Source organism: Haliotis rufescens, unplaced genomic scaffold, assembly GCF_023055435.1.
Source record: "Haliotis rufescens isolate VD_foot unplaced genomic scaffold, xgHalRufe1.0.p SCAF_6, whole genome shotgun sequence".
NCBI classification, from domain to species: Eukaryota; Metazoa; Mollusca; class Gastropoda; order Lepetellida; family Haliotidae; genus Haliotis; species Haliotis rufescens.
This window is the reverse complement of record NW_025964334.1, coordinates 20,621,939-20,766,117: the sequence shown is the minus strand read 5'-3', so window position 1 is coordinate 20,766,117 and position 144,179 is coordinate 20,621,939. Positions and strand designations below refer to the sequence as shown.

The 144,179-nt window shown below is 41.7% G+C and overlaps 6 protein-coding genes and 1 long non-coding RNA gene across 10 annotated transcripts in view; 2 read left to right on the top strand and 5 right to left on the bottom strand.

Annotated features, from left to right (window-relative positions):
• LOC125374806 overlaps nt 1-4,635 on the bottom strand; it is a 7,496-nt gene extending 2,861 nt beyond the window's left edge. Inside the window, exon 1 of the mRNA XM_048386464.1 lies at nt 4,527-4,635. Coding sequence (XP_048242421.1) covers nt 4,527-4,548 — 22 coding nt within the window. The 5' untranslated portion in view covers nt 4,549-4,635. The remainder of the gene's footprint in view (nt 1-4,526) is intronic.
• Nucleotides 4,636-8,159: 3,524 nt separating this feature from the next.
• On the bottom strand, nt 8,160-23,216 carry LOC124151331 (farnesyl pyrophosphate synthase-like). The gene is made up of 9 exons (XM_046523737.2): nt 23,104-23,216; nt 18,039-18,209; nt 17,015-17,149; nt 16,623-16,703; nt 16,123-16,245; nt 14,738-14,902; nt 13,070-13,147; nt 11,976-12,110; nt 8,160-10,149 (listed from the first exon to the last, which is right to left on the bottom strand). The coding sequence occupies exons 2-9, from the start codon at nt 18,189-18,191 to the stop codon at nt 9,949-9,951; spliced, it is 1,071 nt and encodes a 356-aa protein (XP_046379693.2). The 5' UTR covers nt 18,192-18,209; nt 23,104-23,216; the 3' UTR covers nt 8,160-9,948.
• Nucleotides 23,217-26,140: 2,924 nt separating this feature from the next.
• LOC124151332 (1,4-alpha-glucan-branching enzyme-like) lies at nt 26,141-55,021 on the top strand. The gene is made up of 15 exons (XM_048386072.1): nt 26,141-26,273; nt 27,287-27,456; nt 30,351-30,469; nt 33,074-33,196; nt 35,850-35,994; nt 36,666-36,756; nt 37,369-37,578; nt 38,208-38,323; nt 39,651-39,778; nt 42,486-42,584; nt 43,098-43,380; nt 45,720-45,904; nt 50,801-50,934; nt 51,574-51,691; nt 53,890-55,021. The coding sequence occupies exons 1-15, from the start codon at nt 26,158-26,160 to the stop codon at nt 53,935-53,937; spliced, it is 2,085 nt and encodes a 694-aa protein (XP_048242029.1). The 5' UTR covers nt 26,141-26,157; the 3' UTR covers nt 53,938-55,021.
• Nucleotides 40,023-41,556, top strand: LOC125374737. 2 transcript variants are annotated; one of them, XR_007218738.1, is made up of 3 exons: nt 40,023-40,039; nt 40,358-40,472; nt 40,785-41,556. It is a non-coding gene; the product is annotated as an uncharacterized LOC125374737 (long non-coding RNA). The 2 variants fall into 2 exon arrangements; XR_007218737.1 differs by lacking the exon at nt 40,023-40,039 and having other exon boundaries at nt 40,145-40,472.
• A 3,759-nt stretch (nt 55,022-58,780) lies between the features above and the next one.
• Nucleotides 58,781-100,719, bottom strand: LOC124151304 (sodium-dependent proline transporter-like). The gene is made up of 13 exons (XM_046523705.2): nt 100,403-100,719; nt 85,991-86,122; nt 84,913-85,261; nt 82,485-82,617; nt 78,239-78,373; nt 72,497-72,600; nt 69,938-70,062; nt 68,561-68,673; nt 67,932-68,060; nt 66,521-66,620; nt 65,648-65,748; nt 61,619-61,786; nt 58,781-58,933 (listed from the first exon to the last, which is right to left on the bottom strand). The coding sequence occupies exons 1-13, from the start codon at nt 100,698-100,700 to the stop codon at nt 58,796-58,798; spliced, it is 2,025 nt and encodes a 674-aa protein (XP_046379661.2). The 5' UTR covers nt 100,701-100,719; the 3' UTR covers nt 58,781-58,795.
• A 6,071-nt stretch (nt 100,720-106,790) lies between these two features.
• LOC124151335 lies at nt 106,791-116,999 on the bottom strand. Of its 3 annotated transcripts, none has more exons than XM_046523743.2 (6): nt 116,842-116,999; nt 113,076-113,539; nt 111,188-111,210; nt 110,061-110,574; nt 109,430-109,495; nt 106,791-107,569 (listed from the first exon to the last, which is right to left on the bottom strand). In XM_046523743.2, exons 2-6 carry the CDS (start codon nt 113,497-113,499, stop codon nt 106,908-106,910), a joined length of 1,689 nt encoding a protein of 562 aa, XP_046379699.2. In that variant the 5' UTR covers nt 113,500-113,539; nt 116,842-116,999; the 3' UTR covers nt 106,791-106,907. The 3 variants fall into 3 exon arrangements, with proteins under 3 accessions (XP_046379699.2, XP_048242327.1, XP_046379698.2); XM_048386370.1 differs by lacking the exon at nt 116,842-116,999 and adding an exon at nt 116,741-116,826; XM_046523742.2 differs by lacking the exon at nt 116,842-116,999 and adding an exon at nt 116,618-116,756 and having other exon boundaries at nt 106,792-107,569.
• Nucleotides 117,000-120,659: 3,660 nt separating this feature from the next.
• On the bottom strand, nt 120,660-126,980 carry LOC124151333. Its single transcript, XM_048386369.1, has 6 exons — nt 126,867-126,980; nt 124,939-125,421; nt 123,906-123,928; nt 123,262-123,775; nt 123,062-123,127; nt 120,660-122,341 (listed from the first exon to the last, which is right to left on the bottom strand). Exons 2-6 carry the CDS (start codon nt 125,405-125,407, stop codon nt 121,692-121,694), a joined length of 1,722 nt encoding a protein of 573 aa, XP_048242326.1. The 5' UTR covers nt 125,408-125,421; nt 126,867-126,980; the 3' UTR covers nt 120,660-121,691.
• Between the last annotated feature and the right edge of the window lie 17,199 nt (nt 126,981-144,179).

The window sequence follows — 144,179 nt, the reverse complement described above, 5'->3', positions numbered from 1 at the left end:
ACACGCGTCTCTCGTCCTGGGTTCTATTCAAGGGGGACCGACCTCGTATAGAAGGGTCGTTACCTAAATTGTAAATGGATAGCAGTTGTAAGTATTGAATTGTGCAATTTAGTCACTGGTTACAAGTGTAAGTTGCCTGTACTTTGCCCGGGTCACCGCGACTGTGAACTCGACGACGATGTTGCCTAAGATGGTATTCGTATATGTAAATAATGACAAGAACCTTCGTATTATATATATGTTAAGGATGACATGGATTACAACGCTAGGGTTTTTTCAGCCGAAGGCGTTGAATCCAAATCAGCCGCAGAGGGGGAGATAACCTACTTACAATCATGGACTACGAACTCGATGAACTGTTAAACAATAAGGCAAAACCCTGATGTAACGCTTACACCCCTTTGGTCGAAATCTATTAGTCCAACCTTGAGAAACAATCTGATTAAACAATGGACATATGGTATACCCTTGATGTTAAATGCAAATATCTTTTTGCCTGTAATCAAGGTACACATGGGGCACGGGTGGCCCAGTCAGCCAAGGCGCCGCAATTGGCTGTGCAGAGTTGCGTCCCATGATCACGCCAAAAAAGTCTGATTGTGGGTTTAAAGCCCGGTTCGCCCCGATTATGTTTCTAGGTTTGTCAGCACCATAACCGTGCTCGTGGGTTTCACCGAAGTGGCAGACGCCTGAGACCTGCATCACTTCGGGCTTTCCTCCCACATTAAGCTGACACGCTGTGATATAACTGGAATACTGTTCAAAGCGGCGTTAAACCAATCTCACTCAATTATTCACTCACTCAAGTGACACCACATCCCCTCTCCGCAGATAGAAATTTAGAATTGTAATTGGTCCCCTTCATAACCCTGAATCTGCCAATGTGTGCAGCAAGTGTTGTGGCACCAGCGAATAGTGAGTGAGTTGGGTTTAACGCCACTTTTAACAGTATTACAGTTATATCGCGGCGTGTCAGCTTAATTTGGGAGGAAAGCCCGAAGTGATGCCGGTCTCAGACGTTTACCACTTCGGTGAAATCCACGAGCATGGGTATGGTGCTGATAAACCTAGAAACATAATCGGGGCGAATCTGGATTCGAACCCACAATCATAGGTTTCTGGCGCGTCCGAAGGGATGCAACTCTGCACAGTGAATCGCGGCGCCTTAGACGACTGGGCTACCCATGCCCCCGCACCAGCGAATAAATGCTCAACAATTATTTATAACAAAACTGATAAAACCTTGTAGGGCGGGTACGAATTAATTACGGGTCCTGTTTGTTCTCAACATTGGCAATCGTAGTCGGCGGCCTAGTCTGCCATACAGACCCTGATACAAATATATCCAATACAGCCCATGCAAGTCTATAATGTTTGGCAAGTCTAAATTACTGAAGTATTAGAATCTGAAAATGAAGAGAGTCTCCTGGCTCCTTTTTATTATATTTTTATTGAGATAATCAAGATAATTTAACAACTATTTCTTTTCTGTAAGATATGTTTATTTAAGAGACTAGATGTTAGCCTATCGTCGGCCATAAGACAGAAGTGGATTCTCCGATCGTAAAATATGCGAGTTATTTAATATGTTTAGATCAGGGCCCGTTCCAGTCGGAGTGCTACAATTGTCACAATACGTCTTTGATAAAGTGTGGGAGCTACGGTCGCTTTGAGGAACAGGGCCCGTGGAAAGAGGAGTTTCTGAAATTAGCCCCGGGGTGTCATAGGGACATATACACCCCTCACTTTGACGTTAAGTAAAATTACCAATATATCACGCACGCACGCACGCACGCACGCACGCACACACACACAAACATGTTTTTTGTTGTTTAACGCCGCACTCAGCAATATTCCAGCTTTATAACGGCGATCTGTAAATAACAGAGTCTGCACCAGACAATCCAGTGATTGACATCATAAGCATCCCAAGCAATTTGGATACGATGACATGCATCAACCAAGTCAGCTAGCCTGACCACCCGATCACGTTAGTCTCCTCTTACGACAAGCACAGTCGCCTTTTACGGCAAGCATGGGTTGCTGAAGACCTATTCCTATCCGGATTAGGTTCATAGTTAATCCATTTTTCACATATTACTAAATCTAGGATATTAGAAAAAATGGCATATTAGTAATCACGGGTATCTGATTTTTTTTTACCAGAGCACCAATGATAATGATGAACGGGGTCGGACTGAAAGGTCCTTGTATGTCGTTCTAAGTATGTTTTTTCTAAGTAATAAATTTATAACTAAAATCGTACATGGGTTGGGTGAAGAGACATTGAGCCTAGAGCCCGCATGTCCTGTGAGTCTTTATTTCGTTGAACTCGGAGACACATTGAGAAACAGAAGTGAAGGAAATTCAGAGAAACAAGGAGCGGTCGGGTAGCCTAGTGGTTATAGCGTTCGCTCGTCACGCCGAAGACCCGGGTTCGAATCCCGACATGGGTACAATGTGTGAAGCCCATTTCTGGTGTCCCCCGCCGTGATATTGCTGGACTATTGCTAAAAGCGGCGTAAAACCAAACTCACTCACTCACTCAGAGAAACAAAGGAGACAGAACATGGAATCGAGGGTGGTAATTAAAAGTGTTCCGATGTAATTATTACACATTATAGCTTAAATGACCAGTGATGCCATCCTATTGTCCTATTGCCTTTATAGAATCACTGATGCGTTTATAGATTTTTTTAACCGGTTTTTAAGCATTTTAAGCCAATAGGTTTCGTTGGAGAATCGAAACTGATTATTCTCTTGCACTGACGTTATATATTTCTATAATAATGGTTGTTTTACGACATGAGTACTGGTTGATCACATGTTTGTTTGACATGGATAGTGTCTTCGGGAGTGACCTGAGCCTTGACTGGGTGTTTTGGGGCTAGTATAGAGGATTGACCTGAGCCTTGACTGACTGTTTTGGGGATAGTATAGGGGATTGACCTGAGCCTTGTCTGAGTGTTTTGGGGCTAGTATAGGGGTGTGACCTGAGCCTTGTCTGAGTGTTTTGGGGATAGTATAGGGGAGTGACCTGAGCCTTGTCTGAGTGTTTTGGGGCTAGTATAGGGGAGTGACCTGAGCCTTGTCTGAGTGTTTTGGGGCTAGTATAGGGAATTGACCTGAGCCTTGACTTGGTGTTTTGGGGCTAGTATATGGGAGTGACCTGAGCCTTGTCTGAGTGTTTTGGGGATAGTATAGGGGATTGACCTGAGCCTTGATTGGGTGTTTTGGGGCAGGTATAGGGGAGTGACCTGAGCCTTGTCTGAGTGTTTTGGGGCTTGTATAGGGGATTGACCTGAGCCTTGACTGGGTGTTTTGGGGCAGGTATAGGGGTGTGACCTGAGCCTTGTCTGAGTGTTTTGGGGCAGGTATAGGGGAGTGACCTGAGCCTTGACTGGGTGTTTTGGGGCAGGTATAGGGGTGTGACCTGAGCCTTGTCTGAGTGTTTTGGGGCTAGTATAGGGGAGTGACCTGAGCCTTGTCTGAGTGTTTTGGGGCTTGTATAGGGGATTGACCTGAGCCTTGACTGGGTGTTTTGGGGCTAGTATAGGGGATTGTCCTAAGCCTTGACTGGGTGTTTTGGGGCTAGTATAGGGGATTGACCTGAGCCTTGTCTGAGTGTTTTGGGGCAGGTATAGGGGTGTGACCTGAGCCTTGTCTGAGTGTTTTGGGGCTAGTATAGGGGATTGACCTGAGCCTTGACTGGGTGTTTTGGGGCAGGTATAGGGGTGTGACCTGAGCCTTGTCTGAGTGTTTTGGGGCTAGTATAGATGATTGACCTGAGCCTTGTCTGAGTGTTTTGGGGCTAGTGTAGAGGTGTGACCTGAGCCTTGTCTGATTTTTTGGGGGCTAGTAAAGGGGATTGACCTGAGCCTTGTCTGAGTGTTTTGGGGCTAGTATAGATGATTGACCTGAGCCTTGTCTGAGTGTTTTGGGGCTAGTGTAGGGGAGTGACCTGAGCCTTGAGTGGGTGTTTTGGGGCTAGTATAGAGGATTGACCTGAGCCTTGTCTGATTGTTTTGGGGCTAGTATAGAGGATTGACCTGAGCCTTGTCTGAGTGTTTTGGGGCTAGTATAGAGGATTGACCTGAGCCTTGTCTGAGTGTTTGGGGGGTAGTATAGGGGAGTGACCTGAGCCTTGAGTGGGTGTTTTGGGGCTAGTATAGAGGATTGACCTGAGCCTTGTCTGATTGTTTTGGGGTAGTATAGGGGAGTGACCTGAGACTAGGCTCAAATCACTCTTGAGTGAATATTTTTAAAGGATTGATTTCACTGGCGTAGAGATTACAAACATCGGGAAATATCTTAATTAAACATATATAGCAAAAGTGAAAATAGTGTTTGTCTTGGATTACAGATAAGTTAAATAAATTCCTTTCATAAAGCCCGGCGTAAGTAAGGTAATTGTACATTGCTAAAAAGGTGAAGACAAATTCAAGAAATCAAGAAGAAGAAAGCATGAAATAAGCAAATAAATCTGAACTTAACATAAAAGAAGTAAAGGAAGGAACAGAAAATACCTGAATAGCTTCTCTGATGCATATCAAAGTCGCTAAATGAACCCAGGGATAGCAGAAAAAGCAAGAAATAGTGCAGAGTCTGTGAATACGTCTAATCGCTTCAGAGACAATCAGCAAAGATGGCACCCGTTGCTAAGTGACTGTATCAACAATATAAACATGTTTCCGCAGAAATAATGTGCATACTGGCAAGGAAAGTATATGTCTCTATTTCTTTTAAAGTTCTCAGTAAATATTTGTCAAAATATGAACGTTTCTAAAGTTTCTGAGTATTCTCATTGAAACGTTATTTTGATGACGTCATTATCTTTATGACGTAACAATGTACTGTTTGACGTCACTCCATTGTTCTCGTCTCGACGCTTTCAGACCGGCCTCTATCCCAATGGAAAAGACATCATAATTTATATCGTGTATACTTCAAATAAAAAAGAATAGAAGTAAAAAACATTGTCTGTCAATAAAATACAGAGTTTATTTAATGCAATTTGTCATCCAGTGAAGAAAACTTAATCTCTTAGCGATTAGCGAGACAGTGTAACTCCATATTTCAAGAGCTGGAGTGTAAATAATATTTTATATAGCGCATGCAACTGCCTCACAAATAAACGCCGAATGCCTGTTGTATTAATGGGCTCAAAGGTTTAGAGTCAATCTTCCATGATTATGCGTCATATTTACCGAGGTCCTAGACAACCTCCCTGGTCTAGTGGATAGGTCTACCGGGGAGCGGAAGGTCGGTGGTTCGATCCCCGGGCGCGTAATAACAAAAGAAGTTAAAATATGGTACTTGTTGTTACTCTGCCTGACGCTCGGCATTAATGAGATATGAACCACTGGTCGGCTCGGAGTCAGTATACTGTGTCTGAGTGGCGTATCCTGTTAAACTGGGTCATGGTATCTCAGTAAGCTAGCACTACAAATCGGCATTCGTCCGAACTAGTATAAGAAGCCACACACACACACAGGTGCGTCCTGAATAAGTGCAATAATCTTGAACGCGACGTTACCTGTAAATATCCAATATTTAGATTTAAAAACATACACGAAATACCTAGTAGCGATGTTTACGTTGAACCTATTTTGTGGATATCACAAAACAGAAAATTTTCCGCAGAAGTGTCACGACTGTCTGTAATTGTCCCTTAGAGATATTCTCTGAAGTGAATGTGTGTGCGTGAGTATACTTTGAGTTTTATTCAACTTTAATGTGAGAGTTGAAGAGGTAGACTATAAGATATCATCATCTTCCTTAACTAATATGGACCCGTGAAGATCCGGGGTAGAAAAGGTCTTGAGCAACCCATGCTAGCCATAAAAGGCAACTAATGTTGTCGTAAGAGGCGACTAACGGGATCGGGTGGTCAAGCTGATGGACTTTGTTGATGCATGTCATCGTATCCCAATTGCGTGGATCGATGTTCATGATGTCAATCACTGGATTGTCTGGTCAGGACTCGATTATTTACAGACCGCCGTCATATAGCTGTAATATTGCCGAGTGCAGCGTTAAACAACAGACAATCAAACTTAACAAATTTGATGGAAAGTTGTGCCAGTAATTGTTTGCTGATGGTAAGGGTCGACTGTGGGGCCTTTTTGTTTGATCGTATCCAGATAGTTCAGATCACTACTCATGCCATTAGCCTCTGACTTCCTTGCCCCGGGAAGACTGACACTCTGGAACATTGCTACTGGTAAGGTCCACAAGAGGAATCCGAGTTATAAAAGATCGAAGCGACCTGTTGCTTACAAGAGGTGACTAAAGGGATGGGTGGTAAGGCTCGGCAACTTGGTTGATCACGTGTCACTGAACTCTTGTTCGTTGTTCATAATATTGATCACTGGATTGTCTGGTCCTGACGCGATTATATTTATGGCCACTGTCATGTGGCTGGAATATTGCTGAGTGCGGTGTTAAACAACAAACAAAACACATAAGTAAAACGACATTCACCCTCAGTGGCATACGTTTTCTATAATACTCCCAATCATGTAGGATTTCCTATATCACATGGCTTTGATCTGGTTTAGTACCCTCCTGACCCGTGTAGATCGGCGGGGTGGGGGGAGTGGGGGGTGGGGGGTGGGGGGTGGGGGTGTTGGTCGTAAATGGCGACTATGCTTGGTGTAAGAGGCGACTAACGGATCCGGGTGGTCAGGCTGCTAACTTGGTTAATGCAGGTCATCGTATCCCAATTGCGTAGATCGATGCTCATGATATCAATCACAGGATTGTCTGGTCCAGACTCAATAATTACAGACCGCCGTCATTTAGCTGTAATATTACTGATTGCGGCGTTAAACAACAAACAAACAAATTAACTAACTGTCCTGACAAACCAGCCTATGTTCATAATCAATATCATCTGGGTGTATGCCGTCACATCCAGGGACTACCTATTAGGTATTATCTGTCCCAAGTGTCAGTCAGACTAATGGTTTATGTGACACCACTAGAGTGAGTGAGTGAGTGAGTGAGTGAGTTGGGTTTAACGCTGCTTTTAACAGTATTCCAGTTATATCGCGGCGTGTCAGCTTAATGTGGGAGGAAAGCCCAAAATGATGCAGGTCTCAGACGTTTACCACTTCGGTGAAACCCACGAGCATGGGTATGGTGCTGACAAACCTAGAAACACATTGGGGCGAACTGGGATTCGAACCCACAATCATAGGTTTCTTGCGTGCCCAAGGGACACAACTCTGCACAGCGAATCCCGGCGCCTTAGACGACTGGGCCACCCGTGCCCCCGACACCACTAGACTAAAGGGAAACCGAGCAGTCCTTCAGATTTCCACCCACTTTGAACATGTGGCTGTAGTGGCTGTGACAATCACTGTATTTTTTCTTCATACTGAATATTGTGGTCTAGTGGTAGAGCCTCTGCCCGGAGAGCGAAAGGTCCGTGGTTCGATCCCCGGCCGCGTCATGCCAAAAGATGTTAAAAGATGGTACTTGTTGTTACCCTGTCTGGCGCTCGGCATTAAGGGGCTAAAACAAGGACTGGTCGGCTCAGAGTCAGTATACTGTGTCTGAGTGGGGTATTCATGTTAAACTGCGGCATGGCATCACAGTGAGCTAGCACTATAAATCGGCATCAGTCTGGACAATTACAAGCAGCCACACAAACACACACAAGTACATGCATGATGCAATATAAGTGCAATAATCTTGGACGCGACGTTAAAGTCCTTGTCTTAGCCCCTTAATGCCGAGCGCCAGACAGGGTAACAACAAGTACCATCTTTTAACGTCTTTTGGTATGACGCAGTCGGGGATCGAACCCCAGACCTTCCACTCTCCGGGCGGACGCTCTACCACTAGACCACGGAGGCGGTCGTTTAGACTATGATGACAATCATACGAACAATGCTGTCTCAGCATGTCAACATGGGCTGCAATCCCCAGCAAAGATCAAGGCAAAATACAAATGAGTTGGGTTTAATGCTGCTTTTGACACTTATATCCACTCAATGTGGGAGGAAACCCTTACGTGATGCAGGTTTAAGACGTTTACAACCTTGGTCAAACCCATGAGGACGGGTATGGTGGTGACGAAGCTAGAAACATGCGACACGAAATGATGTTGGTTCTCTGATATGGTGGATATCAACAGACTAATAATGACTGTGTAAAATGAACATGTTCCATTTATTCAATATGAACATACACTGATGACATCACTATTGAAGAGTAACAGTCATACAGTAACAGCTTCCCACATGTCAACAGAAATCCATCAGATACATATTGCACACACGTACAGTATTACATTGTTTACCAGACAAGACTTTTTTTTTCTAAAACCTGGTTTACAAATCTGCCGACTCCAAAAAACTGGAATGTGAAAAAAGGGAAAAAAAAAAAGATAAAGCTTTTTTTGTTTATTCCACTTACTAAATAAGTAAAATGTTCAAAAATAATAAGTTTACTGTCGCTATCAATATAGATAAATAAGTTTAAAACTATAATTAAAATACTATCAATTTATCTTAAAAAGTCCTTCTCCAAATTTATTTGTATGAGTTTTATAAATTTTTCAACATGCTTAATATATTGAGGAAATCAAGAGAGATATTAAAAAAAAAAATTATTTGTATTTTTCTGACCTACCAACCTGAATTTTAGGGTCAGAAATTTATAAACCAAAAAAACTATAACAAAAAGTCTTTCCTCACACAAATTTATACAAATAACATTCATCCAGTTCAAACATTCTTGCATAATGTCCTCTGCACTTGAATATCACATCAATGAAGGTGGTTGAAAGGACTACCATTTAAACATCGAGAACGAGCAATTTCAGAAACACTCATTGACTGTTTGACAACATACATGCTTCTGACAGATAGCAAACTCACTACTCCAATGGAAAGTACCCACAATTTCACTAACTTAGTGACTTCATTTCACTGGTGCTCCTTCAAATGCCTTTATCTGAATCTGTAAGACAATGTTAGAGAAACTTACTCCTTACTTAGGGGCGGTCGGGTAGCCTAGTGGTTAAAGCATTCGCTCGTCATGCCGAAGACCCGGGTTCGATTCCTGACATGGGTACAATGTGTGAAGCCCATTTCTGGTGTCCCTGCCGTGATATTGCTGGAATATTGCATCTCACTCACTCACTACTCCTTACTTCAACATATATGTAGTAACTTTTATACTTTTGTTTATGTCTTTGGAAATGCCATTACAGTTAATTTTGACTGACCATATTTCCCGGATGAATTAACCATTTGGTTTGTTTGATCAGATTGGTTCGAGATTGCAAACGAATGGAAAATCAACCAACTTCTCCCTTACATTCTTACTACATGATAGTTGAAATGAAACAGAAATTCAAATTGACAAACAAAGAAAATAATTTAGCTGGGGTAAGAGTATTCGGCATCCCGGCAGTCATCACTTGTTTGTAAACATAACGGTCGGTCGGTTGCGAGTTCAACTCCAAGCATGGTTGTTGCCACCCAACCACAGTGGGGAGCCTTGACTGGTGGCATATAGTATAGAGAGCTCCGTGAACGGGATACTGCTGTGAGGAGCTTGTCATGTCTCTCGTGTCAAGGGAAACAACTCTAGCTTCTTAAGTGTTACTTATAAATTGGAATATATTACTGTCTCGAAGTTGTGGCTATCACTGGCCTAATAACATCTCATGCCTTTGGAACAATTCTGAAAATTCAACTTTAATCAGAACACAGTCTTATAGCTATTTTTTTAGAGAAGTCCATGGTTGACATACTTGAACAAGCTTTCCAGCAAGAATCAACAGTTTGAAACTGGGCGCCAAGACTTTGTTCCTTTTCCACAGAGATAGGTCGTACACGATGCTTGCTCCGTCATAAGGGACTTCATCCAATGCTAACACTGTACATCAATAAATAGCATATATGAAAAAAAACAACTTTCTAAAACACAATTTTACTTCTGCCGCTTGTATATCTTCTTTGCAAAGTCCCTAAAAACATCCTCCGGCAGATTTCCGGCACATTTCCCTATAAGCACATTGAGTTCAGCGTAACTGCTCTCCTCGTAGTCTGTATACACTTTCTGGAGATTCAGTTCTCTAAACAGCGCCTTCACGTTCTTCACCTTCTCAGGATCATGATGTCCGTAGTTGTCCTGGAAACAGCATCAGTCATCATGTGGTTATTTAGGCAACACTTTCTTAATCTTATGTTTCACGGATTTATTCCAGCTTTACTATTCAAGGTCGGTTGAAATAAAAATAAAAATAAATGGCTATGTCAATCACTTATTTATTTATATGAAAGTCATTCTGCCATGGAGTCAAAGCTGCCTCTGAATTTTTGATCACTTATAGTGATGAAGACATGGAATATATATATAACATTTAATATTGTATAAAATTGTCTATATAGCGGGGAACATAATAACAATAAATACTTTTATGTTTCATTTATTTTTTTACCAGCTGCTTTTCAGTAGTTGTGGCAGGCTAGTGAAATGAAAAATACAAAATGTGTGGCCTTATATCTGTTCTGGTAAAGCTATCGATAAGACAGCCGAGATGGTCACGCCATTTCTGAAATGAAGCTATGGTGGCGAAAAGGTTAGGTACTACTAATAATATAATGGAGATATAATACCCTGCATAACTGAGGATGGTTACACCTTTGCAGATTTATGATTTTACACCACAGTGGGCTATTTTCAGTTCATGTCAGCATATAAATAATTGAACACACGTCAAGCAACCTCGTGGTTGACAGCAATATTAGCATGATCAATGCCTGGGAATAATCCGCCTTGATTAGGGTTTTACACAAAGCACAAATGTGCGTCCAGTACTCACAAATATATCCTGCATCCCTTGGGATGCCCAATTATTTTCATAGTACCTACAGCGCATCAAGATCAGTTATCGATGTCTGTTATTTCATCCATCAATCATGACTACAGTCCACACGATCATTGATTAATTCCAGGCTCTCAAGTAATTATCAGAACGTACACTACACTACACTTTCATTACGTTACAGGGCCCTCATATTGCCCTCAAGGACCCTTTAAACTAATTATTGGGGGTCCCCTGAACCCCCACTTTTGTGAGTGGAGGTACAACTCTGCTTGATAATCTGCCGAAACAGATTCCACAAAAGGCACATCAGTGAAAAGTCAAAGTCAAAGTCGAAACGGGCAAGATACACCACCCAATCACACTGTAGATACAGGGTTTCTGATTGGTTCATTTTCTGATCGATTGTAAATCAAAATGCTCTGAAGATTTGTTTCTCAATTTGGTGATGACATGAAGAAAGTTGCTTAAATCATGAAAACGTCCTGATGCTATTTGTCTCTGTCAAAGTCGGTGTAGATACCAAGGTGTTCATACACCTCAAGAAGCCTCAGTCTTGACGGTTGAGAAAGTTTGATGAAAGTCATCCAAATGCAAATTTGTCTGCTTACAAACACTGTATGTCTACATGTGACCTTTGGTAGGCAAATTGGGAAAACAGATTGTGATAATGTTCAAAATTTGTAGTTTTTAGATGTTCCAATTTTTGTAAATTCTGAAAGTTTTTATGGGAATATTTACTCTCATTTGCAGCAGACTTGTGGCTGAATATCAGCCTCTAAACATGACCAGAAAAATCCCTGGGATTATCTCCCTTTAAAGCTGGATGAAACCACATAGATTTTGAACCTTCTAAATGGTCACATTTCGATGTAATTAACATAATATATGAACAATATGAATACGAGAAATTTTCAAAAGTTACTTTTGTTCTTATTATTTTGGAATAATCTGAAAAATATCAGAACTTCCTATCAATTCTTCTCAGCTCCTGGGATTATTCCGCAGAGTAGAACTAAAAGCAATATCTCACGATTAGTTCATTTTTCAAACACAACCGACACAGCTGAAAGCTGAGAAGACTCAAGGCCTTTATAATGATTCATCAATTCATGTTGTTGCTGCCTACCTCTAACATCTGCTTTTGTTTGTCGCTGGCCCTGTTGAGAGCTTGAACCACCAACCAGCTGCACTTATTATCTTCTATATCAGTACCGATCTTCCCTATCACTTCCGGGTCACCATAACAGTCCAGGAAATCATCCTGCAAGGAAGCATGGTACATTGTAAGTGGATCATCACAAAGAAACGTCTAACTTGGCCCCCTTGGGGATTCTGGGTAAGAATAGGTCCCCAGTAACCATGGTAACATATGCTGACTGTAAGAGGGGACCAAATTGATCAAGTGGTCAGGGTCTGTGACTTGGTTGATTGCTTGTCATTGATGGAATTGGTTAAATCTGACAGCAAGGACAAATAATTCCTGTTTATTACATATTACCAAAGTTAATTAAAATCATATGTGCACTAGTGCAAATATCCGGTATCACTTCTTGCACACCAGTGTAGTGTTAAGGTCATCTGGACGGCATTGTTGACAGTGTTTAAATCTCATTGTGACGTAAGGTTGGAATTGCGTCACTCTGAAGATTGTTGATGTTTTTTGACAAATTTTGATTTTCTTGGATAAGAAATTATTATTTATTAACTCAAAATCCTGGAAACCATAAAAATTTAACACATTATCGAAAGTTCAAGACAAGCAGAATACCACTATTAAGACAAGAATGCTGACATGGTTTCCAAGTGAGTGAGTGAGTGAGTGAGTGAGTAGGATTTAACGCCGCTTTTAACATTATTCCAGTTATATTACCGCGTGTCAGCTTAATGTGGGAGGAAAGCCTAAGCTATTCAGGTCTCAGACGTTTACCATTTCGGTGAAACCCACGAGCACGGGTATGGTGCGGACAAACCTAGAAACATAACCGGGGTGAACTGGGATTTGAAACCACAATCATAGGTTTCTGGCGTGCCAAAGGGACGCAACTCTGCACAGCTAGTTGCGGCATTTTTACGACCGGGCCACCCGTGCGCCCCCTGGACCAAGAGAGTACATCGTCTACAATATGTTAAATGAATATCAACTGAATGGGGTTTCACTTCAGATCAGACACATACATGATGGTATGAGGCTTCATGAAAGTCTCAGTCATTGTGACATACCTGAACTTGGAAGAAGTGCCCCATCTGTAGCAGGATTGTCTTGGCGTTGGCATGAGAAGCCTCGTCAGAAATCCCAGCCTGCAATGATAACATCATTCATTTCAGATGCCTCTTGACAGCCTCCGTGGTCTACTGGTAGAGCATCCACCCACAGAGTGGAAGGTCTGAGGTTTGATCCCTCAAACTAAAAGGTACTTGTTGTTTCCCTGGCTGGCGCTTGGTATTAAGGGGCTAACTTAAACAAGGCCTGGTCGCCTTGGAGTCAGAATACTGTGTCTGAGTGGGTGATTCATGTTAAACTGTTGCTTGGTATTTCAGTGGGTTTGAACTATAAAATCGGCATTAATCGGTAGTACAAGCAGCCACCCATGCATGCACGTCGCTATTTAAGTGCGACGTTAAACTCCATGTTATCTCACCTCAGATGCCAAGCCAAGGCAGCAGTTTGAGTGAGTGAATATAATCTCAAGCTACTTTGAACAGTATTTCAGTTAGGTGTGGCATGTCAGATTCATGAGAGCGGAAAGCCTGAAGTGATGCAGGTCCGAGATGCTTACCACTTTGGTGAAGCCAATAAGGACATAATCAAGGATGCCACTCTAGTTAGTTAGTTAGTGAGTGAGTGAGTGAGTGAGTGAGTGAGTGAGTGAGTGGGTGGGTGGGTGGGTGAGTGAGTGAGTGAGTGAGTGAGTGAGTGAGTGAGTGAGTGAGTGAGTGAGTGAGTGAGGTGAAATGGGGTTTAACGTCGCGTCCAAGATTATTGTACTTATATAGCGACGTGCATGTACGTGTGTGTGTTTGTGTGGCTGCTTGTACTAGTCCGGACTGATGCCGATTTATAGTGCTAGCCCACTGAGATACCATGCCGCAGTTTAACATGAATACCCCTCAGACACAACTCCGACTCCGAGCCGACCAGTCCTTGTTTTAGCCCCTTAATGCCGAGCGCCAGACAGGGTAACAACAAGTACCATCTTTTTACGTCTTTTGGTATGACGCAGTCGGGGATCGAATCCCGGACCTTCTGCTCTCCCAGCGGACGCTCTACCACTAGACCACGGAGGCGGTCGAGTGGGTGAGTGGGTGAGTGAGGGTGAGTGAGGTTTTACGCCGCTTTTAGCAATGTTTCAACAATATCACTGCGGGGGACTTCAGAAATAGGCTTCACACATTGAACTCATGTTGGGAATCGAACGCAGTCTGACGAGCGCGTGCTTTAACCACAAGGCTACCTGACCGCTCTGAGTGAGTGAGTGAGAGCAATATTTTAAAAAATATCACAGCGGGGGAAACCAGAAATGGGCTTCACACATTGAACCCAGGCCTTCAGCGTGACGAGCAATTGCTTTAACCACACGGCTATCTGACCGCACTGGTGCCTAAGATGTCTGGAACTGTATGGGTTAAACTTTGAATAGTATTTCAGTTATATCGTGGCATGGAAGAAAGCCAGACACTACCACAGTAATAAGACCCAGTGCAAAGGGATGCAACTCTTCAAAATGGTTTCAGCGACCAAAACAAATACTGCATCATGGTTATGGTAATACTTCCACTTTGACTTCTTCACCAGACATTTAAGACAAGTTCACAGATGGTGGACACTAGTTCCCTGGGCCTAAATATGAAGACATAACTTGTGGTCGACAAAATCCGATCGAACCTTACCATATACATAGCTAATGCAACAGGCAGGTAGAAGGAGTAGAAGGCCGTCTTGTATTTGACGATGGCGCTGTATCTGTCCAGGGTGAATCCTGTGAAGTCCACGGTGCCCTCCGGCGGCGCTGTTGTTAGATCCAAACACTGACCAATGACTGTCTGCATAGTTGTCTGTGGGGAAACATCCTCATCATGCTCATGAATTCATCACAGAGTGACTATCTAAGGCATTTATACTAACTTGCAACGGGACTTTGTATAATCCAGCACTAAATTATTGAGACAAACCAGTGGTTGATATTATGACAACCAAATCACCAATCCTAACCCGTGAAGATCCGGGGTAGAATGGGTCTTCAGCAACCCATGCTTGCTGTAAAAGGTGACTATGCTCATCGTAAGAGGCGACTAACGGGATTGGGTGGTGAGACTCGCCGACTTGGTTGACACATGTTGATCCCAGTTGTGTGGATCAATGCTCATGATGTCAATCACTGGATTGTCTGGTCCAAACTTGATTATTTACAGACCGCTGTGATATAGCTTGCATATTGCTGAGTGTGGCGTTAAACAAACACAAAACAAAACAAAACCAAGCCTAACGATGTCATTCTGATTACAAGCCTTATCATGGAACAATCTCATTAAAACCAGACCCTAGTTCTCGCTACTGCTAAACAAAGATCTGAGGACATCTCATTAGGGGTCACGTCAGACCGACCTTGCGCGAACTTTGACCGACCAGTAGAATGACCAATGAAAAGGCAGCTTTCTCGTGCTTTACGGCACTAATTTCAAATTGGCGACTACGCTTCGGAACATATTTTGACAAATTCTCGATTACAAATTTGAAACCTAAACAAAAAAACATTCTGGAATGGCTGATAAATGGTCTAGATCGTATGGATTCAGTCGTTAAACCTGCAACTATCGTTCCGAATACCCCGTGTTAAAGTTTTCGATGTTGTATGATTAGAAATCATATTCCGACTGTCACTTTCAGGATCTGGTAAGCGACGCTCTCATTGGTCGGATGAAAGGTCATTCTGACGTGACCCCTAATAAGATGTCTTCAGATCTTTGTTTAGCGGTAGCGAGAACTAAGGTCTGATTTTAATGAGATTGTATCATGGAATTGCAATAGGATTGCATTAGTAATAAAACTGTTAAAAATTAATTTATTATTTCACTTTATCTATAGAGCAGTAACAAAAATCATTTTCAATTCACATGCGATAATTCAAACATTGTAGCAATATCCACAAATTGTTGACATATATAGGTTTTATAGACTAAGGTCAAAGTAATATGATAGCTATCGTGTAGTGCGTAACACACGGCAACATCCGCCTGGTATGGAAGTATGATGAATCGGGTACAGTGTCACTCACGTCATGAAACAGCTCAAGGATGCTGGTGTAGTACGGCAGGTGTCGGAAGTGTTTCTTGAGGATCTGGTAGATGGCCGACTCCAGGTAGAAGGAGTCATTGACGGCTATGGTGCCCACATGTCCCTGACAACACACAATGGCCATGACATGTAGGCAGGGACAAAGCTCCCAATAAGGCCTCACTTTTTTAATTTTATGTTTCATGGATTTATTCCAGCTTTTCCACACAAGTTTGATAAATAAATAAAAATTAATAGCTATGTCAATCATTTATTTATTCCAATTAAAGTCATTCTGCCATGGAGTTAATTAAAGAAACTGAACACAATAAAAAATAAATAAATAAATGAATGAATGGATGGATGGATGGATGGACGGACGGACGGACGGACGGACGGACGGACGGACAGACAGACAGACAGACAGACAGACAGACAGACAGACAGACAGACAAATAAATAAATAAATAAATGTTCTTGCACAGCAAGTGATCCACTCACTCTCTTGTACCAACATGGCTTTCCCCTCCTTGTCACAGACTTGTCCATCAAATCATCTGCTACCAGAAAGAAGGCTTGCAACTAGAAACATCAAACAATTAAGATTTATTAAAATGGCTTCACATTTAGGCCTTTAAAATGTTTAAAGTATTACTGTTCTGTTTAAATTATACAATTAAAAAAAACAGCTCTAGTTGTATTTGATATGTTTTGTAATTAACAACGGTCAGACAGTGGAAGCGTTGGGTATCGGGAGCCAAATTATTTTAGGTATGTACTAATCATGCGTGGTGTCAGTGGATGTAGGTCACTGAGCAGAGTCGTGTCCCTTTGCTGCCTCTCAAAAGTGAAATCCCCTATATCATGTATATTGTAACTAAGTGATTATTTACCCATTCCACACACCAGCCTAGGATCCTGGCTCGCTCCAGATCATCTTGAGACGCATCAGGAACAAACCTCAGGTAGGACATGGCCACTGACATCCCTCTGTTCTTCTTTCCAAATGGAACATTGTACTCACACACCTGGTCACATACAATGTATAATCAAATGATGATGATGATGATGATTCTCAGAGTACAATAAAATGAAACAAAAGAAACAAACTTCTATGATTAATGACAGGCCCAAGGTAATGTTCAAATTTAAAACTTTTCAAATTGAAAAAGTAGAACTGTGTAATTTGTTTCTAATGCCCCCCCCCCCCCCCCCCCCCATCACAAACACAATAAATGATAATATGTAAATATGCGACCAGTAAACAAATTAATTAAAAAAAAACAAAACATGATGGCCTGGGTGACCAGTAGCCATTATTTATACTATTCCACATCAAAGGGTACTGACACTCATAATTTTTAAAATTATAAAAGAGTTAGAGATAGGTTTATCATTGTTTATGCATTTTATCATTAGTTCAAATTTCAAACTTCAAGTAACTTAGCAAGTCCATTCTAAATTTTAAAGTGGATTCCTCCCTGAAAATGCTGCACTCACAAAATCAGACTATTTTTCAAGACACGTCTTTGGCACTGCCAGACAATAAAAAAGATGAAACATTTGTTCCATAAAAGTAAGACCTTATATCATGTGTTACATCTGACATTAGACATTGTTACAAGGCTGTACATAGTGAGGATACCTGTGAAGACCCAGGGTAGAATAGTTCTTCAGCAACCCATGCTTGTCGTAAAAGGTGACTATGCTTGTCGTAAGAAACAACTAACGGGATCGGGTGGTCAGGCTCGCTGACTTGGTTGATGCATGTCATCTTATCCTAACTGCGTGGATCGATCTCATGACATCAATCACTGGATTGTCAGGTCCAGACTTGATTATTTACAGACCGCCGTCATATAGCTGGAATATTGCTGAGTGCGGCATTTAACAACAAACAAAGTAATGAATCATTACCTCTTTGAACCACTTCATTGCATCAGATATTTCTCCATCCTTCAGGCCAATCTTAGTCAGATCATCCACCAGATCCGGAAACAGGCTGTCGAACTCTTCCAGTTGACTCATACTTCGTGGCTTCTTGCTGGCAATACACTGATTGTCACCCATTGCTCACAACCCAAGCTCCTGGGAAATAAAAGCACCAGTCACTTTAAACATTGGAGATATAATTTGATGAACATACCCTTCAAATTGTGAAATGACGTCCGTACATCCGTTCCCCCATGTGTCCGAACATGACAAAAGTAATATGTTTCTAACAATGACACAGCTGTCATTATCAACATGGAGAACAATCATTCAATTATGACAACAGCATGATTTTCATCAGATATTAGTTCGACCATGAGGTTTCAAAACTTGATCAACAATCAATGAATCAATACAACATTTCTCCAAATGAACCACCAGACCTACTGACAGTGACAGCATAGTCATGATAGTGGGACATCCAAGGTAGCACAAATGTGACAGCTTGGCAGTGCAACTGGGTCTATAAATGTCATCATTATTGCATGTGAAGGAAAGTGTGAGTGAGTGAGTTTGGTTTAACGCCGCTTTTAACAGTATTCCAGTTATATCACGGCGATGTGAAGGAAAGGTAGAATGATCACTGTTTGTTTGTTGCTTAACGCCACACTCGGCAATATTCCAGCTATATGACAGCAGTGTGTAAATAATCAAGTCTGGACCAGACAATCCAGTGACTGATATCATGGACATCGATCTACCGAACTGGGATACGATGACATGTAGCAAAGTCAGTGAGCCTGACCACCCGATGGAATGATATCTGATACCTTGACCTTTGATATGGTACATGATAGGGCTGGGACGAGTCCAAATTTACTACCCGGGTACCCAGTGTAGGTCTCACGAGGTACAAAATGTTCGATAGGGCATTTCTTTACCATAGCACTGACAAAATGTATTAAAGGGGAAGTGTACACGCAAAAATCACTTTCTTTCTTTTTCTAAACAAAACGCAATTTTAGAATTAATTAGTATCTGTGTTTGAAAATATACACTCATTTTTTTCACAGTGAACGTAGGAAGCTCACAATAGTGTGAAAATGATATGCCGTTATGAGGCCTTCGTTTTTCGAGCTAAACAGGCCTGAGTTATCCCCCTTAGATTATGACGTAATTGGTGCCAATTCAACTGGGTCCCTGTCTATTCTCAACGCAAAAGATATCAAGTACCAGTTTGCGGTAAAACAACATGGCCTACGACACACTCCGGCGCAGTGGTGACTCAGCATAACACTATGCTGGCTGGCATCTGAGACGCTAGAATCACACACCTGGACCTACACCACGTGAAGCGGCTCTAACAAAGCATGATGACGTCATAATGTTTATCAATTGGCACCAATGACGTCATATTGCAAGGGGCATAAGCCATGGTGTTTTTGTTGTGGAAATAGAACACTTGGTAAATGTGAAAAATGTAAATAGTTTTAATGCGAAAAATATGTTAATTAATTGTGATATTTTTATATTTTTGTCTTTGACACTTCTATGTTAACACTTTTAATGTGGAAAAAGTACAAGAAAAATAGGGTCATTTCCGTGTGAACTTGCCCTTTAACATACAGTTAAGTACGGTTATAAAGAACTCAAGGGGACTACTAATTTTAGTTCGTTATAACCGTAGTTCGTTATAAGCATATATACAGCATAACTACAGCAAATAGTCGGGACCAAAAAAATAAGTTCGTTATATCCGTCAGTTCGTTATAAGCGTGTTCGTTATAACCGTAGCTTACTGTACATGTATTAAACAATCTGGTCATGCATACACTGATTAGTGACTGAAGCTGACTCAAGTTATATCTTTATTCAAAGATTTGAAAAGTCAGAAGAAATGGGTGAATAGTCGGAAAGAAATGCGAACATTGGTGACTTGTAGTGTAACCATATAGTTCTAGATAGTTTTTGTCATTCAACAATATATCACGTGACAAACCACAGGTCCGGGTAGTCATGTGGGTACCCGGGTTCTACTCAGTACCCACCCGACCCGGGTACCCGAGTTACCCCTCCCAGCCCTAGTACATGATATACATAGATCTGTATCTTGATACATAAAGATACAGATGCATATTTTTAAGTCTCCTAACAAAAGAATAGCCTTTCTAAATAGGGATAAATAAGGGATAACTTGCTGTTTGGGATGTTTGGGAATCCCTGTTATTTTTGTGACGAACCATTCACCAGGGAGATGCATTTTGCATATTTTAATTCATGTATGTCTGGCATATTGTGGTATATGTTGTGACAACTCAAGTGTTTCGAGATGCGTATCGTATCGTGGCCCTCTGTATCGCTGCAACCCTAATGTCAATTGTACATGACAGTAAGTCTATCTTAATACAACAAAACTTCATATGACATGTATGATGATACAATGGATTATTGTTCAGTCTGAGTTTTGACTATGAGTCTATAGCCACATACTACTAATGAGCCAAACATTTACCCTTCTGTTTGTTTGTTTCCCTATTTGTTGTTTAACGCAGCACTCAGCAATATTTCAGCTATATGACGGCAGACTGTAAATAATCGAGTCCGGACCAGACAATCCAGTGATTGACATCGTGAGCATCGCCCCACGCAATTGGGATACGATGACATGCATCAACCAAGTCAGCGAGCTTGACCACCCGATCCCTAGTCTGCAGTCGCCTCTAATAACAAGCATAATCGCCTCTTACGACAAGCATAATCGCCTTACGACACGCATAGTCGCCTTTACCCTTCTGATATAAACTGAACCGAGCGCTTTGCCATGATATACCATGACATCCCAGTGATCTATTAATTGAAGGTATCTGTGAAGGGAATACCCAATTATCCAAATGTTTCACATCTTATATCCAGAATTGTACGCAGTACACAAACTTACTTTCAGTATGGATAATCATGGTTCTCCACATATGCATGGTCTGGCTGTAGAACCACTGTACATACACTGACGTATAAGTATTTAAGAACAGACTTCTTGACCATGTTGACTTCAATTTGTGTTTAGGAAGTGGTCATTTAATTTATAGGGGGTGAGATTGGCCTTAGGACTGTATAATATTTTGCTGACCCCCCATTCTATGTCATATTTTTTCATGCCCCAAAATACATGTAACATTTTCTCATGACCCATTCAAAAAAACATCATTTGAAAAAAAGAAAACTTTGACTTTTTTCAAGTCCCCCCACTTATAATTTTGACGAGCTCCGCCCCACTCTTTTGCTTTGTCATTTTTTTATGAACCAACCAACCCCCCCCCCCGAATCTCACTGCCCCCACCGCGCCCCTCAACAAATGACCAGTCCCTTATGGAGGTATAAGTGTAAAATATAATATGGTGAGTCTAAATCCTTGTAAAAATTCAAAAATTATTTTTAAGTCAACTCTTATAAATAAATATATCAACAATAATAAATTCACTGACAATTACACAAAAACAATGTGAACAATACAAAGTCAGTGACACTGACAAGACCCGCCCATTCTATTATCAGACAATCAAGAAACAGCAGTCTATTAGTGGGTGCGGTCGTTTATTACACTGTATCACGATTTACTGTTTAACATGTTTACATTTTACAGTCATATCTAAGAACGTCAACTTTGACATTGCATTGTGTAATTTGGCCACACCCTCACCATGACCCTGAAAATTTAAGATCTGAAGCCAAGATTATCAAACAGAGGGCAAACCCCTATGTATCATTAACAGGATAACCAAGGACTATTATCAGGATTAGAGCTACCAATGCATTCTTGCCTATTTCTCTGAATGTCACCATGGTGTCCCCATGATCTCAGCAGGCCGGCCATTATCTCCCTTCACAATGTCATACTAGGTTAACAAAACCTGCATCTCAGACACGTCTCTTATCTTCCACCTTCAGTGACCTTGTCACAATTACTGCATCTTTACGGACTTCATCGTCAGTCCTCGAACTCTGGTGATACTTCAGACATACCAACTGTACAGACAGACCTGTTTATATTGAAGTGAGTGAGTGAGTAAGTGTGGTTTTACGCCGCTTTTAGCAATATTCCAGCAATATCACGGCGGGGGATGTTTATATTAAAGACCTAGACGTAGTCACACAACTATTGTTACACCTGTGGTGTTTCTGGGTAAGAATATAGATCCCCAGCAACCAATGCTTGTAGTAAGAGGCAACTAAATATACCAGGTGCTCAAGCTCGCTGACTTGGTTCATTCATGTCAGCATATCCCAAATACATACAGCAAAGCTCATAATGTCAATCACTGGATTGTCTGGTCCATACAATCCCCCACCAGCACCTCAAACAAGGCCAACCTTTTTGCCCATTTTTATAATGTATTGTAATGTATAGTGATAGCATTTTATGGTTATATGCTCTTTTTTCTATACAAATCTGTGATTCTCTAGTTGTTTTTTTCTGTCCTTTGTTGACAGGTTTTTTTATATAGATAAAATCCATGTATTTAATTGTTCTCGTCACGACATGGCTGAAATAAGGCCTATGTGATGCTAAATATGAACTCACTCTCTCACTCACTCAAGCCCTCACGCGTAACTAGGCCTGTAGCTCTTGGGACTGTGAAGGCAGCTTAGGATGGCCGTGACCCTAAGAATCCAAACAATAGTAATTTTGATAGTAAGTACGGCCCAAACCTGGGACTAAACGCACTCATGCGTGAATAACAAACACAATCATTTAGCGTATACTTATATTTTTACGGCTAATCTAACGGGTCGGCAGCTATTTAATCAAAACACAAATCTCCGGTAAAGTGACCAGTGCTCAATCCTACTCACTCATTCGAAATCTCATTAAAATCAGACCTTTTAGAAGTTTAGTTTTGCGATGCTCCGAATGACTGTCGCAACTCGCGAATGTTCTGCTCAGATCCACTCCGCCTACATCCGACCATAATACATCACATCAGTTCTAATTTCCACAATGATCATTTATACGTCACCTGAGCATTAGAATAACAGACATGTACAAGCTTACCTTTACACGAGACCGACGAATACTGGACGGAGGGAATCCGTGAATCAATTTACTATCACTTCCTTCACATGTGCCGACACACACCCTGTGTTACGGGACCCCTGATTGGTTGATAGGATGCCGTGCGAGCTCTAAAAATAGAGGGCTAATCACGTGCTTGTCGAGATGTCAACAAACGGATCTCGCCTGTGTCGCAAAGACTGCCGACAAAACCTGGACCAATGAAAACACAGACCTCTCAAATCAGCTGTTGCCGTTTCTTCTTAAGAGTTTATCGCCCGACGAATAAACTCAGTATCATACGTACATACGATCTCATGTACTATATTATTTAACCGAAACAACCCAGGTATCCTTGTTTAAATGAATCGCCAAAATACCCCAATATTTTTTATATATATTCAATTTGACGCTAATTTAAGGATATCGGGGCAGTTAGGCCTATCTGGTGTACACCATTAATTAATCATTACTCCAGACACGAAATTAAAACCACGCACTGCATGAGAGCAAAGAACAAGCCTTTCTTACCACTAGATTTGTTTGTTTGTTCTTTAACAGCACTAAGCAATATTCCAGCTTTTTGACGGCGGTCTAAATAATCGAGCCTGGACCAGACAATCCAGTGATTGATACATGAGCATCGACCCTGTTTGGTGATGACATGCACCAACCAAGTCAGCGAGCCTGCGCATCCAATCCCGTTAGTCCCTCTAACGAGAAGCAATGGAAATTTTAGATAAAGTGAAACTTTCTAATAACGTTATGAATGTAAACTGACATCTTGGTTTTTACAACGAACAAACAAGCACGAGCACTTCTGGATAAAATATAAGTCTGTGACCAAATATTTAGATGTAACGTCCTTACCCACCTCTCCAAAGAGAGTGAACAGGTCAAAGACAAGCTCATGCTCAAATATTTGAAAAACGTATCAGCAAGCCTAAAATATGTTTGGTTCACATTCTGTATTTCCTCTGCATTTAATGTTTTAAGTTTGAAACAAGCTTTTTTTCCTATCAACATATTTGTAACTTTTCATAACTTTGTCTACTTTCTTTATTTAATTATACAGTTCTGATAGTTACCCTTTTCATACTTTGTACTTTCAAATACGAAAGGGGCGGTCGGGTATCCTAGTGGTTAAAGCGTTCGCTCGTCACGCCGAAGACCCGGGTTCGATTCCCGACATTAATATAATGTGTGAAGCCTATTTCTGGTGTCCTCCGCCGTGATATTGCTAAAAGCGGCGTAAATACGCATACTCACTCACTTATTTACGAAAGCGATCCTTTACATCATAAGAATGGTCGGTGATTGGAGAGACGTGAAACGCAAAAGAAGTTATGTTTTTTCCATGTTGACCAGTACATAATAGTCTTGGCCAGGCATATCAGTGACTGATAAGATCGCATGACTAACGATCAACGTGCGCATGCGTGTTGTCGGTGAGGATAAGCCAAACGAACCAGGTTATGATCCAAATCAATCAGTACCCCACTTTAGTCTGCCCATGGATCAGCTGACGACACTTGGGACCTAGTCTACCCAAGACTCCCCACAGCAACGTAACTACAGAAAATATGAAACAAAGGTTATGGCTTATAAAACACATTATATCACGTTTAAGATGTCTACGATTTAAGAAAATGAATCTCTAACGGTGTCCTAAAACTGAACTCGTATCTAATTTATTTGGTCTCTTGATTATTTTGATTTATTTCGCAAAGCGTCCTACTTAAGTAATATATCTCACTCGTGGCTTCCAGAGCCGTATGGCTACCCATGTAGGAATTTATGGTTGTCATGGTGGGGATTCTGGGTCACAATAGGCCGAAGGGTAGCCTTGTGGTTAAAGCGTTTGCTTGTCGCACCGAATACCCGGGTTCGATTCCACACATGGGTACTATGTGTGAAGCCAATTTCCCGGTGTCCTCTGCTGTGATATTGCTGGAATATTGCTAAAAGCGGCGTTAAACCATACTCACTCATTCGCTAGGTCGCACTCACTCTTTTCTTACGGAGCAGACAAATGCGGATCGAATGGTATCAGGTTACAATATGTGACCTATCTAAATGTGTCTTCGTACCCGACTCGTGCTACCAACTGAACTTATCTATATTGCACTCAGGTCGCTAGCAGCGACATTAGAGGTACAATTCAAGTATTGATCATACAAAATGTACGTACATTAAAAAAAAACCATTACAATGTCATGAATATATTTTGCGAGCAGTCGGATCAGGTACAGGACGCAGCTGAAAATTTTCACAAAGATTTATGTAATATTCTTTCCAGGTTTGAACTTTATCATGAAGATTTTACATAACTTGGACACTTTTCTCACTTTCCTAATCTTCGGCTATTAAAGGATAAATTCATGTTTTACGTGTTAGGTTTAATATAAGTATATTTATGAATTAGTTGTTTACTCTCTTCTTCAAATGAAGGACACGCGAACAAATAGCGAACAAGTGGTCTGCTTGACTCACACTTTATTGTCTTTGATCGTACTTTGAGTTTGTTAGGAGTGCCATTTTGTACTGAATACAAACCTCCAAATGAATTAGTTACAGTGTTGTAATACGTTCACACTAAGTCTACCAAATCTCTTGTAAAACTATAAAATTCAATTTATAAATGTCATGTTGCTTAAAAAAGGAGTGGTGTCACCCTTGCACCACACATCCCAACCACTATCCACACGTGGGCATCTATTCGGGTAAGGCCGACTTTAAATTAATATCACATATTATTTTTCAAATATTGTATATTTCCCCTTCTAGCTGCGGCATTTTTGTCAAATATAACAATTTCCACAAAGAAGCGAATATGCAAACTAAATAAACAGGTCTGATTGGTAATTCACATTTAAAACTTCAATTAAAAAAGCATTTTCATTTTCATGTGAATACTGATTGTTAAATTGTTAGTTATGTTAAATTTATATGTACGTCAGTCATTTATGGGTTCAAAAACTGAAGCGTGGTCAAAGGGAGCTAACCCTCACCGGCAACCTTCACACACAATGACCTACACCGGGTCAAGGTCGTATGTCATACACTGCGGTCATGGCAGAAGATGCTACGAAAGTTGTTGTGCCTCAGATAGAAAACCTACTTTCCAGCGATGGGTATCTTAGAGATTTTGAAAAGGAAATACGGCGAAGGTAAGCCAGTAGTTTGCTCAAGTTGTCATGGCTTACAAGGCCCTTTGCGGCATGCAAAATGGCAACATGGCACGGTAGTCTTAACTTTACCGGTGGGATTTTCATGTGTTGGTTCACGTTGGGACCATGCACGTCACACGATGCTCACAGTGTTTGTGAGGTTATATATGTACACCTTGGCTTCTGTCTGCTGTCATTGAGATGTCAGAAATTGTAAAAATTAAAGTAACTTCTTTAATAAATGGAACTTGTTATTTGATCATCATGATGTTAATATTTTTACAGAGATCGGATTTTTATTTTCCCTGCTTGGTTTGCAACATTTATTTAACTATCCGATTGATCAATATTTAGAATCTAGGTTGTGAATGTCATAGTCTCTATGTGAAAGGCCCAATTTGCTTTCTGAATTATGTAATTTACAAATTAAGAAAGACATTTTTGTCACTTGTTCTGTAAAGAATGACATGGAGATATAGCTGTATGCACAAATCGTAATATTGCTTTTCAGTAAATTAAAAGGACATGGTAAAGTTTTGTATTTTGCCATACTTGCAATGACAACACACACACACACACACACACACACACACCGCAGTAAAATTCAACATGGCATACACACATATTTTATTTCTCTGCATTTCCTTTCCATTATTGAATCAGAACTGTCATACTGTTTCATTTATGCATGTACATTACAATAATATTCCACAATGCACAGCATTATCCAGCATGCATTCGTCCTCAGGCGAACCAGAACTACAACATGAACGGGTTTGGGTTTTGAGTTGAGGAATATCGACTCGTCGACCATTTAGTTTATCGGGTACCATTTTATGTATTCTGATTTTTGCTAGGGTACATTTCTGTATACAGAAGCGTAAGTGAGGTACGTATCTGTAAAACTCGCGCCGACAATGACCCTTCAAGCTATACTTATTATGTATAGTTAACTATTTGTTCCCTTGCTCTTTTCTCTGTACATATTTCCCAACCCTTCACTACCTTTTCAGATATGGCTGTTTCCAGGACTTAGTGAAGCGGATAGATGAAAATGAAGATGGTCTGGAGAAATTCTCGCGTGCGTATCAGAAATATGGAATTCATCGAGGGGAAGATAACTCCATCAATATGTTTGAATGGGCCCCCGCAGCAGAGGCGATCTATCTTCGAGGAGACTTCAGTGAGTTTAAACACAACATTCTCAGTTCACTGTATGTCTTAGGATTAGGGGTGTCAAGATACACATCCCTCATGATGTAATAGGGGCAGTGGGGTAGCCTAGTGGTTAATGCGTTTGCTTGTCATGCCGAAGACCTGGGTTTCTTTTGTACAATATGTGGAGCCAATTTCTGGTGTCCCCGGCCGTGATCGTGCTGGAATGTTGCTAAATGTGTAAAACGAAACTCATTCATGCATGATGTACTATGTATTGCAATACCAGTACTTATGTCACGATACGATATATATCACAATACTTAACATGCACCATTTGGGCTTGAACCTTCCCATGTTCTGTATGTCCTTGGCCCACTTGCACAAAGCGATCTTAGCGCTAAGATGATACTCCCATTCTTTAACATAGGCTTACAATAGTCGTAGCGCCAAGATCGCTTTATGCAAGTGGGCCCAGGCTGACAAGACTTAGCTGCTATCAGACAGGATGTGTTGACAAGACTTAGCTGCTATCAGACAGGATGTGTTTCACTTACAGCATCAGTTAATTTAGACATGTTCAAATAGTATCTTGCAATCAATTCAGCATTGTGATGTTGTGATAGACAGCAAGGTTATGCTAGCCCCAGCTGTTCTTGCCAAATCTCATAAATTAGCTTTTGAAAATCACTCCAGAATCCAAACATGGACAAAATGGTTTGTAGTTGTCGCTCTGTGGCTGATGTGTGTGACCATGATCATGATGATGTGTGGTTTGTTGTTCACACATCTTCCTGAGGCAAGGGCTGTAAAAGTCCAGTTTCCACCCTTGCTGAACTGGGCTGGAATTTATGGGCTCAATCATGGCTATTGTGAGTTATGCCCCTTCTATGTCCCTCATATTGACCAATCAGATTCCACCTCTGATATCACTTGCATTTGCTTCAAACAAAATGGCGTCGTCCAATCAAGATGATCTGATCGATATTCAAAATCTGTATTTTGGCAAAATGGGTCTTACTTCGTGAAGTGCATCAAATCATGTGAGCACCTTGATAAGAAACATGCAAAGATTTGGAAAGTATAAGTTGACGTTGAGTTGGCGATACACATGCTTTGTAAATCTAGCAATCTAGTGAAATCTGCATGGCAATTTACGAACCGGATGTCGATTTTGTTATGTGAGTTTGATTTGACTATGCATAGACTTGTTAGTCCAGCCAAAATATAACTCCATAATCCGACTCAGTTTGAAGGGTGGAAACTTGACTTTTATGGTCAGTTAGTCCCTTGCCTCAGGAAGATGGCAAGCCTAAGACTAATGTAATTTTGTACTGAGGCGATGCTGTTCACTGTACAGAAATGTGCCCCTAAGGCATGCATGAAACCAATGGTCTTGGGTTCAAATCCTAGTTTGTCCTGATGATGTTTCTAGCTTTGTCCGCACCATACCATTTCTTGTGTTTTTACCAAGTTTGTAAACGTCTAAGACTGGCATTACATCGGGATTTTCCTTGGACATGAAGCGGTCATGCCATGATTTAATTGAAATACTTTTCAATGTGGCATTAAAGTCCTTTGTAATGACTAATAGTTCTCTCCTCAACAATGTCTGGTTACATCTTGTACATATGTGAAAAGACCTGTGAAGAGGGTGATACACTTTACATATTACACACTGTACATATATATTGCACACTGTATGTTACTTGAACCTTGAAGATCCGGGATAGAATAGGTCTTCTGGAGGTGACTGTGCTCGTCGAAAGAGGTGACTATGCTTGTCGTAAGAGGCCACTAACAGGATCGGGTTGTCAGGCTCGCTGACTTGGTTGATACATGTCATCGATCCAAATTGCGTGGATCGATGCTCATTTGATCAATTACTGGATGGTCTGGTCCAGACTCGATTTATTTTACAGACCGCCGTCATATATCTGGAATATTGCTGAGTGCAAAACAAACAAACATATATACAAAACGAATCAGTGTGAAATAATTTGTTGTATATATAGGTCAGTGTTGATCACTGGTTTGTCTGGTCCAGACTGGAATGTATTCAGACTGCTGTAACATTGCTGTAACATTGCTGTAACAAGTAATAACTGATTAGCTTTCCGGAGCAAATTAATGTTGTAAGTTTCCAGTAGGGCTGTTACGATTCACTTGCGTATTCGGTGAATCCAACCGTATCCATTCATGAATTGAATTCGTTATTCGTGGCCACAAAAATAGAATATTTATGAATATGCAGTCATGTGCATTTACATACCCTGTACCTAAAAATATCCATAAGAACATATTATATGCATAGATGTCTTCAAAAGACAACACTCTCATAATATTTAATTTGACAGTATTGTGGTCACTGGTCATTGTCGCATTTGTGCAGATACTAGTTCCTGGGTAAGAGCAGTGTATAAATGTATAATATATTAATAATTAACAAACCATGTCAAATAATTTATGTTGTTATTGTTTCACTGATTACAACAAATTATACATCAACTGCTGACTTGTTATTGTATTCGTGAATGGCTATTTGTATTCATTACCCTATATTCATGATACGAATTGTATTCGCCTCTTAGTGTATTCGTTGCAGCCCTAGTTTCCAGGCCTTGGCTAATTTTCAATTATTTGCGACAATGTGTTCACATGACCATGTCGATGTTATGGGATTCTTCGCAACCAATGAAAAGCGGTGGAATAATTGTTATTGTGCTCCGTGAGAATTGCAGAGTAAATTATTAACTATATCTATGCCCCTATGGATAATAAATATACTTTTATGTGGAATCACAAGTAAATAATGACCGGTTCCACATTCATATTTGTGAGATAAACATCCTCTGTCAGATTATTATGGACACTCACAAAATATACTCATGTTGGTTGAGACACATAATCATAACATTGCAGATGACTGGAAGATTGAAGAGAAATATTCCTTCAAGAAGCTGGACTATGGCAAGTGGGAGCTGCACATTCCCCCCAATGCGGACGGGTCCTGTCCCATCAAACACCTCTGCAGGCTGAAGGTGAGTGGGCTGTCACTTAATCCCTCCCAGATGGTACCCGTGAAGATTAAGTCTCACTTGGCACTTAGATTCACATTGTTTCAGTAGAGATAATTATTGAATGTTTTGATATATGTGACAAAGTATTTGTACAAGTCGGTTAACCCATGAAGATCCGGGGTAGAATAGGTCTTCAGCAACCCATGCTTGCTGTAAAAGGCGACTATGCTTGTCGTAAGAGGCGGCAATTGGGATTGGGTGGTCAGACTCGCTGACTTTGTTGATGCATGTCATCATATCCCAATTGCGTGGATCAATGCTCATGATGTCAATCACGGGATTGTCTGTTCCAGACTCGATTATTTACAGACCACTGTCATATAGCTGGAATATTGCTGACAAACAAACAAACAATCCACCCACTCCCCAGATGAGGTGGGGAGGATATTTCAAGGCGTAATAGCTCCCCAGTTTCTCCCTCGTGTCATGCTCTGTGACGATCTGGGTTCCATTAGGCCTTCAGCCTAGAGCCTAGAGGTGACTAACGGGATCAGGCGGTCAGGCCAACTGACTTAGTTAATGCATGTATTTTGTTCAGACCAAGAGGGGTAGTTTAGCCATTTAGAACAAGGACAACTAATACAATATACACAGATGTATTTGCATGAACATCATATATATAGGTAGCTAACAAATATATACAACAATGGTGAGCATACATAGACTTCCCAGGGACCGAGCATTTACCTAGGAAGGCGAGAGCAAGTCTGAAGACACTTCTTCCGGACCGATATTTATACTAACATATACGTATTGTACCACTGGCTTGGGTAAGTTGACCAATCACAACAAGATTAGGTTGTGTGGACTGTCCATATTAGGGATTAACATTTATGTGAATGTTATTATAACTATTTGTAACTTTAAGATGTCAAGCCTTTGAACCTAGCTATTATTTTAGACGTTAGCTCTAGATATTTAGGGCGCTGTCTAGACAAATTGTATAAAGAGGTACATGTGAGTAAGTGTTGAAGTGTTAGTTTAGGATAATGTTTTTATAGTTGAATTATAGGGTTTATGGTTAGTTTACATTGATACTTGGGCACCCCAAATTAAGTCTTACATGGCACTTAGATTAACATTGTTTGAGTAGAGATAATTATTGAATGTTTTGGTATATGTGATAAAGTATTTGTACCAGTCAGTTGTTGGACTTTCATTGCCACGATGGCTGAGTGGGTTTAATTGCTGACTTTGTGTGCTGACGATTAGGTGCCTCACTCTTGCAGTGTGGGTTCGAATCTCGGATGGGACTCAACCCAAAAAAGTACGAGAATCTGTACTTTTCTGAGAACATCCCCAATGTAACATTTTTTGAAAGTATTTGAGGTTTCATATTTATGTGATGTTGAACATTGCAAAAGGTATTTTATTTTATCACATTATGTATTAAAGTATATTTAATGAATACCTACGATTAAAGGTTTTCTAACAGTTATTACAGTCTTAAGCATTAAGCATTGTTCTACCATAACAATACTCGATTCTGATTGGTCAATTAGAGGTTGTCAAATCACAATAAACCCCTTCTGATTGAAACAGCTGGTTTGACGGCTGCATCACTGCGGGAGCTAATATTCATAGAAAAGTACTTCCTTCAGTCATTGTTGGTAGACATATTAGATTTATATGTACGAATATAGGTTACAAAATGCAAAGTTGCAAAGTTGCGGTTACTACAATATTCAAAGGATGTGTGGCAGTACATTTCGTGCAGAAAACACAAAAGAAATCTGCAAAGACAATGTATTTTTGAGTTATGGTGCAACAGAGAGCATGGAATTTGGCGTTTCTCTATATACGACTGTGATGTCATATCTTTTGTGTCACAAGTAGCCATATGATGTCATTATAATGACATACGGTGTAGAACTGCTTGAGCATATGGAGTGCCATATTTTGTTTAAAGGCTGTTGTTGGGGGTTCTATAATTCAGAACAACAATCCCCTCAAAACATTGGACTCAACCGAGGCTGCTTCACTCGCAGTTTGCCAACACCAAAGAATTCACGTTATATTTAGTCATATGGTAGAAGGGAGATAAACATACTGTGCTTTCAATGTAGAGTTAGGTTACCTGTAGATTCAACTACGCTAAATTTACCATTTGAAACCTCATGCTGCGATGTTCGGCTCTATATTAAATTTAGCGTGGTTAATCTACAGGTAACCTAGCTCTACATTGAAAACACAGTATGTTTACTCCCAATAACAAGACTATGTTCATATTTAATGCCCAGGATACATGTCATCGTATCCCAACTGCACAGATCGATGCTCATGATGTCAATCATGTGATTGTCTGACCCAGACTTGATAATTTCTGGTGGCTTTGATACAGATGTTTGTCCCATGTTTGTTTTAACTGTCCAGTTCTAATAAGAGCCCCCTGTTGTTTAAGACAAGATTTCAGGTGTCCTCTATTAAGATAATACACAGAGATTCATTACCATGTTAAAAGTATTCATAAGTTTAACTGAGTTGAAACTAAGCTTTTCTTCTGCCCTGGTCACATGGTTCTATTTATATGGTATACGGTATATATCTCCCCCTGTTTGTTTCAAGTTGGGCATTAGAACAAAGAGTGGAGAAGTTGTGGACAGAATCTGCCCGTGGGCTTCCCGAGTGGACAGACCGAAGGAGGTGGCCATCTACGAACATGTGTACTGGGACCCCCCTCAGAGTGAGGTAGGTGTGAACAGAGCCCCATCAGTGAGAGATGTGAACATGTGTACTGTGCCCCCCCCCTCGGTGAGAGATGTGAACATGTGTACTGGGACCCCCCTCAGAGTGAGGTAGGGGTGAACAGGGCCCCATCAGTGAGAGGTGTTAACATGTGTACTGGGACCCCCCCAGTGAGAGGTGTAAACATGTGTACTGGGACCCCCCTCAGTGAGAGGTGTTAACATGTGTACTGGGACCCCCCTCAGTGAGAGGTGTAAACATGTGTACTGGGACCCCCCTCAGTGAGAGGTGTTAACATGTGTACTGGGGCCCCTCAGTGAGAGGTGTAAACATGTGTACTGGGGCCTCTCAGTGAGAGGTGTTAACATGTGTACTGGGACCCCCCCAGTGAGAGGTGTGAACATGTGTACTGGGGCCCCTCAGTGAGAGGTGTAAACATGTGTACTGGGACCCCCCCAGTGAGAGGTGTGAACATGTGTACTGGGGCCCCTCAGTGAGAGGTGTAAACATGTGTACTGTGGCCCCCTCAGTGAGAGGTGTAAACATGTGTACTGGGGCCCCCTCAGTGAGAGGTGTGAACATGTGTACTGTGGCCCCCTCAGTGAGAGGTGTGAACATGTGTACTGGGGCCCCTCAGTGAGAGGTGTAAACATGTGTACTGGGACCCCCCCAGTGAGAGGTGTGAACATGTGTACTGGGGCCCCTCAGTGAGAGGTGTAAACATGTGTACTGTGGCCCCCTCAGTGAGAGGTGTAAACATGTGTACTGGGGCCCCCTCAGTGAGAGGTGTGAACATGTGTACTGTGGCCCCCTCAGTGAGAGGTGTGAACATGTGTACTGGGGCCCCCTCAGTGAGAGGTGTAAATATGTGTACTGGGACCCCCTCAGTGAGAGGTGTTAACATATGTACTGGGGCCCCTCAGTGAGAGGTGTTAACATGTGTACTGTGGCCCCCTCAGTGAGAGGTGTGAACATGTGTACTGGGGCCCCCTCAGTGAGAGGTGTGAACATGTGTACTGGGGCCCCCTCAGTGAGAGGTGTAAACATGTGTACTGTGGCCCCCTCAGTAAGAGGTGTGAACATGTGTACTGGGGCCCCCTCAGTGAAAGATGTGAACATGTGTACTGTGGCCCCCTCAGTGATAGGTGTGAACATGTGTACTGTGGCCCCCTCAGTGATAGGTGTGAACATGTGTACTGTGGCCCCCTCAGTGAGAGGTGTAAACATGTGTACTGTGGCCCCCTCAGTAAGAGGTGTGAACATGTGTACTGGGGCCCCCTCAGTGAAAGATGTGAACATGTGTACTGGGGCCCCCTCAGTGAAAGATGTGAACATGTGTACTGTGGCCCCCTCAGTGATAGGTGTGAACATGTGTACTGGGGCCCCCTCAGTGAGAGGTGTGAACATGTGTACTGTGGCCCCCTCAGTGAGAGGTGTTAACATGTGTACTGGGGCCCCTCAGTGAGAGGTGTAAACATGTGTACTGGGACCCCCCCAGTGAGAGGTGTGAACATGTGTACTGGGGCCCCTCAGTGAGAGGTGTAAACATGTGTACTGTGGCCCCCTCAGTGAGAGGTGTAAACATGTGTACTGGGGCCCCCTCAGTGAGAGGTGTGAACATGTGTACTGTGGCCCCCTCAGTGAGAGGTGTGAACATGTGTACTGGGGCCCCCTCAGTGAGAGGTGTAAATATGTGTACTGGGACCCCCTCAGTGAGAGGTGTTAACATATGTACTGGGGCCCCTCAGTGAGAGGTGTTAACATGTGTACTGTGGCCCCCTCAGTGAGAGGTGTGAACATGTGTACTGGGGCCCCCTCAGTGAGAGGTGTGAACATGTGTACTGGGGCCCCCTCAGTGAGAGGTGTAAACATGTGTACTGTGGCCCCCTCAGTAAGAGGTGTGAACATGTGTACTGGGGCCCCCTCAGTGAAAGATGTGAACATGTGTACTGTGGCCCCCTCAGTGATAGGTGTGAACATGTGTACTGTGGCCCCCTCAGTGAGAGGTGTTAACATGTGTACTGGGGCCCCTCAGTGATAGGTGTTAACATGTGTACTGTGGCCCCCTCAGTGAGAGGTGTTAACATGTGTACTGTGGCCCCCTCAGTGAGAGGTGTTAACATGTGTACTGTGGCCCCCTCAGTGAGAGGTGTTAACATGTGTACTGTGGCCCCCTCAGTAAGAGGTGTGAACATGTGTACTGGGGCCCCCTCAGTGAGAGGTGTAAACATGTGTACTGTGGCCCCCTCAGTGAGAGGTGTTAACATGTGTACTGTGGCCCCCTCAGTGAGAGGTGTTAACATGTGTACTGGGGCCCCCTCAGTGAAAGGTGTAAACATGTGTACTGGGGCCCCCTCAGTGAGAGGTGTAAACATGTGTACTGGAGCCCTCTCAGTGAGAGGTGTAAATATGTGTACTGGGACCCCCTCGGTGAGAGGTGTGAACATGTGTACTGGGGCCCCTCAGTGAGAGGTGTAAATATGTGTACTGTGGCCCCCTCAGTGAGAGGTGTAAACATTCGGCTTGGGCCCCCTCAGTGAGAGATGTGAACGTGTACTGGGGCCCCCTCAGTGAGAGATTGGAACACCTAGCAGCTGGTATACCGTGATAAACACATGTTTTTCCCAGTTTGTATCTTTCAATTTCGTATTTGCAGATTTATGTACCGAAACATCCTCGACCGTTCAAACCAGACCGCCTCCGCATCTATGAATCACATGTTGGCATTGCATCATGGGAAGGCAAAGTGGCGACATACAAGGAATTCACTCAGAATGTCATCCCAAGAATCGCTGACTTAGGTAACTGTACTTTCAGTGATTGAATTGTGTACCAGGGGCATCCAGAAACTCCATCTTGAACTGATCTCACTGTATGCCCTAGACCATGTTTGGTGTCCTCTGCTGTTGTCAATGTTTGAAGACCATTATTTTTGTCAACTGCTGTTGTCAATGTGTAAAGCCCATTCTTGGTGTCCTCTGCTGTTGACAATGTTGAAAGCCCATTCTTGGTGTCCTCTGCTGTTGTCAATGTGTAGAGCCCATTCTTGGTGTCCTGTGCTGTTGTCAATGTGTAAAGCCCATTCTTGGTGTCTGCTGTTGTCAATGTGTAAAGCCCATTCTTGGTGTCTGCTGTTGTCAATGTGTAAAGCCCATTCTTGGTGCCTGCTGTTGACAATGTGTAAAGCCCGCTCTTTGTGTCCTGTGCTGTTGACAGTATTTTGGAATAGTGCTAAGAGCAGGGTAAAACCCATCTTCTGTTAACCAGTGTATCCCATCTCCTATGTATTTTTATTATCAGTTCCCTGGCCCTCTTCACCACCATAACTTCACCATCCCATTTCTGTGTCGTAGTGAGGTGCCGGAGTGAAAATCTAACAATTAATAAATTATGGCCAAATGTTAAGGTTTAACTATGGTCATCCTATTGTCTTGTTATGAATGCTTGTTGAATGTGTGTTGCCTAATTGCAGGGTACAATGCTATTCAGCTGATGGCTGTCATGGAACATGCCTACTATGCCAGTTTCGGCTATCAGATCACAAGCTTCTTTGCAGCCTCCAGGTAAGTTGGATTACGTCCATGCGGTCAAAGGGCCATCACTCTCCAGCTAATTTGGGAAGAAAATCAAGTCAAAGCTGTTACTTAGATTTTGAGTGAGTTTGTGGTAGGTTTTACTAGGTTTTGTCGTGAAGTAGAAAAATAAACTTTCATATGGGTATGCTGATTGTTGTAAAATAAAATATCTGAGAACTGAGGACTAAGGATTTTTTTAAAAATGTTTCCGTTATCATTATTTATGCTCCATTATATATATCAGTCTGTTGTATGTTCACGTTAGTAATTGTAGTTACTGCATTGTTTCTATGTAATTCATGGTAATCATTAACTGTGATGTTGATTTTCAAAGTGTAATGTTTCTATTCACATGCAAAATAAGTGCTGTTTGAATGCTGTGAATCAAATTTGCCAGGTCTACCAATCAGAAAGGCTTTAGAATAGGACTTTAACAACACACAAACAAACAAAGGAACTGTATGTTACTGTTACCTTGATCCACATGCCTGGAAGAGCAGGGCGTTAAACAACAACAAACAAACAAACAAACAAACAAACAAACAAACAAACATTGTGCAGCGACTGGTGTAACTGACAGATGACAATTGTGCCTTGCAGTCGTTACGGATCTCCTGAGGATCTGAAGGAACTGGTTGACGTCGCCCACTCCCATGGCATCGTGGTCTTGCTCGACGTTGTACACAGCCATGCTTCCAAGAATGTAGTTGATGGATTGAATCTGTTTGACGGCTCTAATGCATGCTTCTTCCATGATGGTGGGCGTGGCACTCATGATCTGTGGGACTCCAGACTATTCAACTACACAGAGTAAGTTCTAGTTTCAGGAACTGCCTCCGTGGTGGTGTAGTGGATTGGCATCTGCCTGGAGAGCGGAAGATCAGTTTGAACCCTGGACACATACATGTTGTTACCCTGCCTGGTGCTCGGCATTAAGGAGCTAAGATGATCGTAACTCCCATTCTGTAACATAGGCTTACAATAGTCGTAGCGATAAGATTACTTTGTGCAAGTGGACCAAGGGCCCTTGTACAGTAATATTTATAGTTCAGACAAATGAATGATTTGTACTTTCATTAAACTTCTAGATATTTTAATGAACAAGACTTACAGTATATCGCTGTGTATAAGGCGACCCCACGTATAAGGCGACCCCACGTATAAGGCGCCGCCACGTATAAGACGACCCCACGTATAAGACGACCCCCCCTGTACACGCCTTCAAAATCGACCCAAAATCCTATACTCCCTGTATAAAGCGACCTGGTATGCCTTCTAGCTGTTCCCCAAATCCATCTCAGTGCTAAGATTATTCATAACCTCATACGAACATACATCATTTGTAATGCAATGATCGTTGTTGAACAGTCCTTGCTTCAGGCATGTCAGCCATGCCAAGCACCTGGCCTCTAAAGATTTTAACTCTTGTGTATTTTCAGGTGGGAGGTGCTGCGATTCTTGCTGTCAAATCTAAGGTATTGGATCGAGCAGTTCAGTTTCGATGGGTTCCGATTTGATGGTGTCACATCCATGTTGTACCACACACACGGGATGGGTAAGGCATTCTGCTGAGTGAGTGAGTGAGTGAATGCTCTTTAACTGTTCATTGTTGATCAGCATCTTTCCAGTTTCAGTGGGGCTGTCGGGTAGCCTAGTGGTTAAAGCGTTCGCTCATCACGCCGAGAAGCCCATTTCTGATGTCCCCTGCCGTGATATTGCTGGAATATTGCTAAAAGCGGCGTAAAACCATACTCACTCACTCACTCACTCACATTCCAGTTCCAGTTTGTTTTGTTTTCAAAATCAGATGAATGGTTGAATGAACGTTGGTTTGCACAACATCCAACAATGTTAGAAATACGTTGTTATGTTTAAGCCTGGTCCAGGGGATTATTTACTTGTCTTCAGAGTGTGTAACTTGTCCTCCTTGAAGGAGACAAGTGTTTACAAGTGTGTTTTACTGTTTACATTTTCTGTCGGTTTTATTCAGTTCCAATTTGTAGCAAAATTGAAACATTGGATAGCTTCCGAATTATGGCTCTCCAATGCCACTAGTCAATTGGGACTACCATCATTAGATTTTTACTCATCCTCAGCACATTTCAGTCGACTCGCGTGAAGGCTGCAGCATTAGCTCAGATATATCATGGTGACGCATCTTCCCGAGGCAAGTCAGATAACTGACTTTAAAAGTCCAGTTTCCACCATTGCTGACTAGGCTGGAATTCCTGGGCTCGATCTTAGCGGCACCAAGACAAGACGATCTGACCGATAATCAAGATCTATATTGTGATAAAATGGGTCTTACATCGCAGAGTGCATCAAATCACGTGAGCACCTTGATTAAAATCATGAAAAGATTTAGAAAATATCTGTTGACAACGAGTTGGCGGTGCACATGCTTTACAAATCCTGCAATTAACTGAAATCAGCACAACAGTTTACAAACTTGATTTCGATTTCGTTTCACGATTTTGATTGGACTATGCATAGATGCGTTAGCCCAGCCAAAATGTAACTCAATAATACCAGACTAGTTCGGCAAGGGTGGAAACTGGACTTTTATAGTCAGTTAACTCTCTTGCCTTGGGAAGATGTGACCTGGCTCTAATCAAACCTGGGTGAGTGAGTGTTGTTGAATGCTAAATTTAGCAATTTTCCAGTTTTACAACTGTTTTGGGTAAATAATGGAGTCTGGGCCAGCCCAAGCCAGTTGCTGATGGCATAAGGAGGATTCTTTTCGTCAGGGTACAGGGTCGGACATTGTGATCCTCATTTCAGTCTCTTTTGAAGCACTGCAATGATGACGTGGCAAAGCTTTGTAACACTGTTGTCAAGTTTTATCTATCAAATTCTGGACTACTTTTCTTGTTTGTTTTCAGGCCATGGATTCACCGGCCATTACATGGAATACTTTGGTATGAACACAGACACAGAGTCACTGGTGTACCTGATGCTGGCCAACTATATGTTGCATTCTCTTTATCCATTCATCATCACAATAGCTGAGGTGAGATATAGCCTTTAACAGTAGCTGAAGTGAGATAGAGCCTTTTATTGTAGCTGAGGTGAGATGGAGCCTATAACAGTAACTGAGGTGTGATATAGCCTTTGACAGTAGCTGAGGTGTGATATAGCCTTTGACAGTAGCTGAGGTGTGATATAGCCTTTGACAGTAGCTGAGGTGTGATATAGCCTTTGACAGTAGCTGAGTTGAGATAGAGCCTTTAACAGTACCTGAAGTGAGATAGAGCCTTTAACAGTAGCTGAGGTGTGATATAGCCTTTGACAGTGGCTGAGGTAAGATAGAGCCTTTAACAGTAGCTGAGGTGAGATAGAGCCTATAACAGTAGCTGAGGTGAGGGAGAATCTTTAACAGAGCTGAGGTGAGATGGAGCCTATAACAGTAGCTGAGGTGAGACAGAGCCTTTGACAGTAGCTGAGGTGTGATATAGCCTTTGACAGTGGCTGAGGTAAGATAGAGCCTTTAACAGTAGCTGAGGTGAGATAGAGCCTTTAACAGTACCTGAGGTGAGAGAGAATCTTTAACAGTAGCTGAAGTAAGAGAGAGCCTTTTATTGTAGCTGAGGTGAGATAGAGCCTTTAACAGTAGCTGAGGTGAGATAGAGCCTTTAACAGTAGCTGAGGTGAGATAGAGCCTTTAACAAAGCTGAAGTGAGATGGAGCCTATAACAGTAGCTGAGGTGTGATAGAGCGGGGGCATGGGTGGCCCAGTCGCTAAGGCACTGCGATTCCATGGGAACGCCAGAAACCTAAGATTGTGGGTTCGAATCCCGGTTCACCCCGATTATGTTTCTAGGTTTGTCAGCACCATACCTGTGCTTGTGGGTTTCACCAAAGTGGTAAACGTCTGAGACCTGCATCACTTCGGGCTTTCCTCCCACGTTAAAATGACATGCCGTTATATAACTGGAATAATGTTAAAAGCGATGTTAAACCCAACTCACTCACTTTAACAGTAGCTGAGGTGAGATAGAGCCTTTGAAGTAGCTGAGGTGAGATAGAGCCTTTAACAGTAGCTGAGGTGAGATAGAGCCTTTAACAGTAGCTGAGGTGAGATAGAGCCTTTAACAGTAGCCGAGGTGAGATAGAGCCTATAACAGTAGCTGAGGTGAGATAGAGCCTTTAACAGTAACTGAGGTGAGATAGAGCCTTTTATTGTAGCTGAGTTGAGATAGAGCCTTTAACAGTAGCTGAGGTGAGATAGAGCCTTTAACAGTAGCTGAGGTGAGATAGAGCCAATAACAGTAGCTGAGGTGGGATAGAGCCTTTGAAGTAGCTCAGGTGAGATAGAGCCTTTAACAGTAGCTGAGTTGAGATAGAGCCTTTAACAGTAGCTGAGGTGAGATAGAGCCTTTAACAGTAGCCGAGGTGAGATAGAGCCTATAATAGTAGCTGAGGTGAGATAGAGCCTTTAACAGTAGCTGAGGTGAGATAGAGCCTTTAACAGTAGCCGATGTGAGATAGAGCCTATAACAGTTGCTGAGGTGATATAGCCTTTAACAGTAACTGAGGTGAGATATAGCCTTTGACAGTAGCTGAGGTGAGATAGAGCCTTTAACAGTAGCCGAGGTGAGATAGAGCCTATAACAGTAGCTGAGGTGAGATAGAGCCTTTAACAGTAGCTGAGGTGAGATAGAGCCTTTAACATTAGCCGAGGTGAGATAGAGCCTATAACAGTTGCTGAGGTGAGGTATTGTCTAAAAGCTGAGGTGAGGTATTGCCTTTCACAGTAACTGAAGTGAGATATGCCCTTGAAGAGTAGCTGAGGTGAGATAGAGCCTTCAATACTACCTGAGGTGTGATATAGCCTTTAATTGTAGCTGAGATGTGATATAGCCTTTAATTGTAGCTGGGATGTGATATAGCCTTTAACAGTAACTGAGGTGAGATATAGCCTTTGACAGTAACTGAGGTGAGATATAGCCTTCAATAGTAGATGAGGTGAGATATATCCTGTGAAGAAGCTATATCTCCTGTGTAGCTGGGGTGAGATATATGTTGTGTAGCTGATTTGAGATATATCTTGTGTAGCTGAGGTGAGATATATTCTGTGAAGAAGCTTTCTCTCCTGTGTAGCTGAGGTGAGATATGTTGTGTAGCTGAGGTGAGATATACCTTGTGTAGCTGAGGTGGGATATATTCTGCGAAGAAGCTTTCTCTCCTGTGTAGCTGAGGTGAGATATGTTGTGTAGCTGAGGTGAGATATACCTTGTGTAGCTGAGGTGAGATATATTCTGTGAAGAAGCTTTCTCTCCTGTGTAGCTGAGGTGAGATATGTTGTGTAGCTGAGGTGAGATATACCTCGTGTAGCTGAGGTGAGATATATTCTGTGAAGAAGCTTTCTCTCCTGTGTAGCTGAGGTGAGATATGTTGTGTAGCTGAGGTGAGATATACCTTGTGTAGCTGAGGTGGGATATATTCTGCGAAGAAGCTTTCTCTCCTGTGTAGCTGAGGTGAGATATGTTGTGTGGCTGAGGTGAGATATATCTTGTGTAGCTGAGGTGAGATATTGCCCAAAGAGGGGAAGTGAAATTACCAGACAATAAAGAAACAAACTACGTAAGAGATGGGTCTGCAATGCCAGGGGTCGTGCTGTGAATCTGATTATCTGGTAAAGAAATAATAACTTCTTGTTTAAGGTTTAAGATATATTTGATCAATATTGTACCCGTGTGATTGATGTGTGTCCACAGGAAGTGTCTGGGATGCCGACGCTGTGCCGTCCCGTGGAGGAAGGGGGTGGGGGATTTGACTACCGATTGGCCATGGCTCTTCCAGACATGTGGATCAAGGTAACAGTAACGTACAGTTCCTTTGTTTGTTTGTGTGTTGTTTAACGCCACACTCAGTAATGTTCCAGCTATATGATGGCAGTCTGTAAATAATCGAGTCTGGATCAGACAATCCAGTGATTGACATCATGAGCATCAATCTACGCAATTGTGATTGCTGACAATGTTAACCTCCTTGGTCATGTGGACAAGGCATCCAACCTCAGTTCAGAAAGTCTGTGGTTTGATTCCTTTCATGGCCACTACCTAATGAAAAAACATGCAACTTTATGGATAACAACTTCTGGTTATTGCATTCAGCAGTGTTGTGATGTAGATATTATACTGATATCAAGTAACTACAACCAATCAAACCGCTACATTATGGTGAAACGACATTCATCAATTTCTACATGGATTCTTCTTGTTGGAACAAAGAGTCCCACCTGAATGTGTTAGTCAGTGCTACCTGGTACACTTGAAAACAAAAACATTTCTCTCCCAGCGAACAATAATCTTGGTTGCTTGTTTCAGTATTTGAAAGAGAGCAGCGACGAAGACTGGAAAATCGGTGACATGGCCCACACACTGGTGAACCGACGTTACGGGGAGAAGTGTATCGCCTACGCAGAGAGCCACGACCAGGCACTGGTGGGGGACAAGTCGCTGGCATTCTGGCTGATGGACAAGGAAATGTACACACATATGTCCACCATTTCAGAGCCGAACCATATTGTTGATCGAGGAATTGCCTTACACAAGATGATCCGACTGATAACGATTGGACTGGGTGGAGAAGGTTATTTGAATTTCATTGGTGAGTGTGATTAGAAACTGTGTTTAAAGTGTCTCATGAGTCAAGAAACCAGATGATGAGTGAGGTGAGTGAGTGAGTGAAAAAAACAGATGATCAGTGATGGTGAGTGAGTGAGTGAGTTCACAAACCAGATATCAGTGATGGTGAGTGAGTGAGTGAGTTTATAAACCAGATATCAGTGATGGTGAGTGAGTGAGTTTATAAACCAGGTATCAGTGATGGTGAGTGAGTGAGGTTAGAAACCAGATGATCAGTGATGGTGAGTGAGTGAGTGAGTTTAGAAACCAGATATCAGTGATGGTGAGTGAGTGAGTTTAGAAACCAGATATCAGTGATGGTGAGTGAGTGAGTTTAGAAACCAGATATCAGTGATGGGGAGTGAGTGAGGTTAGAAACCAGATGATCAGTGGTACTGAGTGAGTGAGTGATTGAGTTTATAAACCAGATGATCAGTGATGGGGAGTTAGTTTATAAACCAGATATCAGTGATGGGGAGTGAGTGAGGTTAGAAACGAGATGATCAGTGATGGTGAGTGAGTGAGTGAGGTTAGAAACCAGATGATCAGTGATAGTGAGTGAGTTTAGAAACCAGATATCAGTGGTGGGGAGTGAGTGAGTGAGGTTATAAACCAGATGATCAGTGATGGTGAGTGAGTGAGTTTAGAAACCTGATATCAGTGGTGGGGAGTGAGTGAGTGAGGTTATAAACCAGATGATCAGTGATGGTGAGTGAGTGAGTTTAGAAACCTGATATCAGTGGTGGGGAGTGAGTGAGTGAGGTTATAAACCAGATGATCAGTGATGGTGAGTGAGTGAGTTTAGAAACCTGATATCAGTGGTGGGGAGTGAGTGAGTGAGGTTATAAACCAGATGATAAGTGGTGGGGAGTGAGTGAGTGAGGTTATAAACCAGATGATCAGTGATAGTGAGTGAGTGAGTTTAGAAACCAGATATCAGTGATGGTGAGTGAGTTTAGAAACCAGATGATCAGTGGTGGGGAGTGAGTGAGTGAGGTTATAAACCAGATGATCAGTGATAGTGAGTGAGTGAATTTAGAAACCAGATATCAGTGATGGTGAGTGAGTGAGTTTAGAAACCAGATGATCAGTGATGGCGAGTGAGTGAGTGAGTTCACAAACCAGGTATCAGTGATGGTGAGTGAGTGAGTGAGTTTATAAGCCAGATATCAGTGATGGTGAGTGAGTGAGTTTAGAAACCGGATATCAGTGATGGTGAGTGAGTGAGGTTATAAACCAGATGATCAGTGATGGCGAGTGAGTGAGTTTAGAAACCGGATATCAGTGGTGGGGAGTGATTGAGTTTAGAAACCAGATATCAGTGATGGTGAGTGAGTGAGTGAGTTTAGAAACCAGATATCAATGATGGCGAGTGAGTGAGGTTAGAAACCAGATATCAGTGGTGGGGAGTGAGTGAGGTTAGAAACCAGATATCAGTGATGGTGAGTGAGTGAGTTTAGAAACCAGATGATCAGTGATGGCGAGTGAGTGAGTTTAGAAACCGGATATCAGTGGTACTGAGTGAGTGAGTGAGTGAGTGAGTTTAGAAACCGGATAACAGTGGTACTGAGTGAGTGAGTGAGTGAGTTTAGAAACCGGATAACAGTGGTACTGAGTGAGTGAGTGAGTGAGTTTAGAAACCAGATATCAGTGGTGGGGAGTGAGTGAGTGAGGTTAGAAATCAGATGATCAGTGATGGTGAGTGAGTGAGTTTAGAAACCAGATGATCAGTGATGACGAGTGAGTGAGTTTAGAAACCGGATATCTGTGGTACTGAGTGAGTGAGTGAGTGAGTTTAGAAACCGGATATCAGTGGTACTGAGTGAGTGAGTGAGTGAGTTTAGAAACCAGATATTGGTGGTGGGGAGTGAGTGAGTGAGTTTAGAAACCTGATATCAGTGGCACTGAGTGAGTGAGTGAGTTTAGAAACCGGATATCAGTGGTACTGAGTGAGTGAGTTTAGAAATCAGATGATCTGTGATGGCGAGTAAGTGAGTTCAGAAACCAGATGATCAGTCATAACAAATCCTACAACATGAAAGTTGGTACCATGTCTTTCAAAGTCATGTTTGATGTCATTGTGAAACATGGATGTGCAAAGGGGTATCAAAAAGGCAGCCACATTGAACAAGTCTATTTTTGGCATTTTTTCATTTTGTTTAAAATGTCATTAAATTTGGTAAAAGTGAAGTTAGTAGTGGAGTTCAACATATATGTTCTGTGTTTTGAGACATTTTAAAATTTGACCCTAATTTGACCTTTGCACTTTGACCATACGGCATTTCTGTATATTGCACCTATGTATTGTGCCTTTGTCTCCAGGCAACGAGTGGGGACATCCGGAGTGGCTGGACTTCCCCCGTGTCGGCAATAACGAGAGCTTCCACTACTGCCGTAGACAGTGGAACCTGGTAGATGACAAGGTTTTGAAGTATCAGTTCCTCAACAACTTTGACCGTGACATGATCCACCTGGAACAGAAGTATGGTTGGCTCAGTCATTCTCAGGTGACTAATGGTGATGCTTGACGATACCCTAGACAACTGTGACCCTTGACTGATGGTGATGCTTGACTGATGGTGATGCTTGACTGATGGTGATGCTTGACTGATGGAGATGCTTGACGGATGGTGATGCTTGACTGATGGAGATGCTTGACGGATGGTGATGCTTGACTGATTGAGATGCTTGACGATACCCTAGACAACTGTGACCCTTGACTGATGGTGATGCTTGACTGATGGAGATGCTTGACTGATGGTGATGCTTGACTGATGGAGATGCTTGACGGATGGTGATGCTTGACTGATGGTGATGCTTGATGGGGATGTTTTGACAGATGGTGATGCTTGACGGATGGTGATGCTTGACGGATGGTGATGCTTGACTGATTGTGATGCTTGACTGAGGTGATCCTTGACTGATGGTGATGCTTGACGGATGGTGATGCTTGACGGATGGTGATGCTTGATGGATGGAGATGCTTGATGGATGGTGAGGCTTGACGGATGGTGATACTTGATGGATGGTGATGCTTGATGGATGGTGATGCTTGACTGATGGTGATGCTTGACTGATGGTGATGCTGACTGATTGTCATGCTTGACTGATGGAGATGCTTGACGGATGGTGATGCTTGACTGATGGTGATGCTTGACTGATGGTGATGCTTGACTGATGGTGATGCTTGACTGATGGTGGTGCTTGACTGATGGTGATGCTTGACTGATGGAGATGCTTGACAGATGGTGATGCTTGATGGATGGTGATGCTTGACTGATGGTGATGGTTGATGGATGGTGATGCTTGATGGATGGAGATGCTTGACGGATGGTGATGCTTGACTGATGGTGATGCTTGACTGATGGTGATGCTTGACGGATGGTGAAGCTTGATGGATGGTGAAGCTTGATGGATGGTGATGCTTGATGGATGATGATGCTTGATGGATGATGATGCTTGATGGATGGTGATGCTTGACGGATGGTGATGCTTGATGGATGGTGATGCTTGATGGATGGAGATGCTTGATGGATGGTGATGCTTGACTGATGGTGATGCTTGACTGATGGTGATGCTTGACTGATGGTGATGCTTGATGGATGGTGAAGCTTGATGGATGGTGATGCTTGACTGATGGTGATGCCTGACTGATGGTGATGCTTGATGGGGATGTTTTGACAAATGGTGATGCTCGACTGATGGTGATGCTTGATGGATGGTGATGCTTTACTGATGGTGATGCTTGATGGATTATGATGCTTGACTGATGGTGATGCTTGACTGATGATGATGCTTGACTGATGGTGATTCTTGACTGATGGTGATGCTTGATGGATGGTGATGCTTGATGGATGGTGATACTTGACTGATGGTGATGCTTGACTGATGGTGATGCTTGACTGATGGAGATGCTTGACGGATGGTGATGCTTGACTGATGGTGATGCTTGATGGGGATGTTTTGACAGATGGTGATGCTTGACGGATGGTGATGCTTGACGGATGGTGATGCTTGACTGATTGTGATGCTTGACTGAGGTGATCCTTGACTGATGGTGATGCTTGACGGATGGTGATGCTTGACGGATGGTGATGCTTGATGGATGGAGATGCTTGATGGATGGTGAGGCTTGACGGATGGTGATACTTGATGGATGGTGATGCTTGATGGATGGTGATGCTTGACTGATGGTGATGCTTGACTGATGGTGATGCTGACTGATTGTCATGCTTGACTGATGGAGATGCTTGACGGATGGTGATGCTTGACTGATGGTGATGCTTGACTGATGGTGATGCTTGACTGATGGTGATGCTTGACTGATGGTGGTGCTTGACTGATGGTGATGCTTGACTGATGGAGATGCTTGACAGATGGTGATGCTTGATGGATGGTGATGCTTGACTGATGGTGATGGTTGATGGATGGTGATGCTTGATGGATGGAGATGCTTGACGGATGGTGATGCTTGACTGATGGTGATGCTTGACTGATGGTGATGCTTGACGGATGGTGAAGCTTGATGGATGGTGAAGCTTGATGGATGGTGATGCTTGATGGATGATGATGCTTGATGGATGATGATGCTTGATGGATGGTGATGCTTGACGGATGGTGATGCTTGATGGATGGTGATGCTTGATGGATGGAGATGCTTGATGGATGGTGATGCTTGACTGATGGTGATGCTTGACTGATGGTGATGCTTGACTGATGGTGATGCTTGATGGATGGTGAAGCTTGATGGATGGTGATGCTTGACTGATGGTGATGCCTGACTGATGGTGATGCTTGATGGGGATGTTTTGACAAATGGTGATGCTCGACTGATGGTGATGCTTGATGGATGGTGATGCTTTACTGATGGTGATGCTTGATGGATTATGATGCTTGACTGATGGTGATGCTTGACTGATGATGATGCTTGACTGATGGTGATTCTTGACTGATGGTGATGCTTGATGGATGGTGATGCTTGATGGATGGTGATACTTGACTGATGGTGATGCTTGACTGATGGTGATGCTTGACTGATGGAGATGCTTGACTGATGATGATACTTGACTGATGGTGATGCTTGACTGATGGTGATGCTTGACTGATGGTGATGCTTGACTGATGGAGATACTTGACTGATGATGATACTTGACTGATGGAGATGCTTGACTGATGATGATACTTGACTGATGGTGATGCTTGACTGATGGTGATGCTTGACTGATGGTGATGCTTGACTGATGGTAATGCTTGCCTGATGATGATGCTTGACTGATGGTGATGCTGGATGGATGGTGATGCTTGATGAATGGTGATGCTTGACTGATGGTGATACTTGACTGATGGTGATGCTTGATGGATGGTGATGCTTGATGGATGGTGATACTTGACTGATGGTGATGCTTGACTGATGGTGATGCTTGATAGATGGTGATGCTTGACTGATGGTGATGCTTGACTGATGGTGATGCTTGACTGATGGTGATGCTTGATGGATGGTGATGCTTGACTGATGGTGATGCTTGACTGATGGTGATACTTGACTGATGTTGATTCTTGACTGACTGATTGTGATGCTTGACTGATGATGATGCTTGACTGATGGTGATGCTTGATGGATGGTGATGCTTGACTGATGGTGATGCTTGACTGATGGTGATACTTGACTGATGGTGATGCTTGATTGATGGTGATGCTTGACGGATGGTGATCCTTGATGGATGGTGATGCTTGACTGATGGTGTTGCTTGACTGATGGTGATACTTGACTGATGGTGATGCTTGACTGATGGTGATGCTTGATTGATGGTGATACTTGACTGATGGTGATGCTTGATTGATGGTGATGCTTGATTGATGGTGATGCTTGACTGACTGATGGTGATGCTTGACGGATGGTGATCCTTGATGGATGGTGATGCTTGACTGATGGTGTTGCTTGACTGATTGTGACTGAATAAGATATAAGACACAGCTATATTATTATCTCCCATCGTGTCTGTCCGTCAGTCAGTCGTTACAACCCTTGCTCCATGCTTACTGTGTGAAATTGTAGAAAGTTTTCTTCAGAAACTACTGATGTTACATGAAGGAAACTTTGCTACTTATCTGAGAGATACTTGTCAAGACTGATTTCAAAAGTTTGTCCTATCAATTATTTCTTCATAGAGTTAGGGCCCTTGCTCCGTGCTTTTCAACTAAATGTGTACTGCTTGAAATGGGGACAAATTTTCTCAGAAACTACTATTGTTACATGAATGAAACTTTGCAAGTTCATCTAAGAGATCGAAAGTTGGTCTCGTCAATTATTTCTTTACAGAGTTAGGGCCCTTGCTCCGTCTTTTTTAACTTAATGTATATTGTGTGTAACGGGAACAGGTATTCTCAATAACTTCTGACGTTACATGATTGAAACTTTGCAAGTTTATCTAAGACATACTTTTGAAGACTGATTTTGAAAATTTGTCCCCTTATTTTTGTTGTTGAGAATTATGGCCCTTGCTCCGTGCTTTTCTACTAACTGCATACTGTGTGCAACTGGGACAAATTTTCACAGAAACTACTGAAGTTACTCAAACGAAAGCTTGCATGCTTATCTAAGAGTTACTTGTCAAGACTGAGTTCGAAAGTAGGTCCTGTCAATTATTTCTTCATAGAGTTAGGGCCCTTGCTCTGTGCTTTTCAACTTAATACATATTGCTTGAAATGGGGACATATTTTCTAGGAAACTAATATTGTTATATGAATGAAACTTTGCGAGTTTATAAAAGAGTTACTTGTCAAGACTGAGTTTGAAAATTGGTCCCGTAAATTATTTCTTTAAAGAGTTATGGCCCTTGGTGCATAGTGTGTGCAATGGGTACAAGTTTTCTCAGAAACTATTAAAGTGAGCTTATCTAAGAGATACTTATCAAGACTGAGGGTTTTCCTTCAGAGGAGGCGCCTTTTGTGTGTATCAATTTCACATTTCAGCAATCTTTTTGATGACATAAAGTAGCCTAAGTGTCTATCTCCCTTTGAGGTTTTTAGGACTTTTTTCAGTTTAGGGGCGGTCGGGTAGCCTAGTGGTTTAAGCGTTAGCTCGTCACGCCGAAGACCCGGGTTCAATTCCCGACATGGGTACAATGTGTGAAGCCCATTTCTGGTGTCCCCCGCCGTGATATTGCTGGAATATTGCTAAAAGCGGCATAAAACCATACTCTCTCACTCACTTTTTCATTTTGTATTCACATTTATATAAACAAACAAAATTCTTATGTGCCTGATGGCGGGGGATAGTGATAACGCTGTTTGCTTGTTCAAGATACATTGTTTGACTCTGTGTGATGACTGGAATGAAAGTTCTGTTGCCACAAAAAAAATGATTGCCCCACCCAGATATGGATGAACGTTTTGTTTTTCAGAATTACGTGAGCTGTAAGCATGAAGGTGACAAGGTGATGGTGTTCGACAGGGCAGATTGTCTTGTTTTCATCTTCAACTTCCATCATGACAAGAGCTACACGGACTACAAGATCGGTGTTGGAGCTCCGGGAAGATATCCTTTCTCATTCTTTAAAGAAGTTTGTAGATTCGAACCCACAATAGGTTCCTGGCACAGCTAAGGGATGCAACTCTGCAAAATACCTGTGCCTCCATGTATGCAAGAGGCATCACCTGGCCTATATTGTACCATGAACTACCTTTCGCATCAAGCTTCAGTGTCAGTAGAACATTCCTTACATGAATGAATGAATGAATGAATGAATGAATGAATGAATGAATGAATTTTGTTTAAAGCCGCACTCAGTAATATTCCAGCTATATGACGGCTGTCTATAAATAATCGAGTCTGGACCAGACAATCCTGTGATTGACATCATGAACATCGATCAATGCAGTTGGGATCGGTGACATGCATCAACCAAGTCAGCGAGCCTGACCACCCGATCCCGTTAGTCGCCTCTTACGACGAGCATAGTCACCTTTTGGGGCAAGCATGGGTTGCTGAAGACCTATTCCAGCCCGGATCTTCACGGGTCGAATGAATGAATGAATGAATGAATGAATGAATGAATGAATGAATGAATGAATGAACAGACCTTAGTACAACATCTCATAGAATCGGATGTATACATCTCTAACTTCATGTTCATCAGCATATTCTCTGCCCTTGTTTGCCCTTGACCTTGGTCACATACAGGATAGTGCTCGACTCAGATGCCGAACAGTATGGTGGTCACAAGCGTCTCAACCACGACACAGACTTCTTCACCAAGGATGAGCCGTGGAATGAACGCCCTCATCATACCTATGTAAGTTGCCTCAGACTTCCAGTCGGCTTGTGAGGTGTGGTTTGTTTAACTTAATTGAGGTGGGTTAACTTTAAAGGGTATCTAACATGCCTGTCCTTATACATATTAATGTTTACAGTCTGTGCCAAAAGCTGTTGTGTCTGGACCTAGAATGCCCTCGTGGTATAGTGGTAGAGCGTTCGTCCTGAGAGCAGAAGGTCCGGGGTTCAATCCCCGGCCGTGTCATACCAAAGACGATAAAAGATGGTACTTGTTGTTACCCTGTCTGGGCTAAAGCAAGGACTGGTCGGGTCGGAGTCAGTATACTGTGTCTGAGTGGGGTATTCATGTTAAACTGCGGCATGGTATCTCTGTGGGCCAGCACTATAACATCGGCATCAGTCCTGACTAGTCCAAGCAGCCACACACACATACACGTGCATGCACGTCGCTATTTAAGTGCAATAATCTTGGACGCAACGTGAGAACCCATTTCACCTCACCCCTAATGGACCTATCTGGTCCATTGGTAATTTTTTTATGGCTTTTTATGTTAATGTGTGGACAATTGTGAGCTGAGCTTATATTTTTAGTTTCAACAAAATTAGTAAATGCACAGTCATGTGACCGGATTTCTGGTACATCACTTGATTGTCTGGTTTGTTTACATCCCGCTGTCTTATGGGAGGAGTACTGCTGTGTGGCGTCAGTCAACAAACACTTACTATTTTACACAAATTGTGGGAGTGACGGGTGCTACAGGTAGAGCAGGACATGAATACCCTTTTCGCAAACCCCTGGTGTCATCACTAATTTTTAGTGATCCATTCATATAATTTTCACTATTTTGCCATTTAAACCCAAAAGGCATCTCTTTCATCAGATAATCTTGGGAGGTGATGTTTTGTGTTTACCGGAACTTTTGCTTGACTCTTGCTTAGGACTATTAGCACAATCTTCAGACACAAAATAACCAATCTTTCAGAAACATACTAACCCCCATGTTAGATTTAACAGTGAGTGAGTGAGTGAGTGAGTGAGTGAGTTGGGTTTCACACCGCTTTTAACAGTATTCCAGTTATATCACGGCATGTCAGCTTAATGTGGGAGGAAAGCCCGAAGTGATGCAGGTCTCAGACGTTTACCACTTTGGTGAAACCCATGAGCACGGGTATAGTGCTGACAAACCTAGAAACATAATCGGGGCGAACCGGGATCCGAACCCACAATCATAGGTTTCTGGCGTACCCAAGGGACGCAACTCTGCACAGTGACTGGGCCACCTGTGCCCCCGTTAGATTTAACAGCCAGCTAACACAGACTTCATGGCAGCTGAGATAACCAGGTTGTTGTGCAACCAGGCCCAGAGTTCTGCAAACATTTGACCTTTTCCTGCCTTACTGGAAGCTTGGTACACCATTTGAGTATTAAGATAAAAATCATAATACAGTTGGCCTTAGAAAACATGTGCCAGAAAGCAATGTAAGATTAGATAAAATAGCACAACATAGTAGCTTCTATCCTGATGCAAATTTGTTTTTTCGACCATATTCTTTGCAACCTAAAAATTGATGTATCATCTTAAAGTTGCTGACCCCTAGCCAAGATTGCGACTCAATATCAATGCGACTCCCCCCACCCTATCCTCAGTGGAATGATGCATATCTTTACCTTAATCCAATCAAACAGCAAATAGTACTGCTTATTAGCACTGAGTAAAGCACTTCTGTGATAACAATTAACAGTGTTTTCCTGAACACAACACGCAGTTTATATGTTTATTCTGTTGACTGGCATTAAGGAAGTTCAAAGGCAATAAACTAAATGAACCAACAGCAGTTCACAGATTGGAGTGGTCTACGATGCCTAGTTTCATACAAATGAGTAGCAGTGATAACTCACCAGATGCCTATTGCGTAATTCCTATTCTTTTAATAACATTGTTAACTGCTGCTCAATAAACCTTGTTTGGTATTTCCGCTATCCAAAGTGTGCATTGAGGCCGTTTGATTGTTGATTTTTGAGACAAAAATGCGAAGTTTCATTAATGCGAACAAAGACCACTCACATTTTTTACATTTAATTCACACTCGCGTTAACTTCAAGATTTACGGTATTGTAGCTTGTAGGAAAATATAGACAAAGCCATTAGTTCTGGATCAGTCATTCACAATTTGGATGTTATTCATATATGTATGATGTATTTGTCCTATTTTCAGGTGTACATCCCATCTCGAGTGGCCATTGTCCTGGCAAAGATGGACTAACATCAGACTGTGCGTTTATCTCATTATTAGTGGCAATTGTCCAGGCAAAGGGTGACTCATGTCACATTTTGAGTCATGCCACTCAGTGGCAAATTTCCTTGCAAAGGTGGACTAACTAACGCCAGGCTGTGTTCTCAGCTGGGACTGTGTATGTGTTTATTGTGATGCAGGGTTCGCATGGATTCCCATGAGGCTTAAGAACACTCTACTTACTTTAGGGCTTTGTTCACAGTCATTGTAAAGGCCTTGCAGAGAATTTCAGGATTCCCGCACCTCAGTGTGTAGAGGTACAGAAGGGTCACAACAAACCATTCTGAGATTTATCCATTGCACATTGCTTCTGTTGGTGCTCAAAATGTAGAAAGCATAAGGCTTAAAAAAAAAATAGAATTCGTTCTCAGGCAATGGCTTTTGAAATTATTGTGCGGGCGGGCAATTTTTTGTTGTTGTTGGTTGTTCATGCTAGTATGTAACCAAATTTTGATTACAATAATTTCGGGGAAATCATGTTGTTCTTAAGTATTGTAGCATTCGACTGCCGGGGTCGTGTGTTTGAGAAGCGGAATATTTAAAAAAAATTTTTTTTTTTTTTGAAAATGGAAATAAAACCGAAAACGTGCGGCAGACTTTATGATGATGCGAGCGTTGCATAAGAACCATGACTGTTAATTTTTTTTAGCCTTATGTATTAAGACTTATTTGTCCAAAAATGTTGAAATAGCAAAGGTAATTGAAAGATATGAAACCATGAAAGATTGTAGTGTCCTTGACCTTCCATGACCTGCAGGGTGTCCAATGGCCTGGTGAAAAAAACATGCTCTTTTTCTGACATATATTGGTTCCCGGCCCCTATATCTATAAAACAGGGCCATTATATTGAATGACAATGGGTTACCTGATACATATTCAGACAATCAGAAGAAGCTGTGTATGGGCTGAGTAAACCGTGTGATGTGCTGGAACAAGTATCAGATATGACTGTCTGGGGTACATTTGACAGTATAATGTTTGTTATATGTCATGACATATAAGCTTTTGCAAAGTGTACTGTTGCTTTGTGAAGAAAATAAAGCTGAAAAGTGCTGGTGTTGTTTGTGTTGTTTACCCATCTTGGTGACATGCCATTTTACAAATAGATCGGGGGGTCAGACTTGATTGATGGCATGTCATCGTACCCTGATGGTGTGTGTCGTTGCTCACAATATCAATCACTAGATTGTCTGATGTTTATTACAGGCTGTCCTCACGAACCTGAGATTTTGCTGAGTGTGGTGTTGAACAAGCACACACCATTTTACACAGTAATGGAGACCCGTGAAGATGTGGGGTAGAACAGGTCTTCAGCAACCCATGCTTGCCGTAAAAGGCGACTAACAGGGTGGTCAGGCTTGCTGACTTGGTTGATGCATGTCCTCGTATTGCATGGATCGATGCTCGTTAGGTCAATCACTGGATTGTCTGGTCCAGATTATTTACAGACAACTGTTGTATAGCTGGAATATTTAATAAAACATTCACCCCCATTCCAGTCTCACCCCCTTCTCTGCACTATGTTCTGACAGCCTAGACCCATCCCTTTTTCAGTCTGAATTTAATACAATAGGCTGAAGACCTATTCTATGCCAGATCTTCACAGGTCTTGTGTGAAAGAAAACACATTAGCAGAGAGAGTTTAACCACCCAAAGACGTATATATATTATATACCTATATACAGTAAACTACGGTTATAACGAACTAAAAAGGGACTACTAATTTTAGTTTGTTATAACCGTAATTCGTTATAAGCATATATACAGCATAACTACAGCATATAGTCGGGACTAAAAAGTTAGTTCGTTATATCCGTTAGTTCGTTATAAGCGTGTTCGTTATAACCGTAGTTTACTGTATATCTATATATACATACATCTATATATATCTATGTACGGCTTGGGACCACCCAATCCACAATTGTCTTTTTGTGATCTCATGTGATTTACAGAGGTCCTTTTCTGACGTTAAATCATACAGGGAATATGGCCAAATTCAACTTTGAGACATAAACCTTTCTTGCTAAATGTTGCACATGAAACCTAAGTTACCAAAGCCTAATTTTGTTTGATATAGGTAGTCCAGAGACCTTAATCTCGCCCTACGCCGCATTGAATGGGTTGAAGAAATTAAACAGCATCTTCACACACCAGTTTATTCATTATTTGCTGTTGTACAGTACAAAGTTATAGAAGCATCTATTATGCAGTGTTAGTGAGTGAGTGGGGTTTAACAGTATTCCAGTTATATCACCGCTGTCAGCTTAATGTGGGAGGAAAGCCCAAAGTGATGCAGGTCTCAGACGTTTACCACTTCGGTGAAACGCACGAGCACGGGTATGGTGCTGACAAACCTAGAAACATAATCGGAGATTCGAACCCACAATCATAGGTTTCTGGCGTGCCCCCAAGTGTTAGTGACGGATGAAACATATAAGTAGGAATTCATGACCAACTCGTGTTATTCGGGACAAGCCGACCAACGACTCGTGTCCTTCTCGTGGCCAACTGGGTTGTCAACTCGTTGCGTAATGATTCACGTATTGTTTCCACGTATATCATACATTGTATATTCAAATGCTATTGAATACACATCGGCACTTACGGTATTATATAGTATGATTGAATATATTTAACTGTATCTTGGGTAAATGCAAAACATGTTAAAAATAGATAGAATATTACTGAGGGATTCTTTGACCGAAGTACCTGAAATCATACGCGCCTTCTGATTTGTTTGTCGTATATCTCATAACATTCATCGATTTGGGGACGAGTCTTCTTGTCGGCGACGGAAAGGGGCGAGTGGTGACGAATTATTAGTAGGCTCCAACAAGCGCAGTGGCAATTTAAAATCCAAACATGACCCAGTCCTAATATAACATGGTAAATAAATTCCAGCCTTTTGTTAATTATATCTCAAACTAGCCGCAAATTATGTTTTGTGAGATGGACGCAGAAGTCCCATCGACAAAACCCAGTTCACTTGGTAGGCTGACGTCGACATACACAGATATGATGCCAAGAAACTTCACAATACCCACGCGTCTATTAATATCGACTTTGTTAAAAAGTTATAATACAAGCGTTTCCACAGAGATATAATCTTTATATTTTATGATTTGTTTGCATGCAACCTCCCCCCCCCCATTTCGGGAGGATATAGCGATCAGCAGAGCCATCCGTAACGTTTTCTGTTTCCGGAGCAGAACTCCAAAAGCGTTGAATATTTCTGGATGAAACTTGCCATACAGATCAGTCTAGTGATGAACTGGTGCCTTTGATGATTTGGGTAATTGATTCATTGTGAACGGCATTATTGTTTTCCTCTCGGAACTGAAGGTATCCAATGGCAGTGAACCAAATGTGGGGTATAAATAGCCGCATTGCACCGGATCGGGGGGATATGTCATCTGATCACTCCTGTTGTTTAATGCTGCAGTATTCCAGCTACATTACAGCCGTATGTAAATAATCCGGACCAGACAACCAAATCACCGAGCCTGACCACCTGATCCATTAAGTTGCTCAGTACGACAGGCACAGGCTGCTGGGGACCTATTCTGACCCGGAATAGGGCTGTATATGTTACAGTCAATATGTAAAATAACTGAAATTTTCACACAAGCAATTTACAAAACGCCAAAATATTGCAGTCATTTTGCAAGGTCATCATCGCCTTTACCGAGGAGTCCAACATTGATCTTATCCAGCATTTTTAAAAGAGTGGGGTCCAAAATTTAAAAATCCTCTCTCAGTGTTTGTGCGTGCGTGCGTGCGTGCGTGCGATCTGCCTATGTTTAATTTAGGCGAGAGGATGTAGATGCCCCCAAACGATATTGTCCACAAGGGGTTCACATTTTTGTGGGCAGAGGAACACTCCCTGTCATTTAATACCTGGTTCAGCGTGAAATAATAGCACAACTCGCACAGGTCACGACGCAGGTAGAAGTACGCGGGCTTGTAATATGTTAACTATCAGGAGAAGGACAGCAGAATGAAACACCAAAAACACCAAAATTGGACAAGCGGATGAGACCTGACGACGCGCATGCGCGGGACATATCACAGCGTCTGAGAAGATCCAGGGTCCATTCTTCAGTTAAGGATTTAAGTTTCCTCTGCGAGGTATATGTACGTTAGGGGCTGGTTATTGTAGAACGGACCCGTGAAGATTCCGGGGTAGATGAGGTCTTCAGCAACCCATGCTTGCTGTAAAAGGTGACTATGCTTGTCGTAAAAGGCGACTAACGGGATCGGGTGGTCAGGCTCGCTGACTTGGTTGATGCATGTCATCGATCCCAATTGCGTGGATCGATGCTCATGATATCAATCACTGGATTGTCTGGTCCAGACTCGATCATTTACAGACCGCCGTCACATAGCTGGAATATTGCTGAGTGCGGCGTTAAACAACAAACCAACAACAACAATATTGTAGAACGAGATGAGATAACTAACTGGTATAAGAGGTAAGATGCAATAAATACTGTTCCATTTTTGATAGATATATTTTGATCTCGTTGATACACACAACTATATGAAGTGTACACATTTTACATGACATACCTGATTATCCCTATCAAACGTTGAGTAGAATACGTATTAGTGCGTGCTTGGTTCCCACGAATAAGGAACAACGGAAGACATACCGTATATGCTATCAGAATAGTTTGAGAGACTTTGGTTTTACATAATCGGGGCGAACCAGGATTGAAACCCACTCTGCACAGCACACAGTCCTCAAGAGTCGGTCAAAAATGCATTCAACACCTTTGCTCCAAAACCATTTCCGGACGGGTTGACGAAAAGGGTGGCGACGAATAATTCATACACTGGTCTCGCCTTCTTCGGATGCTTGTCCCCGTCCTTCTTTTTCCACCAGCCTCTTCGCCAAGAACAACTCTCTTTGGGTTCTCTCCGAGGGACACCAGGCGGCCTCGGGGGTTAGGGACGCACGTAAGCGCTAGAAATAGGAAGGACAGTATTTATGTTAGGGAGAGTCTTGTCGGATCGGAGTCATTACCTTTTGTCTGAGTGGGATATTCATGTTAAAACTGTGGTATCTCAGTGGGCTGGCACTATAGAAGCTGGCACCAGTCTGGACGAGTACAGGCAGCCAAACACACACACACACACACGCACACGCATGCACGTTGCTATACAAGTACAACAGTCATAAACGCACGTTAACCCCCATTTCGACCGCCTCCGTGGTTTAGTGGTGGAGCGTCCACCCGGAGAGCGGAATGTTCGAGGTTCGATCTCCGACCGCGTCATACCAAAAGACGTCAAAAGATGGTACTTGTTGATACCCTGCTTGGCGCACGGCATAAAGGGGCTAAAACAAGGACTGGTCGACTCGGAGTCGGTATACTGTGCCTGAGTGGGGTGTTCATGTTAAACTGCGGCATAGCGTCTCAGTGGGCTAGCACTATAACATCAGCTTCAGTTCGGACGAGTACAAGCAGTCACACACACGTCCATGCACGTCGCTATATACACTCTACAAAAAAGAAACGCACAGGTAGTATGTAGTTCACTAAACCTGACTACACAAAAAGTCCGGTATTTAAATCGGATATATGTTATTGAAAAATGTTAGTGACCTGATATTCGAGAAACGGTGCGTCAAAACGCAGTCATTGTCGATTTGCAATTTCTTAAAAGGCATTGTTTTCACAAGTGTTAAAAAATGTCATGGAGGAAAGCAGTAAAGCAAAATGCATGTGCAAGTTATGACATTCGTAACTCGTGGTAGTGATTATAAAAAGGCAAACATAAGCTAATGATTTGTCATTCAATTGTCAACATTTTTCAAGTTCGAAAATGCCGAGACTTAGCGCTGCCGATCGGGACATCGCCATAGGGCGTATCCAAAGAGGGGAATCGTAGTCTTCTGTTGCACGCCACTTCAACGCCCACCACAGCACCATTTGCCGCCTTTGTGACCGATACACACAGTTCAATTCCATTGCAGACCAAGTGTTACCACCCCTGCACAGGATCTCTACATTCGACTGTTCCACCTACGTGATCGCAATGCCACAGCCTTGGAATTTGAGAAACTGGAGAAGCGTGTGGTTTAGCGATGAATCACGATTTCTTCTTCACCGGCGAGATGGAAGACAACGTGTTTATCGTTGTCGAAATGAGCATTTTGCCCAACATTGTGTACGTGAATTCGACAAATTCGGTGGCGGTAGTGTCATGGTGGTCATATCCTACACCACGAGATCTGACTTGGTTGTGGTTCAGGGAAATTTGACAGCAAATCGCTACATGAATCACATTCTTCAACCTCACCTTCTTCCAATCATTGACCGCCAGAGGGTGCTGTTTCAACAGGACAACACTCTACCGCACACAGCTCGTGTCACGGTAGACAACCTTCATAATACCAACATCAACGACTTGTCCTGACCGTCGAGATCTCCAGATCTCAACCCAATCGAACATCTCAGAGATAAACTCGATCGACGTGTACGTCAACGTCAGAACACGCCGCAGACACTCCCACAACTGGCCAACGCGTTACAAGCAGAATGGCGCAGAATTCCGCAGGACAGAATTCATTCACTTATCCAGTCAGTGCCGAGGAGATGCAGAGCCGTGATTGCTGCCCGGGGCGGTCACACGAGATGCTGAGTTCAGCGCAACCTTGTTGCCTTCTGTGACATGACAATGAACAGTTTTCAATGCCTTTTTACAACGACAACATGTGATTATCGAGTTCCAAAATTTCATATTTGTATTTATGATAATAAATTAAATGTATCGACTTTATTAGGTACAATAAATTTACTTAAAATCTACATGTGCGTTTCCTTTTTTGAAGAGTGTAAGTGCAATAATCTTGGTCTGTCAGCAGTGAGCACTGTGGGTCTCCTCCTCCCACATCAAGCTGACACGCCGTTATATAACCGGACGTTGAACTCAACTCACTTAACCCTCTGGCTGCCACATAAAAATAGCCTGTGTACTATCGCTGTGCCAAATGGCATCTAGGGGGTTAAACCCCATTGCACCTCACCTCCCTCAACGATCGGAATGTTTCGACAGAACATGGGTGTGTAATAATTGACATCGTGGTGGCAATATTTCAGCCATTAAATGTTTCTGAATAATGGCTCGCACATGTTTTATTGTTACCAGTGTATATAATGTATGTCTGCCTATTGAGCCGCGCTCCACAAAGCGATCTTTGCGCGGTTCATTAACATAGACTAAGGAAAGTCGTTTGCACTTAGATCACTGTGTGAGTGAGTGAGTGAGTGAGTGAGTGAGTGACTTGGGTTGAACACCACTTTGAACAGTGTTCCAGTTATATCAAGGCGTGTCAGCTCAATGTGGGAGGAAAGCCCGAAGTGATGCAGGTCTCACACGTTTACCACTTCGGTGAAACCCACGAGCACGGGTATGGTGCTGACAAACCTAGAAACATAATCGGGGCGAACCGGGATTCGAACCCCCAGTCATAAGTTACTGGCGTGCCCAAGGGACGCAACTCTGCAGATCACCCATGTCCTCATCATCTTAATACTATATATAACCTATTGGTGGTTGAAGTGCTTAGTGGAGGTGGCATACGAGTCTCAGTTGAATGTATTCAATGTATTACATTGGTTACCCTTACATCTTTGTTACAAACCTGTAAAAACGTTCCCTTAGCCTCGCTCAATGCCTTTATTGCCATGACAACGAAGGGGATGACGGGAATGGCTGTCAGGAACCAACCAATGGTAGTGGCGTATTCCGGGTACTTGTACTTCCCATAGGTCGGTGGCTTGTACGTCGTGAGGATGAATATGAAGGCGGTCTAGGAAGATATCGTTATATGTATGTCATTGTGCTATTTTGAGTAAGTGCGTTGGGTTTAACACCGCTTTTAACAGTATTCCAGTTATATCACGGCGTGTAAGCTTAATGTGGGAGGAAAGCCCGAAGTGATGCAGGTCTCAGACGTTAACCACGAAACCCACGAGCACGGGTATGGTGCTGACAAACCTAGAAACATAATCGAGGCGAACCGGGATTCGAACCGACGATCATAGGTTACTAGGGTGCCCAAGGGAAGCAACTCTGCACAGCGAATTTCGGCGCCTTAGATGACTGGGCCACCCCTGTACGGTACTATTTTGAATTTATGTTGAAGGGATACGTTTCATAAATGGACATGGATACAAGCTGATCCGTGTGTTTTCAAAACTGTGTGTGAGAAAAGTGAGTGGGTTTAACACAACTTTTCGCAAATGTTAAGAGTACACATCGGTGCTGTACCCCCTCAGGATTATGGTACCAGCTCAGGATTATGGGACCAAGATGGCAGCACATCCGTTTCCGGTCACGTGACCTGCGCAGTGCATGATGGGTACCTGCGCGCGCCTCCAAGAGGGCGGCCCATCCGTTTCCGATGGCGTGCGCATTCAAGATGGCGCCGCATCCGTGTCCGGTGGCGTACGCATTCAAGAGGGCGGCACCTCCGTGTCCGGGGAGGAGGGGGAAAACCCGCAGAAGCGCCCGTAAAAAGGGGAACAGGATCGACATTGAAAGAAGCGCGTCAAAAATCTTTTGTGGTTGTTGTTGTTGTTGTTGTTGTTCTACACATAGACGTGGTGGTGGTGGTGGTCAAGGGAGGGAGGTGGGTGGTGGGGGTGGGGGGTGGGTGGGTTCACGGTGTGTGGGGGGTTGGAGGGTCGTCAAAGCAAAGGAGGAAAGTTGTCTTTCGGGAGAGATGGGTGGCCCTGAAAAAGGCCGTTTTGATGTTTACATGCAGGTGCACGCCATGGTGCAAAGGCACGGGTGGACTTTCATTTGTCTCCTGACAGGACACCTACTGGTGTGCGTTAACCGACGCACGTAGGTGTCCTTCAGGACGGTGTCGCAGTACACACACTTGAAAGTGCCATCCCATACCTTTGTACCAAGAGCTACACGGGCAGACCCCCTTGACATCTATTGCATTGCCACGGTGGAGACCATGGTGGTGGTGGTGGTGATGCTTCTTTCCACCCTGGCAAAGGTTGCGTCACTCTGGCGATCTCTAGATCCCAGTTTTCAGACTTGATGTTGTTGCTGGTGTTGTTGCTGTTGTTGTTGCTCATGATGATGAATCAATTTTACAAGTGACACTGACCCACTCGAATTCACTCTTGTTTTATAGGAGAGGCACTGACACCCTGCTACCTGATTGGTTCGCCAGGCAGCAGCTCCGATTGGCTCGTTCCGGTGCCTGGTCAGCACCTCGGTTTTCCAAAACGGACCGACCCTTGTGTTTCTTTTCCATAGGAAATGGATTTTACCATCGGAGAGAAAGCACAACCCCGGTTCGGCCAATCAGAGCCCCGCCTGGTCCGAGCGCCGCTTCTGATTGGTCGACAACCCAGGCTTCGGATTGGTCCGATTTCGATCCGGTTTTTTCTTCTTGGGTAGCCTTGGTATTTTTTAGGTAGACGGTCGTCTGAATGCTAAAGGAAGGTGGACCTTCATAGGTAGACATGAACGTGGGAATGCCTACGTGATGTACGTTGTGTCATCCCCCCATGCCAATCGGAATGTCATGTTTGTATGTGTGTGAGTGTGTATGTCTTCAAACAGACGTTGACGTTGATGTATAGAATAGCGTGTTGTCAGGCAAAACGTGGTGTCCTGTGTGTGTGTGTGTGTGTGTGTGTGTGTGTGTGCGACTACAACCATGGATGTAGTATTGAGATGAATAGAGAAAGATCGATACACCTGCGTGACGTTTGCACACGTCATGGACTTCGTGTCGCGATGTGAACGTCATGTACTTTATGTGTTGTCATGCAAACGTCGTGCCCTGTGTGTGTGTTTTCAAATTATTATTATTATTATTATTATTATTATTATTTAAGGATACCGAGGTGTTGACACTCGTGTAGGTCGACAGGCGTACTGTGACGCGTGTTTTCATGCACACGTGATGTTTGACGTGGTGTACTACGTGTCTCTATTGATCTATTGATCTATATCTATTTATATCTATTTATTTTTATTTTTAGACGTGTGCTTCCAAGAGGTCTAGGGGAGGGTGTGGGTTCTTTGTTTTGGAGGGGTTGGGGTTGGCAAAGCAAAGGATGAAAATTGTCTTTTGGGTGAGATGGGTGGCCCTGAAAAGGGCCGTTTTGGGGAAGAAAAACTTTTCTGCTGCTGTCCACTTGTGGGTCCAACGAAGAAAAGAAAAACATTTTAACAGGAACTTGAACGGGAACTTGAACGGGAACGCAGGACACGGGAAACGTTCTCCTAGGCAGCCGGCTGTGCTACGTCATTCGTGTACCTCTGTTTCTCTTCGCAGAGATAGTGTAGTTGTAGCTGCTTCTGGTGTTTCACCAGACCGGTTAGCTTGAGGTAATCGCAGTCTGGGGACCACTTGTGATGTGCCGCCCAAGGATTGTCGTGGGGTGCCCATTGTCTCAGCCGCACCCCACATTGGAAACAGCACACACCATCGGCACCCTGAGTGTAGACAAAGCCCGCATGGGCCATCTCTTCAGCAGTCTGATACATTTGCGTGGGCCACGCCTCAAACGAAGCGAGCCTTCTTTCAAAGCGTAGATAATATTGCGATGGCGTTTGACTGAGCAGTGACACCGCATCCTCGGCATGACTCTTACTCCAACATCCACGAGTATCTGTACTATCCATCACCACATCTTCGCCACGCGTCGTCGTACCACTCTTCTTTGTTTCAGCCATTCTTGATTTTATCACATCAATTTTACAAGTGACACTGACCCACTCGAATCCACGCTTGTTTTTGTTATAGGGGAAGAACCGGATCGAAATTGGCTGCTTCCTGGTTGGTCCAAAACGCAACGCACTGCCGTTTCCTGTCGTTTCCAGTTTCCAGTTTGTTTTCCAACGGCCCTTTTCAGGGCCACCCATCTCTCCCGAAAGACAACTTTCCTCCTTTGCTTTGACGACCCTCCAACCCCCCACACACCGTGAACCCACCCCCCCACCCTCCCTCCCTCCCTCCCTCCCTTCACCACCACCACCACCACCACGTCTATGTGTAGAACAACAACAACCACAACAACCACAAAAGATTTTTGACGCGCTTCTTTCAATGTCGATCCTGTTCCCCCTTTTACGGGAGCTTCTCCGGGTTTTCCCCCTCCTCCCCGGACACGGATGGGCCGCCCTCTTGGAGGCGCGCGCAGGTACCCATCATGCACTGCGCAGGTCACGTGACCGGAAACGGATGTGCCGCCATCTTGGTCCCATAATCCTGAGCTGGTTCTATAATCCTGAGGGGGTACAGCACCGATGTAGACAACTACTGTTAAGAATGGGGCACCCGAAAAAACAATTTCCATAATCATAAAAGATCTCTATTAAAATGAAAGTCCATTGTACGATTTCGACTATATCACAAGCACGACATTGTGCTAATGAATTACTATCAAATAGGGATTATACCAGGTGTTAGCGAACAGGTGAACGTATCGTACGCCACCAGTGGCACCTGTCACCCACAAATACATACAAAGGCAAGTCAATCGTTTACCAGAAAGAACATGGGAACATAAAGTCAAAATAGGGAATTGCATCGGCCATGATATTTGTGTTTGTTTCTACATAATTGCATCGGCTGTGATGTAGTTGGTACACTGCTGACAGCGGCATAAAACAACATACATTATCTGTGTCTCACCAGAAGTAGGGCGGGAGTGATGAAACACCAGGTGAGCTTGAAAAAAAATGGCGGCTCCCGTCCTATCATCATCTTGATGTCTGCACAAAACTCTCGTATGCCTGGATATATATATAAATAAAAACTAATTCACATTCAAACATATTCTATGCTTGTCGTAAGAGGCGACACACGGGATCGGGTGGTCAGGCTCGCTGACTTGGTTGATGCATGTCATCGTATCCTAATTGCGTGAATCGATGCTCATGATGTCAATCACAGGATTGTCTGGTCCAGACTCGATTATTTGCAGACCGCCGTCATATAGCTGGAATATTACTGAGTGCGGCGTTAAACAACAAACAAACAAATCAAACATATCTAGACAGTCAACACTTATACACATACGATTGTATTAATGGAAGGCATTAAGCAGGTATCTCTCAATAGAAGAGACCGCCTCCGTGGTTTAATGGTAGAGCGTCCGCCTGGGGTGCGGAAGGCCCGGGGTTCGATCCCCAGCCGCGTCATACCAAAAGACTTTAAAAGATGGTACTTGTTGTTACCCTGTCTGGCGCTCGGCATTAAGGGGCTAAAACAAGGACTGGTCGGCTCGGAGTCAGTATACTGTGTCTGAGGGGGGTATTCATGTTAAACTGCGGCATGGTATCTCAGTGAGCTAGCACTATAAATCGGCATTAGTCCGGATTAGTACAAGCAGCCACACATACACGTGCATGCATGTCGCTATATAAGTGCAATAATCTTGGACGTGACGTTAAACCCCTCACCTCACCTTCACCTCAATAGAAGCATAATGAAAATAAAGCTATGTTCAAGCAGAGTCCATTGCACGAACCCGACTACAATTGTTCAAAGAAATGGTGATTTTACCGTAGACCCAGGCAATGACCACGCACTCAAGAAACGCCGCCTTCAACAGGAAGATGAAGGAAAGGTACCAGTCTACCAGTTGAAACATGTACATTCCTCCCTGAAACAAATACCGGCATGAAGGTAAAGCAATCATATACTCAACATCAAAAGTTCCTGTAACACCAATATTTTTCAAACAAGTAAAGTTTTGTTTTCAATATTGTAGTACATGTATGGAATCAAGTCACAAAAACGCAACTGCTACAGAAAAGCATGCATTCCATTCAAAAGGTGACTTTTATGCAAGCCCCTTGCATTTCACTACCCAAGAATTGGTATAAAAACATGTGCGTTAACGGGATTACATATGCATTGTTTAGCATCGTGCTGACAACAACCACTGAGAAAAGCAACCAAATTACGAAATTATTCAACATTACGAAATGCCACGCCTGTCCGAAAATGAGCGTCTGCGAGCCATTGGTATGCTTGAAGCAGGATCGAGTCAACGTGATGTTGCAAGAAAATTTAAAGACCACAAAAACACCACTTGGTGTTTATGGCAATGTTGGCAACAGACGAATGCAGTCGGAGACCATCCCCGGAGAGGCAGGCCACGCGTAACCAATAATCGACAAGACAACTGGATTCGAACAACACACCTACGAAATCGATTCCAGACAGCAACAGTGTCTGCAAGAAGCAAACCGTACGTCAGATGTGCAGAGAATGTCGCCAGAAGACCCGCCAGACGTCCCATTTTGACAGGAAACAACCGTCAAGCACGTCTACAGTAGTGCAGACAGCGTCTACGCTGGACGGCCATGCAGTGGGGACAAGTTCTATTCACTGACGAATCTCGTTTTCTCCTCAGCCACAGCGATGGACGGATTCGAGTGTACCGACGTCGAGGTGAACGTTACGTCAATTATTGCGTCATGGAAGAAGATCAGTTCGGGGGGCGGCAGCGTTATGGTATGGGTTGGGATTACAGCAAGACAGAGGACCCGTTTGATAGTGGTAGAGGGAAATCTCAATAGACAGCGCTACCGCGACGAGATCATCGGCCCTGTTGTTCTACCGTTTTTGCGTCGTCATGGCCCAGGCATAACCTTTCAACATGACAACGCCCGGCCTCATATTGCTCGACTTGTTCAGGAATGAGAATGTCATCCCCTGGCCGGCTCGCTCCCCTGATCTCTCACCAATCGAGCACATGTGGGATGAGATGGATCGAAACATACAGGTAGAAAGGCAAAGGAAACATATATAAGTGTAAAGGCGTACCATTCTCCCTGAAACAGACATTTAAACATGTTTCAACTGATTGACAGAAGATGAAATGCATGCAAATCAGGCTGTTATCAGTTGAAATCAGCAGCTTGATATTTTTCACATGGACTTCCATGTGTTCCGTTGCTTGTTTCACCTGTGTTGTAAAGACGAGCCCGGTGAAGTATGACAGACAACAGTAGGCGACTGTGACAGCAAGGCGGCGCCTCATTAAGGAGGGGAAATGGTCCACCACAGCGGAGATACACGTCTCTACCATCGAGAACTGCAGGGAAAATACGCTACATATACATCCATGAATTATGAGTGAGTGCGTGAATTGGGTTTAACGCCTCTTTGAACAGTATTTCAGTTATGTCACGGCGTGTCAGTTTGATGTGGGGAGAAAACCCGAAGTGATGCAGGTCTCAGATGTTTACCACTTTGGTGAAACCCACGAGCACAGTGCACACACGACCATAGGTTCTGGCATGTCCAAGGGAGCCTTAGACGACTGGGCCACCCGTGCCCCCTTCGTGACTAATGAATAACTGTAGATATAATAGTCACTTACCGTGTATGTTTGTGTTAATGTATGTGTTTGTGTGTGTGTGTGCGTGCGTGTGTGTGTATGTGTGTGTGTGTGTGTGTGTGCGCGTGCGTGGGTGCGTGCCTGTGTGTAAATATCCGAATTTAGGACTTTGTTAGGTCTTACATGTTCGACTTTACAGCAGTTCATGTTTAATCAGTCACCTGTTGATGCATACTAACACCAGATATACATACTATAGTGTCAATGGCAACAAAGACGAGCATGGCGAAGAACAGGAAGCTCCACAGCCTGGGGATCGGAAGATGAGTGAGGGCTTCTGGGTAAGTGACGTAGCCTAATCCGGGTCCTGGAATGATATTTGGACAGAGACAGTTTTAAGTAAACGATTGAATTCGTGCCTTCTCAATATTTCTCCGATTTCAAAGCTCTTTCTGTCAAGACGTGACAGAACCTGGATGAGAGGTCACGTCACGTAAACTGTGCAATCAGTGAATGGGCGCGGTTCTGAATCTTGCCACGTTTATCAGATCTGATTTGTTATCCCTAAAATGAACGTAATCAGGCAGTTCCGAATGAAGTATCTTAATATTGCGCTATATTATGGAATCACGGATACTGTACGTTCATCAGCGCCATGGCAGCCACATTTTAATTTGTTAGAATCGTATCGCATCGTTTCAATGACAATTTATAGAACTCAACTAGGTCGGATTGTTTTAGAAAGCTGATATCTGATTGGCGAAAATATTCACTCTTCCTTCCTTTTATTGTGCGGTCAAAGTTTCTTCAGTGTTAACCTGACCTGATGTTATATTGACGATTTGTAAGATCGTGACAGAGAGAGAGAGAGAGTAATGAATGGGAGTAAAAGATTTGATTTAAATGAGATGAATATTATTGACATAGGGTATATAATTGATCGGGTAGTTATACTGTCTAGCCAAATATCATGTTTATCTCTATAATACAAAACGTTCCTATTCGAGTGATCTTTTATGCAAACTATGCCCATCCTCGGCAAACAAAGGAAGTCTAGATGGTGCAAACTATTTTATATTGTTTACATAACGCCATGCAGAATCTAGTTCTAATTAAATCAGAATGCATAGCAACGTTTCCGCCCACATCACGTTAAGTGTTTGACGTACTTATCATGTGTGTTAAAGTGTTAAATTGTTGCACACCATGTCAGCTTGACCTTTCGTTGATCACGTGAGGGTCACGGTTATCCATTCAAAACGAGGCAATGCCTACATGTGTAATGTACTGTTCGAGTATGGTAAAACCTGTCTTTTCATCATGTGGGAAAATTAAAACGTTAAAACCCTTCCATATTCACAAGAAATCTCTGCTACATACAGACTCGATTGTTTGACTCCGACAATATCATGAGCATATGTTTATGAATCACAATCAAAAAGTGATGATACCAGGTGTTCGCGAAAAGGTGATACACGTCACAAACACATGCAAAGGCATTTGATGAAACAATTAATGTGGTGATGCTCACGTATACAGGCTATGTTATTTGAGGCCTTAAGCAGCTGTTAAGCTTGTCAGGGGGAACAGCTAAAACATTTGATGGCAGCCAGATAAACATGTCCATGTACCTGAGGAGACGACCTCTAACACAGGAATTCCTGTCTTTTTGGACATAAACCCCAGGATGGAGAAGACCACGAGACCGCCAAACATGCTGGTTCCTTCGCTGACGAATGTCGCAATTATTGCGTCTCTGAAATGCAGAATTATTCGTGAATGAATGAGTATGGTTTTACGCCGCTTTTAGCAATATTCCAGCAATATCACGGCGGGGGACACCAGAAATGGGCTTCACACATTGTACCCATGTCGGGAATCGAACCCGGGTCTTCGGCGTGACAAGCGAACACTTTAGCCACTAGGCTACCCGACCGCCCAGAATTATTCGTAAGATAAGACTGAGAGATTACATAGACAGACTATTGACGCTGTGCATACAATTTACGTTGTCGATTCCGTTTTTCTGTTGCATGTGGAGAAGCACTGTGTGATGAGTGAGAGAGAATTTAGACAATGTCAGCATTGCTTTAGTCTCATGCGAGGTTTGTTTTTTGTTTTTGTCTTGTTTAACGCCGCACTCAACAATATTCCAGCTATATGAGTGAGTGAGTTTGGTTTAACGCCGCTTTTAACAGTATTCCAGTTATATCACGGCGTGTCAGCTTAATGTGGGAGGAAATTAAAGCCCCAAGTGATGCGAGTCTCAGACGTTTACCACTTCGGTGAAACCCACGAGCACGGGTATGGTGCTGACAAACCTAGAAACATAATCGGGGCGAACCGAGATTCGAACCCACAATCATAGGTTTCTGGCGTGCCCAAGGGACGCACCTCTGCACAGCGAATCGCGGCGCCTTAGACGACTGGGCCTCCAGCTATATGACGGCGGTCTGTAAATAATCGAGTCTTGACCAGACAATCCAATGATAGACATCATGAGCATCGACCAACGCCATTGGGATCGATGACATTAATCAACCATGCCCCATGCGAGGTAGGTATGACGAAAGAGTCCCTCCTTGGGAGCCCTTACAATCTGCGTTTGCTGGTTGTGCTACCGCCCTTCATCCTTTCCAGGATAACAATGATATTTTATTGTGCTTCTTAGGTCTCGTTAAGCAGTTGTTATGGTCCATTTCTTCATGAAATATATTCTACGACTTGTCATGAGCCGAACGTAATTGTCAAATGTGTGTTCCTTCTCATACAGTCTCAGTCCCGTGTCTCACTTTATTCAAAGCCAAATCTCAAATAGGCCATAATTTCAGCGAAACCGAGGACATTTCATATTATTAGAATGAATCTTCATTTACGAAATTCGCAAGATACATATCTTGATAAGTGAGGATAACACCTTTCATATTGTTCCTATGGTCCTTAACGGATAAAAAAATATATTGCCCCGCCCCCTCTAAATGGTACATGTAACACACGTAGAGGAGGTACAAGTAACACGTGTAGATATGGTACAAGTAACACGTGTAGATATGGTACAAGTTAAACGTGTAGAGAAGGTACAAGTAACACGTGTAGTGTAGCTATGGTACACGTTACACATGTAGAGAAGGTACGAGTAACACGCGTAGAAGAGGTACAAGTAACACGTGTAGAGATGGTACAAGTAACACGTGTAGAGATGGTACAAGTCACACGTGTAGAGGCGGTACAAGTAACACGAGTAGAGGCACTACAAGTAGCAAGTGTAGAGGTGGTACAAGTAACACGTGTAGAGATGGTACAAGTAGCAAGTGTAGAGGAGGTACAAGTAACACGTGTAGATATGGTACAAGCCACACTTGTAGAGGTGGTACAAGTAACAAGTGTAGAGAAGGTACAGGTAACACGTGTAGAGATGGTACAAGTCACACGTGTAGAGGAGGTACAAGTAAAACATGTAGAGAAGGTACAAGTAACACGTGTAGAGGTGGTACAAGTAACACGTGTAGAGGAGGTACAAGTAAAACATGTAGGGGAGGTACAAGTAACACGTGTAGATGTGGTACAAGTAACACGTGTAGAGGTGGTACAAGTAACACGTGTAGAGGAGGTACAAGTAAAACATGTAGGGAAGGTACAAGTAACACGTGTCGAGGCGGTACAAGTAACACGTGTGGAGGTGGTACAACGTATAATGAACTCAAATGGACCACCTATTTTAGTTCGTTATAACCGTAGTTCGTTATAAGCATATATACAACATCTAAACAGGAAATGTCATGGAACAAAAATTAAGTTCGTAATATCAGTCAGTTCGTTATAAGCGTGTCCGTTAGAAACGTATTTTACTGTATGTCGATTTCTATTCAAGACCTCTATTTCAGTTCAGTTGCTTCACCACAATATCTGAGGTTTTACGCCGCTTTTAGCAATACTCCAGCAATTCCACGGCGGGGGACAAATAGGCTTCACACATTGTACCCATGTCGGGAATCGAACCCGGGTCTTCGGCGTGACGAGCAAACGCTTTAACCACCAGGCTACCCATAAAGTTGTACGTTTTCTAAAGCAACACATAGTCATACGAGAGTGTTTTAATGTTTTTTGGATAACAAACACTGTGAATGTTTGGGGAGCTTACTATCATCCTGCATTTTCCAAATACTAGACGTACAATAGGAGGTAGTTACCTGAGGCAGTTGTTGTGGAAATCATTGTAGCTGGCCATGGTGATGAGGCCGCCCCAAGCAGGACCAAGGGAATAAAACACTTGTAGACACGCCTCCAGCCACACCTAAAACCACAGCTTGGAATTCAGTTTCATCCAACCTTTAAGACAAGTTTTTGAGACGGGTCTTCCGAGTCAGCTCAAAGCTGAAATTCGGGAGGATTAAGGGGATAAGGGCTGGGGGATTATAGTCTGTTCCCGACAGGTGAACGCTAGTTAGCTCAAAAGCTTAAAAGCTGAAGTTTGCTACCGTTCATAGTGCTGCTGCACGTGCAGTACGTACAGCTCAATGGCCTATTTTGTAATGCACTGGGTGCGTTTATCCGACTAATGGTTTGCATGTTCTTGTTGTGATCATTTTGATCCGGGACATTTGTCACTGACACTATAACACATTAAACCTCTTCATTTTGCACCGTTTGGTCCGCCAAAAATGTGCGTTTTGCGTTTCTTATTTTGAAGAGTATACATGTCATGATCCTTAATTGTCACTAATATACAACTCAAAAGAAGCTAAGGACCACCTGATTCTTTCCTATTACTATAGTTTATCTATAATGCCACTGCAGATTAACAATAGTAATATGAAAGAATCTGGTAGTTCTTAACTTCTATTGAGAAGCATGCATATATCTACAGAACGTTTTATTGAATGTTAGAGGCTGTGGGGCAGGCAAGTGGTTTAAGTGTTTGTTCGTCCCACGGTACTATGTATGAACCCCATGTTTGGTGGTGGTGATATTGTAGGAATATTGCTTGAAGTTGCGTAAATCTCAACTCACTCACTCGATGGATATGAATGAGAGAGCGTGTGAGTGGTTTTAAGCAGCATTTAACAATCTTCCCACAATATCATGTCGGGGGACGCCAGAAATGGGCTTCACACATTGTACCTACGTGTGGATCCGAACCCGGCATTGGATATTGAGTTTTCTGAAATTAATGTGAAATTATGTAATACATAGCGTTTCTTTGCTTCTTTAGCGTTTACGTTCAGTGGTTATCAGAAGGAGTCTATGTGTGTACCTGTATTATCAGAAGGACTGAATGCTTGTACCTGTATTATTAGAAGGACTGTATGCTTGTACCTGTATTATCTGAAGGACTGTATGCGTGTACCTGTATTATTAGAAGGACTGTCTGCCTGTACCTGTATTATCAGAAGGACTGTATGTGTGTACCTGTATTATCAGAAGGACTGTATGCGTGTACCCGTATTATCAGAATGTCTGTATGCCTGTACCTGTATTAGCAGGACTGTATGCGTGTACCTGCATATCGGAAGGTCTGTATGCGGGTACCTGTATTATTAGAAGGACTGTATGCGTGTACCTGTATTATCAGAAGGACTGTATGCGTGTACCTGTATTATCAGGACTGTATGCGTGTACCTGCATATCGGAAGGACTGTATGCGTGTACCTGTATTATCAGAAGGACTGTAAGCCTGTACCTGTATTATCAGGACTGTATGCGTGTACCTGTATTATTATCAGGCCTGTATGCGTGTACCTGTATTATCAGGACTGTATGCGTGTACCTGTATTATCAGAAGGACTGTATGCTTGTACCTGTATTATCAGAAGGATTGTCTGCCTGTGCCTGTATTATCAGAAGGACTGTATGCCTGTTCCTGTATTATCAGAAGGACTGTAAGCCAGTACCTGTATATCAGGACTGTCTGCATGTACCTGTATTATCAGGACTGTATGCGTGCACCTGTATTATCAGGACAGCATGCGTGTATCTGTATTATCAGAAGGACTGTTAGCCTGTATCTGTATTATCAGAAGGACTGTAAGCCTGTACCTGTATTATCTGGACTGTAATCCTGTATCTGTATTATCAGAAGGACTGTAAGCCTGCACCTGTATTATCTGGACTGTAAGCCTGTACCTGTATTATCAGAAAGATTGTAAGCCTGTACCTGTATTATCAGAAAGATTGTAAGCCTGTACCTGTATTATCTGGACTGTAAGCCTGTACCTGTATTATTAGAAGGACTGTAATCCTGTATCTGTATTATCAGAAGGACTGTAAGCCTGTATCTGTATTATCAGAAGGACTGTATGCCTGTTCCTGTATTATCAGAAGGACTGTAAGCCTGTACCTGTATTATCAGGACTGTCTGCATGTACCTGTATTATCAGGACTGTATGCGTGCACCTGTATTATCAGGACAGCATGCGTGTATCTGTATTATCAGAAGGACTGTAAGCCTGTACCTGTATTATTAGAAGGACTGTAATCCTGTATCTGTATTATCAGAAGGACTGTAAGCCTGTACCTGTATTATCAGAAGGACTGTAAGCCTGTACCTGTATTATCTGGACTGTAAGCCTGTACCTGTATTATCTGGACTGTAAGCCTGTACCTGTATTATCAGAAGGACTGTAAGCCTGTACCTGTATTATCAGAAGGACTGTAAGCCTGTACCTGTATTATCAGTAGGACTGTAATCCTGTATCTGTATTATCAGAAGGACTGTAATCCTGTACCTTTATTATCAGTAGGACTGTAATCCTGTACCTGTATTATCTGGACTGTAATCCTGTATCTGTATTATCAGAAGGACTGTAAGCCAGTACCTGTATTATCTGGACTGTAAGCCTGTACCTGTATTATCAGAAGGACTGTAAGCCTGTACCTGTATTATCTGGACTGTAAGCCTGTACCTGTATTATTAGAAGGACTGTAATCCTGTATCTGTATTATCAGAAGGACTGTAAGCCTGTACCTGTATTATCAGAAGGACTGTATGCATGTACCTGAATTAGCAGAAGGACTGTAAGCCTGTACCTGTATTATCAGGACTGTAAGCCGGTACCTGTATTATCTGGACTGTAAGCCTGTACCTGTATTATCAGAAGGACTGTAAGCCTGTACCTGTATTATCAGAAGGACTGTAAGCCAGTACCTGTATTATCAGTAGGACTGTAATCCTGTATCTGTATTATCAGAAGGACTGTAATCCTGTATCTGTATTATCTGGACTGTAAGCCTGTACCTGTATTATTAGAAGGACTGTAATCCTGTGTCTGTATTATCAGAAGGACTGTAAGCCTGTACCTGTATTATCCGTAGGACTGTAAGCCTGTATCTGTATTATCAGAAGGACTGTAAGGCATGACCTACATTATCAGGACTGTATGCATGTACCTGTATTAGCAGAAGGACTGTAAGCCTGTACCTGTATTATCAGGACTGTAAGCCTGTACCTGTATTATCAGAAAGATTGTAAGCCTGTACCTGTATTATCAGAAGGACTGTAAGCCAGTGCCTGTATTATCAGAAGGACTGTATGCATGTACCTGTATTAGCAGAAGGACTGTAAGCCTGTACCTGTATTATCTGGACTGTAATCCTGTATCTGTATTATCAGAAGGACTGTAATCCTGTATCTGTATTATCTGGACTGTAAGCCTGTACCTGTATTATTAGAAGGACTGTAATCCCGTGTCTGTATTATCAGAAGGACTGTAAGCCTGTACCTGTATTATCCGTAGGACTGTAAGCCTGTATCTGTATTATCAGAAGGACTGTAAGGCATGACTTACATTATCAGAAGGACTGTATGCATGTACCTGTATTAGCAGAAGGACTGTAAGCCTGTACCTGTATTATCAGGACTGTAAGCCTGTACCTGTATTATCAGAAAGATTGTAAGCCTGTACCTGTATTATCAGAAGGACTGTAAGCCAGTGCCTGTATTATCAGAAGGACTGTATGCATGTACCTGTATTAGCAGAAGGACTGTAAGCCTGTACCTGTATTATCAGGACTGTAAGCCTGTACCTGTATTATCAGAATGGCTGTAAGCCTGAACCTTTATTATCAGGACTGTAAGCCTGTACCTGTATTATCAGTAGGACTGTAATCCTGTATCTGTATTATCAGAAGGACTGTAAGCATGTACCTGTATTATTAGAAGGACTGTAAGCCTGTACCTGTATTATCTGGACTGTATGCCTGTACCTGTATGAGCAGAAGGACTGTAAGCCTGTACCTGTATTATCAGAAGGACTGTAAGCCTGTACCTGTTTTATCAGAATGGCTGTAAGCCTGTACCTGTATTATCAGAAGGACTGTAAGCCTGTACCTGTATTATCAGAATGGCTGTAAGCCTGTACCTGTATTATCAGAAGGACTGTAAGCCTGTATCTGTATTATCAGAAGGACTGTAAGCCTGTACCTGTATTATCAGAAGGACTGTAAGCCTGTATCTGTATTATCAGAATGGCTGTAAGCCTGTACCTGTATTATCAGAAGGACTGTAAGCCTGTACCTGTATTATCAGAATGGCTGTAAGCCTGTACCTGTATTATCAGAAGGACTGTAAGCCTGTATCTGTATTATCAGAATGGCTGTAAGCCTGTACCTGTATTATCAGAAGGACTGTAAGCCTGTACCTGTATTATCAGAAGGACTGTAAGCCTGTACCTGTATTATCAGAATGGCTGTAAGCCTGTACCTGTATTATCAGAATGGCTGTAAGCCTGTACCTGTATTATCAGAATGACTGTAAGCCTGTACCTGTATTATCAGAATGGCTGTAAGCCTGTACCTGTATTATCAGAAGGACTGTAAGCCTGTACCTGTATTATCAGAAGGACTGTAAGCCTGTACCTGTATTATCAGAATGGCTGTAAGCCTGTACCTGTATTATCAGAAGGACTGTAAGCCTGTATCTGTATTATCAGAAGGACTGTAAGCCTGTACCTGTATTATCAGAAGGACTGTAAGCCTGTACCTGTATTATCAGAATGGCTGTAAGCCTGTACCTGTATTATCAGAAGGACTGTAAGCCTGTATCTGTATTGTCAGAAGGACTGTATGTCTGTACCTGTATTATCAGGACTGTTTGTCTGTACCTGTATTATCAGAAGGACTGTAAGCCTGTACCTGTATTATCAGAAGGACTGTAAGCCTGTACCTGTATTATCAGAAGGACTGTAAGCCTGTACCTGTATTATCAGAAAGATTGTAAGCCTGTACCTGTATTATCAGAAGGACTGTAAGCCTGTACCTGTATTATCAGAAAGATTGTAAGCCTGTACCTGTATTATCAGAAGGACTGTAAGCCTGTACCTGTATTATCAGAAGGACTGTAAGCCTGTACCTGTATTATCAGAAAGATTGTAAGCCTGTACCTGTATTATCAGAAGGACTGTAAGCCTGTACCTGTATTATCAGAAAGGCTGTAAGCCTGTACCTGTATTATCAGAAGGACTGTAAGCCTGTACCTGTATTATCAGAATGGCTGTAAGCCTGTACCTGTATTATCAGAAGGACTGTAAGCCTGTACCTGTATTATCAGAATGGCTGTAAGCCTGTACCTGTATTATCAGAAGGACTGTAAGCCTGTATCTGTATTGTCAGAAGGACTGTATGCCTGTACCTGTATTATCAGGACTGTTTGTCTGTACCTGTATTATCAGAAGGACTGTAAGCCTGTACCTGTATTATCAGAAGGACTGTAAGCCTGTACCTGTATTATCAGAAGGACTGTAAGCCTGTACCTGTATTATCAGAAAGATTGTAAGCCTGTACCTGTATTATCAGAAGGACTGTAAGCCTGTACCTGTATTATCAGAAGGACTGTAAGCCTGTACCTGTATTATCAGAAAGATTGTAAGCCTGTACCTGTATTATCAGAAGGACTGTAAGCCTGTACCTGTATTATCAGAAGGACTGTAAGCCTGTACCTGTATATCTGTGAGCCGCGAGAAGTCCGGGGTTAGGTAGACGAGAACGCCCTCCTTGCCCCCAGGGAGCAGGAGACCTTGCACCAGGAGGATGACCAGCAGTATGTATGGTATCGTCGCCGTCACGTACACCACCTGTAGACGTGACACTGATAGTTACTGTGATCGTCGCCGTCACGTACACCACCTGTAGACGTGACACTGATAGTTACTGTGATCGTCGCCGTCACGTACACCATCTGTAGACGTGACACTGATAGTTACTGTGATTGTCGCCGTCACGTACACCACCTGTAGACGTGACACTGATAGTTACTGTCATCGTCGGCGTCACGTACACCACCTGTAGACGTGACACTGATAGTTACTGTGATCGTCGGTGTCACGTACACCATCTGTAGACGTGACACTGATAGTTACTGTGATCGTCGCCGTCACGTACAACATCTGTAGACGTGACACTGATAGTTACTGTGATCGTCGCCGTCACGTACACCACCTGTAGACGTGACACTGATAGTTACTGTGATCGTCGCCGTCACGTCCACCACCTGTAGACGTGACACTGATAGTTACTGTCATCGTCGGTGTCACGTACACCACCTGTAGACGTGACACTGATAGTTACTGTGATCGTCGGTGTCACGTACACCATCTGTAGACGTGACACTGATAGTTACTGTGATCGTCGGTGTCACGTACACCACCTGTAGACGTGACACTGATAGTTACTGTGATCGTCGCCGTCACGTACACCACCTGTAGACGTGACACTGATAGTTACTGTGATCGTCGCCGTCACGTCCACCACCTGTAGACGTGAAACTGATAGTTACTGTCATCGTCGGTGTCACGTACATCACCTGTAGACGTGACACTGATAGTTACTGTGATCGTCACCGTCACGTACACCACCTGTAGACGTGACACTGATAGTTACTGTGATCGTCGCCGTCACGTCCACCACCTGTAGACGTGACACTGATAGTTACTGTGATCGTCGGTGTCACGTACATCACCTGTAGACGTGACACTGATAGTTACTGTGATCGTCGCCGTCACGTACACCACCTGTAGACGTGACACTGATGGTTACTGTGATCGTCGGTGTCACGTACACCACCTGTAGACGTGACACTGATAGTTACTGTGATCGTCGCCGTCACGTACACCACCTGTAGACGTGACACTGATAGTTACTGTGATCGTCGCCGTCACGTCCACCACCTGTAGACGTGACACTGATAGTTACTGTCATCGTCGGTGTCACGTACATCACCTGTAGACGTGACACTGATAGTTACTGTGATCGTCGCCGTCACGTACACCACCTGTAGACGTGACACTGATAGTTACTGTGATCGTCGCCGTCACGTACACCACCTGTAGACGTGACACTGATAGTTACTGTCATCGTCGGTGGCACGTACATCACCTGTAGACGTGACACTGATAGTTACTGTGATCGTCACCGTCACGTACACCACCTGTAGACGTGACACTGATAGTTACTGTGATCGTCGGTGTCACGTACACCACCTGTAGACGTGACACTGATAGTTACTGTGATCGTCGCCGTCACGTACACCATCTGTAGACGTGACACTGATAGTTACTGTGATCGTCGGTGTCACGTACACCACCTGTAGACGTGACACTGATAGTTACTGTGATCGTCGCCGTCACGTACACCACCTGTAGACGTGACACTGATAGTTACTGTGATCGTCGGTGTCACGTACACCACCTGTAGACGTGACACTGATAGTTACTGTGATCGTCGCCGTCACGTACACCATCTGTAGACGTGACACTGATAGTTACTGTGATTGTCGCCGTCACGTACACCACCTGTAGACGTGACACTGATAGTTACTGTCATCGTCGGCGTCACGTACACCACCTGTAGACGTGACACTGATAGTTACTGTGATCGTCGGTGTCACGTACACCATCTGTAGACGTGACACTGATAGTTACTGTGATCGTCGCCGTCACGTACAACATCTGTAGACGTGACACTGATAGTTACTGTGATCGTCGGTGTCACGTACACCACCTGGAATTCGTATCATCGCTGACACTGTATGAGGCTTGTAGTCAATGTGTGTTTGTACCCGGAGTCAATAATTGAAGTCCAATATTTTCTTTGTTACGTATAGCAGTCGTAAAAAATGCAATTTTCGGAGACATTGTAATTCTTAGAGGATGGTAGTATAAACCGACGCTCGTTCGCAGACTTGTGCACAGTTGCGCCCCTTGGTTGTGCGAGGATCCACTGGTCGTTGGTTCGAATCCCAGAATCGCTTTAATAATGTTTGGTTTCATAGCAGGTCTTCTGGTCTATTACAAGCACCGATCTACGTTGTGTTGGACCCATCTCTCTAAGGACTACGTTAGAACACAGGTATATCAAAGATAAATCAACATTATGAAAATACTCCTACAAAAAGAAACGCATAACTAGATTCTGGGTTTGGAAAGATCTGAAATGATACGAGTGATGAAATTACAAACAGGACAATAGTGGAAGACATTACGTGGAAAATGACAAAAGTCAAGGTCACGAGAACTCAATATCTCGTGCGTAAGCCACGAGCGACAAGTTCTGCCTTGCAACTCCAGCCCATTGTGAAATGAGAGTACGTATCACACAGTGGGGGATGCTAACCCACTGGGCCTGTCGTGCATACAGTATGCAAGCTGTTGCAATATCTATGCTTCAGGACAACGCCTCCGTGGTGTTGTGGTAGAGGGTCCGCCCGGAGAGCGGAAGGTCCGGGGTCAAATCGATTTTGAGAGGACCGTAGGAATGGTTCTGTTACACGTGCTGTATGCGGTCTAACATTATCATGTTGACATGTTATGCTGCCGTGTATTTGCAGTAGTTTTGTTCTATCTGTGTGGGAGATAACCACCCACATCATTACGCTGCTTCCGTCATATCTGCATCTCCCTTATGAAGTTGTCTGCAAAACGTTCATGGCGACATCGATACATCCTGGCTCGTCCCATCAGCTCGACGAGGCGCCCATCTTGACCCGTGGCTGAACCAAACAGTTCTCCATCAATGGTTAGGCTGTGATGTACGTGCTTAACGCCACTGACGTCGCAGTTGACGATGTTGACGCCTCAAAACAATACCCCTGACAGGCTGTCTCGCTGTCTGGACAGATACCCTTCGCAATCCTTGAACTGCAGCTGTCAAAGAAGATGCTGTTGCACGCCCTGGCCGCAAATGGCGTGATGGATGGTTTGTTGTTTTACGCCGCACTCAGCAATATTCCAGCTATATGACGGCGGTCTGTAAATAATCGAGTCTGGACCAGACAATCCAGTGATTGATATCATGAGCATCGATCCAAGCAATTGGGATCGATGACATGCATCAACCAAGTCAGTGAGCCTGACCACCCGATCCCGTTTATCGCCTTTTACGACAAGCATAGTAGCCTTTTACGGCAAGCATGGGTTGCTGAAGACCTATTCTACCCCGGATCTTCACGGGTCGCAAATGACGTGAACCTGACCTGGGTCGGTTATTATACGTGTCCTTCTGATGGCGCCAATACCAAAGTCTAAGTATAGTGCTATTGGACACGTTAAATACCTTAGCTACAACCGACTGCCCGATGACGATGTTCCGTTGTACTCCAGTATGTCGTGGCTTGACTTCGCAATTGGACAGTTGCTAACAGATAACATTTTGCAACCCCGCCCACCCTCCACCCCATTGGTATAGGCCTATTCACGATGTTTATTTAAGGTTACGCATGGGTTACTGGTCGTTGCTGCATTTTGATGATTCTGATATTCATATTTCACATATCGTCCAAAAGTCTTTCACATATGTATATCAATATCATATATACGCTTCTTTTTTGAAGAGTATATCCTTTAAGTGAGTGAGTGAGTGAGTTTGGTTTAACGCCGCTTTTAACAGTATTCCAGTTATATCGCGGCGTGTCAGCTTAATGTGGGAGGAAAGCCCGAAGTGATGCAGGTCCCAGACGTTTACCACTTCGGTGAAACCCACGAGCACGGGTATGGTGCTGACAAACCTAGAAACATAATCGGGGCGAACCGGGATTCGAACCCACAATCATAGGTTTCTGGCGTGCCCAAGGGACGCAACTCTGCACAGCGAATCGCGGCGCCTTAGACGACTGGGCCACCCGTGCCCCCCGTATATCCTTTAAGGAAATATGAAATCATACAAATAAAAGAATTATACTCATTCCGTGACCTTTCCAACTGAATGAATCCCTTTGATTACTGACAGGAAGATGATCGTCCAGGCCGCAAGAAGACACAGAGCCAGGTGCCACTGGATGTACCCGACTTCCGCCAGCCCACCGGAAATACCCAGGGTGTTGTATCTGTCGGGGAGAAGTATGAAAGACAGTGAGTGACATCTTGTAAATGCAGCCGATGGCCTACCATAAACACGTGCATGATATGCAACAGTTAATTACAATAGATTTCGAGAATAGAAAGTGATTTATACTAACATTTGCAAACTAAACCAGTAACATGTGTCACCGCTGTATGTTCAATTATAATACTGCTTCAAGAAAACACATTAAATAAGTTTCTAATCCGATCCATAAGTAGGAAATATGTGATATTTATAATACAACTTTCAGAACACATGTTTGATGGTTTATGATGCGAAGTTATGTGGAAGGCATCAATAATACAAACGCATGTCTTTTGAATTGAAACAAGCATATTAGTTTGGATTAGATTTTACCACCGTATTTGAAACATGTTCTTTTAAAATCAGTTATTTTTGATTGAAAGAAGTTTTTTACTCAAAACTGCTATGTTTTGTTAGTGTCAGTAGAGAAACTCTGAAATGGTTTTACCAAAGTGGTAAACGTCTAAGACCTGCTTCAATTCGAACGGCTTTTCCTCCTCTGTTATATACACAAAGAAAAAAAGTTAAGCACACCCCTATTTCTGAACCATGACAAATGGCAAAAATCATGGCATTGGATGAATGACCACAGGAGCTGGGCGATACCAATGTCATCGGATAGAACAAACATTGACAACAAATAAAGAAGATATTGGTGAGTTGTGATTGAAATTCACTGACAAAAACATCATGGTAACACAGGTGCTGTTTTTGACCTTAGACAATACCCCAAAAAGTATAGAGCTGCAAGATTAAGTAAACGTGCTACGTTTGATGTTTCATGTGAAAATGTTCCTTAAAGTCTCTACTTGACATGACTCACGTGAAACAGATCAGTAGCGGGTATAGCCGCCACGTGCCCGGATGACAAATCCACCCTACGTCTCATGCCTCCAGTCAGACGTTGGATCTGTTGATGGGTCAACCACTCCTGATGCAATGCTGCTTCCAATTGGCATACATCTTGTACAGGAGGAACTCGTGCCTGTATGCGCGGCCCCAGAATATCCCAAACATGTTCAAGGGGGTTCAAATCTGGGCTCATTGCTGGCAAGGGAAGAGTCGTTATTGCATTGGTCCTTATGTAATCCACGACTGCATGAGGCCTGGCATTGTCATCCATGTACTGAGGTCGAGTAGCAAGAGGGTTGCTGTCAAAATGAAGAAACGACGACTGGCCTCAAAACGTCCCGGATGTACTGAGCCCCTGTTAAGTTGGCCCTAATGGTGAGCAAACCCAACCTGCAATCATGAGAGATACACTCCCCAACTATTACCGAGCCCCCGCCGTATGCAGCGGTCGGTTTAATGTTCCTTGGGGTGTAAGGCCGTGTTCCGGTGCCTCCAATCAGTGACGTCGAGCAGAAAGCGACTTTCGTCTGACCAATGGATCCGTCTCCAAGTTCCCAGATTCCAGTTTTGTCGCGCAATACACCATGCTAAACGAGTAGCTTTGTGGAGATCTCTCAACAAGGGACACTTTATGACTCGTCTAGCCTTCAGTCTTTCTGCTTTCAGGGCGGTTCTGGTGACGGTTCTGGTGCTGAAACGACGATTGGGCTACCACAGCTGTTTCAGGCGAGTACTTGTTAAAAACTTGAGGGTTCTCGGCGTATGAGACGGAGAAGGTTCCTGTCTTCGCGATGTGTCGTCACAGGAGGTCTTCCGGATCTGGGACGGTCCTGTACATCACCGATCTGAGCATGTTTCTCGACTAAACGGCTTATGACAGTGTGATGATACCGACCAATGGCATTACAAGACATTCCTGCGTTATGCATGCCGATTATTTGCCATCTTGTGGCGTTTGATAATCGCCTTTGTGCCATGGTCACACAATGTCATGGAATAACTGTTTAAACCCGAGCTTAAGAAAGCAATTTTAACGTTTGGATATACTGCTTATAGAGATACTCGAGGGTAGCATGCTGCACTGGCATATCATGCATGGCGCGTCAGCTTTCATCACGCAGGACTGATTACATCATCTCGAGAAATCATAATTCTTCCCGTAATTATATCCTTCATGACTGTAACAAATATTGGGACCAAACAATAGTGAAGTATATTAGGGTGTGCTTAACCTTTTTCTTTGTGTATATATCCGAAATACTGTTCAAAACGAGCATTGTAAACGTTCACTTATGTGACGATCGCACCAAAATGAACAATGTGATGCCATTATAGTATTGCGTTTCTTGATATTATAAGTAAGAACCTTATTGGATAATTCAAAAATTTATGCGCATCTTACTGCCAAAATTCTTCAGATGCTGTGTGAGAGAGTGTCGTATTGGACCATAGTGTAGCGTCACTGACATCAATATTTTCGTTATTAATGTAGGAACACAACGTCGCAACGCCTGCTTCAGTGACATTGGCCTTGTCATCTAGACACGTTCTGTTGGGAAGGGGGGAAACAGTTTGGTTTTGCAGAGCACTGATGCTGGTTACACACATATCAGTATTCCACCAGTTCCCACATGTTGACCAAGGAAGGGCGGGTGAACAGGACCGCACCAAGTAGTAGATGGACCAGGCAAGGACGGTAGTAAAGTATGCGCAGGTTACGCCAGAGAGAAGAACCATTCCAATTCCAAGACCTTTTAACAATAAATTATAATAAACAGGAAATAAAGCGAAATCCACCCCAAAACCGGAACTCCTCTCACCTGCCACAGGGAGATTAAATATATTTCCCAAAACATTTGTTTATTCGTGGTTTATCGCCGCTCTAAGCAATATTCCAGCTGTATGACGGCCGCCTGTAAATATTTGACTCTGGACCAGACAATCCAGTGAGCATCATGAGCATCGATCTACGCAGTTTGGATACGTTGACATGCCAAGTCATGATCCCGTTAGTCTCTCTTCTAGTCGACAAGCATGGGTTGTTGAAGATCAATTCCAACCCGGATTTTCACGGGGCTTTCCCCAAATGAAGTAAATTCTTTATTAGTTTATTGGGATCTTACCCAAAGAAATAAATACTCCCCCCAAAAAAACTTGAATAAAATATTTATACTCAGACTTTTGATAACAAAACAAATTGGCTACCACAAAATATACATTGTTGCCGGATGTTTTTATAAATACTGTAAACTACGGTTATAACGAACTCAAAGGGACCTCTAATTTTAGTTCGTTATAACCGTAGTTCGTTATAAGCATATATACATTGTACAGCATAACTACAGCAAATAGTTTGGACAAAAAAGTAAGTTCGTTATATCCGTCAGTTCGTTATAAGCGTGTTCGTTATAAACGTAGTTTACTGTATAGTTCGGCTGATATCAGTTTTAGCAGATGTAGCTGAAGACATATCCACTCACCTTTCATTAGAGGACACAGTGCCCAGATGTGTAGGGCACTCTTCCCAGAAAATTGACCAAGAGACACCTCCAAGAAGAAGAGAGGAAGGCCGCACAGAACCAGAAAAATAACGAAGGGGATGAGAAAGGCTCCTGAAATTATAAGTCCACAAAGTGAGAGAATAAAAGCGACAAAACTCTTTCCATAATCATATTATCAAAAGCGACACAATTATTTCCATAATCAAAACAAAATCTTTGCTGAAAGTGGAGTCCTTTGAACGAGTAAGACAAAATTATGAGCATGCGTTTATGAGTTACTATCAAACAGTGATGCTTCCAGGGCTTCTCGAAAAGGGGAGCGTATCCTGCCCCACAAGTGGCACCCGTCACAAACACATGCAAAGGCCAGTTAATTGTTCATCTGAAAAACACAGGAACATATTGCCATAATTTTTGTCACCGATGTGTCAAATTTGGAAATGTCCTCCACATATCTACCATTAAACATTTGGAAAGCTTGACGGAGGCCGTGAAAGTTATAATCCTAATTCAACAAACTTTGGGCGAGAGTCGTATAACGTTCCCTGAAATTTTCACAGAAAAGCGGGAGCTGCTGGAACATTGCTCGACATGAAGGGAAAGTTGATTATTGGAAAGTTCAAGTCATTCCTCTTTTCATACAGTCTTGTGGCTGTGTTGCGATTTTTTATGCCTAAATATGAAACAAATGAGACGGTGTCCCAGCTTACTTATACTTTTAGTTCAGGCGGGTAAATCAGTGGAAGGGAATTGGCTGACCGATAAATGACATAACGTCATCAAATTCCCTTTGTTTTAATTATTTTCGATTCATATGGGAGCATAAATATGGTGCCCAATGGGGATGCCTAATTTTTGCCTAAATAGCAACAAATGTCCAGTTGCAAAGTCCAGGATTTCACATACTGTTTTCTCAGTAAACTTCAGATGACAAAGTGTCATGAACTTTTGGAAATATGTAGGAGGGGTGTTCATTAAAGATTTCCCCTGTCCCACTTCCGATGGACCTAGTGGAATGAAACTTGGCATAGGTATTAGTCTTCATAATCCACATAGGAACCACCAAGAGTTACACACTTCTCCCATCGTTTTATGCAATTATAGAGACCTCGCTTGTAAAAGCCCTCATTTTGCGTCTCAAACCAGGACTTGACTTCAGAAATCAGTGTTTCATCATCTGTGAAACGTTTTCCCTTCAAAAATGACTTTATGGTTGGAAAGAGGTGGAAGTCAGATGGTGCAAGGTCAGGTGAGTAAGGAGGAAGTGATTGGAAGGATTTCATAGCCACAGGACCGCGCTTCTGTCTGGGCAACATGAGAGTAGTGTACTGGAGCATTGTCTTGCACGAGCACGGGTATGGTGTTGACAAACCTAAAGTCATAATCATGGCGAACCGGGATTCGAACCCACAATCATAGGTTCCTGGCGTGCCAAAGGGACCTAACTCTGTACAGCGAATTGCAGCGCCTCAGACGACTGGGATAAGCGTGCCCCCACAACTTTTGAGTGTCATGTCTGTCTACTTTTTGATACAGAAAATAACTGTTTCCCAAACACAGGAACAAGTAAATTTATTTAATTAATACAATACTAGTTGGTAAATACATAGATATACGAATTAGAGGACATACAAACTAATAACTATGAACACTAACTTAATACAATGCGTGAATACACAATACACAGAAAGTGGTCAAATGTAACAAATGTTATATTTGGGAAAACACTTTCTTCGTAAAGTACAGAGTATCGTACTTTTTTGGGTTGAATCACGTCCGGGATTCGAACCCACACTTGCAATTGGGTTTGTGTATTGTTTATTCATAGCTTTTGGTCATGGGAGCTGTGCCAATTTACACTTGCCAAAGGGGTACTCGAAGTACGTGTCCTAGACTACCAGTTGTCAGACTTTCATTTCATTTCTTAAGCTTGATAGCGTCCCGCAATTTCCGCAGCAGTGAAGCATAATAAACTCCTGTAGTTGTGGTACCCTTTGCCAAGAAATCCATCATCACTACTCCCTGCTGGTCCCAAACACCGTGAGCATGACCTTGCCTGCAGAGGGTTGGACACGTGCCTTCTTTGGGGGTGGTGACTCCACATGCTTCCATTGCATCGACTGAACTTTAGTCTCAGGATCATAGTGATGGACCCATGTTTCATCTTGTGTGATAAGTCTGTCAAAAAGGTTTGCCCGTTTTTTTTGGCACATGTCCAATAGATCCTTTGAGCAATTGACTAGTTCCTGCTTTTGGAAAGGTGTGAGCAACCTGGGAATCCATCGTGCAGACACCTTATGCATGTTCAAATTGTCATGGATGATGTTTTTCCACAGACCCTACACTGATCTTGACATCTTGTGCTAACTGGCGAACAGTTAAACGTCGGTCTGCCAAAATGGCGGTCTCCACTTGATGGAAAGTGTCCTCATCAATGGCTGAATGGGGGCGACCCGGAATGGCAGCTGTTTCCACAGATGTCCGACCACACTTGAACTGGCGATGCCAGTGTTTAACAGCGTCATATGATGGGGCATCTTCCCCATAAGTTGCTTTCATTTCATCGAAAGTTTCTTTTGGTGTGCGACCTTTCAAATATAAATACCTAATCACTGCTCGGTATTCTCCTGGCTCCATTGTCACACCCTACTCGATCATCACACCTGTAAAAGTGGTAAGATTAATAGTTCGGTGCTGCAAATCCAGACATAACCAATAGATACATGTATCATTACACATGTGAAATTTCAGCCAAATATGATAACCCTAAATGGTTTAGAGGAAATCTTTAATGAACACCCCTCGTAGATATAAGTATGTCTGTGGTCACCACGATCAGTGACACATGTCCAATGGATCACGGAGTGAAACTTCTTTGATTGTATTAATGGTTTTTGTTAATCATAAGAAAGGGATTTGTTGGTACATTTGCTGGCCCAATAGTGTATATGATGTGATGTGATGATGTGACGTGACGTGACGTGACGTGATGTGATGACGTGACGTGACGTGGCGTGGCGTGACGTGACGCGATGTGATGTGATGATGTGATGTGATGTCACTTGTAGAGCGCAACTGTCCTCACGCTGATGCATGCTCAATATATATACATATATAACATGTGGTGGTACATTTGCTGAACCCAGCAAAGGATCTCTCCTTGTACTGAATTTATGGATCTCTGGAATCCAGTACCAAAAAGGAATGGACACGTTTTCAGGTTTTAGAGGTCAACTCAAATGTTGACAGGACTGATACGTATTTGTGGCAGATTTCTTCCTTGGTTCACATACTGGCCTGATATGCGGCATTTTTACCCATGTGGTGAAGATACAGGTGGTAAGATACTAAATCCGTACGTCACACGTGTGTCGTACAAGGTTGACCTTGTTTTATTCGTTTTTATTGGATAACCGTGACCTCTGTCACACCGGGACTACTTTTTTCATTCATAAAAAATCGCGAGACGTCATTCATTTTGCAACTACAAGGCAGAACTGAAGAAATTAATGAGAACGAGAGATATTTACAAACACTTTATTAAACCAAACAAAATAGTCACACGCATCAAATTTGGTTTGCATTATATATAAGTTATGCATAGAGCTTCTACAGACATTATATAATCGAGCTCTATCCATTTACAATGTACGACTACCGATCAGTAGAGCGAGGTTCCCCGTGAGCGTGACGCACCCGACCACTTTCGCAACTTTCAATTCGATTTTACGTAAAAGGATAAGCGTGGTGAAATGAAGTCTGTTTAAACTTTCTGGACAGATATTTAGACTCACTTGGGATGATCCGGTTGTGCCATCAGTGTCCCCTTCGACGCGTATTTTGTGGCGCTGTTACGGGAGGCGTTGTTCATGAATGAACGTAGATTCTTCACGACTGCACGACCAGATCATTAAAAGTGAACAGTTCTGATACAAACCATTCGAAAACTCCGTGGAATTGTGCCTGACTTCTGATTTTGTGGCCCCAAACATCCCAAATGTGAACAATAACATTCCCTATCTCTAGCGTAAAACGCTGTGAGTAGGCCTAGATCATGGTTGTCTTTTCTTAATCCGGTGGTGACCTTGCCCTTCGATCGTTCGAAGCTGTCACTGACATGCAAGCAGACTTGAGTTTGTTGATCTTCACGTCTTCAGTATAGGGTGGTACAGTTAACATGAATGTCTTTGGCGAACACTCTGATTTCCCTCTTCCAAAACGATAAGAACATGATATAAATTCAGCTGATAGAGCAAGGAAACCAAACCATTTTGATCGCACAGACGGGACACCGGCAGTGCGAGTGACCGACTGTCAGTCCGATATTCAAAGCGCGGCGCGAATGTGGCTTTTCAAATTTTCATGTAGGTGTCCTTCGTACTAACATGGCGCTTGAATTACCATAAGTTGAAGAATTTCTTTCAAAAGAATCTTGTGCGTCGGCGCTGTTTTGTTTGCAAACACAACTGCAGGCGTATGTTGTTAATGCGTATGCATAGAAATGTCAACAATGCCCATATTTGGGCATATATCAATATCCATGCGCAACCAGATTTTGCAACCGGTTTCAGTTTGGTCTGTCAACGAACGAAAGTTGTTATGTATTTACAATTAAATATATATTTAACGTGGGTAATAAATAAAATACCACACTCATTCCCGTTAGAAACCATTTTTACGAAACTCGTGAACTTTCTAACGAGAATAAGTGTAGTATTCTCTGTTTATTTGATATGTCACAATTTCTTTGATCAAACAGGTAATTGTAGCGATGCTTCCATAGAATGGTTATGTTATCTATAGCCTTGTTGGACACATTGACTCAAACCTCTCTGAAACGGCCCTCGCAATAGTTGATACATGCCTAGTCTCAGTACTGCATTATGGCTGTCAAGCGATCCCAACACTCGGAGTGTCCATGTGTAGAGAATTAGGTGAAACAAATTAGTATTGGTAATTTATTTTTTTAAGGTGGACAGAGAGATTTCCACCTAGTGTTCAGCTCCTGTTACACGTGGTATAAGTATTGGTTTACAGTTATTATCTCTGATGTGGTTGCAGATTATTTCTTACACCAGTTTTCATTGAACCAATTTCTTTTAACACCAAATTACCCTGTCACTGATTACTTTTTACAAACTGTCGCTGGATTCCAGGACTAGGCTTTCGGCAGAGATTTCTTATGAATATGGAAAGGGTTTTGTTGCTTCTATTTATTTGATATTCCTGGTAGCATGAGGATTCCACGAGAGGAACGATTGTGTAAAACTGTAAAATTCAATGTTACTAACTGTCCCTTTACAATCACCTACGATTACGTTACGTTAAGAAATATTACGATAATCATAGCGTATACGTATGTTCAATTATTTTCTGTTAAAGATAGCACTATTGAAAAACGGTAGTGTGTACCTGAAGCATTCCAGTTGAATACACACATTTATTTTCTCTTAAATCCTCTTAAACTTTAAAATCGTACCATTCTGTTCATAATAAATCGGTCTGTGATCAAGGCTGGTGTGTCATTGCATTAACTTCCAAGCAATCCGAGGTCATGCATATATGCTTATGTGGAGATGCGCCAGCTGGGGAGCAATGTATATGTTTGAATAAATATTCATTTACTCATTACTGAATAGTCGCGCACGTAATACGAGACACACGTATTAAAAAAATCCGTTGCATTTTATACTTCTAAGAGTGCACTTCAGTTCCATCTGGAATGAACAATTTTCTACACACAATGTTGTCATGTATTGCACGTGAATGGGCTGACATTTCCTTGCGTTCAGGCGTGTGTTTTAGGTAGCTTTTTGCATCACCTGCAATCTTGCACATTTCATTGTTTTTAATAGTCGTTCATTTTTCTCAATTTCATAAAAGCATCCAATTAGTGGACATAGGCATAAACAACACGTTCTTCAACTGTTAAGTATATTGTCGACCCACACAGACCTATATATTGACGCGTGTTTGCATATGTTCATGTTTGACGCCCTACATACCTACAGTTTGTCATTTACTTCCTTATCGACCATTTTTACGAAACTCGTGAACTTTCTAACGAGAATGAGTGTAGTATTCTCTGTTTATTTGATATGTCACAATTTCTTTGATCAAACAGGTAATTGTAGCGATGCTTCCATAGAATGGTTATGTTATCTATAGCCTTGTTGGACACATTGACTCAAACCTCTCTGAAACGGCCCTCGCAATAGTTGATACATGCCTAGTCTCAGTACTGCATTATGGCTGTCAAGCGATCCCAACACTCGGAGTGTCCATGTGTAGAGAATTAGGTGAAACAAATTAGTATTGGTTATTTATTTTTTTAAGGTGGACAGAGAGATTTCCACCTAGTGTTCAGCTCCTGTTACACGTGGTATAAGTATTGGTTTACAGTTATTATCTCTGATGTGGTTGCAGATTATTTCTTACACCAGTTTTCATTGAACCAATTTCTTTTAACACCAAATTACCCTGTCACTGATTACTTTTTACAAACTGTCGCTGGATTCCAGGACTAGGCTTTCGGCAGAGATTTCTTATGAATATGGAAAGGGTTTTGTTGCTTCTATTTATTTGATATTCCTGGTAGCATGAGGATTCCACGAGAGGAACGATTGTGTAAAACTGTAAAATTCAATGTTACTAACTGTCCCTTTACAATCACCTACGATTACGTTACGTTAAGAAATATTACGATAATCATAGCGTATACGTATGTTCAGTTATTTTCAGTAAAAGATAGCACAATTGAAAAACGGTAGTGTGTACCTGAAGCATTCCAGTTGATTACACACATTTATTTTCCCTTAAATCCTCTTAAACTTTAAAATCGTACCATTCTGTTCATAATAAATCGGTCTGTGATCAAGGCTGGTGTGTCATTGTATTAACTTCCAAGCAATCCGAGGTCATGCATATATGCTTATGTGGAGATGCGCCAGCTGGGGAGCAATGTATATGTTTGAATAAATATTCATTTACTCATTACTGAATAGTCGCGCACGTAATGCGAGACACACGTATTAAAAAAATCCGTTGCATTTTATACTTCTAAGAGTGCACTTCAGTTCCATCTGGAATGAACAATTTTCTACACACAATGTTGTCATGTATTGCACGTGAATGGGCTGACATTTCCTTGCGTTCAGGCGTGTGTTTTAGGTAGCTTTTTGCATCACCTGCAATCTTGCACATTTCATTGCTTTTAATAGTCGTTCATTTTTCTCAATTTCATAAAAGCATCCAATTAGTGGACATAGGCATAAACAACACGTTCTTCAACTGTTAAGTATATTGTCGACCCACACAGACCTATATATTGACGCATGTTTGCATATGTTCATGTTTGACGCCCTACATACCTACAGTTTGTCATTTACTTCCTTATCGACCGCCTCCGTGGTCTAGTGGTAGAGCGTCCGCCCGGAGAACGGAAGGTCCGGGGTTCGATCCCCAGCCGCGTCATACCAAAAGACGTTATAAGATGGTACTTGTTGTTACCCTGTTTGGCACTCGGCATTAAGGGGCTAAAACAAGGACTGGTCGGCTCGGAGTCAGTATACTGTATCTCAGTTGGGTATTCATGTTAAACTGCGGCATGGTATCCCAGTGGGCTAGCACTATAAATCGGCATCAGTCCGGACTAGACCAAGCAGCCACACAAACACACACACGTACATGCACGTCGCTATATAAGTACAATAATCTTGGACGCGACGTTAAACCGAATTTCACCCTTTCCTCACCTACTTCCTTATACTGGTACGTTCGATAATAACTTTCCAATTGTGTTTTTCTCTCTCGATTTAATGCAGAGCATCAAATGACAAGCACATAAAATGGATGAGTGATCAAACAGTAGGCATTGTATTGTAATGTCTGGTATTCATCATCCAACAAAAAAATATACATGAATGAATATTTCATCATATTCAATTGAATACGATTACCCTTGGTTGTAGAATTTATTGTGAGTGAGTGAGTTGGGTTTGGTTTTAATAGTATTCCAGTTATTTTACGGTGTATCAGCCTAATGCGGGAAGACAGTTTGTGTGTGTGTGTGTGTGTGTGTGTGTGTGTGTGTGTGTGTGTGTGTGTGTGTGTGTGTGTTTAACAAGCACATTTCATTTGTCTCCCGACGTGATATGACTGGAATATTGCTGAAAACGGCGTAAAACGATATTCATCCATTCACTATGCAAAGGAAGGACCAGATCACGCGAAGATGCAATGTAAATAATTATAAACTGATCCGCAATGGTTTAACTATTAGTTTTGATGTCAGTTCCACAGAATGTATATCATATCAGCTTGGTAGAAGACATTCGTCTGCTATCACTGAAGTTAATTAGTGAGTGAGTGAGTTTGGTTTCACGCGCTTTTAACAGTATTCCAGTTACATCACGGCGAGTCAGTTTAATGTGGGAGGAAAGCCCGAAATGATGCAGGCCTCAGACGTTTACCACTTCGGTGAAACCCACAAGCACGGGTATGGTCCTGCTAAACCTAGAAACATAATCGGGTCGAACTGGGACTCGAACCCACAATCATAGGTTTCTGGTGTGTCCAAGGGACGCAACTCTGCACAGCGAGTCGCGGCGCCTTAGACGATTGGACAACCCGTGTCCCCGAAGTTAATAAGAAAAATGGTCGTGTAGGTTACCACATGGGTTCGAACCCTAAGTGAGCTCTTTCAGCCCTCAACCCCTTTCCTTGTTGACGGGTTTTACCAAAGTGACATGACGTTTGGCTTACCTAGTTCCTCATTGATTTTAATTGATATAATCAGGATACTCTTCAATGTGGAGTTTCACCAATATTTTGTATTAACGCAACAATGGAATCTGTTTCGGAGGATAACCGAGACTGATTATTCGTAAATGTTTGTCATTGTTAAACAATTTATAACATTTTACTGTCTTTCCGTTATATAATTTTTTTTCACAATGACAAACGTTTACGAATGGAAAAAGGACAGATGTTCATTAGGCTTTTGAAACCTCAACTTAATTCAAAAGTATAATTTTCAAAACTTCCCCATGTAGCTCAATGTGTATTTGTGCTCTCACACCATAATATATTCATGCCTCCCACTATTGCCACTACTTATGACGTCATATGCTTTATGACGTCAAAGGCATAAAATTGGCTGTCGTCTAGGACAACGTTTTACTTCTCACTATATTGTCACTGTTACATCATCTACTACTGTAGTGCGTCGCCTAGGACTACAATGTAAGTTAAAGTTATTATTACACCTAAAGAGCCGTAGCTGGGAGATTTGTACAAACTGATATCTTTTATTAAGATACTGATACGCACCAATATTTGGATTTTGGATCATGTCAACCGTATCATACAAAACGTAATATCCCTTACTGTCTCGCAAGACGTATTTGTACCATTGTTTTCGGGAATGATGTTAAAACTACCCAACCTTGCTGAACTTAAGAGTTTCCTACTGCATCAAAATTATCCAGCAAAGCTAACTGAAGATAGCATACAGAAGGCGCTAAGTATTGAGCAACTAAAACTGAGAGAAAAGTCTGAAGAAAACAATATAATGGGGAATAATTTACCTGTAGTATCTACCTTCAACCCTGATCATGAAAAAACATTATCCATGGTTCAACGATACCTGCCTATTTTGAATCAAAGTATTAAAATGGAAAAGATATTGAGCCAATACAAAATTATCAACAGCCAAAGACAATCCAAAACTCTTAGACAGTTTTTGACAAGTTCTAGATTTGATTCTGTTGTCATCTCACCACAGGTTTCTAAGCGCGGTGACAAACGTTGCCTAACTTGCAGCAATATATTTGAAGGCTGTTCAGTCCAAATTACAAAGGACACTAAATTTATTGTAAAACAAAATATGACTTGTGATGCTAGAAATGTTATTTACTTGATTGTTTGTAGTAGATGCAATGAAAAGTATTTTGGAAAGACAGAACTTAAATTAAAAAGAAGAATGAATCTTCACCGTTCACAAATAAAGCAGCCACACAACCACACGATTCCACTCAGTGAATGATTTAGATACATGTGGAAGCGGCAACTTTTAAGTTTTCCCGCTATATAAGCCAAATTTTGATCATGAACCTACATTGTTTCAAAAAGAGCAACATTTCATTCATAAATATGCGCCAAAGTTAAATGTAAAGGCGTAAGTTATTTGTTCATTGTCACCTTGGTATTGTGACGTCATAGTTCGCCTGTGTTCAATCTTACTCCACTTATTTAATTATTACTATATGGTGCCTGAGAGTTAGAACTTTACTGTGCTTTTTCTATATATATACTTATGTTAATGTTACATAACATAAATTACCTTATGAGTGAATGTATTGAAAATGACAAATAAAAACCAAAGACATACCACAGTGTATAAGATTGTTCACCGCTTAATAAGGTGTCGGTACGGCAGGATAAAGTTACTCCCCTCAAGTTTCTCTTCAGATAGATTCTGAAGGACAGATTCAATCTAGAGTGACCTGATCAAATCACTCTTCCCAGGAAAGAATGCAAACTACACATTTATATATTTGGAAATAATATAATTCCAAATGGGTAAACATGTCACATTAACTATCAACAGGGTTGTTACTATTGTATCGTGTGTGAATGTGGTGTAGGTCTCAGTGGTATTCACATGCTGACGAATCATGATGTTTTCTCATATGAAATGCATTAATTTTAAGTTCTAATTTTCAAACTAGCCGCACATGACTGTTGCAATCCCCTACAGGAAAGGAAAACCATGAGTCTCATGTTTGTTCAGTGAAGTTGTAATCATTCATATTTCGTTTTGGCAAATCCATATTCATCATATAGATGTCCAATCAAAGTACAATAAAGTAACATTCTTTATACATAAAAGTATATATATAAACAACATAGCCGACGCAGTGTAAATTGTAATTAAGGGCTAATTAAGGCATCACACATATTTGGTAATTTCAATCCAGCCCACTTTCATCTTGTTACCTTTAGCCAGTTCACGCTGAAGATCCTATCAGCACAAGTTAATTTACATACAGATAGACATTAATTATAGCTGTTTACCTCCACGAGATGAAATCTAAGGTTGATAAAAAGTGTAAAGCATGACTAAACATGTTGCAAGTTGCAGCTGGGCACACGTCAGAATAGTGTGGCCCAAACGCTGCATGTTTCTTAATCTCTCATCAGCAGCTTGTGGGCCCAATATCAACAAACACTGACAGATTAGTCAGAATGATGGCATTAAGAAATCGGTTGCAAACTGCTGCTCATATAAGGGACCAGGAGTACATGCCCACACAGTCCGCGTGTCATCCCCCAACTTACTGCACGTCCTATGAATGAGAGGCATCAGCGGAGTATGGCACCGCAGCACTGGGATAATTGACGTTGGGCAAACGAATCGACGTTCACTCTCGTCTTCCATGACCGACGGAAACGAGTTAGGAGACGTCCCAATAAGCGTCTTATGGACCTTAACGTCGTACATCATGACCTTTTTGGGGATGGGTCAAAAATGGTATAGCGTGGCATCACAATGACTGGCCGAACTGCACTCCATATTGCCCATGGCAGAGTCACAGGTCAGTACTATCGGGATAACACCATTGCACAACTCGTCCCACAGCAAAACATCCATGCCATGCCATGGCCAGCACTGTCCTGACTTTTCCTCCATTGTACACGTCTGGGGCGTCATTGGCAGACGTGTACATCAACGTCAAAATCTACCGACTACTCTCTATGAACTCGAAGTTGCTTTCACTGACGTTGGTCGACTCATCGGAAGCATACCTCGAAGAATTCGTGCATGTCTGGCCAACAGAGGTGGTTTTACCCGATATCAGTGACGTAGACGATATGTCGGATCATAATATATGTCTTGATGATTCCCACTATCCCGTACTGTTTTGGCATAGTATACAATAAACACTCGTGTCCAAGGTCTTTAAAGATCTTAACCCGGGTTCCTAAGTCACAACCATCAACATCATGACTTACCATTCCAGGACTTTGAACCTTACTTCAGAACCATCTATGCCCAAGTAGTCGAAAGGTACCTGGCTGACAATGCCCTATTTCTGACAGTTCTGATGCTTTTTCCAAACCTTATTACTCTCATCATGATAAGCGATATTCCCGTTGGCCCGAGCCCCACTAATGCCCTCACCTTGGCTTTTACGAGTAAAGGTTGGGGCTGTTATATAAGAAATGGGAAAATATTAAAAACAAACAGATTTGATAGAGCTTTCAAGTTAGGATATTTTCTATATTAAATCTTGACGCATAAATGAAGTATTTAAACTCTAAATATATAGCCAATTTAAAGGTTTCAATAAGTAATTATTTAGGGAAGGGCGCCATCGCTAATACAGTATTCTGAAAGTATAAGGGGGGTGTTTTCATCCTAGGGAGTGTTTCATCCTGCAGAGGAGGAGTATTATGATCCTAATGGGAGTGGGCTGATTCTCCTACACAGGGCGAAGAATGTATTCACCAATGTTTGATGGGGGCTAATAATGAATCAATCAAGAAATGGTTATTCGATGGTGATGTATTTGAGGGGATCACAGGCATCGTTTGGACTTTAAGCTTGAAGTATTTCAGCGACTGTTTTCAGCCCCAACGTTCTTTATAACGAATCCAATGTTTTTTGTCAAATCCAATTATCAGGTGCCTGGCAGTATATTTCCAACATGTCCAGGCGGTTTACTATCATTTCAAAAGTAAAAAAATATCTACAGTACAGTATTTAATTTGCTAAAATGTTAGGAAATTCAGGTTTCCTTTGCAAGATTTCGCTACTGTTCACATGATCTATTTATTGCAACTGGACACAACGTGGTTATTATAAGAAAAGAACGCATTTGTCAAATGTGCGCCCTGAATGAGAGAATGAGAGTGAATGTAAATGTATACTTTGAGATGTACATGTATATTGATCATGCAATGAAATTCAGGAAATAAATTCTACTACTCTGAATGTACTAATAATATATATACTATAGGCATATGATAGTGGCCTCCCCTGTATGGAAATAAAATAGATACCACCTAAATGAGGATCGTATGGCATGGAGAGTTTTTGACCACCCTTGTTTGGTCCCGTTACATACCATTTGTGATACTTTTGCAACAAATGGAAACAGAAAATAACACAAAAAGTACAACATTGATTCCACTTCTGAACACAAAATAAAATTCGATTAAGGTGAGGTGAGGTGAAATGGGGTTTAACGTCGCGTCCAAGATTATTGCACTTATATAGCGACGTGCATGTGTTTGTGTGGCTGCTTGTACTAGGCCGGACTGATGCCGATTTATAGTGCTAGCTCACTGAGATACCATGCCGCAGTTTTTTAACATGAATACCCCACTCAGACACAGTATTCTGACTCCGAACCAACCAGTCCTTGTTTTAGCCCCTTAATGCCGAGCGCCAGACAGGGTAACAACAAGTACGATCTCTTAACGTCTTTTGGCATGACGCGGCCGGGGATCGAACCCCGGACCTTCCGCTCTCCGGGAGGACGCTCTACCCCTAGACCACGGAGGCGGTCAAATTCGATTAAGAAATATTCACAGTGTCAGTGTCTGCAATATATACAATATGTTAATTTACCCAGGACTTTTCGTTTAATCTTTGGATAAGACAATCACATATGAGAGAAAGTAATAGGTTTTTTATGCTGTTAATAATAGGGCCACGGCTAACCCTTTCATTCCTACGACTCAACTAGGCAACTGGTAATTGCCGACCGAGAGGACTGTCAATAAGTGAGTGAGTGAGTGAGTATGGTTTTACGCCGCTTTTAGCAATATTCCAGCAATATCACGGCGGGGGACACCAGAAATGGGCTTCACACATTGTACCCATGTCGGGAATCGAACCCGGGTCTTCGGCGTGACGAGCGAACGCTTTAACCACTAGGCTACCCGACAGCCCCTTAAGGACTGTCAGTATTGTCGTCTCTCTGTCTACCGGCTTTCGTTTCATCTTTGGATAAGACAATCGCATATGAAAAAAGTATTACGCTTCTTTATGCTGTTAATGGGGCCACTGCTCACCCTTTCATTCCTACGACTCAGACTGATAAGTAGTTATCGGCTTTCTGTCTACCGGGTCACGGCAGAGGGTGTTTGGACATTCAGGCTGCCAGGATTGACGTTGATGGGTTAGTTATCAGGTCAACACCCATTCTCAGTATATGACAACAATGTTTTTTAGATCTTTTAGATATAAACATTCTTATGTGTTTGACGAAAAGATCATCCATATTCAATAATAAAAATTCTGTACCAATGACATTTTTTGATCCAATGTACTTGCCACTACACCTAAAACTTCTCAACTTCTTCAAGAACATTATCACCTACCTCCGCCATTCCTGCTGCAGATGTAGGGAAATCTCCAGATGTTGGCCAGAGAAACACAGTAGCCTATTACTGACAACATATAATCCGTCTTCCTAGCCCACTTTGGCCTTCCTTTCGCCGCCACCTGCCTCTCCATCTCCTCATTCCCAACATCACCCTGCTTCTCCTCCTCCTCCTCTTCTTCTTCCTCTTCCTCTTCCTTACCGGTTCCCTGATGGTTGTCCTTCATGATCAGGCTCTGTTGTCGCATGTGCGCAGTCCTTAATGTGTTTGTTGAAGCAGTTTCGATCTGACGCATATGCAAAACATAAAGTTCCTTTCTGTATTAGATCAATGCGCATACATTCTGCAACCGAATGTGATCAGCTGTGCATCCTCACAAACAATGCGTACACCAGTAACACGTGTTCATGTAGTCATTGCTGATCTTAGCTCACCTGACAAACTAACTGTGTGTGTGTCAGGAGTTAATGTCATGGTCTGTCGTCACTCGTCAATGGCTTCATCTAAAGACCAATAGACCAGTTGGACTTTTCACTTCCACCTGGCATATTAGCCCTCAAAATGCAATCTTAACTCTGAAAACGCCCTTTCCTCTGAAACTGGTGAGGCTGATGTTCGGCAATAAAATGATTAGGACATTGAGATCATACTGTTGTGACATACTAAATTCACAGGGAATCGGTGAAAAAGTATTTCATCTGCGTGGGTGGAATTATACCACATGGAACGGACAAAGTCTGGACATTCGGTAGCAAGGAACTGTCCAGATAAAAGAGCACCCCAGTGCCACATACCAGTGAGGTACTGTAAAATTAACGTGAGCGTCAATAAAATGCGAGAAATGCGAGTGGCCTTTGTACGCATTAATTTCAAGATTTACAGCGTATCACACGAGAGAGTTAACACAGTGACAGGCGAGTGTGTGGGATGTTGCAGGCCAGGGTAGTAACTCCTTTACATTGTTCTGAGTGAGATACTGTAACACAACTCCAGCAACAAGTAGGTCTGGCGTCACCGTTCTGCAATGTCACCTCAGAGCCATTCTGTTGCCACAACGGCAGGGCGGCCGTTTCCAAAATCTCATCTTGGTATCTTGCTGCATTCAAATTCCCATCAATCAAAATTATTTGAGTAATTATATGGGGTTTACGTTTTAAAATAACTGTATTATTGCAATAGAAAAATGTACTGCAGATATAGTATTATATCTTCTTTGAAGGCATATACGGACTCTGAGTGGTGTAAAGTTAACAGTTATTCCTGTGTATTCTAAAGTGTTATTCAATGTTAAATTCATTGTTGCAGACTAATAAGATATATTGTTGAGACTTCGCGCTTGTTTCTCTGACGACGAGTGGGCACGGGTGGCCCCTTCGTCTAAGGCGCCGCGATTCGCTGTGCAAAGTTGCGTCCCTTGGGCACGCCAGAAACATATGATTGTGGGTTCGAATCCCGGGTCGCCCCGATTATGTTTCTAGGTTTGTCAGCACCATACCTGTGCTCGTGGGTTTCACCAAAGTGGTAAACGTCTGAGACCTGCATCACTTCGGGCTTTCCTCCCACATTAAGCTGACACGCCATGATATAACTGGAATACTGTTAAAAGCGGCGTTAAACCTAACTCACTCACTCACTCTGACGACGAGTGCTTTTTCGCAGTTGGCGATTTATATGAGCGGCCATCGTTTCCGGGAGGTTAGTGTGTGTTCTGGTGTCAATTGTGAGTTGTATCGTAACATAATACCTATGTGACAGGTCAAAGTTGTTGGAAAACGAGTAAATATCTGTCTGTCTAAATGTCCATCAACGCAAGTGCCGAGGCACGTGTTCGTGTCGGGATGTGTTGCATAGTGGAGAATGTAGTACCGTACTGATCAAAAGTGATCTACGATCTTGCGTCGTTTTGTTCAGACGCCGCAAGGTGGAATTGCCGCAAGGTTTTTTCACTAAGTTGGGGGTGCATATCCTACACCACGAGATCTGTCTTGGTTGTGGTTCAGGGAAATGTGACAGCAAGTCGCTACAAATTCTTCAACCTCCCCTTCTTCCATCATTGACCGCCAGAGGGAGTTGTTTCAACAGGACAACGCTCCACCGCACACAGCTCGTGTCACGGTAGACTACCTACATAATGCCAACATCAACGACTTGCTCTGGCCGTCGAGATCTCCAGATCTCAACCCAAACGCCTCTGGGATGAACTCGACCGACGTGTACGTCAACGTCAGAACACGCTGCAGACACTCCCACAACTGGCCAACACGCGTACGTTACAAGCATGGCGCAGAATTCATCAGGACAGAATTCTTTCACTTATCCAGTCAGTGCCGAGGGGATGCAGAGCCGTGATTGCTTGCTGCCCGGGGCGGTCACACGAGACACTGAGTTCAGCGCAACCTCGTGGCCTTCTGTGACATGACAATGAACAGTTTTCAATGCCTTTTCACAACGACATCATGTTACTATCGAGTTCCAAAATTTCATATTTGTATCTGATATTAAATTAAATATATCGGCTTTATTAGGTAATTTACTAAAAATCTACATGTGCATTTCTTTTTTTGAAGAGTGTACATGATAGTTGTCACCTAGTAGTTAGTCATTTTCATGATTTCAGGCCTTTGTGTTATTGCTCCTACTTACGATCCCTAACTCGGGCATTCATCACAGACCTTTAAAAGGGACACCTGAACATGAATGCTATGACGGAATTCTATTTTAGTCTGAAATAATGTTATATTTATATTTGGACCCTGTAGGAACAGTGTCCGTATTGACTATACTATCATCCGTAGCCAGCGCGAACTGTTGTCCTTTCTCCAACAGCCTGATTGACTCATGTATCTGTCTGTTATAGTAGGTTTATTCACTCGCCTGAAAAAGAGACATAAAAGATTGAAGTAAATAATGCAATTCATATTTTTATTAAATATGTGTTCACCTCAATACACAATAGGAATTAGTTTGAACAATGATAAGATATCGTTTTAAGAAAAATGAAAAACACCAAAATCATATCCGATCAGCAGATAACTATCAATTCGTAATCGTCTTTTTAATTATTGTAAGAGTCAAATGCCTTTTTATAATATAAAGGCATTTCTGTTTATCTCAAATCTCAAAGAGCGTCATACGACTCTTGCTCAAAAGATGTTGGATCAAGGCCATTCAACATTCAAGACCTAAGCAAAGCTTACAAAGCGTTATATGGTAGACATGTGGAGGACATTTCCAATTATGACGGATCAGTCATTCCCTATTTTGACTTGTACCATATGTTCCTGCATTTTTTCAGGCGAACAATTGACTTGCCTTTGCGTGTGTTTGGGGTGGGTGCCTCCGATGGGGCGCGATACGTTCATCTGGTCACGAACATCTGAAACCTCATACATTGACACTCACTGACTCAGACAAAACCACGTGACACGCTTCAACGGTTAGTGTGATAAACACATTATTCACCATATGAAAACAAACACATTTGATGAGGTTACTTTTTTATGAACAAAATCATATGTTAATGTCAACAAGGTCAAATTTCAAGTGAATGTAAATAAGATTATGGAAAAATATAACTGTCTCATATTTAATTTTAGTTATGGCAGTACCAAACACACGATGACAGAACAAGGTTTACAGCAGCTTGACAAATAAACTGAATACAACTAATGTGTTACTCGGAGCTGCAACAAGACGTTTTAAATGTAGTACCATCTAAACATAATGTTATGTCATATTCTAGTTTTAATTGTGTACACTATTGACTTACAATTTTGCCATCATGATAGGTTTAATGAGTTGCAAAACCGCTGACCATTAATAAAATGTATGAAAGTCTTGTCAGTTTGTAACAGTTGTGTAGTAGGCGAGTTGGCGAGTTGACTCAACCCATGCTAGGCGCATATTATCTAATATCTGAACATTCATGTTTTAGTTTTACTATAGTAGGAAAGAGATGAACACATTTTAACATAGTAGAATTGAAATGCACATTTTGCCATAGTAGGATTGACATACACATTTTACCATTGTGGAATGGAAATGCACATTTTGCCATAGTAGGATTGACATACACATTCTACCATTGTGGAATGGAAATACACACTTTGCCATAGTAGGATTGACATACACATTTTACCATAGCAGAACGGACATGCACATTTTACCATTGTGGAATGGAAATGCACACTTTGCCATAGTAGGATTGACATACACATTTTACCATAGCAGAACGGACATACACATTTTACCATTGTGGAAAGGAAATGCACACTTTGCCATAGTAGGATTGACATACACATTTTACCATAGCAGAACGGACATGCACATTTTACCATTGTGGAATGGAAATGCACACTTTGCCATAGTAGGATTGACATACACATTTTACCATAGCAGAACGGACATACACATTTTACCATTGTGGAATGGAAATGCACACTTTGCCATAGTAGGATTGACATACACATTTTACCATAGCAGAACGGACATGCACATTTTACCATTGTGGAATGGAAATGCACACTTTGCCATAGTAGGATTGACATACGCATTTTACCATAGCAGAACGGACATGCACATTTTACCATTGTGGAATGGAAATGCACACTTTGCCATAGTAGGATTGACATACACATTTTACCATAGCAGAACGGACATGCACATTTTACCATTGTGGAATGGAAATGCACACTTTGCCATAGTAGGATTGACATACACATTTTACCGTAGCAGAACGGACATGCACATTTTACCATTGCGGAATGGAAATGCACACTTTGCCATAGTAGGATTGACATACACATTTTACCATAGCAGAACGGACATACACATTTTACCATTGTGGAATGGAAATGCACATTTTGCCATAGTAGGATTGACATACACATTTTACCATTGTGGAATCGAAATGCACACTTTGCCATAGTAGGATTGACATACACATTTTACCATAGCAAAACGGACATGCACATTTTACCATTGTGGAATGGAAATGCACATTTTGCCATAACAGAATGGACATACACATTTTGCCATAGCAGAATGGACATACACATTTTGCCATAACAGAATGGACATACACATTTTGCCATAATAGAATGGACATACACATTTTGCCAGGCCGAAACCATGACACCGCAACAGGATCGCCTCAATAGATTAATACCCAACACAACCCATTCACATCTGCCCAAGAAATCAAGCGTGAGTTTCGTACCATTACTGGAAGATTAATTTCAACATTAACAGTAAAAAATAGGCTCTGGAAGCCGATGGCATCGAAGGGGCAAGTCGCACATGGATGTCAAAGTTTCATCTGTACCTCGCCATGCCATCTCGATCACATTCAATCTAAGACTTTGTACTGGAGTCTTCCACAGGTGGTAATTGACAGTCATGTCCGCTTAACATGTCATAAACGGTGCGACACAGTGTTGTGCTGTTTCCACATCATCATTGTCTTTACGAGTATGAGGGTCCCAGGTGAGTGAGTGAGTTGGGTTTAACGCCGCTTTTAACAGTGTTCCAGTTACATCACGGCGTGTCAGCTTAATGTGGGTGGAAAGCCCGAAGTGATGCAGGTTTCAGACGTTTACCACTTTGGTGAAACCCACGAGCACAGGTATGGTGCTGACAAACCTAGAAACATAATTGGGGAGAACCGGGATTCGAACCCACAATCATATGTTTCTGGTATGCCCAAGGGACGCAACTCTTCACAGCGAATCGGGGCGCCTTAGACGACTGGGCCACCCGTTCCCCCGGTCCCAGGTGAGGACTCCATAATCCAAGATGGACGGAACAGATGGCGACGTAGGCGGTAAGCTTACACTATTTCTAAACAGTGTGTGGAGTTTCTCTGCAGAAAACACATGGTGTAGTTTGCTTTCCTGCTTGCCTTGACTGTATGTTGCATCGACCGTAAGTCCCCCCCCAAAGCTGGATAGAGGTTTCATTGGTTTGTTTGTTGTTTAACGCCGCACTCAGCAATTTTCCAGCTATATGACGGCGGTCTGTAAATAATCGAGTCTGGACCAGACAATCCAGTGACTGACATCATGAGCATCGATCCACGCAATTGGGATCGATGACATGCATCAACTAAGTCAGCGAGTCTGACCACCCGATCCCGTTAGTCGCCTCATACGACAAGCATACTCGCTTTTTACGGCAAACATGGGTTGCTTAAGACCTATTCTACCCTGGATCTTCACGGGTCGTGAGAAGAAGTAGAAAGTAAAAGCAAGGTCATCCAGTGACAACACTGTCCTGTGTGTGTGTGTATTTGTGTGTGTGTGTGTATTTGTGGTGTGTGTGTATTTGTGTGTGTATGTGGTGTGTGTGTGTGTGTGTGTGTGTGTGTGTGTGTGTGTGTGTGTGTGTGTGTGTGTGTGTGTGTGTGGTGTGTGTGTGGTGTGTGTGTGGTGTGTGTATTTGTTGTGTGTGTGGTGTGTGTGTATTTGTGTGTGTGTGTGTGTGTGTTGAGGAGCAGTGTCAGCCATCATTGATTTAATTTCTCGATGTCCTTCATCAACCTTTTGCTTGTTTCATCTGACACATGTAAACCTATGCCAGTGATCACTGACAACTTCACTGATCCATTCTTAGGGGCATACACAGCGAACTGAGGAGTGAACTCTTCCACGTCCCCGTTCCCCTCCACACTGGTTATCTCCCACTTCTTTGTGACGTCATAAACGGTCAGCCTCTGTCTGACGGTGTCCAGTAGAAACCCTAGTTCAATGGCCGGCCACTTCCCACGTCGGTTCTGTGTCAGGAACCCGTGATATACGAGTGATGCATACCTGGCTGTAGAAAGACAAACACCTTGGTGACGAACACATCGATATGCACGGATGCTGACAACACTACCGGCAGCGTGTCCTTCATGGCTGTCATCAAATACGCCATCTCTAGAGAGAGCCACCTCAAACACCGAATCCCGCCCGTCCAGTTCCTTCTCCAGGTCTACGTCCAGCTTGTTCTCCCAGTAGTACACGCCTCCTGCCGTCAGTGTCCGCGTCCCCGCAGCTCCTCTGTACGTCTTGAGTCTGGTGTCAGATGGTGAGTGAGGCTGAAGAGGAGGTTGGTTAGACAGACTTCCGTCAGGCAGGATACGGCAGTCTTCCGAAACAGTCTTGGCATCATACTGGAAGTAAGGACCTGGAGAAAGTAGAAACAAATACTATATACCTAGTGACAGATCCTACAATTTAACATGTTGATTGAATTGTTTAAGAAAAGTTTAGATCTATAAAAAGCCATTATATATACGAAATATCGTTTGAACTTATTTGTTTCTTAGTTGTTACATGTTTTCCAAAGCATATTCTACGGAAATGGCCAAGTAATATGTGTTGTTCATCCTCTAAAGATTAGAAAGACTTATGTGAACTCTGTATCGATGTTTGCTACAATAAAGACACTTAAAATTCATCCGTGGTATCAACTAATAATTTGATAAATTTTCTGAAGTGAACATGTTCAAGGGATCTCTGAAACTAAGAAGCCCCCAGGGATGAATATTAATACAAATTGATAGTTGACTTTAATTTTAGTAATTTTTCTCCTGAAAATGCGTTAGCATAAAAGAAGCTCCCATAATCAAAGCTGAACATTTGATCACATAGTTGAAATTCAACGTAACATCGGAAAACATGAACGTCACTAATTCATCAGTTTGTAATCAACTTCCCAAATGGGATAATCTATAAAGGCTACACACAGATTGTAAGTTATCATGGCTGTATTGAAGAGGATCAATAAAGCGACTTAAGTTAAGGCATGGTTTAAACCAACTTCGATTTGTTACAGTCAATATCTATAATCAGGCAATATGTATTTTGACTGATCACTCAGGCAATGTGCATATGACTGATCTTTTCAATCAATATACATATTGCCTGAATTGAGCGAGTGAGTTAGAATTTAACGTGACATTGGAAATATTTCAGCCATATCATGACCAGAACTTAGACATAATAAATATGGAGTATAAACCTGTCAGCGATAGGCAGTATAATAGCTGGGGTATCACAGTTTCGATTTTAGAACTAGTTGAGAACATTTAAAAGAATACATTTTCATTCAACAATACAATATAAAAATGGGCTAAAGATCACCAGCAACTAAAGTTAGGCAACCTAACTTGGGACCGTGGGGACTTACAATACTTCTGTTACCTGCACGGTTCCCCAGCAGGATTTACACCATCCCTTCAGTTGCTGGTGATGGTACGCAATTAAGCCAACAGTAAAAACAAACAAACATACTACGTTTACAACTGAGGTATGAAAAAATGTATTTTGAATGATGTGGTCTTACATATCCTCTCAGGTGGACAATAGTTTTACGCTACTTCAACCCCTTTGCGGATACAGCCACTAGCAATCTAAGTTACAAAGTATACATTACCAATATTAAATATAGCCATCTATAAATCTACAAAATTCAAAATTTATCATTTATAATTTCTTTTAAAAAACCTATAATTAAATGAGAATTGATACTATTAAAAAGATCCGTTATTGATGATGATTTGACATATTTATCCCTTGTGGTGGAAAAATCGACACAGTCAAGCAGGATATGCTTGACGTGATTCTCTCATCACCAGGGATACAAAACGGAGGAATCCTCATCTTTCAATAATTACTAGTATGACCTCTAAAGTTCTGGATTGACAACCTAAGTAAGTGTAGCCACATATTGCCTGAAATCTTCAGCCAATATACATATTGCCTTAAAGGTGAGACTGGATTTAGACAGATTGACTGAAATGAAGTAGACTCCTTAATTTAATCATGTCATATTAATTTTGATCTATTTTGATCTTACGGTGATCAAAGTAACTGATGAATTGATTGGTTCTTCAAACATAAAACAATACTAGAGCCCATTTTTATGTTACTTATCTTTATTAGCATAACATGTGGTTGTGAACAAATATATGACTAAGAGTACAGACATTATAGTAAAGGAAAGTAAGCAGGCACCTCTATGTCAATATTTACAACCACTTACATCTGACAATACTGTGGATGTTGATCTCTGTTGCTTGAGGTAGTATTGCCAGTGATGGATGCATTTCTGCAACAATAGATTGTTACATATTCATATCGGTTAGCTGGAGGGGTGAAGTATCTCCCATAGCTAGGAAAGGGTTAACGCCATCTTTTTACGTCTTTTGGTATGACGTGGCCGGGGATCGAACCCCCTTCCGCTCTCGGGGCGGACGCTCTACCTCTAGACCACGGAGGCGGTCCCACTCGAAGAAGAATAGTATGTAACATCTGAGGATGAGTCAACAAGCTTGCCAGTTGTATCAGGTCATCAAAGTATACAGGCAATACGTACTGAAAGTGTTCTTGAAATGGTGAACACTGTTGAACACTGTTGAATGAATGTCTGAAGGCTCTTAATTGCTACATAGAACATTACTTTTACACATATGGCACGTACATGCATGTTTTATGTCCTACCTTTAAGGCTGAAGGCACGACATGGTTAACTGATTGCTAATACATCTGTTTTATTGGATAATCGAGACTGGTTATTCTTTGGCGTTGGCGTTTTATGCTGACATATACATGATACACGGGAATGTATTGTGATCATCATTCACATGCACGTACATGCATGTTCTAAGTCCTACCCTTTAGGAAGTTGTCCTTGTCCTCCTGTGATCTGAGCTGTGTGATGTCAGTCTCCCTCAGGTGTCCCACAGTAGACATCAGCTCATTTATCTTCTCCACCTGACTGCCATAGTCTACAAATCCATAGTAGGACCCACCCCGTTGTTCTTTCAATAATGATGCATAGTCATCAAGCTTACCAATGAAATGTTTCAGATTTTGGGTGTTATTCTTAAAATCAGCCTCCATCAAACGAACTATATCATCAGCAGTATTCCTCTGTTGGAGAAGAGTTGTTTGTCGGTTGGCTATTTGTGTGCGAATTTCCTCTAACCTTTTCGCCTTTTGCTTTTCTAACTGGTCAAATAACTGTTTTGAAATAAGTGTGAATGCATTGTTTACTTCAGTCTCCAAAGATTTCCCTTCTAATTCTAACTTTCGTTTGTCCTGTTTATAGTCTTGAACACATTGTAAGTACATTTGCTTCTCATCCCTTGCTGTTCGCACCGTGTCCTCCATGTCCGGCTCTCCCACCTAAAGACACATTCAATACAGATTTGTTTCAAATAGTACATTTGAAGGTCCCATAAATGATATTCGATACAGTTAAACAGTAAATCCTTATATAAGAACGTTGATATTCGCATCGTGTATTTCAAGCAGACACATGTCCGTGTATGGGGATGTCATATTACAAGGGACTCTTAAAGATTCCGGGGTAGAATAGGTCTTAAGCAACCCATGCTTGCTGTAAAAGGCGACTAACGGGATCGGGTGGTCAGGCTCGCTGACTTGGTTGATGCATGTCATCGTATCCCAATTGGGTGGATCGATGCTCATGATGTCAGTCACTGAATTGACTCGAATATTTACAGACCGCCGTCATATAGCTGGAATATTGCTGAGTGCGGTGTAAAACAATAAACCAACCAACCAACCACATTTCAAGGCCGTAAATTATATGTGTTGAGATCACCACCCATGTCAGTTATCACAATATATGCAAACACTTGAGTGTAGATGTCCAGATCCATATCTATTACTCCTAATGTTGTGTAGATTTGTACAACATAAGGCTGTTTCATATTTCTTTTAAAATGGTAAATATTAGATTATTGCTATTGATAGTGAATTGCAGTTTACTTACCTCGGTTTCGGGCGTTGATCTGTCTGAAATGTCAAATTATCTTAAATATATAGGTCACTTGTACTCATTCCAGAACGCAGTGAAAATGAACAGAATGACCCGTGACTGTTTCAAGTAACAGGGTTACTCTAATAGCTATTTACAATTTTGGTAATTTTGCACATAATTGAAAGTTTGAATTTTCGGCTTCCTTTTTGCTTTTTTTGTGTGTTTCTTTCCAATTGAAACATGTATGATAAGGTTACATATAGATGACAACAAGATGACAGGGTCAGTAATGTCTCTCCTTACACCCGTATTTGTTATATTTCTTCTGCTCTTTATGGCTACTTGGATGTTTGTATCACATCTCTATGTTGTCGTGAGACAAAGCAACTCAAACTCCTTTTTGAACCACTTTTGTTAGTTTGCCAGTGGTGCCAGGATACGCTCACCTTTTTTCAAACACATGGTAACATCACAGTAGTGCTTGTGATAAACTCGGATTTTTTGTATTATGGATGGGCTTTATTTACAAGCACTATATCTCCATGTTAATTAATGGATACTGGTCGCTTTATGGCTGAAATATTGCCGATGCGACGTTAAATTGTAACTTACTAATGGATACTGCATAAAAGCAACATGTTTTTTGTTCAGATGCCTAAATCAGTTTCGAGACCAGTTTATGTTCATTAGTTGCTATGATTACTTAAGACAAAACCCTTTCAATTACGATTAAACATAAACGTGTGCATTACGTTTCGGTGATAGGGAATTGCATTGAAAGATATTGTCAGTCGTTAACGGCATAAAATTTAATGTGTGTGGTATTGTTTATGTGTTAATTTGATAAGGTAAATTTGTTTTCAACCACTATTTGATAAATAAAGATCTATATTTCCTTTGCCATATAACTGTTTTTGTACTTTCAGCTCAGCAATAGAGGTAAATTAAGCGACAAAACCCTTTCCATATCCAATAGAAATCTCTGCATGAAGCGGTGTCGATTTTACAATTCCGACTCTATCATGAGCATATGTTTCTGAATCTCTATCAAATAGTTATGATACCAGGTGTTCGCGGAAAGGTGAGCTTATCCTGTCCCACCGCTGGCACCCGCCACAAATACATGCAAAGGCACGGGAACATATGGTACAAGTCAAATAGGGAATTGCATCGGACATCATTTTTAGCACTGATGTGTCAAATTTGGAAATGTCCTCTACGGGTCTACCATAAAACATTTTGAAAGCTTTACTGAGGAGGCCTTACATGTTGCAACCTTGATCAAACAGCTTTTGAGCAAGAGCCGTATGACGCTCTTTGAACTCTTGGTAGAAAGAGCACGCTCGATTGTATCGCAAAAGTTGCGAAATGTAAACACCAAAGGCTGGAGCTGCCGGAATAATGCTCGACATGAAGGGAAATCATCTCTCTTGCCATACAGTCTTGTGGAGATTGTTTTGTCACTCTGAATCTTTATGCGTAGATCTAAAACCTTGCCGACCTATGTATTATTTGCATTTTGCAAATGCCCGTTGTAATGGTTTCTTGTTTTACGCCACAGTACTAGTGTGCAATATTCTGGCACAAAAACATAACTGTGTATGAATATTAATTACGTGTGAACCAAATGCCTCGTGTTAAGATTTGCATCGTACAAGATCATTTCAATTTTGCATTCAGTCATTTTCCCTCCAAAAATTGTTTTTCGAGGTGACATTTGCAACAGATGAGGTCTTTAAATTGATTTTCAATATTTCTCACAGTTATAACTTTTGTTGTGGAAAGATATATTTATATTTAATTGATATTTATTTAGATTATAATGTGAACAATTTGGGTTGTTTAAATACATTTAGTGAATGTTATTTTGCTGTTTCCATTACAAAAAATATGTATTTACCAGTGCAAGGAACTGTTTTACTTGTCCTCCTGATGGCATCCACGAGCCTCTCCCTCCATCTCTGGGACTGACGCACATCAATGTATGTCAATGTTCTCACACCTTTGGGAATGTTGCAAGGCTTCACCAAGACTGGGATGATGTTTTCCCGTGTTTCCTCAACAGACATGTTGACCATTATGTCAGTCTCAAACGCACACCACTCACTCGTCACAAAGTCTGGAGTCATGATGAGAACACATTTGCGGGACCTGGCAATAAATTCCTCTATGTTTTTCACCACTGGCTTTCCTGCATGAAAGTCTCTCCTGTGGTCCACACATTTCAGTCCAATATTAGGAGACTCCAGGTACTCCCTCAGCTTATCCACAAACTCCTCATCGGCGCCGTTGAAGCAGAGAAATGCATGGTATTCCTTGTCCATGTCAAAATGCGTAGTTCAGTCTTCATTTAAACCAGGGTAACTAAAAGAACATGGGCGTACCCAATGAAGTTTCATATTATTGCATTTGTCTGTAACATGTTTGCAGTAAACATGGAAAAGAACTATTTATTTAAACATGTGACACATAGATTAAAAGAGGTTGAGTACAGTACACGAGGCAGAGGTTTTAATCCACCATGACTATTATGTGAGTATCATCCATAAACTAGGTCATTGTCCAGGGATTGCGAGGAAACAAGGTAAAATTATGCACTTGTAATGTTGATGATTTCCCATACATAACAAAAGACAATGCCGCAAGTATTTTATAAGTAACAGAAGCAATAAGTTTTCAACCAGAGATAAAAATGATTCCTAAAACAAGACCAAGAACCAACCCTGCTACCACAACATCTAAACCAACGACACCACCGAGTACAGTTCACCATTGTAACAGAAAAGAATAACCAAATACCCTTCCTAGATGCCATTGTCTCAAGAACCCCAACCAATGAAATCCAAGAGCCAACGGCAGAAACACAACAAAAACTCCAAGAACATATAGCTAAAGGTGTAGTTTATCAAATTGACTGTAACTGTGGACAATCCTATGTAGATGAAACATCTAGCCCCATTAACTCCAGAATCAAAGAGCACAAAACTACAATCATCAAATCAGACAGTAAATCAGCCATCTCCATCTTCCCGGGCAAGGAAGATAACTAACTCTATAAGTTCCGTTTCCACCCTTGCCGAACAAGGCTGCCATTTCGTAGTTATATTTCGCCTGGACTAACGAGTCTATGCATAGTCCAATCAAACTCTTTAAAGTTTGTAATCAAGTTGCTCATGCATTTTATGCATTTCGCTATTTAAAACCCGGTTTTTTACCATATAGATCTTGATCGTCGATCAGATCGTCTTGATTGGGCGCCGCCATTTTGTTTGAAGCAAAATGCAAGTAAATATGATAGGTGGGATCTGATTTGGTCAGTAGGAGGGACCAAGGACGTATGTATATAAGTCTTTGGAGGGACATAGAAGGGTAATAGCCTGGTTGCTACGACGAAGCCACGAAATTCCAGACTAAATCGGCAAGGTTGGAAACTTGACTCTTATAGTCAGTTAACTCCCTTCGGGAATAATGGCCATCTCGGACCATATCAGCAACTGCCCAAATCACAACATCAGCTGGGAAAACGTACAAATCCTCTCCAACTACCAACTTACTTGATTGCAAGAACACTGACAGAAGCAGTCCACATCCCGCCTACTATGAACTCATTAAGCAATAATCACGCCACCTATGTATACTTAATCCTGTTAATTGGCTTCAGGTAAATAGGCATCATCATCATCTGTTGTTACAGTCTTATCCTTCTGTTGTTATTATTTAACCTACACACGTTAATCTCTCTCGTGTATTCAGTTGTTGTGACTGTTAATACTCCACCTACCATATGTATTCTGTACCGTGTTCATTATTCAGCCACAAAAAAAACTAGAAAACTTCAAGGCCTTAGGCGTATTCTTAATCAAAACGGAACTAATAAAACGCATATAAAAACACAATAATCTACCAAATCAAAATCACATAAACAAACAAACATCCACCATACCCAGCTCCCTTAATTCTCCTCCCCAACCCCATCGGCATCTATTCCAAATCTCAAAATTCTCAAATTCTATATAAGCAACCCCTAAAGCCCCCTCTTGGGTTGCACAGACCACTTTCGCCCCTTGTGGAAACACATTAAATGGCCTGGCCGGGCCCGTGTGCGAAAACTACGCATCAGTCGGAAAGCGCACGTTAAATCTCCAAAGCAAGTAAGTAATTAATTATTCAGCCTCGCTTGACAAGGATCTATACCTCCACCTACCATATATATTCTGTACCGTGTTCGTTATTCAGCCTTTCTTTATAAGGATCTATACAGAAACGTCGCCATTACAGTACAAATGTTTGTAGTGAAAATGTACCACTCAAAATAAGTTAAAGACCACCCAATCATTTTTTGACTACGGTTAGTCTGTCAGGAAGTTTTGAGTAGTATATAAGTATATATGTGTTAAAATGATATCTACAAGATACCCAAAAGTTAGTTGTTTGACGCCGCAATATTCCAGCAATATGAAGGCGGTCTGTAAATAATCGAGTCTGGACCAGACAATCCAGTGATCATGAGCATCGATCTACGCAATTGCGATACAATGCATCAACCAAGTCAGCGAGCCTGACCACCCGATCCCGCTAGTTGCCTCTTACGACAAGTATAGTCGCTTCTTACGGCAAGTTTCGGTTGCTGAAGACCTAGTCTCTGCCCGGATCTTCACGGGTCACACTTGTAAGTGAATCATTCGCCACGCTATAAACATACTTCCCTTTCATAGGATGTAGTCTCAATGAAATAATGAACGAACAATTGCGCCACATGGTGAACAGTCCAGGTTGAGGGGCGGTGGGGTAGCCTAATGGTTAAAGCGTTCGCTCGTCACGCGGATGGCCCTGTACGATTCCCCACATTGGTGCGATGTGTGAACCCACTTCTGGTGTTTAGCGCCGGGATATTGCTGTAATATTGCTAAAAGCGGGGTAAAACCAAACTCACTCACTCAGTCCAGGTTTGTGACACAATATACCTTTAGTTATGCCAGTAAAACCAGTCTCAATTATCTGCCGACACACATTCCACTGGGCGTAAAAGGCAATATGGTGATTGTGATGACACCATGTGTCGCGAAAAGGCTTATCGTGGCCTGCTCTACCTCCCTAGCACCCGGCACCTGTAACGAAATATGTGTGTTGCCTCACGGCACACACAGCAATATTCCTACCATGTGACGACGACGGTATGCAAACAGTCGAGTCACTCCAGTGATCCGTATCGAGGCATATAGATTTATAACAATATGTGACCATAAAAATGAACTGATCTTGGCTTGGACTTGTTAAAAACCTTGTCAAACTGGTACACGCCACATGTTGTATGGAGCAGGAAGTGGTATAGAATGCCCTGACTTTCATATATGTCAGGGTAAACTCCGGTACTCAGTGCAGTTAATGCCACGCATGGCTTACCAGTAACACATTCACCGACAACGCTCACACATCGCTTACCTTTCATCGGCCTGTCTTTGAGAACACGTTGAGGTGCAGGTTAGGGGAAGATGTGTAGGGGAAGATCCACAAATACGTGGATAAACAGAACAGTCATGATAACACTCTGGTCCTTATACTTACAATGTAATAGAGACGCAATGACCTAGATCTAGAGCTTCTGCCCAATACATGATTACCACGCAGGGTAGACTGCATTCGTCAGTAGTATCAAATGCACTTACACATAGGACGCCTTGTGACTGCAGTCAGTGCTCTGTTATGTGAGGGCGCATCTGGGGTCAGACTTTGTTCCGGGTTAGTCAGCTAGACGCTCTCTCATGAGTGAATAATTTTCCACCCCACGATACGTACGGTCGGGGCCAGAAAGTATGCCGCGTTTGCATTACCCAAACCCTCATCGACCGCCTCCGTGGTCTTGTGGTAGAGCGTCCGCCCGGAGAGCGGAAGGTCCAGGGTTCGATCCCGGGCCGCGTCATGCAAAAAGACGTTAAAAGATTGTACTTGTTGTTACCCTGTCTGGCGCTCGGCATTAAGGGGCTAAAACAAGGACTGGTCGGCTCGGACTCAGTATACTGTGTCTGAGTGGGGTATTCATGTTAAACTGCGGCATGGTATCTCAGTGGGCTAGCACTATAAATCGGCATCAGTCCGGACTAGTACAAGCAGCCACACACACACACACACGTGCATGCACGTCGCTATATAAGTGCAATAATCTTGGACGCGACGTTAAACCCAATTTCACCTCACCAAACCCTCATCCTATTTCTGGGAATCGTGCAAGAAGCTAAACAGGTATAAGTCCCAAATACCCCCAGTTAGGTGGTCTAGCTTTGTTTGCCAGTGGTCTATAGCATGGTTTTACTTTCTATTAACTAACTGACTGAAATCGTCTTAGTTTTCATACTGCTCAGGTTTGTTTTATATCTACACTTTGATATTTACCTTACTGTTTTACTGTCCTTTGTCGACGGGAGTTTTATAATAATAAACCTGTTCTCATCGCCACATGGCTGCAATAGTGCTGATGCGATGTAAAATTACAACTCACTCACTCACTCATTCTATTTTGTTCACATTTTGTTCATATTGTGCCAGTGCGTCAAGGTCTCCCAGAGGATGTCACATCCATAGGAGGCCTACCGACACTGTATTTTCATCCGGGGTTTTCAATATATATTCCACAAATGTAGATATTCACATTCAATTTGTTCATTTATTGAAAGGCCATATGCCCAAATACACGCATGTTTCATCTTATATTTGAGTACATTACTTTTCTGGAAGGCATATATGAAAAATAACCTGACAAAGTAACCTTAGTGCTTGATAATTTGTGGTTGCCATTAGGTGAGTTAAATTGTTTGATTCAAGGCCGAATTACATATTTATTTGGTATGTATTGCTTTCGGGTGACATTAAGGATGGACATTTTGCACATGGGAAGTTTGGTGTTTTCTGAGCATATTTACAACAACCAGTATTAATCAAGTCAAACTTTCGATTAACAGTCACACCGTTAGTTCACTCATGGTAGCATCACTATTTGATAGTGATTCATAAACACATGCTCCGATACAGTCAGAATCGTACAATCGACTCTGTTTTTTAGTAGAGATTTCTTGAGGCTATGCAAAGGGTTTTGTCGAAAGAAAACAATATAAAACAATTTTTATTGACAATTTCATGTTAATTTTTTTAAAATTACATTAATTAAATTTTAAACATACAATTGTTGATTTGTTGAAGATATTTCTTTCGGTTTATAAGGAAGATAATACACTTCCCCTCAGGTGTTTGTGATATTTTATAAACCCTCGGACGTGTTTTAGTCTTCACATATAACCATACTCCGACATAGTCGGAATCGTAAAATGGATATTTTTTATGCTTACGCTTATGGAATGATTTTGTCGCTTTTATTTACGTTGAAGGTAAAACCTTTATATCGATATGCTGTGCATCCTTTGCATATACACTGACTGCAATGTTATAACCATGAACGATTTGAAAGCCGACGCACAGCCTGCATTTGAAATCATTTGAAGAAACTTGGAGCACGGGTGGCCCAGTCGTCTAAGGCGCCGCGATTCGCTGTGCAGAGTTGCGTCCCTTGGCACGCCATAAACATATGATTGTGGGTTCGAATCCCGGTTCGCCCCGATTATGTTTCTAGATTCGTCAGCACCATTCCCGTGCTCGTAGGTTTCACCGAAGTGGAAAACGTCTGAGACCTGCATCACTTCGGGTTTTCCTCCCACATTAAGCTGACAATCCACGATATAACTGGAACTGGAAAGCGGCGTTAAACCCAACTCACTCACTCACTCTGACACCACGGTACCAAACTTGCATAATCTCAATATCACATTTAACTGAAGAAAATAATTTGTTATCTGTGAACACTGACAGTTTGTTCCCTCTCTATAGTTTCCGGAACCGTGGGTGGCCCAGTCGTCTAAAGCGTCGTAATTCGCAGAGTTGCGTCCCTTGGGCATGCCTGAAATTTATGATAGTGGGTTCGAATCCCGACTCGCCCCGATTATCTTTCTAGGTTTGTCAGCACCATACCCGTACTGTTTTTTTTTAACAAAGTGGTAAACGTCTGAGGCCTGCATCCCTACGGGATTTTCTCCCTCATGCAGTTGACACGCCCTGATATAACTTGAATACATTTGAAAGCGGCGTTAAACTCAACTCACTCACTCACCCAATCATTGTGCTTTCCAATGTGTTGAGCCATGTACGGGGATATTTCCCGATCCTCAACAGTAATCAATGACATACTCGAGGGATGGACTATTTACAGATTATTCACGAAGGAACAGAAACTATGTTTTCAGGAAACGTAAAAAACATTCTGCGTTTTCGATAGGGATTGGATAGTAATGTACTAGTATATTTACACATATGTTCCGAGTAAACAGAGCCAAAAGTAGTTGCATTCTTATAGTAAAAAACAGGTTTTCTGAGGATGCATAACACATGAAAATAATGAACTGTTAGAAGTGAGATATTATCACGGTGACCAAAATCGCCTCACTAGTCTGCCATGGGGAATCGACTTAGACCCGCATGTCAGGCAGTGAATAGCAGTTGTCAGGATAGAAAAAAAAATACAAACAAGTGGCTTGTAATCTAAAACTCACAGTTTATTTATATAGGCAATCAAACAAATTAACCATGAGATAACAATAACAACAAAGATACTGACTCAAGTAGGGGTTACAACAACAGGTATGTAGGACCTGATAGATAAACACCTGAGTATGGAGCTAATTGACAAACTCACAACTAAATAGGCTGTGCTAACTAATCTCACCGGACGCTAGACAAGACAATGGATATGCTAACGTCTACGTCTGACAGGAATTCACACCTTGTGACAATGAGCCGTGAACAATTAACATATAAGCTCTTAATTGGACCAAATAGCGGGGACTTCAAAAGGACAGGGGATAATTACCTCTAAGGGATAATAGGTGGATTTAAAAGAACTACAACGCTTTAAGCGTAAATAAGGATTTTACCTAAAAATATCTTCCCAAAGTACTGTTAGATACAAATAGCTAGTTCTATACTTACAAGTACAAATAACCCTATAATAAAATGTAAGAGCAAGCAGAATAGTCTACGAACTTACAAAAAGGGTATAATAAGGGGTAAGATAAGCAAATGTGGGTATGACGAAGTTATCCAAACATTTACAGTTCAGAGAAAGTTCAAGATCTCACCAAATCCCGTCAAAGAGTCATCGGTCGATCCAGCAGTGAGACAGCAGTGAGCAGCCAGCAGCATGACCTGAGTCCGCCGAGACGCTACTGATTTCCTTAACTGACTGACTGATTTAGGAGATTTAATGTGCGCTTTCCGACTGTAGCGTATTTCGCACACGGGCCTAGCCGGGCCATTTATTGTATTCCGAAAAGGGTGAAAGTGGTGTGTGCAACCCAAGAGGGGTCTTTTAGGGGTTGCTTATATTGAATATTTAAATTTGGAATAAATGCCGAAGTGGAACTAAGGGAGCCGGGTGAGGTGGGTGTTTGTATGTTTATTGGATTTTGGATTTGTAGATTGATGAGTTTTTAGATGCGCTTAATTAGATCTGTTTTGATTAGGAATACGCCTAGGGCCTTGAAGTTTTCTAGTTTATTTTGATGGTTTAGTATTTAGATTTACTTAAGATTTGAGTCGGCCTTTAAAGGAAAGAGCCCCTAATTGACCATCACTGATTGGCCACTTAATTAATTAATTAACCAGTGGGAGATAAGCCTATTCACGTTGGCTAAAGCTCAACAACCCCGTCTTGTTAATGAGAGTGTGTTTCAAGAACACGGTCTTTTGTAATATTACTAAAATTATTTTATGAGTATATACACATATGAACTATGAGCGTATAGGTCATAAAAAGTTCTATACACTGATATAAAATATACAACAATAAATATTCAAATGAAATTGGTAGGAATAATTAAAAAGCGAATACACATGGGCAAAATATGTGTTCAGTGACACAAAATCATGAATTACATAACAGGTTGAAAAGTGACAATAAAAGCAAATACATATGAATGTAGAGAATACAATTCTCTTTCAAACTGTACAAATGCATATAATATTGACTTAGAAAATTGGAAGAGAAATGACGCTAATTAGCACAGCGTCACAATATATGGGTAAACAATAATTCATATACACTGAATTGTTTCTCTTTCAAACTGTACAAATACATATAATATTGACTTAGAAAAATGGAAGATAAATGACGCTTATTAGCACAGCGTCACAATATATGGGTAAACAATAATTCATATACAGAAAAACAACAGCAACTACAAGTTTATATTTCGCCCAGGTTCTGTCCGAGGGAGGAATTATCCAATTTACCACTGGCGTCTATGTCATATTTATTTTTTGTGTATCAGCATTGAATTGTTTTCATTGTAATCAAAGCACGTCTACAATTGTAAATTTTTACAACACCTATTCTTCAAATGTTTTTTTCAAAGAAAAACATAACTGATACAATTCGTTCAGACAATTTCAATAAAATTTCAAAACGTTAATCTTTTTACTCAATACTTTTTCTAATGTTCTGCAATATCTCAGGGGATATTTTCGTATCCTCGCCAGTGATCAATGACAGTCTCACTGATCCAGCATGGCCACCATACACAGCGAACTGAGGAGTGAACTCCTCCACGTCCCCGATCTCTTCCACACGGGTTATCTCCTCTTTCTTTGTGACGTCATAAACGGTCAGCCTCTGTCTGATGGTGTCAAGGAGGAAACCTAGTGCAATGGCCGGCCACTTCCCAAGTCGGTTCTTTGTAAGGACTTTGTGATATACCATAGATGTGTACTTAGTTACATACAGACACACAGCCTCATGGTCTGCACATGCACGTGCAGCTATACTCATGGCTGTAGGAAGTTGATCTCCAACCTGACTTTCATCAAACACGCCATTTGTGGACAGAGCAACGGTAAACACAAAGTTCTTTTTGCTCAATTCATTCTCCAGATCGACGTCCAGTTTATTCTCCCAGTAGTATACACAACCTGCCGTCAAAGTCGTCGTTCCTACAGCTCCCATAAATTTCTTGAGTCTCCCGTCGGGGTTGGTGATAGGTTCCGTTGGTTCGCGGTTTAACAGGCTTCCGTCAGGCAGGATACTGCGACGTCCATACACCGTCTTCTCATCATACTTGATGTCACGGCCTGAATGTGCAAACAACGATATTAGTGCATATACTCCCTCGCCATTACTGCTTTCAGTTTGACATTTTTTAATTTAGGTGTTTCGTTCACCGAGGGTTTTAATGAGGAATTTGGTTTCTGACCATTATTGAGCGCACATTACTGACTCAAATTGTAAGAGTCTGTTTGTTCATACAATTAACATCACCACACAGACACACAAAGGAATTTTACCAATAAAAATATCTGCGTTACTTTATAGGAAGAGGTAGAACCAGTGTCGCGCGGGCACAACTCTCGCACGTATACTTTCATAAGCGTATGGCAATGTGCGCCTGTTGTAGAGAAGGGACATGTTTGATCGTCAGCATCCAGGATCAAAATTCATTATTCGACTGAAACCTGTGCGGCCTAATAATTCCACGAACATGTTCAAAACGAATGTGGAAGTACTGCCTCAATATTGTACTTGCACGAGGTAATAAATAAGTTTCTTTCTTTTGTTAAAAGTGCCATTGACTAGGCGTTAAATAGCGGCACTCCTTAGACGTGGCGATGTTTATTTATGACGTGACAGTTGGAAATTGACGTTGTAACGGTGTGACGCTGCAATGTTATGCAATGCCATCGGCAAACTGTAGAATCACCTTCAGCTGAAGCCAGTTGTTTTCCCACGTAGCAACAAGCACCAATACAAGACTGTGGAACCGTTATCAGACACGTAGTCATGCTTGTACTTACATCGAATGACATTCCATGGAGTGGGATCCGTTGTTTCAGGCAGTATGTCCAAGGAAGGACGTATTTCTGTAACAAACAAAGTTGTGAACATGTTACATCCCGCCTCCGTATGGGAATACTCTCCATGGATCATTCTATCTTAAACTACCAGGCATACCTCACTCAACCTTTAGCGTCAGTTACAGAATCTGATATCAAACCTTTCAGAAAGTTGTCCCTGTCCCGCTGTGATCTGAGCTGTGAGATGTCCATCTCTCTCAGATGTCCCACGTCAAACTTAGACATCTCATCTGTCAAAATCTGCACCGGGCTGTCAGACTTCACAAACTCGAGGAAGGACCGTTGTTTTAGTTTCTGTTCGTGATTCTCATACTCATCCAGAAGATCCGCAAGTCTTTTAATACCGTGAACGTCATCTTTTAAATCTTTCTCCATCAACTTCAATATGTCTTCTGCAGCCTTCATCTTTTGGACGAGAGGCGTCTGACGTGTATCCATTAGTCTTTGAATCTCATCCATCTTCTCCTCTTTCTGACGTTCTAACGTAGCTGATATCTGTTTAGAGACAGCATCAAATGCAATCCGGACACTGCTTTCAAGGGCCCTTTTCTCCAGCTCAAATTTTCCTTTATCTTGCTTATACTTCTGGACACATGTCTTGAAGACGTCTTTCTTGTCTCCTGCCCTTTGTACAACCCCTTTCATGTCACGGTTCTGTAATGGTTGAGTTAGTTAATTTAACAATTTGCAGAATGTCATCACAAATTGATTATTAATCATCATTTCCTATTAAGTATTTAGAAAAACTGGTTTCATGTCGACATATGTTTGAGTATAGACTTACCTTGTGTTTGCTGCCTTTCAAATCTGAAACAATAATAGTGTTTATTTGTGTAAGCAGGGATTAAAAATATGTTTTGCGCTGTACCAATATTGAAGTATTTCGTTTTCTCACAGTTTCATTAATTCCTGACCATGCACCGGCATTAGTCTTAGGTGAAAAATATGTAAGTCCCATTCTCACTCATAACCAGAAACACTTCACTTTATCAGTGTGTTCCGCTAACTTATCTCCAGTGGTATGTGGGACGATAAATGTATACATACATGCTGTTCATTAAACATTGCCCCGCCGTGGTATTGCTGGAATATTGCTAAAAGCGGCGTAAAACCAAACTTACTCACTCACTCATTAAAACATTAAGTATATGCCTTTCAAGGCAGATTAGAAATAATTATAAGAAAGTTCAATTCATTTTGTTGAAAACCAATAAAGTTTGACATTTAAGTTGCATTTGAAACATAAATGACAAAAAAATGTCCGATGCAATTCCCTATTTTGATCTGAACCATATATTCCCATGATTTTTCAAGTGAACACGTCACTTTGCATGTGTTAGTTAGGGGAGCCACCAGTGGGTCAGGATACGCTCACCTTTTCGCGAACACCTAGTATCATCACTATATGGCAGTGATTCATAAAGACCTACACATTATATAGTCGGAATCGTACAATGGAGTTTGCTTTCAGCAGAGATTTCTTAAGAATTTGGAAAAGGTTTTGTCTTTTTGAAATAATTATAAATCCCGAGAAATGCATGTACAATGTAAACATGCTACATGGTCTAATTGCATTTCTTCACTATCGTAACATATTATATAAATCAAAAGTGATGACAAGAATTAAAATACTTTTCTTCATCTGAAACTAGAAGCTTCTTATAAATAATGTAACACACACACATGTTCGTTTCTGTGCCTTTGCTTTTCAAAAATACTTTTCCCATGGTTATGACCTAATCGGAATCATACAATGGACTTCAAGCAGAGATTTGTTTATAATACGATTATGAAATGGATCTGTTGCTTTTATTTACCTGTTCTTTTGATGGAATCCACGAGCCTCTCCCTCCATCTGTACCGAGAATCTTCTGTAGGAGGGACCTCAATGTAGGTCAGTGTACTCAGTGATTGGGGGATCTTGCAGGGTGTGAGTAGTACAGGAATAATGTTATCACTCTTTTGTTCCACCGACATCGTCACCATCACCTCAGTCTCCCACTTGCACCACCCACTCTCTACAAAGTTGGGTGACATGATGAGCACGTGTTTCGAGGCCTTCTCAATAAATTCATCAACATTTCCCACTATAGTTTGGCCACCGCGAAAGTCCCTCCTGTGGTCCACACATTTTAGTCCGATTTCAGGAGACTCCAGATGCTTCAGTAAATCATCAACAAACTTCTCATCAGTGCTGTTAAAGGAAATAAAGGCGTCATACTCCTTACTATGAGGTGGGGCAGTAGAGTCTTCATCAACGTCTGTAGTCGAGTCTGCCGACGCCATGTTGGAGGTCACACCTGAAGGTCAAATGAAAAGGCATCACACTGGGAAGTCTCCATCCTAATAAGATAGTGAGCGATTGATGTGGGATGAAAGCCCGAAGTGATGCATGTCTCAGACGTTTACAATTTTGGTGAAACCCATGAGCACTGGTATGGTGCTGACAAAACTAGAAACATAATCGGGGCAAACCGGGATTCGAACGCACAATCATAGGTTTCTGGCGTGCCCATGGGACGCCTTAGACGACTGTGCCACCCGTGCGAATCTGAATCTGACTGAGGATTGGACAAAGACCATGGACGGCCAGCCCTACCTTCTATTCAGCGACGGGGAAGACAATAAAATTCTAGCGATCTCAACACAACACAACAAGAGGGCTGACCGCGCGAAGATGGCCAAGATGGATTTCGGCGCAGCCCCACCCAACCGCAAGAGATTCTATACAGAGAGTCTGAAAACCGTCTAAGGAGATTAAAAGATCAGCTTCACCAGGGACTCAAGACCCCACTCCAGTTCCTGGGTGCTGCAGGCTTCTATGCAGGATTGGAGTAAGACAGAGACAATTCAAACATACAGTGCTATCGATATTGTACTAAACAAAGACAATTTAAACATACAGTGCTATTGCTATTGTGCTAAACAAAGACAATTTAGACATACAGTGCTATCGATATAGTGCTAAACAAAGACAACTTAGACATACAGTGCTATTGAAATAGTGCTAAACAAAGATTGATATACATTGTTAATGTTTCTACCAGTGTTAATAAAGGATTTGTATATATTTATATCTTTATTTTTCTACATTATCTTTTATTCCTTGTAAATAAGTTCACTCATATTGATCACTTTTCGAATGGATCACTCCATCCTAATAATTAGGTAAAATAGGGTAGACCAATCAGTGCATTCAGCCCTGACCTATGTTGTTTTAAGGTGTATGACAAATTGGACGTATGAATAATGGGAGGTTACCTACATAAGTATTTTTCTAGCATAATCACCTGTGGCGTGGTGCTCATACTGTTACGGAAAGAGGCGAGCAGAAACGAATGCATACAGCGCTTTCGTCACCACTCGCCCCTTTCCGTAACCGGGAATAACACGAGCTGGTCACGAATGCATACAGCGGTGAAATAAGGGGATTCCCCAGTGAAAGCGAAAGCCAGGGGAATCATTACCGAGGACTCACAATAGGGAATATTGACCCAGGGGTCTATTTGTCATAGCTTCTCATGTTTGATCATACTACATTTTAGCACCATACTAGTGCTTTGAGACTGACTAGTGTTTTGAAATACTGGCACTAATACAATTACATTCAGTGTTATTGCCTTACGGCACGGCCGGAAGTCATCCATTACGAGTGGCGACATGGGAGACCGCATGCATGTAATGAACGTTAACTGCCAAGTTTTGACGTTGCTGATTACAGACTGTGTTGTTTGAAAATGCTTACACTGTTATGAACCTCGAAGAGAAGGCACACCTCCCGCAGACAAGCGTCACAGTCACTTTTTCCAAGCGCGTTGACATCAGCGCGGGACACAGCGCTGTATGACTGGGGGAATATGATTGAATCTAAAAATAGCACACACTTGACATCAGGAGATCGACAGATGCAGTACTGCAGCGAACAAGCTTAAATGAATTGCAATGTTGCCTCGCATTATAGCTGTGGTCGTAACTCGTTTCTGTGTGTGTGTGTGTGTAGGTGTGTAGGTGTGTGTGAGTGTAGGTGGAAGAGTGTGTGTGTGGATGGGTGGATGGGGGTGTGTACGTGTGTGGTGGGGTGTGTGTGTTTGTGGGTGTACCACCTTCCAACGTCTTTTACAGTGACGCGGCCGGTGATCGAACTACCGACCGTCCGCTCTCTAGGCCGACACTCTTTCCCCTTGATCACGGAGAATAAACGTGTTATACCAACATTATGTCATGGTAGTAGTTGAAAATATAGGGGATTGAGTTTTGCCTTGCGCCTTGCGGTCACTGAAGCGGAAACAATTGAAATCACTGAACCAGAAACAATAGAAATCCGTGTAGGAGTTCGAGAATCACTGAAGCGGTAAAAGAAGCAATTACTGAATGGCATTCAGTGATGACATGAGATACACTTCAGTGATAAAATCATTGACACAGTTACAGTACACTTCACCAGTAGCAATAATAGATGACTAGGTCAGTGGAACAGGACACTTGACAGTTCGCTGGGCACAAGGTATTGGTTACTGACTATGATCTTAGGTCATTTTGAGTGCAGTTAAAGAAAAACTCTACCACACACTGTTTATGACTGAGACATCAAATCCAGCTGGCTTGATAAACCTCACCCAATATTGGTTACTGACTATGAACTTGGAACAATTTTTTTGTGTGTCTACATAACTCTTTTCACATACTGTTATGACTGGGACACAGAATCCAACTGGGTTGATAAAACTCTCAGTGCTCACTGAAGTCACTAGTTCATACTTGATGAAAAAACCATGAAGGAAGGAAAGGAGAATTTTGTTTCTTTTCTTTTCTGTTTTAATTTTGAAATGAAAAAAATATTAAAAAAACATAATGCTTTATGCATTTGTTTCTCCTTTCCTTCCTTTAAATAAAAACCCAACAACAATAACTGTTACATCTAAAAGATTTATTAATGATAATTAGTTAACTTTATTTTTATTACACCATGGATGTGGCCTTGTGTGGACTGTTACATCATGAGTGTGGACTGTGCCAGGGAGGGAGTTTGTCTCAAGGTAGAAGGGAGGGTGGCCTGTGATACCTCAGGTGGAGTGTGTACATCTTCACAGAAACGACATGAAACACACACACACGTTGTAACACAGACACACACACGTTGTAACACACACACACGTTGTAACACACACACGTTGTAACACACACACACACGTTGTAACACACACACACACACACGATATAACACACACAAACACACACACACAAAACAAACACACACACACATCCACATTATTACAGAGAAGTAATACAGCTGCCTACCTTGATAGTAGAAGACTGGAACAATGAGACACACAGAAAACACCACAACGACGGCAGCCTGTCACGTTGCACATTCGTGTGACTAATACATGAATATATATATTGGGTGTCTTTACCAAATACGATAGAGCTGTTGGTGTATGTTAACTATCTCAAGTTGAATGATAACAAAATCAAGTTACCCACAATAGGATCAAGACAACTACCCCTGAAGATTCTATCTGGCTGTTCTATCAAATTTGTAAACGGTGATGTCAAAGTCTCTGCTGCAGCGTGAAACTTTTCTTTCCTTCAAAATTGTCACTAGGAATATGTCAACTATCTCTGCAAATCATGTTTCTTTCCACCAAGATTTCAAAGTGATTTCAAAGAACGCCGTACGACTCTTGTTCAAAAGTTGCTTGATCAAACTTAAATCGGTCGCCAGCAAAGCTTTCACAACCGTTTTACGGTAAAAATGCGGAGGACATTTCAAAATTTGTTGCATCAAAGAAAATAATCATGTCAGATCAGTTCCCTTTTTTAACTTGTTGCAAATGTTCCGGTTTTTTCAGGTGAACAATTGACTTGACATTCTATTCTTTACAAACATTTGATTTTTCAACTTTGTACACCACTATCCCACGTGACATACTTTAGTCCTTGATTCAATGGTCTTTTGTTACAAAAATGATGAACACTGATACAGTTACGTACCCATATTCAGAGGTTCAGGTAAATTTTTCAAAATTGAAAGCAAAGGCTATCTGAAGATTACTGAGGAAACAATATGTGAAATGCTGGACTTGATAACATTAATGTAAAATTTTGGGGTAAGGTATTTTGGCAAGAAGGCGGAATCCCCATGGGCACCAATTGTGTTCACATTCTTGTGGATCTGTTTTTGTATGCATATGAATCGGAATGTCTACACGGATTGGCAAAGTCAAAACATGTTAATTTGGCCAAGAAGTTTAACTTAAGCTTCAGGTACATTGGTGATCTGATATCGTTCAATAACCATCCAATAGCCAATTCCCTTCCACTGATTAACCTATCTGAACTAGAAATATAGGAGGCCAGTGTGTGTCCGCCTCATTTGTTTCAGATTTAGATTTATGCATAACGATTCAGATTCTCCACAAGACTGTATGACAAAGGGATGACTTCAACTTTCCAATAGTCAACTTCCCCTTCATGTCGAACAATATTCCAGCAGCTCCAGCCTTCGGTGTTTACGTTTTACAACTCTTGAGATACAATCGGGCATGCTCTTCCTACCAAGATGTCAAAGGGCGACTCTTGCTCAGAATTTGTTTGATTAAAGTTACAACATTCAAGTCCCCAGTAAAGCTTTCAAAACGTTTTTTGGGGAGACATGTGAAGGACATTTCCAAATTCGACGTAAAGTGACAAAAATGATGTCCGATGCAGTTTCCTATTTCGACTTGTACCATGTGTTCTTATGCTTTTTTTTTAGATGAACAATTGACTTGCCTCTACATGTGTTTGTGACGGGTGGCACCGTTGGGGCTGGGGCACCTTTCACGAACACCTGGTATCATTTCTATTTGATAGTGATTCATAAACACATGTTCATGATATACTGGGGATCCTACAATCGACAGAGATTTCCATTGAATATGGAAAGGGTTTTGTCATTTATATTTATTGATTGTGCATGTGTTTGTGGCTTATGCCAGAGGTCAGGCAGGATATGCTCATCTTATCGCGAACATCTGGCATGACGAATATTTATAAGTGATTCATGAACACATGTTCATGGTATAGTCGGAATCGTACAGTCGCTTTTGGCCAAGATTTCTTATAAATATGGTATTGCTTATATTTTTCTTCACTTTTACACCAGCAGCAAAATCCTGGGCAATCAGACAGCCAAGTTTCTCATACAAACACTCGTATGTCAAAATTACTACAATTCATATTTTTTTAAATCTCTGAATTACTACATTGCAGAAAATTCAAAACTCAGTAACTCATATTGTCTCCCAAACTCGTCAAACAGGGGCTGTGCCGATTTGATATTGACACTCATTTCTGTATCGTCCAGCAGAACAGAACACTCAACAAATTATTATTTTTATCATTAATTTGATTACTATTGTAAACATTTGGATGTGCATTAATTAGTTTCTAGCTGCTCCAGGGAATTAATGCATGTTAAACACTAAATGTTGAGTAGAGCGTGATATTCACTGGAGCGGCGCTATCGTGTTATTCGGTAAACAAATCCATTGTATGTTTAAATATGTATTAGTCAAACGAACGTGTGCGACACGACAGGCTGGGGTCGCTGTGGACATAAATGTGTGTCTCCGTGTTCCCCTCTTCCTGGCTGATTTCTTAAGTATTTATGGTACACAGTGACTGGTTCTTGATGTGTGAACGATTATTAACATTGTAACAAAATACGCTTTTTGAGATGGAAATAAAATCAACAAAACTATTGCATTCGCCGGCTGTCCACGAGAGATTATCCGCTCTGAGGTCCGCGCGTAGTATATATATACTTCAGTCAGGATCTTGAGTCTCTACCCCAAGGCTTTGTTAAATCGCTTACGATGGTCTGGCTACGTGTAGATAGGTATACCCTGTCGTCGTGTTTGCGAAGCAATTTTGAATAATTCTTCAGTCCAGCGTAGGTTGTGTTCTTTACTAAAGGTTCTTCTCAAATAACTTACACGTACAATATCACCCACCTTATACTCAAATTTATGGAAAGGCTTCTTGCTTTTTACATGTATCAGCATGGATCTAACGTACAAGTGCTTCCACACTTTGAGTTCATTTGTCTTGGTCACATCAGCAGGGGCCCAATGTCCGAGGCTTCTATGTTGACTATGATTATAGGTATACACTAAATCTTGTAACACATCAATATATTTTTCAGAGTTGTTGTGTGTCATATATCTAGACATGAGCGTTCTCAACGTCCTAATGACTCTCTCGGCATAATTAGCCTTTATATCTTCGTTTTGAGTCACAATCAGCTTTATGTTTTGATTAGACACATACATTCTAAACTCTCCAGAAAATTCCTTGCCCTTGTCAACGCGATTTTTTATCGGAAAACGACCTTCTTTGAAGATTGTTCTCAACCCCTTGGTGACCGTCATAGTCTTTTTATTCAGTAATGGGACAACCCACAAATACCTAGAGAGGATATCAATAACGATTAGTAAATATCGTATTTCATCATTTTTCTTAGCATAACGACTCACATCTGCCAAGTCAATATCCCACATTTCATCTCGGTTGTTCACCCGAACTCTCAAACGTGGAAACCTATATTTCACCGGCTTATGCAGCGAATAAGCATCTTTGTCATTCAAAAATTGTCTTATTTTCTTGACTTTATACTTGCTGTTTCCCTGTTTCTGCAATGCTTGTTTGAATTTTATTGGACCATAGAATGCACCCGGATTACGAGGGTTAAAATAATAATTTTCTAATGCCTTTTCCGTAAAGGAATGTGCTGTGTCTGTAGCCATGATTCAACTGCGAGAGAGCGATATTCGTCTCCGCATAAATACATGTTAAGATAAACTAACGATATCTAAGAACGATAAGCAATGAGGACAAAACAATCAGAGCGTGATAAACAGCGTATTTTATTCATGTAAACACAACGTATATTATTCATGTAAACACTCGTTCACAGAGAATCAGAAACACATGAATGTTCAACTATAAAACAAAGCATATTTCAACGTATGACATACTCTTATATCGACACCATCCTCATGTAGCGTATGGATGTGATATTTTATTGGTGTCGTTTTCCGCTCCTTAGGACCTTCGGCTTTCGCGTTACCGTTCAAGCAATTTCTGCTATCATTAGATGAAAGTATTTTTATTCGAGTACATATCGCTACAACTGTTATATTCTATAGCATGCAGGTTTTCATTGATGAGTGTAGTAAACTTCGAGTACTTTCTTCTTTTCATCGTCTTTAAGCCCATTGTTGATAGCCCAAATATATAATTTTAAATTGTTCGTGGAGATCAGTCAGGCAGTGTTCGTTTATTCATTGTCCGTTCATTCATGGATCTGATTTGTGCACGGATGAAAGGTTTCAGACGTAACATCATTTTCCATTCGCCCTGAGTAAGCGTTATACCTTTTATTGTTGGTTTCTCATTCAGAAACTGTCTGACGTCAAGCACGGTGCGATTTTCGCTACGACAAACGACAGCTCGTGTTGAATAGGATAAGACAAACTGAGTGTTCGAGCACTGTGAAGAAGCGTTGATAGACTGTAGACTGAGGGTTGGTTCAATAGGAGGGTCGTCAAAAAATAGTTCACTGTCTATTTGCTGTGAAGTTTTATTTTTCCAATTCGAAATAGTAACCGCATTAACGATGGTCAAAATGGTGATTGCTAACATCAGTAAACCAACCAGAGTTCCGACTACAGCGTCCTCCCTGTGAAAGGGTCTGATACATATGCCTTTTCTGCGTTCGTCAGCGACTGGACGATTAACCTCAGATCTCACCAATAAATCTCGGGCGCAATGTCCATCGGGAGATGACATGTTGTACAATTGTCGTTCAGTTACAAAAAGCAGGATGTAAACGTGAATCTCAACGGGAGACGGCGAATATTGCTTCCACTCTAAGTCAAGAACCAAACTGGACTGATCGTTCACTTTTAAACATAGTTTATTTCAATGTTCGACAGTCGCTGTACCACTCCAGGTTTGAACAACTTCTTTTTTCTTTTTCTTTTTCATTATTTCAGTGCTTGTACGCTATGAAGAAAAAAATATCGAAAGACCAATACTTTCTGTTTATCATTTGTTTTGTTTTTTCTCATTTTTTTTTTTTTTTTTTGTTTTGTTTTTTTGTTTGTTTTTTGTGTGTGTGTTTATCTTTTTTACAAATTATTGATATTTGTTTGTTTGTTGTTGTTTTTTCAGGACAGACACCCTCTTTCCTACCTCAAACCACTCCAGAGCTTGCCTGTAAGTCTGACATTTACAAATTGATCTTCATTATTTCTTTTGTCTTAATGCTTGTAATGCTGATTATTTTAATTGTCATCATTTGTAAAAACAAATTGATGCATAGGAAAGGATTAAGAGAAATAAAAAGCAATTTTTTCGGGTTAGAAGAGATAAACTCTTTCGCTGCTGTGGATTGATAACTATGGCTTTTTTACCGATAATTACAGGGATCAACATGTAAAGGGTTAAAGAAACATAACGATTGATTTTGTTTTGTTTGTTTTTTGGATAGCTTTGAATGCAGAAATCATCAGTATTCTTCTGATTGTTGTGATCATCCTCCTCCTGAGATTTGCACAGTTACTGATCAATTGTTTGGCCAGAAATATAGCCTTTTTTTTTACATGTTCATAAAAATACCTAACTTTATTACCTCATACTACCTCAGATTTTTTTCCACATCAGTTCATGAAACAAATTGTTTCCATATTCATTTTTTTTTTTTTTTTTTTGTGTGTGGTCAATATCAAGTTATTTTGATCAACGTTTTTTTTTTTTTTTTTTTTTTTTTTTTTGTGATGTGAAATCATAAAGGACTTATTATGTTATATTGATTGTGTTGATTTCTGTGTGTTTGTGTGTGTGAAATGGAACAGTATTTTTTTAATTTATATGTGAGAATGTCTTTCAAAATCATGATGTAATCACTTTACAATTACAAATGATTTTTTATATCTGTTTCATATTTTTAAAATAAAATAATTCGAATTGAAGGTCATTCGTGTTGTAACTTGTTGGGACGTGGCTCCAACTAAGGGAGATAACTACTCATTCTCCAAGTCATTGAGACATACTGACATTCAGGACTTTCTGAAGCTCACCACTTGTAATTATAACAAACACAGAAATGATACAGCACTGTATTATTTTTTTTTATTTCAGACTCTAACAAAATGGTTTATGTTTAACTACACAATGAAGCCTCTTTTTTTTTTCTTTTCTTTTTTCTTTTTTTCTCAGTAATCTTCCAGAGATTTGAGCTTTTTCCCTATGCCAGGAACACCCAACTTGAGTTGACTTCGAACAAACATGTTTTTTTCTGACACTGTTGACTTTCTCTTTTGTCCAAACCCAACTTGAGAAAGAAATGGTTTAGAATCTGGCAATTCACTGAGAATTTTTTTAAATTGCTTATAACCGAGCGGTGCTTTCTCTTTGGCTTTAGGAGACAAAATCATGTAACGAATTAGTTTCAATATATTGGATTTTTGTACTGTTTCTCCATCTTCGCTCATCAACTCAAGTTGAGTATTCCATGAAATGCGTCCCAGTTGACGTTGATGTAGGAGATACTGCCACAGTGCTACCAGTTTTCCCACAGAAGTACTTGATTTTATCCCTTGAAAGAGTTCATCTAAATGAAATCCAAGGGAACTTGACTGATCTACACAATTTTTGACATCCTGTTCACTATAGTCTGTATCTTGAGTGGTGTCATTTCTCTCCTCAGCCGTGGTTTCCTCCATGTGTGATTTCCCACTTGCATTGTCACTGGGTTCTGGTTTGTCTGGTGATGAGAATTGTTCACTGGCATTCGGTCCACTCCTGTCCGTCTTCTGTATCAGACGACGATAGGTCTCCCTCCGCAGTAGTACCATGGGAACCATTGTCAGAATTGGATTCGAACTGTTTCTGTGACAGATAATTTTCTAGTGCTGTTATGCAAACCGGTAGGATGGTATGATGAGTGGACAGGAGCTTTTTTTTATCTGTCTGACTGATCGATTTGCATGTCATAGCACGAATGACTCGTCTATGACGATGTAGTTTCTTTTTAAGATGATCATCCAGCGCAATGTTGCCCACTAATATATTGTAAACCAGAGTGATGATAGCTTTAAACTGTGGTTTAGTCAAATGCGATAGCAGTGCCTTTCTCTGAAACGGAATGGCTTTACCTAATATCAGAAGGAAATCCATATTCTCCTGTATACATTCCATGGCTAAGTGGTTGACAACACTGTCCGCTTGTAAATAAAAAGCAACTGGTATTCCAAAACGATCAGGTATCTTTTCCTCAGAAAGGGCTTTTTCTAAAGATTTTAAGCATGCATCTTTAGTGTAAAAAGACTGACTGTGATTCTTGTAAGGTCACCACCTCCCGAGCACAATGTGGAATTTGTTTGTCAATAGACTGTGTCACATATGATACAATCTTCCATGAGTAGATGATACTCATCTCAATGTTAGATCACAACTGCTTTACAGTTAAGAAACTTGTTTCTTTTGTAGTCTCACTTTTTATTCTCTCGGTAAATACACTGTGCACACTTCACCAGGTAATATCCCTGTACGTAAGCGTCCATAAGTAGAATTATGGTAGGGCGAGGCGTCTATCATAAGATAAGAGAATTGTTTACCCTCAACAGCACCACGATAGGATTCTAAAAAATATTTCATTTGTCCTGGAAAGATTTGTGAAGCTAAAATCTTGTATTCATGAGCTGATCTTGGGTTGCTCAACAAAATGAAAATATGCGTATTGAGACTCAGAGTTCGTGCACTCGAACCTTTAGGATAGGCACTTTGTTGAAGATTAATGACCGTGATGCCGAGATGATGAGAAAGGGTGGTATACAAGGTGATCATGAATTTACTCTGAGCAATATCCATCATGAGATCGTCCAACACTAAAATCATGTTTTTGTTAGATGCTTCAGACCATGCATAGACATCAGACTCCTTAGGCAATCCTTCATGAAACTGGAGGTTTGGAATGGACCCTTGCATCTCTTCATACAGGTTTTGCCAAGCTGCGTAACAATACACGATGAGGTATGGAGATTTTTCAAATACAGTATCTGCATTCAGCAGTAGTCGTTTAGTTAAGTACGTTTTCCCAGTGCAAGTGCCTCCAATGATCGAGATAGTGGTGGGAATGTGAAATGGAAGGAGGCATTGGCTTTCCATGTTGACACTGAAACCGTATGAAAGCAAATGCCACTAATTAGGTGACAGCACCTTCATTTATGCTGCACGGGCCACAAGGGGTCCTCTCCATTGTTGTGCTCGTTGCCAACGTTGTATATTGATCAGTGCTTCATCTCTCACCTGACGCACATGCTCATATTTAAATATAAAGGGAATTAATGGGGTATGTCTGATTAAACTACGTTTGACATTGGCATCAGATGTGTTTGGGAGGGAGATCCTTCGCAATATCCTCAGGTAATTGTTATGTGGATAGGGTTGAAGATATCTAAGGTTTTCCATACGAGTTGTAGAAATGCGTCCATTGAGTAATCGTTTCACAATGGCCCTGGTCGCTTTCATTTGACCTCTTGTCATAGAGCGTATGTCCTCCAAGGTCTGTTCGTTGTCATTTTGTAGGAGGAGTTGTCTCAAAAAATTGTAATGGGTCAGCACGTAACGAGCCATGTCTTCCTCATTCACTATCTCTTGTAATAATGACAACAACAAAAATACAGGATATCTTTTATTAAATGTATATTTTTTTTTTATTATACAAACTAGATAATATGTTGCATTATAGATATGTTCAAGTCAAGCAGTATTTGAAATAATCAGTGATATAGTCAGTGACATACAGATCATTGAGCAGTTTATCTGTTGTAAAAATGTATACAATACTTGTAAGAGTGGTTTGGGTTCTGCATTTCTGAATTAAATAATATAAACAATAAAACCCACAAACATTGGAAGTAGCTTGCTGGAGAATCTTGTCATTGTATCGTATGACTTTGCCATACTTTTTCATGAACAGTAAAAATCGTTTGTCATAGTAAGAGGGAGCATGTCCGTAACTGTCCATAAATTCAGCCACATGATCTTGAAAGTACATGGCCACCCAGTGACGTCCGGGTCCAGCAGACACATCGGTGTTGACAACACATCCCCAGCCTTGTGTCTGATGCGATGAGGTGTTGGGTGTTTGTATGTCAGATAAAGTATCTTTGGCATAGACTCCTACAACACAGTCTTTTAGATGAAGATTGCTGGTGATGGCACATCCGAGCTGATGACTGTTCATGGTGCTCTTCACTTGACAAACACATTTCTTGTCTGATCGATTTCGATTAAGGAGGGCATTTGTGACATGACTACGATGTTCATGGTGGTGGTAAGAGCTTTCTTAAACTGAACTTCCAGTCTCAGTGTACCTGATTTAAGTAGGTTCAAATAGTCGTCGTCTCCACTGGCACTTTCCAAATTGAAGACAAAGAGTGCATTTCCAATTTTAAACTCATTTCTCTTTATTCCCAGACCTCTGTCTTCTCTCCAGATGTTGTTCCATAGGTACATATTCACATAGGCCTCTACGTCATCCGGCGACAGTCCTCGATTGGGAACTGGTGTGCCGTCCAGATACAAGGTAACCTTTTCCACATCCTCTCCTATGAAACAAAATGGGTTTTTGGTGAGACTTCCGTTGTAAGCGTCTGCTCTGACCATGCCAACCACCAAACGGGAGGGACATTTGTTCAGATACATGTTGTCCCAGGTGTAGGACATCTGACTCGCTGCCACAGAGGCCACTTTCATCTCTGATCTCATGTAGGGGTACAGTGCATTGGCTGACTCAAATTGTTTGCTTTGAGCCACAATGAGGGCATTGTTCACTTTTAGTTTGCACACTTTGAGATAGACATCTTCCAGTTCAACAACATACTGTTTTGTAGTCTCGTCGGACATTAAGATGAAAGGTACTGATGATCGAAACAGTTTGATACCCACATCGACTCCGTTGACCAGTTTTTTTTAAAATTCAAAAACATCTTCCATCAAAGGTCCACTGAGACTGAGTCGTTTGCTTTGGGCAATAAATAAGCCTCTGTTAATTAATCCATCGTTTCCGCCTGAATAGGGGTCGACACTGTTCCAATCAGATTGATCATCCCCATTGTCGGTATAAAACAATTGAGTTTCCAGCTGACTGGTTTTAGCATCTGCTCCATATTGCAGTAAAGTTTTGAACATGGCCTTGTAGGGGTAAGCAGCATTGTTGATATTTACCTGCTGCCCTTGAAAAGCGACAGACACAGCCGACCACAATGAGGCTAACAACAGGTTTACTGGTCCGACTTTCTCTTTAGCAGCCAGGGGTGTGTTGTCGGTATGTTTCACTTTGAGATTGACAACAAGTCTTGTTTTAGCGAGGTCCATATAGTCACTACCTGCTCCGGGGATGAGAAATTCCACTGGACTGGTGTCTGTGATGGCAGAGAGGGGACGCACATCCACATAATAATGCTGTAAGATGCTGGTCTGATAAGGCGATAATTCAAACAGGTCTAAACTAGATGGTAGCGCTTCTGTAAATTGTTTCTCGGTGAGCACTGACATGTCGTTAAGGTTTAGTGAACACGTCTCGTTCTCCAACGGTGGGTGTGTCTTTAAACTGAAGAATGGAAGAGGTACCTTTACTGTTGTGACCTGTCCGACGGACTTTCTTTGTTGTGATGATTTTATCTCCAGCTTGCCTCTTTATATGCTTGCTCCGCTTCTGAGAGGCTTCTGCTCGTTTCACAACATCTTCATTCTGTGACGTCACTTCTATTTTAGGCTCTGCTTTACTACAGGGAGTATCCAGCTGCTTTTGCAAGGAGAGAATGGGAATCATTGTTCTCCTGGGGCGACCTTTCATAATAGATTTAGTTGCCTGTTGTTGATGTCTATGTTCAAAGAATTTGATCCATTTCTGGACATCAGGAATATACAGTCTTTGATCCATGACAAGGATTACACAAAGGGATAGTGACGCAGAACAAGTGCCACATTCACGTCTTCCTTCAGAAATGAATGCTGTGTTCCTTGTGCACACTTTATATAGATTTCTATGTCGTGTGTGTCTTTCACCACCACTGGTACAAACCACCAGTGATGAAAATCATAGGTGGGTCCATCTCTCAAGTCAATACGTCTCAATAAAGGGATGTAGTCTTCACCAGCGCATGAACTGTCACACAGATTGCAGAGAATGTCAATGGTTGGGTTATTGATGTCTTTCAAGTCTACTTTACCAAATCGAAGTTCGGCTAAAGCCACCAACCACGTCCCATCCAAGTGCAGACGTTGGGATAGCTTGACACGAAAACTATAGGGTGTGTTACTGGAAAAGTAATGTTAGATCCGAGCTGTTAAACACAATATATTTATCCATGTTTTGTGGGTTTTTGTGTGTGTTTTTTTGTTTGTGTGTTTTCTTTTTCTTTTTCTTTTTGTTTGTTTGTTTGTTGTTGGTTTTTTGGGGTTTTTTTTTTTACTGTTTATTCTGTACCTGACTCTTCTCTACCCATGAGTCAAAACTGGAAGGCCATCCAGCCCACCTCACCAGGTAATACACTTTACCTTTCTCTTGCTTTTTACTGATCACTTTTTCAATGTTCCAAATACCATCTATGTCTTTGTTGACTTTCTGGAGCTCCTGTTCGTAAAAGCGCCCCTTTAACACTTCGTCATGAAAGTCTTTAAGTGGGTACAGTGGTATCCCCTGGCGTCGCTGGCGAGCGACTATTTTAAATAACTCCTCAGTGTATTGTAAATTGTGTTGTCTGCTGAAAGGTTTCTTCAAATAACTGATTCTCACCAGGTCATCGACTTTAAATTGAAATTTCTTAAATTTCTGTTTGCTTTGCAACTGTGTCTGGAGAGGTTTCATGTACAAATGAGACCACACTTGCACTTCATTGGCTTTTGTCACATCAGCTGGTGTCCATTGTCCAAGACTTCGGTGTACCGTGTGATTATAATTGTACACTAAGTCGGGTAACACATCAATGTATTTGTTGGTGTTGTTGTGTGTCATGTACCTGGTCATGAGAGATCTCAAGGTTCGAATCACCCTTTCTGCATAATTAGCTTTGATGTCTTCATTTTGTGTCACGATCAGCTTAATGCCTTGCTTTGTGACGTAATCTTTGAAAACACCTTCAAATTCTTTACCTTTGTCTACTCTGATCTTTTTGGGAATTCGTCCCTCTTTCAAAATGACATTGAACCCTTCTAACACCGATTCAGGTTTCTTATTTTGGAGAGGTACCACCCACAGATATCGTGACAAAATATCTATGGCTATCAGCAAATACCTCACATTGTCATTGACACTGACATTATTCTGTGTCACCTGGGCGAGATCTATGTCCCAAAGCTCATCCAAGCTGTTGACACGTACTTTCAGTCTTGGAAAGTGCCTTTTCACGGGTTTATAAAGGGTGTATGCATCCTGTCCTTCCAGAAAGGCTTTCACTTTCCTGCGACTATACTTTTTACCTCGCTGTTTTAAACTTGATTGAAATTTATTCAACCCATAATAGGCACCACTTTCCTTGGGAGTAAAATAATACTGCTCCAGTTCTTTGCTTTGGTTATCAGTTGGTAATGTGTGCGAATCCATAGTCATGAAACAAATGACATGAGACATGTTCTATACCTTTCATATATGTGAGACAACAAAAGATCATATGATTCTACATTATGTTTATTGGAAAACTCTTTCTAGTTGCAACATTTTTACAAGACGTTTTCTTAACTCTGAGACCCATAGGGGTGTCTTAAAATAGACATCTCTGTAATCTTTACATTGATATTGACACAAGGTAAGGGGAGACACGGACTGTAAGTCAGGGTCATCTCGAATCAGGTTTATCCAGTTTCCAATCACGTGATCATCACTGACTTCCAACAAGGCCATATTAAAATAGTGTTGAACTTTGTTCTCTTCAGACAGGTCACGACAAGTATGAACAGGTTCTCCTTCCTGTTCAAACATGCAGCCAAAGCAAAATTCTGTAGAGAGTCGTCTGATGATCTTACTTAACTCAAATGTATAGCATAAAGTTAATAAAGACTCGATATGTTGGACAGTGTGCACTGCATCAACTTCATCCACTTGAAGCTTTGTTGGCCACAGTTTCTTGATAATCACGCGTTTACTTGTTTTAGTGTCATCTTGAAAGTTATGTTTGGCATCTTGAACACATTGCTCGCGGTCCTGAAACCACTGAGACGACTGAATGATGATGGATTCGTCTAATCGATCTGGTTCACGCATCACATACTTCCATGTGTAGAACATGGTTTGATGTCTGTCAAAGAAGAAGAAGAAATATACTCTGTCATGATCCAAATTGTTTTGTTTTTTTTTGTTTTGTTTTTTGCTCAGTAGGGGATGGACATTCTAAAATCTTTTGAATGCACAAGCTTTGCTATACATGTAATATTGTTCAACACAATTGAATGTCTTGCCATCAAGTGTAATAAGCGTTGGATAATGTTGACTGAAAGGCGATCTTTTAGTATAGAAAAATACATACTTGTTGGTTATCAGCATAGACATGACCGTGCAAGTCACACACAACCTTCCAAAACGAGTACAGCAATGAAAATGACTGACGTATCACATTAATGTATGATATGTCATGCCAATAACTAAGATTTTTTTTTTAATCTATTGGATGAACATGTTGATGTGCTGTTGTCTCTTTGTCAACACAACTTCTAGAAAGCTGATTGGATGACTTTGAACATAGGACATTCTTATGAAAACATAATGTATTGTCATTGGTTGAATATTTATCTTCTAACACAGTTTCCACTTCATTGCTTCACAAGGTGTGGTCGTCTTTTTATTCATGACACCAACCATTTTGATATAGGCACAGTCTGGTGACCACTTCTCGTGCTCAATCCAAACGTTGTCATTGTCTTCCCATCCTTTAAGACGTATGTTGCATTTAAAGCAACGGCAGACGTCGCCACGGTTCAAGTAGATAAATCCAGCATGGGCCAAATCAACTGGAGATTGACTCATTTGCTTTGGCCAGTCTTTAAACGAAGATAGTCTTCTTTCAAACAGGGTCCAGTCTGTGGACACCACAATAGACTTACAAGGTACTGAATCTGTACAGAGATCTCCTTCCATTCTCACTGCATGTCAGAGACTAACTGTGTTATAATACAAATTCCAACCTTTTTAAGCTCACATTTGGGAATTTCCAACAACCTAGTTTCTATTTCACCTTTAAGTTATATGGAAACGAAAGGAATGTCAAGGTATGTTGTGAAAACTATGAGTCAGTACATTGCTTCTGTTACCGCTTCAGTGATTCTCGAACTCCTACACGGATTTCTATTGTTTCTGGTTCAGTGATTTCAATTGTTTCCGCTTCAGTGACCGCAAGGCACAAGGCAAAACTCAATCCCCTATATTTTCAACTACTCATGGTCACCAGTGGAACAACAGATGTCACACACAGGTAGGCGATTGCAAGGTTTCGTTATAAGCTATTGGCTTTTTCTTAAAGTACATTCTTAAAGCCATGCTAAAAGTCAAGGCCACACTCGTACGGTAACATTATTTTTGTTTTGTAAATCTAATTTATTGAAAATTAATATTGAAGGAAGAGAGAGAGCATTCACAATACATCAATTCACAAACAAAAATCGTTAATAAGTGGAAGCTAAAGATTGTTCTATGGGTACATTATTTGATGACATTAACATATCAAATTTATGTAATGTCGGGAAAAGGTGGTATTTTGTTGAATAAATTTACATCATAGATGTTACAAACAAGCAAAAAAATGATACTCATCTTTCACAATATTATGTCACAAATAACAATCCTTGATCATCATCAAGATCAATTGTAAGATTTACGTCCACATCTGGTGTTCCAAACTTCGTGGACGGAGGCAGGTGGGATTATCATAAGATAAATAGGTATAATATGGAATAACCTGTCCCTAAAAATGTAACTGATGTGAGTAATTACAAAAATAACAGATACATTCAGGAGAAAAAAAAGTTTTTTTCAATAAGCGTAGTCTATTAGAAATAAATATAAGGTATCTAGCTGAGGAGGGATACGTATATCAGATAAGGTGACAGTTAATAGGGGCATATAAAAAATAAATCAGTTAAGATGATAGTTAATAGGGGCATATAAATAAAGTATATCAGTTAAGCTTATAGTTAATAGGGGCATATAAATAAAGTATATCAGTTAAGCTGATGGTTAATAGGGCCATATAAATAAAGAAAAAGAGTTTAAATTTAGAAACCTGTGTTAATGAAAACTTGGCCTGGGATGCGGAGCGAGACGGCAATTTGGCGGCAATGGTGAGTTGGGTTGAGTGGCCTTATCTATGAGTGGTTAACTGAACATGACGTTTAGAGGCTGGTTATGGGAAATTGGCGCGCGGATGTCGTAGAAGACAATCCGAGCTAGGAATTTCGATCTCCATCCGAAACGGGAAAAGTTTTTTACATTCAGAGTTTTTTAAGAAGGCTTTGCTTGAAAGGGTCTAAAGTCTTTCAGGTGTGTTTGCACTCTTTATGATTTGAAAATAGCCGAGAAGACCGACGGGGGAGTTTGAGGGTTGAAAAGGAGTGAAAGATTGTGTTTCAGGTTGTATCACGGACTTGTATATAGGTCCGCGGTTGCATAAAGTTTGTTTCTGTGAATAGTATAGGGAGCAAAGGATAAAAATGTGGTCTTCTGGACCAAAAATTGCAAAAAATACAGTTTTCATTGTGTGGGATTGAGGCTGATTTTTTAAAGTGCGGATTTGTTGATGGTTTGTATTGCTTGGTAGATGGACTTGTATTGGGCCCCAGCCCAGTAAGTTAGAGTGCTTGGTGCCGACGGCGGGGGATGGAGATTATGCCAGAGAGAATGGGGAGGAACCAGACCTAGTTCATAATGCTAATTTAAGGGCTCTATATTGGATAGAATTAAGTTTAGCATCATTTATTTAGTTTTAGACCTGAGCAACATAGTCGCATAATTGGT

Excerpts from the sequence above, each read along its gene's own strand:
- LOC124151331 (XM_046523737.2), bottom strand. The coding sequence starts at position 18,191 with ATGGGTGACAATCAGTGTATTGCCAGCAAGAAGCCACGAAGTATGAGT. Across the intron at positions 16,246-16,622 it reads AGCCATGTTGGTACAAGAGA|GGACATGTGGGCACCATAGC; the intron begins GTGAGTGGATCA and ends GTGTGTTGTCAG. Across the intron at positions 12,111-13,069 it reads GGCACTTCTTCCAAGTTCAG|GATGATTTCCTGGACTGTTA; the intron begins GTATGTCACAAT and ends GCTTCCTTGCAG.
- LOC124151332 (XM_048386072.1), top strand. The coding sequence starts at position 26,158 with ATGTCATACACTGCGGTCATGGCAGAAGATGCTACGAAAGTTGTTGTG. Across the intron at positions 30,470-33,073 it reads AACACCTCTGCAGGCTGAAG|TTGGGCATTAGAACAAAGAG; the intron begins GTGAGTGGGCTG and ends GTTTGTTTCAAG. Across the intron at positions 39,779-42,485 it reads TCATCATCACAATAGCTGAG|GAAGTGTCTGGGATGCCGAC; the intron begins GTGAGATATAGC and ends GTGTGTCCACAG.
- LOC124151304 (XM_046523705.2), bottom strand. The coding sequence starts at position 100,700 with ATGCGTCAGATCGAAACTGCTTCAACAAACACATTAAGGACTGCGCAC. Across the intron at positions 86,123-100,402 it reads CTGCAGCAGGAATGGCGGAG|GAGCCTTTCTCATCCCCTTC; the intron begins GTAGGTGATAAT and ends TTATAATTTCAG. Across the intron at positions 66,621-67,931 it reads GGCTCGTCTTTACAACACAG|GGAGGAATGTACATGTTTCA; the intron begins GTGAAACAAGCA and ends TATTTGTTTCAG.
- LOC124151335 (XM_046523743.2), bottom strand. The coding sequence starts at position 113,499 with ATGGACAAGGAATACCATGCATTTCTCTGCTTCAACGGCGCCGATGAG. Across the intron at positions 110,575-111,187 it reads GATCAACGCCCGAAACCGAG|GTGGGAGAGCCGGACATGGA; the intron begins GTAAGTAAACTG and ends ATGTGTCTTTAG. Across the intron at positions 109,496-110,060 it reads CAAGGACAACTTCCTAAAGG|AAATGCATCCATCACTGGCA; the intron begins GTAGGACTTAGA and ends CTATTGTTGCAG.
- LOC124151333 (XM_048386369.1), bottom strand. The coding sequence starts at position 125,407 with ATGGCGTCGGCAGACTCGACTACAGACGTTGATGAAGACTCTACTGCC. Across the intron at positions 123,776-123,905 it reads TGAAAGGCAGCAAACACAAG|AACCGTGACATGAAAGGGGT; the intron begins GTAAGTCTATAC and ends CAACCATTACAG. Across the intron at positions 123,128-123,261 it reads CAGGGACAACTTTCTGAAAG|AAATACGTCCTTCCTTGGAC; the intron begins GTTTGATATCAG and ends TGTTTGTTACAG.